The sequence below is a fragment of the Oncorhynchus gorbuscha genome, linkage group LG24 (assembly GCF_021184085.1).
Source record: "Oncorhynchus gorbuscha isolate QuinsamMale2020 ecotype Even-year linkage group LG24, OgorEven_v1.0, whole genome shotgun sequence".
Classification (NCBI taxonomy): domain Eukaryota; kingdom Metazoa; phylum Chordata; class Actinopteri; order Salmoniformes; family Salmonidae; genus Oncorhynchus; species Oncorhynchus gorbuscha.
The window spans coordinates 26470875-26597676 of record NC_060196.1 but is presented as its reverse complement, the minus strand read 5'-3'; the positions used below and the strand labels follow the sequence as shown (position 1 = coordinate 26597676).

At 43.2% G+C, this 126802-nt stretch overlaps 1 protein-coding gene and 1 long non-coding RNA gene across 3 annotated transcripts; both read left to right on the top strand.

The window, feature by feature from the left end:
- The first annotated feature begins 3094 nt into the window (after positions 1-3094).
- On the top strand, positions 3095-8208 carry LOC124013214. Its single transcript, XR_006834836.1, has 3 exons — positions 3095-3501; positions 5619-5805; positions 7128-8208. It is a non-coding gene; the product is annotated as an uncharacterized LOC124013214 (long non-coding RNA).
- Positions 8209-62308: 54100 nt separating this feature from the next.
- Positions 62309-123900, top strand: LOC124012920 (angiopoietin-1-like). 2 transcript variants are annotated; one of them, XM_046326978.1, is made up of 9 exons: positions 62309-63354; positions 89102-89257; positions 90308-90429; positions 91650-91882; positions 96575-96699; positions 97637-97738; positions 100011-100177; positions 117253-117383; positions 121569-123900. In XM_046326978.1, the coding sequence occupies exons 1-9, from the start codon at positions 62932-62934 to the stop codon at positions 121730-121732; spliced, it is 1623 nt and encodes a 540-aa protein (XP_046182934.1). In that variant the 5' UTR covers positions 62309-62931; the 3' UTR covers positions 121733-123900. The 2 variants fall into 2 exon arrangements, with proteins under 2 accessions (XP_046182934.1, XP_046182933.1); XM_046326977.1 differs by having other exon boundaries at positions 62315-63354; positions 96572-96699.
- Positions 123901-126802: the final 2902 nt, after the last annotated feature.

Sequence of the window (126802 nt, the reverse complement as noted above, 5' to 3'; positions counted from 1 at the left end):
GATGGAAGAACTACATTTCCTGCTATTGAAATGGCGATCACGTACGTTGTGTACTTTCAATATATTACATATTTGTTTTGTTAGAGGCTTCATCACTCAACACAGAGTGTAGAGGTTAGGGAAAAATAGGTACTCAACCAATTGACAACATACAGTCATTGGATGTCACTCTCGCATAATAAATAGTATTGTCGCTTCAGTAAACACAAATATTTAGCTACACATTACCTCAAAGTGTGTGGTGAACTTTTTCCTGAATTACTTCAAACTCTACTTTGTGCTTTAAAAGCCCAAATGATATCTACCAGGGGTTACTGGGAGCAGTTTAATTAGAGCCAAGCCATTTATCTTCACTGACTATTCATTAGATAGTGAAAGCAATCAGACTGGTTTATGTGTAATTAACAGTCATCTCTTAAAATTGCACGCCATTAAATACCATGTCAATAATCAGGCCCAGTATGCATATGCACTGTTTAATTTTAAAAAAAATGCTAATTAAATGCTAATCTCCTACATGGAAGTGGTCAAGGCATGTGGGAGAAGTTGAATAGCTTGAGGGGGTTTTTGGTTATGAAAATCGAGTTGCTATGGTGTCAGATTAGGTGGAATTCAGGAAAGGTCTATCAAACTTAGAGGGTTGCAATGGCCATTGGGCATGGCCAGAGATTTGGTCAACACTGTGTGTAGCCCATGAGTTTGCCCTGACAGGGTTGGCCGGCAATGGTGGGTGGGTTCTTATTTGGTTGGCAGCCATGGAGGAATGCAGAATGGGCCTCGCCTTACAAATGAAGGTTTTCACTGCCAACGAGAAGCTTTTAACAACTTATTTTATGCTTCGTAATCTTGCTTGGTACCTTACAGTGTTGTGTGGTCTAGCTATATATATATATATATATATTTTTTTAATCTGCAAGGTACCTACATGTAAACAAACAGTGTTGGAAAAGAATGATAATGATAGCATGTCTGACAAGGTAAGGTGTAATGTCAGATCTGAATTGGGAGTCTCATGCAGCGTGAAGCATAGTAATTTCCAATACACCCCTTAAAGGGCCAATCAGCAGTTAAAACAATAACAAAGCGGGTCCCTGCCACTGTTTTGATAAAAAGCTGAGGGATGGGGCTGGACAAATGTAAACTCTTAAATTCGTAGACAGAGCTATGGATGCAAGTTTAGTTTTACCATGTTTTGAGGCTATGCAGTGTATGTCACATTTACTCTGTTTACCAACATTAATTGAGTAAAAAACAGTAATATTTTGCGTTCTGATGGGGTACGACAGTGCAACTAAGCTCATGAGGCATTTATAAGTTATATTCTTCAAGAATCAATGGGTACATTTAATTCATTTATGAGTCCAGCTGATTGGCCCTTGTAAAAATGGAAATAATTATGGAAAAATGTGCTTTTAGGGACTATGTGTGAGAGTCGTCATCTCTGCAGAATGGAACCCATCATACTCACGTTCTCACCTTGTTCAGATTTGAAATGAAACTGGGACCTATAGATAAGACAACCACAGGAGCTCAGTGCTGCCAAATCCCACTTAGAGGGGAGAAACCAGAGCATGTCAGGCAGGCTTCTTAAAGGAGGGAGATAAAGATCATTCATCATTTCCTGTGCAGTGGTCTAAGGCCCTTCAAAGATCCCAATGGATGAGAGGAGAGGGAGGATGAGGTACAGGAGGGGGATATAGAGAGGGGTATGTCTGTGGAGGGTGGGTAGAGTGGAAGAAGTGGTAGAAAGGACAGGAACCTGTCACAAGAGTTTGTGTAACACTCTATGGTAAGATTGAACAATTACATTTTGATATCTGGATGTCCACAACATAAGAGAACTGCAGTTCTGTATACATGTAAGTAACATCAATTGCTAGCTTGCTTATGTTTCTGCCAACTAGGCTATCATTAGCTAGCTAGCCAGGTTATCAGAAAAATAGATGGTTTGCCAAGTAAAACATGGCAGTTGTAGCTGGAAATAAGCATGGATTAGTTGACACTAGCCACTGTATCATGCACCTCCTGAGTCTATTCACTACAGTGAGTCACTAGTCCTTGGTCAAAGAAAATTGTAATACATAAAAACGTATCCCAGTTTCAAAAAAGGACCAAAAAATGGACAACTGTGCCATATAGATTGCAAAATAGTTGGGAAGAGATTTTCTACATGCCGATTCCATGGCACATGGTTTATGAACTGATATGCCAAGCGATCCCGGATTCAAAACTTAGAATTATTATTATTTTACTATCATTGGACCAGTAACCAGAGGTTGCTGGTTCGAATCCCCTATCCAACTAGGTGAAAACATTTTGTCGATCCGCCCTTGAGCAAGGCACTTAAACCTAATTGCTGCAAGGTCGCTGTCAATAATGGTTGATCCTTGGTCGCGCACTCTACGAGGGTGTCTCGTGGGGAGTGGGTAGAGGTGTGAAACAGGACAAATATAAGCACCCCCCTATTTGACTTTTGATGCTATGGCCACCGTATATGCCCTGATTTCAATTTTGACTAGCATAGCACAGCTGTTTCAAAATTGTCATGTCAATGTGGAATTTCCAATATCCTCTGGTTTGGTGTGAAGATGATAAATGTCCTCGTCTCTCATTCAGAACCATTTGTTGGAAAGCTGGAAAGGTAGCCTCGCTAGCAAGCTACAGTAGCGTAGGAATGACACTATGTGCATTCTCTCTTAGGTTGACACTTTTTTAAATAATAAATGTGATCACCGGTAGGTAGATATCTTGAGCTTTTGAGGCAGGAATTAACTGTCATATACACATTGTTAGTGCCAGTGCCTTGGAAAACTTGGCCAAAGACCTACTCAACCTAACTCATCTTAGCCGAACAAGGGCATGTTTTCATTCCTGTCCCCTAACTTTGGATTTAACTTTGGGACATTGACATCCCTTTGTGCAGGAGGATGCAGTGAAATATTCGGTGGGATGAACTCTACCACAGACTGGCTTTTCGTCTGAGTCACTGCTCATGATTAATGAAACCACGACTTTCCAGGGGGAGGTGTGGGAAAGGAAGAGACAACGAGGAAATAAGCAGACTGTGTTTGATGGAGAGAAGGGTAGACAGTGAATGAGTGAGCGAGAAAGTGAGTGAAAGACCGGAAAAAGTGAGCCTGTGCATCAATATAGAAAGAAAGAGGACAAGAGACTGACTCCCTCATCAGAGGCTCCCTGGGAAGTCCAGATCCCTGTTGTCAGGACTTGTCTGCGTTGGATCCCCTCCAGCAGAACAAGCCTGTCGGTTGCAGCTCGAACTCTCTCTGTAGGCAGAGTTTCCTCTTTCTCATGAAACAACAGCGATTCATTCCCTCCGTGGGAATTTCCCTAGCTGGTTAACATCTCCCATTTATTCCACCTAGCTGAGCTGAAGGTTTTTGTTTCAGGAGAGAATTAAAGCCATTTTGATTGGAATATATGCTATTTTCAGTTTCATTCCTCTCCCCATGACTTCCTTATTGCCAGTGACGTGTGGACAGGGTAGGCAGTGTTTTTTTTTCCTGCTTGTTTTTTTTCTGCATAATTAACATCCATTTCTGAACTAGTACTTACTTCCCAAATTTGCAGTGATCTGGTACAAAATGTGCAAGGTGGCCAGGGGAAAGGCAGCTTCACTGTTTGCCTTTCTCCCGCTCTTCAAACTCAACGCAATTCATTTACATGACTTGCACATGCGTGTTTCTACCTTATACTGCCAGCGAACAGAAGTCAAAAAGACAGGCAGAGAGCTTCGCTGCCTTTAATGTGTCAATGTCCAAATTATTTTTGTGGGGCAGAAGCTTTTCGGGCCTGTGAATGTGTGTCTAAAGGTTGTGCTGCCTACATGCTGCTGTTTGATGGTTGGTTGTGGTTGTTTGATGGTTACCTTTGTGATTGTGTCATACCGATAAACACCATAGCAAAAAAATTGCTTCATGAACTTTATGTATTTATCTTAAAAAGTCATTATTTGTCACATCTCTTAAACCCATTTGGGCAAGCTGTCAATTCTGCTTGTCTTTTTTTGTTTTGATTTGAGGCTTTCCGTCTGCTGAACACTTTTCTTCACATTGCATGACATACAATGTTAGTGTTTTCTTTTTTCACATATTTGCACTTTGCCAATTACACTTATCTGTTAATGAAATCAGCCTGGTCTCATAGACTAGACGTAACATAGCAAACGTAAATCTGGGACACACACATTTGGTATTGTTACATAACTTAACCTTTTCACATGCGAGTTCCAAATATCTCTAATGGTTGACCCAGTGTGAGTTTTTTTTTAATGCACGTGATGCACGTCAGAATGCACTCAGAATGCACTCACTGCTCCAATATGCGATTGTTACGCAACAGGACTGTGAATCCGCGCTGCCCTCAAACTAAGGCACGCTGCCTGCTTTTATCTATAGGCTGTTTCAACTTGTCAATTTCCAACAAGTTTTAGTTTCAAACAACAGTTTGAATTTAGGTGTGTTCCGCCTCCTCATTAATTCACACAAAAGTAGGCCATTTTACTTTTGCAGACAATTGATGTTTTAGGCATTACTGAGCCCGACAAACTTCCCCAAGCACTTCCCCATTGTTTCCGCAGATCAAGAATGCAGACATTTGCACATCTCCAGTCAGAACAGGACCTGCACAAACTTTTCACATTTTCTGGCTGGTGCTTGCTTCGCCTTCATTGTTGTTTTCATGACTACATGATAATATCTTTGACATGTGTTAGTTTCTATTAAAGTAAGTGCCTTGTTACGTTATAATAGTTTCTGTACATCGTGTTATGTCATTTCTACTGTAGTTCACTGTATGTATGGAGCATAATATATTTGTGTGTATTCCTTATAACCGCAGACACGCGAGGTAACGTTACTAATTGCATAACCTTTATGGTGTTATACTCAATTGTGCTCATGTAGCTAGCTACATTCTTCTATTAGCTCTGTAAAACAATGCTAATTGCGTCAGAGAAGTATTAGCTTGTGTTGTCTTTTGAAGCTACCCTGGCCTTATGACCATGGTTTGTTTTCGTTTGGCCTGTTTAGCATAGCTCTGTTCTGCCCTGCCACCTTGTGGACATCAACAGTTATTGTTTCTTACTGTTTTTATTGCAGTGTTGTTCTGTTACTTCTTTGTAAAATAGTTTTATTGCTATATCCTGATATTGCATTTGCATTCTAATTACTAATAATACCTCTTTATTCTGTACTTTCAGAAACCACACACACCAACAGTATTGAACATTATTTGCCAATATCATAACTGGAGCTGAAAACGGAGGCCAGCTTTTGTATGCTAGTGTACACTCCCTAACAGTTGTACTGGGTGAAAACACAGCAAGAAAACACATAGGCCTATATGTAGTAGTCGTCTATTTTATTGAAGTACTGGTGGTGGTCAAACAAAACAACAACAAAAACAACAACAACCCCCCCACATAGTATCATGGTAGATTACCAGCCAAGTCAGTCAGTCAGTCAGTAATTGCTGCAGATGTGCTCAATAGTGCTTGAGCATATGGTACTCCCAAAAGCATGGTGGAACACATAGAGGTGTGTCACAAGCTGAACACGTATACTTTGTCAACCTCGTATGCTTCCTTTTCCTGGTGCCAGACAGGCGGACTTTGCCGTGCCTCCGTGTGCGACTACCTTGAGCAGCAGTTTAAGGGACTTTGCAGGGAAAATGCCGTGCAGTGAGGTGTAGGGGATTGTCTGCAGCAGGACGGCCCCCAGTGGATCGGAGCTGAGGGATGTGGTGCTCCTCCAGCAGCTCTCTCATGAGGTTTTCTCTGTACTTTTGGTAGGTAATTACTTTACCTGTGGGGGAGAGGGAGTGGGGAGGATGATGAGGCAGTGGGTAGGTGGGTGAGATATTGTCACTATAATTACATAGTGGAACTGTATGTGATTTGTATGTGAACTGTACATCCAGTTCCAAAAATACCTTGTTCAGTAATCATCTCACCTGTTAGTCGGCGGTGAACTATGTAGCCATTGAGGGCAACAGTGTCGATCAGGTGGGAAAATATCTTCTTAAACCACTTGGTAGCTTTCCGAGCGCATTCCACAAAGCTGTTTATCATGTCTGCATTATCCACTGCCCCCATTTTGAGGTTATAGTCAAGCACACAGTCTGGTTTGATCAGTCTCTCTCCCGTCACGTGGTCCACCTTCCCTGTGGCCGACATGGTTGCTGTCTGGACAGTGGAGAGGACATGGACGTCTCGTTTGTCATGCCACTTTACTGCCAGTTGTTGACTGTTCTCCTTGAACTCCACCTCCCCTCTCTGTATCTTCCTCCATCCGAATGCTGGCATCCCCTTCCTGTTAGACCTGACTGTGCCACAGGCTCCTGTGCTGTTGGAAGAGCAGAAGCTGGAAGAGTGTGGGACTGCTGTACCAACTGTCCCCATACAAAGTGTGTCCCTTGCTGAGATGAGGAGCCAGCATGGTCATCACTGTGGACCTGGACACCACAAGACCCTCATAATGTTGGACGTTACCGTGCTTCTACACCTGCATTGCTGTTTGGGGTTTTAGGCTGGGTTTCTGTACAGGACTTTGAGATATCAGCTGATGTACGAAGGGCTATATAAATACATTTTATTTTATTTTATTTTTTTGAGTCAGTAGTGGACCCGGGGTAAACTATAATGTCCTGGACAAATCCTGTCTTCACGTCGCACATGACAAAGAACCTGACCCCAAACCTGTGCCTTTTGGAGGCAATATATTGACGGAACGCCAGCCTACCCTTCCATAACATCAGGTACTCATTAATGCATAGGTCCTTGTATGGCACAAATAACTGACCAAATGTTGATGTCAGGCTGATAAGAACATTTCTTATTTTGTATAACGGGTCACTTAGGATGGCAGTAGCATTGTTGACGAAATGCAGGCATTTGCAGCAGAACTAGGAAGCGGTCTTGGGAAAAGAGGGTGCCAAAGAAGAGAGTTGTAAACATCTCTGTGCTCTGTGTTCCAGTATTCTCTTAGGGAATACTTATTTACTATCCCCATGAGAAGGACTGTCACCAGGAAGGTATACATTTCACTAATTGTAGTTGCCACCCATTTAGCAAATCTCCCCCTCACTCCTGGCTCTCTCTTCTCTTGTAGCTCCAAGGCATAGCGATTGGTCTCCTCTACTATGTCTCCCACCAGCTCCTCTGTCAGAAACAGCTTGAAGCACTCTGCCACAGAGGGAAATGGCAAGGGGCTTTTGCACTCCAGACTGGAACTCATCAAAGCAAACAGCAGGGTCAGGAGGACTGAAATGGCTGGCGGCCTTCCAGCTACCACAGACTTCCTGTACTTCATCCACTGCCGGTCTGCCTCCATCACCATCAGCATCTTCAAAGTGACCTGGTACTTCATCAGTGGACAAGGGGTCCTCAGATTCAGGGTTCTCAATGGCTACAAGGTTTGGGGGCAACTCCTCACTTTCACTATCACTGTCAGAATCGTATTACTGACTTTCATACTCTGACTCATTGTCAGAATTTATAAAACAAATAATTTCCGCATTTGTGAGTCTCTTTTTGAAAGACATTGCGAAAGCTACAGCTTAGCTCACGAGCTACACACATAAATAACAACACTGAATGGCTCAGAGTGGGAGTGAGAGGTTACGTGATTGACTGCATGCACGCGCCACTTGTATCAATAAATCACTGTCAGAAACGGTTTTGTTTGGTAATTATTTATTTATTTATTTACTGTTTTATTCACCTTTTCAAGTACTGGTGACAAATCATGCATTCTTTCATAGATTACAATGGACACATATTATGTGTGTAAAATACTTTTTTTAATGATTGTACTGATTATGATGAGTTAAGCTAATTCTAGCTATGTGTGGAGCCATGTTTGTTGACATACAGTGCATTCTGGGTTTCACGTCTGTCGGACCGAAGATTTTTCAAGTAAACTTCCAGAAGTGAATGATGGGATGTGAAGGATGGTAGACAACACACTCCCTTCAACATGAATACTATGAATAGACCAAACTCATCTTGTCTCCTCCCATAATCTTTGGTTGATGCAAAAAAACACGGCGGCACGCACAAACTACCCATCGTCAGGTTAACTTTCGATTTCTAGAAACCATTTTACTCAATTGTTTTGATCAATGGTGAGCTCACTCATGATGTGACTAATTATGCTGTAGCTACTTCTGTGAATGTCTGAACATTGCATCCCAAAAATAAACTGTCACATTCAGGACATAGCTTTGTAAGGACTGTGTTTGTGCAAAAGGTTTCTGTGAAAAAAAACAGTGTGGCCAGCTAAAATGCTGACTGTTGCGTCAATCGAAACTGGATGTTCTAAATAAGCATTCTAATCACACCGGTTTGAGCGTATACTGCTGGGACCACTATAGAAGGATCACACCCGTTTGTTGGTACATGTGAAAAGGTTAAGGCAAAAACAAAGGAGTGTGGTTGGTCGGGATGAATGGATGGGGAGGCGTATAAGGCATGTAGCCTACATCCCTGAGGGTTGTGCGTTTGGATCTCATCATGGACCATTTTAGGTAATTAGCAACTTTGCAACTACTTACTACTTTTTAGCTTCTCTGCAACTACATAGCATGTTAGCTAACCCTTCCCCTAACCTTAACCCTTTTAACCTAACTTTTAAAATGAACCCTCACCTTAACCCCTAACCTAGATAACTTTACCCACATAGCTAACTTTAGCATTAGCCACCTAGCCATCTAGCTAACATTAGCCACAACAAATAGACATTTGTAAAATGTCATGCGTATTGCACATTTTTAACATATTGTACCAATTGCAATTTGTAACATATCATACCAATTGTAATTCGTAACACATCATATGAAATGGATGATGGACATCCACAAATTAATACATGCCATACAAAACGTAACATACCATACAAAATGGGAGTGAGACATATTTACATTTACTATATTACGTCTAACCGTGTCCAGGTTGGTAAGAAACACACTCCGAAACAAAATTGAGTGAAGAAGAGCACTTTGAAGGCAGTTCACTGAAAATGAACAAAAACTGACCCAAAACAAACAGAAAGCAGAACACTTTGAGGAAAATGCACTTAAATTAATAAAACAATACAGCAATAAACCCAAATAAGCAATACACTGTGGAGTAGCAACTGCTGCACAAAAATTTAATGAATCAAAACAAGGAAAAATGATCCAGTGAAAAGGTTCTTCCTGCTATGCTCTGCGTCCTCCTGGCCCCCTACCCAAAATGCTCTCACCTCTGCTCGTCCACAGCACACTACCAGGCCATACTAGTAGAGTATCTGTATCAGTGTCTGCCTCCACAGAGAGAAAACCACAGTGTTCTCTCATGTGGATGTTTTGCCTCCACAGAGAGAAAACCACAGTGCTCTCTCATGTGGCTGTTTTCTCTTCGCTGGGGCTGTCTGTTTTGAAGCCTGTGTAGAATTATTCCCTTGGCATAAGATGGGGGGACAAGAGGCGCTCAGTGCTGCCTGAAATCCAAGCCTCTCACCGACGCCCTATCAGAACTCTGGGAAAGTCCTGCTCCGGGCGAAGTCAACTTGGCTGCGTCTGAGCCAAATATTTTGTGAAGCGCTGCATGCCTGCATGTTATTGTTGGGGCCATTTGAGCAATTTGTACACTTGTACACGTATGTACATACTAGCACTCTATACCACAATGCAGTTGTGAGTATAATAGGCATTCAATATTACACTACAACATCAGTCTAACTGAATATACAGTAGATGTTATGTTGGCTGCAGTGGTGGAAAAATGACCCAATTTTCATACTTAGCTAAAAGTAAAGACACCTTAGTAGAAACTGTTGTGAAAGTAACCCAGTAAAATTCTATTTGAGTAAAAAACTAAAAGTATTTGATTTTCAAAAGTAAATGTAATTACAAAAATATACTTAAGTATCAAAAGTAAAGTAAAAAATCATATCAAAGGCTCATATTAAGCAAACCAGACAGCACAATTTTCACATTTGAATTTTTTATTTTACGGATAGCCAGGGGCACACTCCAATACTCAGACATCATTTACAAACTAAGCATGCTTGTTTACGCTTCAAACACACCGACAGGGTCTTTGCGCAAAAACAATCACGCAGCATCTGGATATGTATGCAACAAAAGTTCAACATTCACCTTCTGCTACCATTTGTGTCAAGCCGTCTAGGCATAGTTTCACACATACCTTTGATAAATTCAACATATGCACCACACCGAACGCACTCCAACTGCCTCTGCAACGCAATGCTGCAAGGCAAACACATCGTTTCATTGGAAACGTGTGTAATTCTGGTGGACCAAAAGGCAATGATGCTGTCGGTGTGATCAAAGCGTTAGTGAGTCTGCCAGATCAGAGACAGTAGGGACGACCAGGGATGTTTTTGTTGATAAGTGTGTGAATTGGACCATTTTCCTGTCATGCTAAGCATTCAAAATACAGTACTTTTGGGTGTCAAGGAAAATGTACGGGGTAAAAAGTACATTATTTTCTTTAGTATAAAGTTTTCAAAAATATAAATATAAAAGTAAAATACAGACACACTAAAAACTACTTAAGTAGTACTTTAAAGTTGTTCTACTTAAGTACTTTACACCACTGGTTGGCTGAATGTTCCAGACAGGGTCCTGAATGTTCAGGTGTTGAACCTTGTCTTGTGTTGGGCAATGGCAGCGGATGCGGCAGAACTTCATGAGCTACCTTAACGTTAGCTAGCAAAGTTACAAATCACATCGCCAGATAGCTGCTGGCTAATTACATTGATTTGCTTTGTAATGGCTAACCTGTGTATTATGAAAGCAAGCAAGATTTAGACTTAGATAGACAAATGCAGTTTGTTAGCTAGCTAAGTTAATTACGTCACCCCAGCAACCTATGCTGCTTGTACTTTGTACATCCAAATACTGAGCACCACAGCATGACTAAAGTAACATTAGCTACCTGTTGACAATGATTCTCAACTGGATCCACCTTGACAGGGGCGGTACTACGTCCTGAAATCAATATGAATTCTGGATTTTGTGGTTGACTTTACAACCAGGAAGAGTAGATGGCCCGTTTCTGCCGGTGAGATGCAGAAGCGCTTGTACTTTCATGTAGTGAGAAAATTCTTGATTTTTCTAACACAGATTATACGTTAATAACATAATAACCCAATGAGTCCCACCGAGACGACGGCAAGTTTTGGACTTGTAACCCCTTTTAAACGTAGTGTGTTTGAGCTATATCCTTTTGATTAGTCTATTTCTTCTCCATCCGTTGGTGCCAACCATTAGTCTGTGTGATCAACCATTAGTCTGTGTGATCAACCATTAGTCTGTGTGATCAACCATTAGTCTGTGTGATCAACCATTAGTCTGTGTGATCAACCATTAGTCTGTATGATCAACCATTAGTCTGTGTGATCAACCATTAGTCTGTGTGATCAACCATTAGTCTTTGTGATCAACCATTAGTCTGTGTGATCAACCATTAGTCTGTGTGATCAACCATTAGTCTGTGTGATCAACCATTAGTCTGTGTGATCAACCATTAGTCTGTGTGATCAACGGGTGCTGAGCTAGAGCGACATTTTTGAGACAAGAGTGGATGGCGAAGGGCCCCGTGGCCAGGTCTTTTTTTAATTACAAAAACGTCTGTAGAGTCCGAATGGTTTAAGCTACAATCTATTAAAACCTATTTATGAAAAGCTGAGACTCTCCCGAACACACACGTTTTGCTCTATGATGCTCACAAGCTACATAAGAGTCGTTAGAAAGTAAGGGGTTATTCTAATCTGCGTAGCAGATCATAGCAAATCCAAGGACATAGTGCCTGTAATAAACTCACATAGTTGCCGTCACAAACATCAAACTCCACACAGTTCTAAGAGAACTAGTTGGATATTCATTTCCCACTGAGCAAACTATTTATGCGCTTACAGCATTCATATAAATCCATTTATATCTGTCAATAAAAATCATGAATGCGACTGTTTGTCAAATTATTTTGTGTTGTACATGGTCGTCCTGAAAATGAAATCGTAAACACTTAATTGTGTTTGGACATGCAGATGAAAGTGAAAGTCAGATAAATGAAAGTCAGATAAATGAAAAGCCGATTTTTGGTGGGTTTGGGGACTGACGGAGTAAATTTACATATGCAGTGAAAGAGCAACAGTGACATTTCCCTTTAAGGCCATAGCTTCTCTCCCACCAAGCTTCACCCGCCAAATCGTTTTTCACGTCACCCACACACACAACAGCTTTAGAAACATCAAACACAACAGCTTTAATATGCAGATGTTTTCAGGATTGGTTTCCCATTCTAACATGAAAGCCAACCCAGATGCTCCCTCTATGCAACCTACTGTATGTAAATGGGTACCCATTCTAAGACATCATGTAGCATAAGCGCTTTAGTATCATGTTTCTTTAGAATGTTGATAATGGCTAGATGGTTAGTGGCTTATGTATTACTGGACAAAAATATAAACGTAACAGGGAAAGTGTTGGTCCCATGTTTCATGAGCTGAAAAAAAAGATCCAGAAATGTTCCATACGCACAAAAAGCTTGTTTCTCTCAATTTATGTACACAAATTTGTTTGCATCCCTGTTAGTGAGCATTTTTGACTTTGCCAAGATAATCCATCCAGCTGACAGGTGTTGCATGTCAAGAAGCTGATTACAGGATGATCATTACACAGGTGCACCTGCACTCTAAAATGTGCCGTTTTGTCACACAACACAATGACACAGATGTCTCAAGTTTTGAGGGAGCTTGCAGTTGGTATGCTGACTGCAGGAATATCCACCAGAGCTGTTGCCAGAGAATTGAATGTCCATTTCTCTACCATAAGCCGCCTCCAACATGTGTTGATGTCAATGTTGTGAACAGAATGCCCCATGGTGGCAGTGGGGTTATGGTATCGGCAGGCATAAACTACAAACACAATTGCATTTTATCGATGGAAATTATAATGCACAGAGATATCGTGGCGAGATCCTGAGGCCCATTGTCGTGCCATTCATCCGCCGCCATCACCTCATGTTTCAGCATGATAATGCACGGCCCCATGTCACAAGGATCTGTCCACAATTCCTGGTAGATGAACATGTCCCAGTTCTGCCATTGACTGCATACTCATCAGGCATGTCACCCATTGAGCATGCTTGGGATGCTTTGGATCGATGTGTACGGCAGCGTGTTCCAGTTCCCACCAATATTCAGCAACTTCGCACAGCCATTGAAGAGAAGCGGGACAACATTCCACAGGCCACAATCAACAGCCTGATCAACTCTATGTGAAGGAACTACATTGGACTTTGAAGAAAACTGCAAACCACTTATCCTGAGGCTGCATTTATTGTAGCTGGGGAATTTAACAAAGTAAATCTGAGGAAAATGCTACCGAAGTTCTATCAACACATTCCCTGTAGTGCTCATACTTCAAAATGATTAAAGTGACCAGTGATGTCATGTCTATGCACATAAGGCAACAGCCTCTAAAGTGCAGGGTTGAGTAACAGGGTGGTAGCCGGCTAGTGACAGTGACTAAGTTCACGGCAGGGTGGAGGCTGATTAGAGATGGTTATTTAACAGTCTGATGGCCTTGAGATAGAATATGTTTTTCAGTCTCTCCAAGCAGTGGCTCGGGTGGCTGTTGTCCATGACGATCTTTTTGGCCTTCCTGTGACATCGGATGATGTAGTTGTCCTGGAGGGCAGGTAGTTTGCCTCCGGTGATGCATTGTGCAGACCGCACTACCCTCTAGAGAGCCTTACGGTTGTGGGCGGAGCAGTTGCCGTACCAGGAGGTGATGTAGCCCGACAGGATGTTCTCGATTGTGCATCATTAAAAAGATGTTTAAGAGAGATGTTTGTTTCTGTCGGCACGATGCGTGAAGAAACCGGGTGGCTGTACCAACTCTGATAACATATCCTGAGTGAGCCATGTTTCCGTGAAATAAAGAATGTTACAATCTCTGTCTCTCTGGAAGGCAACCCTTGCTCGTGTTGTCAAGAGACTGGACATCGGCGAGTAGTATACTCGGGAGCGGTGAGCGATGTGCACGTCTACAGAGCCTGACTAGGAGGCCGCTCAGTCTGCCACTTCTGCAGCGCCGTTGTTTTGGTTCGGCTACTGGGATTAAATCCATTGTCCTGGGTGGTGGTCCAAACAAAGAATCCACTGTTGGTAAGTTGACGTTGCTCTTATATCCAATAGTTCTTCCCAGCTGTATGTAATAAGACTTAAGATGTCCTGGGGTAACAATGTAAGAAATAATACATTAAAAAAAAACTAAATATTGCATAGTTTCCTAAGAACACGAAGTGAGGCGACCATCACTGTCGGCGCCATCTTGTAAAAAATATGATTCCATATGTGTTATTTCATAGTTTTGATGTTTTCACTATTATTTTACAAAGTAGAAAATAGTCAAAATAAAGAAAAATCCTTATATTAGTAGGTGTCCAAACTTTTGACAGGTACTCAATATATATACAGCTGAAGTCAGAACTTTACATACACTTAGGTTGGGGTCATTAAAACTTGTTTTTATACCACTCCACAAATGTCTTGTTTACAAACTATAGTCTTGGCAAGTCAGTTAGGACATCTACTTTGAGCATGACACAAGTAATTTTTCCAACAATTGTTTACAGACAAATTATTTCACATATAATTCACTGTATCAAAATTGCAGTGGGTCAGAAGTTTACATACACTAAGTTGACTGTGCCTTTAAACAGCTTGTAAAATTCCAGAAAATGATGTCATGGCTTTTGAAGCTTCTGATAGGCTAATTGACATAATTTGAGTCAATTGGAGGTGTACCTGTGGATGTATTTCAAGGCCTACCTTCAAACTCGGTGTCTCTTTGCTTGACTTCATGGGAAAATCAAACGCAAAGACCTTCACAAGTCTGGTTCATCCTTGGGAGCAATTTCCAAACGCCTGAAAGTACCACGTTCAACTGTACAAACAATAGTATGCAAGTATGTACACCCCACGCAGCCATCATACCGCTCAGGAAGGAGACGTGTTCTGTCCTAGAGATGAGATGTACTCTAGTGCGAAATGTGCAAATTAACCCCAGAACAACAGCAAAGGACCTTGTGAAGATGCTGGAGGAAACCGGTACAAAAGTATCTATATCCACAGTAAAAATGAGTCCTATATCGACACAACCTGGCCACTCAGCAAGGAAGAAGCCACTGCTCCAAAACCACCATAAAAAAGCAAGATTACGGTTTGCAACTGCACATGGGGACAAAGATCGTACTTTTTGGAGAAATGTTGTGGCAAAATGTCTTAAGGATAACAAAGTCAAGGTATTGGAGTGGCCATCACAAAGCCTTGACCTCAATCCCATAGACAATTTGTGGGCAGAACTGAAAAAGCGTGTGCGAGCAAGGAGGCTTACAAACCTGACTCAGTTACACCAACTCTGTCAGGAGGAATGGGCCAAAATTCACCCAACTTATTGTGGGAAGCTTGTGGAAGGCTAACCGAAACATTTGACCCAAGTTAAACAATTTAAAGGCAATGCTACCAAATACTCGTTTTCTGATCCATGTCTCTACCATTTTTAAGGTATCTGTGACCAACAAATTCATTTCTGTATTCCCAGTCATGTGAAATCCATAGATTAGGACTTAATTCATTTATTTCAATTGACAGATTTTCTTATATGAACTGTAACTCAGTAAAATGTTTGAAATTGTTAAATATTTTTGTGCAGTATAGTAGTAACTGACTCATCACTCTCCACCTTTGGCAGGTAGTCTAAAATGCAATGTACTTTGGGGCCATCTAGTGGTCAATATGAAAAAGGAATTTCCACAATGGGCTGACTGAAATGTTCATGAAACTGTTATGATTATGGATTACAGTGTCAGAACAGATCGCATGCTGTTTAAACGGAGTATACATGTATGTTCATGACTGACTGTTTATGGATTGCAGTTAGCAGCCAAACGACTGTAAAGCTGAATTATACTGTACATTATACTGACATGTAGCCTATATGTAGCGTGTTTATCTGAGGATTCAGCCAAGGTCAGTTTTGAAGGTGGTATTAATTGAAGTGCAATATATCTTTCCATTGAGTTTTGAGTTCCATGGGGACTTTCTTGTCTCCATTTAAATCTTCCTAGTGCAGGATATGACATGGCTTCCAGTGGGCATCCAATGTGACACAATGTGTGTGTGTGTGAGTGTCACATTGGACACACACACACACACACACACACACACACACACACACACACACACACACACACACACACACACACACACACACACACACACACACACACACACACACACACACACACACACACACACACACACACACACACACACACACGCAAACAAACCTGTGCTCTGACGTGTGAGTAACTTGTGTAACAATGTTACTGTATCTGGCTTGTCTCCAGTTTTCTACTAGGGTAAAGAGCAGGGCCCTGTGGACCACTGCTACTCAGTTGACAGAAAATCCAAGGCAGGCTCATTGACAACCTTCCGCCTCCCCACTACCCTACAGGACAAGGACCAGGCAGACACAACCCATTCCTCTCTGCACTACCTCCGCCCCAGTGGACCCTCTATGTTCTGTCCTAAGACCATAAGCAGGAACAGGGACAGCCTTTGCCTTCCTCTTCTACCCATGCCCCAGAGGAAACTCTCTATCCAGTCTACAGAAGACCATAGGCGGGCAGAAAGAGCCTGTTCCCCTCCCTCCTAACACCAATGGACAGAACCTTCCTCTCTACCCCAAAGGACAGAATACCATAGGCAGACAGATTCAGGCCTCTACTCTCCCTACTACCCCAGATGACAGAAGACCATAAGCAGACCAGGCAGACTCAGCCCTCTCCCCTCTCAACTCACCCCATGGACAGAGAACCATAGGGCAAATACACTATACACTGCGCTTTCCCCAGCGAACACAGACCTCTCTCCTCCCTATTACCACCCCATAGGACCATGAGCAGACTGATACAGCACTCTTCCCTCCCTACTCCCCCAGAGGACCAATAGCAGCATAAGACATCCCCAAGGCCTGTCCCCCCTCCCTCCCCTCTCAGAAAGACCGGCGTGATGAGTGACGGGTCCTCCTCCAGACAGCATGTCTGGACCCACACTCCCTCAGCCATGTCACAGTTCTTAGGGGCCCGGTGCGCCATAAACACAGTTTCCCACACACACACAGAGCCCAGTGACCATTTTACTGCTCTTAAACAGTTTTTGTAGCTTTGGCCCCTTTTAAAGAGACCAAGAGTTGACAGGGAACCAGGCCAAAGTGTGTCTATGAGTATATGAACGTGACTGTATTGTTTAAACCAAGTGACATATGTTCAGTGAAAGACGCTAGTAAATTAAAGTAGAGTGGTCAATGTGAAGTGATCTTTGTTGGTGTTTAGTTGAGGGTGTGGTGTCACTGTACCTCCAACAGGTGGCAGTCATGTGCCAGGCAGTGTAACCATAGAGGCCCTCAGTGGTGAAATTAAAAAGGTTCTAGGTTTTATTTTTATCTTGAATAACTTTCAATCAACACTAGAACTAGGTTTTAACATTTAACACATGGAATTAGCAATACAGATGATCCTATCTCTGATGAATCAATCTATTTACATGATGTCAACTGTTTTTGGATGCACTATTTGAGCCATTAGCGTTTTCTCACTTGCAAATTTCTCTGTAGTCTGTGCGCCTCCCTTCCACCACATACCTTCCCATGTTCTATTTGATGCATCGGTACACAAGTTATGTGTTTGTTACTGTATAGCTTCAAACCCCATGTTAACCAGTAACATTGAGGTACATGTTTTCTCTTCATCACCCTTAGGGTACTTTCTGTGTGGAGGTAAAATATCTCAAACAACTATCTGTTGGGTTGACTGATATTAATTATTCCCTTGTGTTGGACTATATTTCACAGCTTCGATAAATCAATATATCAGAGCCTTGTCCTTGTCTCGGAATGTTGCACTTTATCCCAGCTCTATTCCCACCACAACGATCCATTGCACACCATTCCCGGCCTTCCTACGGTTTTCCATGACATTACCCAGAAAGACCATGGAGAGGAGAGAGCACATGGCATAAGGATGATTTATAGGAATTCCATTTTTTGGGGTTTCTTATTCTGTAGGTGGACCAGGTTGAGGAATAAGAGTTGAAACCGAAGTCCTGTAAAAACACAATTGGAATCAGCAGGTCTTTGTGAGAGATTGGCGAGAGTTGAGTTCTCTCTACTGACATTATTGACTGAAGAAACTGTGACGTTTTTGTGGCTTCTGCTTTAATCTGGATTAATCGTCAAATAGAATTGGCTATTTATTCAGATGATTCAACAACATTGGTTTAACACTATCTACCCAGCATCCTGTTGCTGGGATCACTGCTGATTTTCAATAAGATACTGCAAGACATCATATAAAGACTTCAGAATGCAGAGTTCATTCTAGCAAACACTCCTCTATCAAGAATTATACAACGGGTGGGTCTGATCCTGAATGCTATGTTATTTTAGACTAACATTTAGTTTTCAACAGCAGAGATTTGCAACATTGTTTCAACATTCAAATTCATTCTCCTACTGTCCCATAGTAAAGAACGTGTCGGGAGTCGGGACAAGACAGAAGGGCAGGCAGCATTTTTCAGCTGGCAAAATTGTTATGGATATAAACTGTGCAAAAAAAGAAACGTCCTCTCACTGTCAGCTGCATTTATTTTCAATAACTTAACATGTGTAAATATTTGTATGAACATAACATGATTCATCAACTGAGACATTAACTGAACAAGTTCCACAGACATGTGACTAACAGGAATGGAATAATGTGTCTCTGAACAAAGGGGAGGTCAAAATCAAAAGTAACGGTCAGTATCTGGTGTGGCCACCAGCTGCATTAAGAATTGCAGTCCATCTCCTCCTCATGGACTGCACCAACTTTGCCAGTTCTTGCTGTGAGATGTTACCCCACTCTTCCACCAAGGCACCTGCAAGTTCCCGTCATTTCTGGGGGGAATGGCCCTAGCCTTCACCCTCCGATCCAACAGGTCCCAGACGTGCTCAATAGGATTGAGATCCGGGCTCATTGCTGGTCATGGCAGAACACTGACATTCCTGTCTTGCAGGAAATCACACACAGAACGAACAGTATGGTTGGTGGTATTGTCATGCTGGAGGGTCATGTCAGGATGAGCCTGCAGGAAGGGTACCACATGAGGGAGGAGGATGTCTTCCCTGTAACGCACAGCATTGCTGTTGTAACAGTTAAGCTTCAGTCCCTCTCCTCGCCCCTACATGGGCTCGAACCAGGGATCCTCTGCACACATCAACAACTGCCTCCCATGAAGTATCGTTACCCATTGCTCCACAAAAGCCACGGCCCTTGCAGAACAAGGGGAACAACTACTTCAAGGTCTCAGAGCGAGTGACGGTCTCAGAGCGAGAAACGCTATTGGCGCGCACCTTGCTAACTAGCTAGCCATTTCACATCGGTTACACTGTGACACACCGCCCCAGACCATGACACACCCTCCACCTCCAAGGTACAGGCCTCTGTATAATGCTCATTCCTTTGACGATAAACGCAAATCTGACCATCCTGGTGTAACTCGGGCAGTTGTTGTTGTCATCCTGTACCTGTCCCGCAGGTGTGATGTTTGGATGTACGGATCCTGTGCAGATGTTGTTACACGTGGTCTGCCACTGCGACGATGATCAGCTGTCCATCCTGTCTCCCTGTAGCGCCGTCTTAGGCGTCTGCCAGTACGGACATTGCATTTTTTTGCCCCGGCCACATATGCAGTCCTCATGCCTCCAGCATGCCTAAGGCACATTCACGCAGATGTGCAGGGACCCTGGGAATCTTTCTTTTGGTGTTTTTCAGAGTCAGTAGAAAGGCCTCTTTAGTGTCCTAAGTTTTCAAAACTGTGACCTTAATTGCCTACCTTCTGTAAGCTGTTATTGTCTTAACAACTATTCCACAGGTGCATGTTCATTAATTGATTATGGTTCATTGAACAAGCATGGGAAACCACTGTTTAAACCCTTTACAATGAAGATCTGTGAAGTTATTTGGATTTTTACAAGTTATCTTTTAAAGACAGGGTTCTGAGTTTATAAAAAAAAGATGTTGAAAGGTAAAACAAAACGCAGCTAATTTGCAGTCTTTCCAGCTTCAGTTTGAAGTGATTATGTCACTGTAGCTGTGTTGTCGGCTAGCTCCTCTGAACAACAGTGTCCTGACGAGTGAGCACATTTTCTAGGGGAAATCGTGCCTCATTAGCTTATTGTTATGGATGTATCCAAATAAATGTTACTAGAAAACAGTTTAAACAAATGCAAATGCAGCTACTTAGCTGTTATTCTGGCGGCACTTTTGACCTGACTGTAAGTTAGCCGTATTTGGCTAGCTAGCAAGCAAGGGATAAGAACGTTGCCAGCCAGTATGGCAATGGAACATTTAGAATGAACGACTGGGTCGCGTCTACACATACAGACTAAACTTCTGTAGCAACCTTAGATTCGTGTCAGGACGATATCTTGTGGAAGGATGAAGTAGTTTGAATAAATTAATCTAAATGATGTTTTTCATGAAAATATGACAATCACTAGTTGAATATGTTGGTAACCCGTTGTATAAAAGTGATAATGCCCTCGAAGCCAGTGTTTGGCTTCGAGGGCATTATCACTTAATTATAACGCAGATGACTAGTCAAATGATTTTGTCCTCACGTCATGAGAGTTCCGTCATCTTCTTGCTGATTTTTGACCATTGCCCTCTGCTAGCTTTGATCAACTTCACCAGCACCTCAGTGCACATAACACACTTTGATTGATAACCCCCTATCCCCGCCCTGTAGGGGCAGCAGCTATCAGCCCTCTTTGAGACCAATCTACCCCCTGGGATAGTGGACCATAGCTGGACTACACACGCTCCTTTGATCTGCCCCACAGAGCACTCCAGCTTATTTAACTTTAGATTAGATACCCACCATTTACATAATGGCGTCCTGAGCTATTCTGTTTGCAGACTTAGAGTGACTCAGACAAAATGGGACATTAGTGAGTAGTAATCATGTTAACGCTGCTATCTGAGACCCAGCCAGGGGAGTCCAGGTGCTCTTGGGGTTAAGTATCTCTCAAGTCGACCATGGTTCAGACTTAAAGGATTGTCTGTGTGCTCTGTGGGCCATTATCAGACACCCCCCCGCCCACTTCTGACCCCCATCCAGTCGCGTGCCTTTGCGCTGATGAATGAAGGGCCCTTAAAACGGCAGGTTTGAATTACCGGCCTGATGATGACTCCAGCAGTGTTGCGGTGCTTGTAACCATTTCTCAGTCCAGACACTGCAGCTGAGATAAAGAAAGGTCGTCTGGACCATTAACATCAGGAGCTGAAATGGAACACACACACACAGACACAGACACAGACACACACACCACCCCCTCCTGTCTAATCTGTAGTCTCATGAGAAACCAGTGTTTAATCATAAATAGTCACAGTCAGTCCTCAGACGCTCCACATCAGGATTTGACCCAATTTGCTCTGTTGAGGGACCGATGTCTCCAATTCCACAAGAAAGGTTTGCTGCAATCCGTTTACTGCTGGTTATAAGATTATTCTCTACGGGGAACATGAAGGTGCGAAGAAATTGGGGCTACTAACCATTGAGCGCATATAAATGCATTAAAGGGTTAAATGGTCTGTTGTGATTCCATTCAACTATGCATTGAGCTGGTGAATTATAAAAGGTTGATATGAGCATCATATTGTATTATATTTTTCTCCTTTTAAACCGAGTAATGGATTTGTCATTGTTCTGTGTATAAGAACTACTCATCTCCTGACTTTTATTTGGGCCAGTGTGGTTAAGATGAACTGGGAGGCCATTTTATAGCTGCTGGGTTGCCATCGGTGATGGCAGACATGGATATCCTGATATTATAAGATGGCGCTATGGAGGATAGCTGCCATCTTACGGGCTCCTCCCCAGTTCTGCTATTTTGTGTTTTTTTTTAAAGCAGATTTTTAAAACTTTTTTTGTAAATAATATATCCGCCCATAATTTCCTATGACCAAAAACAGATTCTGGACATCAATCAATCAAATGTATTTATAAAGCCCTTTTTACATCACCCGATGTCACAAAGTGCTATACAGAAACCCAGCCTAAAACCCCCAACAGCAAGAGCAACGCAGGTGTAGAAGCACGGTGGCTAGGAAAAACTCCCTAGAAAGGCAGGAACCTATGAAGAAACCTAGAGAGGAAACCAGGCTCTGAGGGGTGGCCAGTCCTCTTCTGGCTGTGCCGGGTTGAGATTATAACAGAACATGGCCAAGATGTTCAAACATTTATATATGACCAGCAGGGTCAAATAATAATAATCACAGCGGTTGTAGAGGGTGCAACAGGTCAGCACCTCCGGAGTAAATGTCAGTTGGCTTTTCATAGCCGAGCATTCAGAGTTAGAGACAGCAGGTGCGGTAGAGAACAGTAGAGAACAGTGATCAGAACAGTGATCAATAACCTTGATTATGGATGGAGACTTCTACTTCAACCGAGTAGGCAGCTCTGGACGTACTGCTCATTCCGGGCCAGGTCCTGATCCCTGGGACTCAAAAGAGAAAGAGACGGCACAAGAGAAGGCAAACGAGCGGGCTCCCTGGCGAGACTACGTCGGCGAGTAAATAAACCACCTCCACCATCCGTTCTATTGGCAAATGTACAATCACTAGAGAACAAACGGGGCAAACTCTTTTCAAGACTGTCCTATCAACGGGACCTGAAGAACTGTAATGTCCTATGTTTCTCAGAGTCGTGGCTGAACAAGGACGTGGATAATATACATCCAGCTGGTTTTTCTATGTATCATCAAGACTGAGCGGCAGCTTCGGGTAAGGTTAAGGGGAGGTGTGTGTCTCTTTGTTAACAACAAATGATCTCTAATGTTAAGGAAGTATCGAGGTTTTGCTCGCCTGAGGTAGAATATCACATGATAAACTGCAAAACATACTATTTACAAACCGATGCTGGCATTAAGACTGCACTCAATGAGCTGTATAGGGCCATAAACAAAGAAGAAAATGCACATCAGTCTGACATCATTTTTACCAGTATACCAGCAGCACTCCTAGTGGACAGTGATTTTAATACAGGGAAACTGAAATCTGTCTGACCTCATTTTTACCAGAATGTCACCTGTGCAACAAGAGCCGAAAAATCTCTAGATCACCTTTACTCCACAAACAGAAACACATACAAAGCTCTCCCTCGCCCTCCATTTGGCAAATCTGATAACTCTATCCTACTGAGTCCTGCTTATACTATACTGAAACAGAAAGTACCAAAGACACACTCAATACGGAAGTGGTCCAATGAAGCTAAGGTGAGATGCTAAGCTAGATGCTCGCCTCCCTACCACTGAGGAAGTACAGCTCCCGCTCAGCCCAGTCAAAACTGTTCGCTGCTCTGGCCCCCCAATGGTGGAACAAACTCCCTCACGACGCCAGGACAGCGGAGTCAATCACCACCTTCCGGAGACACCTGAAACCCCACCTCTTTAAGGAATACCTAGGATAGGATAAGTAATCCCTCTCACCCCCCCCCTTTAAGATTTAGATGCACTATTGTAAAGTGACTGTTCCACTGGATGTCATAAGGTGAATGCACCAATTTGTAAGTCGCTCTGGATAAGAGCGTCTGCTAAATGACTTAAATGTAAATGTATAAGATGCTAAGCTACAGGATAAGATGCTAAGCTACAGGACAAGATGCTAAGCTACAGGATAAGATGCTAAGCTACAGGATAAGATGCTAAGCTACAGGATAAGATGCTAAGCTACAGGACTGTTTCGCTAGCACAAACTTGAAAATGTTCCGGGATTCATCTGATAACATTACCACATCAGTCACCAGCTTCATTGATAAGTGCATCGACGACGTCATCCCCACATCCCCATACATACATATACCAACCAGAAGCCATGGATTACAGGCAACATCCGCACTGAGCTAAAAGTCTATGGCTGCCGCTTTCAAGGAGCGGGACACTAGTCTGCTTGCTTATAAGAAGTCCCGCTATGACCTCCGACGAGCCATCAAATAATCAAAACGTCAATACAGGACTAAGATCGAATCCTACTACACCGTCTCCGATGCACGCTGGATGTGGCGGGGCTTGCAAAAAATCATGGATTACAAAGGGAAACTCAGCCGCGAGCTGCCTGGTGATGCGAACCTACCAGACTAGCGAAATGCCTTCTATGTTCTCTTCGAGGCAAGCAACAACAACATTTACATTTACATTTAGGTCATTTAGCAGACGCTCTTATCCAGAGCGACTTACAAATTGGTGCATTCACCTTATGACATCCAGTGGGACAGTCACTTAACAATAGTGCATCTAAAACTTAGGGGGGGTGGGGTGAGAGGGATTACTTAACCTATCCTAGGTATTCCTTAAAGAGGTGGGGTTTCAGGTGTCTCCGGAAGGTGGTGATTGACTCCGCTGTCCTGGCGTCGTGAGGGAGTTTGTTCCACCATTGGGGGCCAGGGCAGCGAACAGTTTTGACTGGGCTGAGCGGGAGCTGTACTTCCTCAGTGGTAGGGAGGCGAGCAGGCCAGAGGTGGATGAACGCAGTGCCCTTGTTTTGGTGTAGGGCCTGATCAGAGCCTGGAGGTACTGAGGTGCCGTTCCCCTCACAGCTCCGTAGGCAAGCACCATGGTCTTGTAGCGGATGCGAGCTTCAACTGGAAGCCAGTGGAGAGAACGGAGGAGCGGGGTGACGTGCGAGAACTTGGGAAGGTTGAACACCAGACGGGCTGCGGCGTTCTGGATGAGTTGAAGGGGTTTAATGGCACAGGCAGGGAGCCCAGCCAACAGCGAGTTGCAGTAATCCAGACGGGAGATGACAAGTGCCTGGATTAGGACCTGCGCCGCTTCCTGTGTGAGGCAGGGTCGTACTCTGCGGATGTTGTAGAGCATGAACCTACAGGAACGGGCCACCGCCTTGATGTTAGTTGAGAACGACAGGGTGTTGTCCAGGATCACGCCAAGGTTCTTGGCACTCTGGGAGGAGGACACAATGGAGTTGTCAACCGTGATGGCGAGATCATGGAACGGGCAGTCCTTCCCCGGGAGGAAGAGCAGCTCCGTCTTGCCGAGGTTCAGCTTGAGGTGGTGATCCGTCATCCACACTGATATGTCTGCCAGACATGCAGAGATGCGATTCGCCACCTGGTCATCAGAAGGGGGAAAGGAGAAGATTAATTGTGTGTCGTCTGCATAGCAATGATAAGAGAGACCATGTGAGGTTATGACAGAGCCAAGTGACTTGGTGTATAGCGAGAATAGGAGAGGGCCAAGAACAGAGCCCTGGGGGACACCAGTGGTGAGAGCGCGTGGTGAGGAGACAGATTCTCGCCACGCCACCTGGTAGGAGCGACCTGTCAGGTAGGACGCAATCCAAGCGTGGGCCGCGCCGGAGATGCCCAACTCGGAGAGGGTGGAGAGGAGGATCTGATGGTTCACAGTATCGAAGGCAGCCGATAGATCTAGAAGGATGAGAGCAGAGGAGAGAGAGTTAGCTTTAGCAGTGCGGAGCGCCTCCGTGATACAGAGGAGAGCAGTCTCAGTTGAATGACTAGTCTTGAAACCTGACTGATTTGGATCAAGAAGGTCATTCAGAGAGAGATAGCGGGAGTGCTGGCCAAGGACGGCACGTTCAAGAGTTTTGGAGAGAAAAGAAAGAAGGGATACTGGTCTGTAATTGTTGACATCGGAGGGATCGAGTGTAGGTTTTTTCAGAAGGGGTGCAACTCTCGCTCTCTTGAAGACGGAAGGGACGTAGCCAACGGTCAGGGATGAGTTGATGAGCGAGGTGAGGTAAGGGAGAAGGTCTCCGGAAATGGTCTGGAGAAGAGAGGAGGGGATAGGGTCAAGCGGGCAGGTTGTTGGGCGGCCGGCCGTCACAAGACGCGAGATTTCATCTGGAGAGAGAGGGGAGAAAGAGGTCAGAGCACAGGGTAGGGCAGTGTGAGCAGAACCAGCGGTGTCGTTTGACTTAGCAAACGAGGATCGGATGTCGTCGACCTTCTTTTCAAAATGGTTGACGAAGTCATCTGCAGAGAGGGAGGAGGGGGGAGGGGGCGGAGGATTCAGGAGGGAGGAGAAGGTGGCAAAGAGCTTCCTAGGGTTAGAGGCAGATGCTTGGAATTTAGCGTGGTAGAAAGTGGCTTTAGCAGCAGAGACAGAGGAGGAAAATGTAGAGAGGAGGGAGTGAAAGGATGCCAGGTCCGCAGGGAGGCGAGTTTTCCTCCATTTCCGCTCGGCTGCCCGGAGCCCTGTTCTGTGAGCTCGCAATGAGTCATCGAGCCACGGAGCGGGAGGGGAGGACCGAGCCGGCCTGGAGGATAGGGGACATAGAGAGTCAAGGGATGCAGAGAGGGAGGAGAGGAGGGTTGAGGAGGCAGAATCAGGAGATAGGTGGGAGAAGGTTTGAGCGGAGGGAAGAGATGATAGGATGGAAGAGGAGAGAGTAGCGGGGGAGAGAGAGCGAAGGTTGGGACGGCGCGATACCATCCGAGTAGGGGCAGTGTGGGAGGTGTTGGATGAGAGCGAGAGGGAAAAGGATACAAGGCAGTGGTCGGAGACTTGGAGGGGAGTTGCAATGAGGTTAGTGGAAGAACAGCATCTAGTAAAGATGAGGTCGAGCGTATTGCCTGCCTTGTGAGTAGGGGGAAGGTGAGAGGGTGAGGTCAAAAGAGGAGAGGAGTGGAAAGAAGGAGGCAGAGAGGAAAGAGTCAAAGGTAGACGTGGGGAGGTTAAAGTCGCCCAGAACTGTGAGAGGTGAGCCGTCCTCAGGAAAGGAGCTTATCAAGGCATCAAGCTCATTGATGAACTCTCCGAGGGAACCTGGAGGGCGATAAATGATAAGGATGTTAAGCTAGAAAGGGCTAGTAACTGTGACAGCATGGAATTCAAAGGAGGCGATAGACAGATGGGTAAGGGGAGAAAGAGAGAATGACCACTTGGGAGAGATGAGGATCCCGGTGCCACCACCCCGCTGACCAGACGCTCTCGGGGTGTGCGAGAACACGTGGGCGGACGAAGAGAGAGCAGTAGGAGTAGCAGTGTTGTCTGTGGTGATCCATGTTTCCGTCAGTGCCAAGAAGTCGAGGGACTGGAGGGAGGCATAGGCTGAGATGAACTCTGCCTTGTTGACCGCAGATTGGCAGTTCCAGAGGCTACCGGAGACCTGGAACTCCACGTGGGTCGTGCGCGCTGGGACCACCAGAGTAGGGTGGCCGCGGCCACGCGGTGAGGAGCGTTTGTATGGTCTGTGCAGAGAGGAGAGAACAGGGATAAACAGACACATAGTTGACAGGCTACAGAAGAGGCTACGCTAATGCAAAGGAGATTGGAATGACAAGTGGACTACACGTCTCGAATGTTCAGAAAGTTAAGCTACGTAGCAAGAATCTTATTGACTAAAATGATTAAAATGATACAGTACTGCTGAAGTAGGCCAGCTGGCAGTGGGTGCGTTGTTGACACTACACTAATCAAGTCGTTCCGTTGAGTGTAATAGTTTCTGCAGTGTAATAGTTTCTGCAACAAGCCATGCAGGAGTGCACCAGATGTTCCGGACAACTGTAAGACCTTTAAAAAGCTTAACATTCATAAGGCAGCAGGGCCAGATGGATTACCAGGACATGTACTCAGATCATGTGGTGATCAGGAGGGAAAGGGCAGTGTGGTGCAATAGAGATTGCTACAGACTTGAGTGCTACGAGTCGGTAGTCATTTAGGCAGGTTACCTTGCTGTTCTTGGGCACAGGGACTATAGGGGTCTACTTGAAACATGTTGATGTTACAGATTCATTAAGGGACAGGTTGAAATTGTCAGTGAAGACACCTGCTAGTTGGTCAGCGCATGCTCGGAGTACACATCCTGGTAATCTGTTTGGTCCCGCGGCCTATTTAAAGGCTCTGCGACCTGTTTAAAGGTCACATAAGCTACGGAGAGTGTGATCACACAGTCATCCGGAATAGCTGATCATTATCAGTCATTTATTATCTATCCTGTTGCCTAGTCACTTCATTCCTACCTATATGTACATATATATCTCAATTACCTCATACCCCTGCACATCGACTCGTTACTTACCCCGTGTATATAGCCAAATTATTATGTATTTATTCTTTGTGTTACGATTTTTCTAGAATTTTTCTATTTTTCTCTTTGCATTTTTGGGAATGGCTCGTAAGTAAACATTTCACTATTAGTCTATTAGTCTACATTAATGTTTACGACGCATGTGACAAATGAGCATGAAGCCCAGAGATTCAACGTCCGGTCTATTCCACTTCCTCTCTGCGTCAGCTGGCCATGAGGATGAGTCGTTAGAACACACACTCATGCACATACACACACGTTTTTATGTCCATACATTGCTTCATATATTTATATATTCTCAATTCCACTCCTTTACTTAGATTTGTGTGTATTGTGTGTATTGTTGTGAAATAGATAGGTATTACTTGTTAGATATTACTGCACTGTTGGAGATAGAAACACAAGCATTTCGCTACACCCGCAATAACATCTTCTAAAACACATGTATGTGACCAATAACATTTGATTTGATTTGACATGTACAGTACAAGTCAAACGTTTGGACACACCTACTCATTCAAGGGTTTTCTTATTTTTTTAACTATTTTGTAGAATAATAGTGAAGACATCAAAACTATGAAATAACACATATGGTATCATGTAGTAACCAAAAAAGTGTTAAACAAATATATTTTAGATTTTAGATTCTTCAAAGTAGCCACCCTTTACCTTGATTCCAACATCTAGGGGAAAGCCTTCTTAGAATTGTGGATTTATAGCAGCAAAGGGGGGACCAGCTCTATTTTAATGGCCATGATTTTGGAATAAGGTGTTCGACAAGTATTTGTAAAAAAATGACATACTTTTGGCCATATAGTGTATGTGGGTTTTTTTGGTAATAGAATTTCAAAGCACAAGGCAATATTTCTTTAACTTACAGAAGGCAGAAACAAACTAAATTAGAGTTGATATTAGAAACTATATATTAGTGTTGATATTAGTTCCCTCACGACGCCAGGACAGCGGAGTCAATCACCACCTTCCGGAGACACCTGAAACCCCACCTCTTTAAGGAATACCTAGGATAGGATAAGTAATCCTTCTCACCCCCCCCCTTTAAGATTTAGATGCACTATTGTAAAGTGACTGTTCCACTGGATGTCATAAGGTGAATGCACCAATTTGTAAGTCGCTCTGGATAAGAGCGTCTGCTAAATGACTTAAATGTAAATGTAAATGTAGTTAGCAGGGGTCTTTACTTCAACATTATTGGGTTTTGATGCCTTTTTAATACCTTTCAAGACTTTTTCTGGTAGATGTTTTCAAAGACCCCTTTTCCAGCTGCTTGACCAGAAATAAAAGTCTTTGCTTATTCTTAACTTGTTTGGATGGAAAATTGTTGGAAAATGTATGAACTGTATGCCTTAATTTCAACAAAATATATAGACTTAGCTTTCATTTGACACCCAATTTGACATGCTCCTACTGTATGAACTTCGCATGTTGGTGCTTATGGGTCCTTTTACATGGAAATTACCTGAAATTAAAATAGCTATCCGCAAAATATGATTATTCAAAGTCCTTAAATCTGAATCTCCCAACGTAGATTGTAGAACTGCCCTCAAACCTAGTTTATTGTCAAGCTTGAGTATCAGGCTCTCTAACAACTCAAATATGATCATCCCATTTGTTGTTCTACAAATGAAATCCACAGCTGTCACCCATTTTCGGGGATACACCTAACATCACAACAGAGACATTGAATCAAGGAGGTGAAGAAAAAAAAGAAAAAAACGAAAATCACTCTTCACACATAGAGAGGAATGTATTCTGGGTGTATGTTGTCAGAGCAGACACCAGAGAGGCATTCCTTCACATAGGTTTTAACGACAAAACCAAATAGAGAGTCTTCTACAGTCAACCATCCTCTATCGGGATGTCGCTCTCCGCGACATTCTTTACATGTGTTGCCGCATAAAGTGAACCCTACGGGTTTCAAGTGGTTTGCCGAGCCCCTGCGAGATGACCCGGTGAACCCCTCTATCTGCCTGCACATTCCTTCCAATTGGCTGACTGGGAGCTAGGTCCTTATGGCCATAAAGGGCTGGTGTGGCTGATATAGGTCTCCCTCAACTAGCATGCCCTAGTGAAAGGCTTAATCAGAGAGGACGGTGATAGCTGCAGCTATGAGGCGATGGGAGAATGGGAGAAAGTCATGAAGCTGTACAGCTGAGCTAGTGGTGTTACTTTATGGATAAGGTGCTACTGATGGCTGTGTGTACATTCACACAAACAAACCTGCTTCTATGGATTAGTTATATACACAAATACTAACGTGTACACATAAACACACATACAGCCAGTACATATTTCTACACTCAAGGCACAGCTGTCCTCAGAGCATCTGCGTATTGTACATAAAGCCCACTGGATGCATCCACTCGCACATGCTTTTACACAAAATTACTGTAAATAGCTACTCTGCACACATACCAAACACAGGAATAAATTACCAAGGAGAAAATGGACCCTAATTTCTCCTAATAATTATGTCTGGATCTGAGCTCAAAGGGGAACCATCCATAACCCAATGATTGTGTTTGGTAATACGATCCAAGGCTCTTTCAATAGTGCTTGTGTGCTCACTGTTGAGAGGGCCAAATATGAGTGCAGGGGTGAAAATGGATGAGATTGTTGCTGCCTCAGTTCAACTGCCAATGTTGGGAGAATGGTTACTGAAGTTTATTCCTCGCTGAAAGCTGAATTCAGAGTGTAAATGAAGGCAATGATTGATTAGGCTTCATTCCGGCATATTCATTCACTCACCGTAGACATGGAATCTCGCAGGCTGTTTATAAATCACTTAAAAGGCAAAGGAAACCTTTAGTTTCCTCACCAAATTATCATCCATTTCCAAGTCTAACCAAACCACTGTGGCCTCATTTGGACCTCTTTTCAGCACTGGCAGGCTGACCTATTTTTCCAGAAAAAAAGATGCCCAGACTACCAAACATGCATAAAACACCCCCCCACCCCTTAAAATCACACATGTTCACAAATCACCTTTTGTTGGAAGGGGGAAGGGGGACAAGTCTGGAACCCATTTCTGCCAGTTTTCAGATAACAACATCAGTAGCACTTCAGTGACACTCCACAGATCACAGGTTAGCGGTGCACACACAATGACTCCATTCATTAACTGGGCCTGAAATACCATTTCACAGCAGATGCCATCTTTCTACCCGCACGCTAGACATTGAGGAGAGACACGGCAATAATACGCTTGAAACATTTTTGGCAGCTTTCATCCATAAATGGCTCAGGTATGTGTGTTTAAGAGGGGACAAAAATTACAATAATGAAATGAAGCAGCAGTTGGTCTGAACTACGATACTGAGGTCCCACGTATTAAGTCGCTCGAGGGACCGGGTGTCGGTTTTCAGACGAATCGGGTTCTTCATACCTGATGATAGTATATACACACACACTCCATCCTGGCAATGCTACGGCAAACCATCGCAATTAGAAAGAAAACCTTTCGTAGAATTCCTTTTCATCGATCACGCCGAGTCAATAGCGCTAATGGCTAGTTTTCGGGACTTCTCACGTTAGAGATGTCAAAAAGACAGTTGTGTGCAGAGTGACTCCAACCCAAACACGCCATTACCCAGGTGGACCCATGGCACTGTCCGCTGGCCTCGGCTCAGAGTGTATCCAATGAATCGACTACACTGCAGCTGCGAAAGCGATTGCATAATTACAAATAAATGAAGACATCAGATATCCTGGATTTCCACAATGATACCCGAGAAAGAGGTCTGTTAGCATAAAGTCCCAGATTAATTGGTATAAATTGGTCATTGACTTTGTGGAGGACGCCCGTCTTACTCAGTACAGTTACTCGGTACATTATCGGCGGTGAGTTCTGCAATAACCAATGAGCGAGGTGAACAATCCCATGGGTGTCATCCATATAAGGCATTAAACCCAGACTCTATCAATGTTTGAAAATCATTTTGCATGTGAGTCGGGGCTTCATTGGATGGGCCTTGCATCCGGTTGTTCCAACTTCCTGTTTGGAAAAGGTTCCACGTGCCGGTCTACTGCTATATGCAGCTGTCAAGGGGTTGAAAATAGAGGGCGTAAGAGAAACGGCCGGTGCCAAAATGAAAAAGGACCTAGCCCCAGACCTCATGCAACACCTATACAGCAGATGTGCCACACTCACAATTAATCGAGCGGTTCGTCCACAAAGGAATTCACTTTTGAGAGGCAAGGAGGTGTGTCTAATCGCACCAGACCTCTGTGACACCGGGGGACTTTTCAACAGTATGGGTGAACCATCTCTGGTCTATCCCTTCTTCATTCGATTTCTCTTATCCGACACACACGCTCGCGAACAAACATCTAAACACACACACTCTCACACACGTGCCCCGTGCAAGAAGGCACACACACACACACACATGCTCACATACACTTAGCCTATCTACAGTGAGGCATGTACACACGCACACACAATCTAGTGGCTGCTGAATGAGCTATCTTTTAGCTTACACAGAACAGTGCATTGCACTGCAGATACTGTACTTTGACATAAAAGATTTCTCTATAAACCTCACTTTGTGATAAAACTGGATGATACTGTAGCACAGCCACTGAAGTTGTATATACTTACTACACCAAAGATCTCCAAATAGTTGGCTGGGGCATCGCTGGATCACAGTTCAGTGTTTCCGGGCAGACGCTGGATTTCATTGGGGTGTTTATCTAGTTGTTGATGGTGACAGGAAATCTGTGGTGATATCACAAGAGGGTGTTAGCCACAATGCGAATGCAGTCTTAGAAAGCCTTCCATGTGATCCTCTGGCAAAAATGTTGCCATCAACACCTCAACACAGACACAGTATGATTGGTACCTATAACAATACAATTATTACAGTATTTCAACATGTAATTTAGGGTATATTACATGTACAGGTAAGTGCCAAAATAAAGGAAACACCAACATAAAGTTTCTTAATAGGGCGTTGGGCCACCACGAGCCGCCAGAACAGCTTCAATGTGCCATTCTACAAGTGTCTGGAACTCTAATGGAGGGATGAGACACCATTCTTCCATGAGAAATTGCATAATGTGGTGTTTTGTTGATGGGGGTGGAAAATATTGTCTCATGTCCCGCTCCAGAATCTCCCATAAGTTTTTAATTTGGTTCAGGTCATGTGACTGAAGCATAGGATGTTTGAATTGCTTAGTTAAACCAGGAACCACACCTGTATGGAAGCACCTGCTTTCAATAAATAGTGTTTCCTTTATTTTGGCAGTTACCTGTATGTCAGCATAAATCGGTAATGTCTTCAGCGTCATCAATTCCTCTATTTAAAGAGTGAGCAGAGAGAGTTTGTGAAGTAGCATGCAGCTCGGGCTACAGTACTCATCCTCAACATGTACACACACACATATACACGCACAAACACAGTGCACACACACACACCCAAGCTCTTCTACTGAGAATAAACTCCAATGAGCTTAGTCTCTATGTTTCCTTAATCTGCTGGGGTTTACAGAAACAAACACACTACCTGTTTATCGGAAAATCCTGTTTGCATTCTCTCAACCAGACACATAAACAGACATACTCTGCCAATGTAGAAAACTGTCACGACTTCCACCGGAGTCCGTCCCTCTCCTTGTTCGGGACGACGTTACCGGCTTTCTAGCCATCGCCAATGCACTTTTCCATTTGTTTTGTCTTTGTCTTACACACCTGGTTTCAATCCCCCAATTACCTGTTCATTATTTAACCCTCTGTTCCCCCATGTTTGTTTGTGAGTGATTGTTTCTATGTAGGAAGGTCTGTTATTGGGGACTCTGTTTTTGTATTTATTATATGTTGAGTATATGTTTATTATATGTTGAGTAAAATACGTAAAATATGTTTATTTACTCATATCTGCTGTCCTGCGCCTGACTCCTATACACCAGCTACACACAGACTTCCCTACACTAACTCCTGAGTAGCGATGCTGTTCGTTTGTTAGTGACGGGGGGTTTGACATCAGAAGAAAAGGACCCGCAGTACCCACAACCATTTATAGTAGAGAAATTACACATACAGTGGCAAGAAAAGGTCTATGAACCCCTTGGAATTTCCTGGATTTCTGCATAAATTGGTCATCAAATTTGATCTGATCTTCATCTAAGTCCCAACAATAGACAAACATAGTGTGCTTAAATTAATAACACAAAAAGTATTGTATTTTTCTTGTCTATATTGAATACATAATTTAAACATTCACATTGTAGGTTGGAAAAAGTATGTGAACCCCTAGGCTAATGACTTCTCCAAAAGCGCATTGGAATCAGGAGTCAGCTAACCTGGAGTCCAATCAATGAGATGAGATTGAAGATGTTGGTTAGAGCAGCCTTGACTATAAAAAACAGTCACAAAATTTGGGATTGCTATTCACAAGAAGCATTGCCTGATGTGAACCATGCCTCAAACAAAAGAGATCGCAGAAGACCTAAGATTAAGAATTGTTGACTTGCATAAAGCTGGAAAGGGTTACAAAAGTACCTCTAAAAACATTGAAGTTCATCAGTCCACGGTAAGACAAATTGTCTATAAATGGAGAAAGTTCAGCACTGTTGCTACTCTCCCTAGGAGTGGCCATCCTGCAAAGATGACTGCAAGAGCACAGTGCAGGATGTTCACTGCGGTTAAAAAGAATCCTAGAGTGTCAGCTAAAGACTTACATAAATCTCTGGAACATGCTGAGATCTCTATTGACGAGTCTACAATACGTAAAACACTAAACAAAAATGGTGTTCATGGGAGGATACCACGGAAGAAACCACTGCTGTCCAAAAATAACATTGCTGCACGTCTGAAGTTTGCAAAAGTGCACCTAGATGTTCCACAGCGCTACTGGCAAAATATTCCTTAGACAGATTAAACTATACTTTAGTTGTTTGGAAGGAACACACAACACTTTGTGTGGAGAAAAAAGGCTCAGCACACCAACATCAAAACCTCATCCCAACTGTAAAGTATGGTGGAGGGCACATCATGGTTTGGGGCTGTGTAACGGTTTTCTTCCGTCGAAGGAGAGTCGGACCAAAATGCAGCGTGGTTAGTTCGATACATCTTTAATAAATGAAAACACGAACAAACAAAAACAACAAACGGAATGTGAAAACCTATACAGCCTATCTGGTGACAACTAACACAGAGACAGGAACAATCACCCACGACATACTCAAAGATTATGGCTGCCTAAATATGGTTCCCAATCAGAGACAACGATAATCACCTGACTCTGATTGAGAACCTCCTCAGGCAGCCATAGACTATGCTAGACACCCCACAAAAACCCCATGACAAAAACGCACCACAATAACCCATGTCACACCCTGGCCTGACCAAATAAATGAAGAAAAACATACATTACTTCGACCAGGGCGTGACAGGCTGCTTTGCTGCCTCGGGAACTGGACAGCTTGCTATTATCGACGGAAAAATTAATTCCCAAGTGTATTAATACATTTTGCAGGAGAATATATGGCTATATGTCCACCAATTAAAACTCAACAGCAGTTGGGTGATGCAACAGGACAACGACCCAAAACACAGAATTAAATCAACAACAGAATGGCTTCAACAGCAGAAATTACGCCTTCTGGAGTGGCCCAGTCAGAGTCCTGACCTCAACCCGATTGAGATGCTGAGGCATGACCTCAAGAGAGCAGTTCACACCAGACATCCCAAGAATATTGATGAACTGAAACAGTTTTGTAAAGACGAATAGTCCAAAAATCTGATCTTTGGTTTGTGTGTTATTTGTTGAAGCAGACTTTGTTTGTCTATTGTTGTGACCTCGGTGAAGAGGATAACATTTTTAATCCAGGTATTTACAAAGGGTTCACATACTTTTTCTTGCCACTCTTTCTTATTTTAGTAATGAACAATTAATGAACAATTGAACGTAATGAAATCAAAATGATGCATGGAATAATATTCTTTTCATATGATATATATATATATATTTTTTTCTCCTGATCACTGCTGTCCTTTTGTTTCTCTTCCTACTTCTTGGAGAACCACCTGGTGAACACAATTCCTTTCTTTCCCTTGCTTTCCATCTCAACACTGGACAGCATGATGGAGACCTCGGGGGCAGAGTTACTGTCTTTACTGGTGTTTTTCTCTTTCTCCTGCACTTTATCACCCACTGCCCACCTCTCCCCTCAGCCTCTTTTCCTCCATCTCTCCATTCCCCCTATTCTCCCCTCAGCCTCTTTTCCTCCATCTCTCCATTCCCCCTATTCTCCCCTCAGCCTCTTTTCCTCCATCTCTCCATTCCCCCTATTCTCCCCTCAGCCTCTTTTCCTCCATCTCTCCATTCCCCCTATTCTCCCCTCAGCCTCTTTTCCTCCATCTCTCCATTCCCCCTATTCTCCCCTCAGCCTCTTTTCCTCCATCTCTCCATTCCCCCTATTCTCCCCTCAGCCTCTTTTCCTCCATCTCTCCATTCCCCCTATTCTCCCCTCAGCCTCTTTTCCTCCATCTCTCCATTCCCCCTATTCTCCCCTCAGCCTCTTTTCCTCCATCTCTCCATTCCCCTTATTCTCCCCTCAGCCTCTTTTCCTCCATCTCTCCATTCCCCTTATTCTCCCCTCAGCCTCTTTTCCTCCATCTCTCCATTCCCCCACCTCTTCCCTCAGCCTCTTTTCCTCCATCTCTCCATTCCCCCTATTCTCCCCTCAGCCTCTTTTCCTCCATCTCTCCATTCCCCCACCTCTCCCCTCAGCCTCTTTTCCTCCATCTCTCCATTCCCCCTATTCTCCCCTCAGCCTCTTTTCCTCCATCTCTCCATTCCCCCTATTCTCCCCTCAGCCTCTTTTCCTCCATCTCTCCATTCCCCCTATTCTCCCCTCAGCCTCTTTTCCTCCATCTCTCCATTCCCCCTATTCTCCCCTCAGCCTCTTTTCCTCCATCTCTCCATTCCCCCACCTCTCCCCTCAGCCTCTTTTCCTCCATCTCTCCATTCCCCCTATTCTCCCCTCAGCCTCTTTTCCTCCATCTCTCCATTCCCCCTATTCTCCCCTCAGCCTCTTTTCCTCCATCTCTCCATTCCCCCTATTCTCCCCTCAGCCTCTTTTCCTCCATCTCTCCATTCCCCCTATTCTCCCCTCAGCCTCTTTTCCTCCATCTCTCCATTCCCCCTATTCTCCCCTCAGCCTCTTTTCCTCCATCTCTCCATTCCCCCTATTCTCCCCTCAGCCTCTTTTCCTCCATCTCTCCATTCCCCCTATTCTCCTCTCTCACTCTTTCCTCCATCTTCCTCCTCTCCATCCCTCTCCCGCTCTTTCCGGCATGCTATTTTCTTCATCCTCACTCCATTCCTGCCCCCCAGGTGAAAATAAGGTAATGTTTGTCTCAGTTGTGTCCAGGTTCATATCTCTTCTCAGTTCTGCCCTCACTCGAATCCCCCTCACTGTCTCCTTCCTCATCTCCTCCCTCTCTCTCCGTTCTCTCTCTCTCTCCATCGTCTTATCGAGGTTCTCCAGTTTTTCTCCTCCTCTCTTCCTCAATGAATTTCTCTCTATCCTCCAAAAAAACACTTCCTGTGTGTGTCCAGCTATTTTACGAGTTCTGCCACCTCCCTCTTTTATGCTTCCAATTTTCGTTCTTTCTTGCTCACTTTGCTTTCTCTCTCCTCCACCCCTGCCTGAATTCCCGCAGACTCCATTCTCAACTCCTCTCTCGTCTGTCGCTTCCACACCTCCTCCTCTGGCATTCGCTCCGCCGCAGACAGCCACGTCTTCTCCTTGTCTTTCGTCTCCTCTGTCCGTCGTCCCTGATCGAAACCTACTCCGTCTCTTCCCCTGCTGTGTCCAATCCAGTTTGGAAGTCTTTGATTTTGATCTCAGTCTCTTTTCTGTTTAACACGTTCCTCTCTTCCATCTGAAATGTCCTCATCCTTTCATCCGCATACAGTGCATCCTCCACTCCTCCATCTTATCCAAATCCCACCTCTTGGCTACACGATCGAGAGAGATAATTTACCATAATAAATTATTTTCACAGGATTAAATGATACATTATTACAGAATTAGAGACCTATAATTATTTGCTACTATAATTGAGTAATTACAGTACCAAAATACGTATAGGTCTCTAATCCTCTAATAATTGCCACTATACTTACTATCAGTCACTCTTCTCTCCTTTGATGTATTTGCATCTGGGGAATCAGCCAAGTGTGGCAAGGAAAGGCATTCTAACTGTGAAATATATTGAATGGGTTTGAATCACAATCATAGAATTAGAATTCCGAATGAATTAGATGTAGCATTCTATTTCTATTATCATATAAATAGAGTCTCTCCATTGCTCAGCCTGACCTACTCTTGGCGTACCTGTGGTTATATTTCACACTTGATTAAATTAGCACACACACCTGGCCCGGCTGTTCCCTTTCTCTCTCACACCCTCACAGCTGGTAATCTTGTTTTCAGGGTTATTATTAGGGCTGTGGCCTTTGGCTAGCCTTTTTAGATATTGGTGCTGCTTTCATCAGCCCCATCCTCCTTATTGCACTTTATCTGTTTGCCCTTTAACCTTTTCTCCCATGGGTCCGTTGGCCAATTTGACTCACTACTGGAGTATAAAGAAAGTGAATTAAAGCTTTCATCTAAGGTCTCATAGTGCAGTGTCATGCCACGATTAGCACACTGGTGCCCTCGATCTATAACTGCTCTTTTACAGATCTATTAGATGTACCTTAGATCTATTAGATGCCCCTATAGTCGATTGCCGCACCAATGTAGTAAAATTATTTTTTTAAATCTTCATAAAAATCCGTAAAATTTATGCTAGAGATATCTGTTTTTCCACTGCTCTGCCGGTGAAAGGTGGCGGTGGCGGTGGCGGTGAAAGGTGGCGGTGAAAGGTGGCGGTGGCGGTGGCGGGGAAAGGTGGCGATGAAAGGTGGCGGTGGCGGTGAAAGGTGGCGGTGAAAGGTGGCGATGAAAGGTGGCAGTGGCGGTGAAAGGTGGCAGTGAAAGGTGGCGGTGGCGGTGGCGGTGGCAGGGAAAGGTGAAAGGTGAAAGGTGCCGGTGGCGGTGCCGGTGGCAGTGAAAGGTGAAAGGTGGCAGAGCTTGAACGGTATTTGTCAGACCATGAGACATCCCGAAAATCAGTAATCTTACGAAAACGTCTGTAGCGTCCGAATGGTTTGATCTACTATTATGGCCCCTTTATGGAAAGGGGAGACAAGTGTCACGGGACTCATCTGAAGGTAACCTGCGCTGGTCTAAAACAAATTTAAAGGTAGTTGTGTGCCTACCCAAAAAAAGGGGTTAAATATCTGTAAAAATATATATATACAGTATATTTTTCCTGAGCTTTCTTGTATCTCCTAGATATAGGACAAACACTTCAAAACCTTAATTCTTATTATGTATTATGTATTTTTTGCCATTAATGAATGTGTTATTCAATATGTTTCTTGGGCTATAGTAGTAAAGGTCAAATTCTATATTTGATCAAATAATTGCTGTATATATTTTGATACCTAAAGGAGTCCTACAAATCTAAATCAAATAACTAAGTGGCCCGTAATATGACCATCTAAAAACAATTCCAACTTCCATTAGTTCCATTGAACTTCCCGCCCCCGACATAAACTTTTTTTGAAATGTACCTGAAAGGTTTATTTTAGCTCTTTCGATATTCATGTTTGAGTGCAGGCATCAATGACTCAACATTGTTCTTCTGCATGTGGCAATCACTCGTTATGTGTGGCATGAAGAGTGATTCTCTATGAAGTCTCTAAGGAAATGCCAGTGAGCACAGCATGGAAGACGTGATAACACATCCATAAGGTTAAACTGAAGTTAATGGTTGGACCCGATGCTCAAACATAACCAACTGTCAGAAATCCAAATAACCACCGTTTTAAATACTGCACACGTTCAATGAAAGCTGACAAATAACATGCAGATGTGATTCGAAACGGCTTTGCACAATTCTTAGCTTTTCACCTCTTTCTGTCAACTGTATGCTTAACCTTCCACTTGTATTCTTAAGTCATTTGTACAGATAGATGTTCAACTTGCACAATACTAACCAAGCATGCCAATTCCCCACTAATGAATGTGGATTCATAATGCAAGACCTGGAATCTGCGATGAGGAAGGCTTTCCTTTTTGTTTGCCACACATATTAATGTTGGCGCTATCCAACCAATCCCTTATCATGACCATGTTCTCAATACAAAGGTCAAAAGCCATGTTGGTGATCAGCCCACAAAGTAGAATCCAATGTAAGTGTCAGAGTCGGTTCCCACCTGACCAACTGAGCTAATTGATCAGTTCAGTGATTGCCTAAATTCAACACACCTGGTATTCCAGGTCAGTTCAATCAAAAACGTGAAGTGCCTGCGGTACTCCATGACCAGTGTTGCCTACCCCTGACGTAGAGATTAAGTCGGCCATTAAGACCCTTTTAGATACCGCTGACAGTTTGTTCTGACCTGGATTTATGGCTGTTTAGTGTTGCAATCCCCTCAAGAGTACTTTATTACTGTAATCAAAAACATATCGCTTTGGCGGGAAGGACGGGGGTCAAAGGACGGCAGATTTATCATCTCCTGTGATGTCCCCTACGTTGCATTGCCAAGGAGAGGGTCAGCTTACTCTCGGAGTCTGTTGATCCACCTGCCTGTCTCGCCGCCTGCTGAGCGCGGTACGTGTCATACGGAGACCTCTATGGAGCCTCTCTGTCATACTCCCAGGTGTGGCTCTGTGCCTTCACCCATCATCCTCTTCTTCAGTGCTAACAGGGGGAAGGTGCGTCACCCGACAAAGTGGCAGTGACAGACGAACCCGGACCCTGGTCCAGAGGAGCTCATCGCTCCAGGCTATTCTCCTTGTGTTGAGAGCTTTCTTGGCAACGGGCACACAGCATATGAAGGTGCTTAGCACGAGACCTCTCCCACTCTCCCTCACAGTGGCAGGACAGGAAGAAAGAGTGAGCTAGCATGTTAAGAGTCAGCAGGAGTTGGATGTTATGTTGAAAGGCTGGCGAGTGTCCAACAGAATATGACATGCTCAATATAGTGTGGTGTGATAGACAAGCTATAGATGATATACAAGTTTTCATTTTGCGCACATCCGCTGTTCATTATCAGTTTGGAGTGTCCGGATGCATACATATTCAATATGGGCAATAATATCTCTGGCACTAAATAATATCTCTGGCACAAAATAGTATCTCTGGAACCCCATTGCATCATTAGAAAGAAGCATGATAAGTGTTGCGTTGTGTGGTTGGATAAATTCAAAAAAAGATATGGACCTTGGTCAGTAAATCACACATTTCCTCAAATATCATCGTTTCAACAGCTTGTGATGGGTTCACAAAATAGTCTTGGTTCATATAGTTGGTAACAATGTGTGCAAGTATGTTATTTTAACAGACAAGACCAACAAACTTGGTCATTATCAAGCTTCGACATTATCTTCAACCTTCTCAATACTGTCCCCTTGCTGCACGAACCATGGACATTCAGTAGCATTTTCTACATTCCATGAGAAGTGGAATGTTAATTCCACACCAAAGACATCTTAGTGGTTTTAAGGTTGGAAGTGATACACAGACAAACTCAGTAGTGATGACCTTTCAACCCTTTGATGGTCATTGTATATTGGGAGACATTACCTGTGGCCCGACAGGCTATAACTCAGTTTCAGCATAACAACTTCTCTTATTTTTTCAAAACAAACAAGGAGAGCCTCCCGAGTGGCGCAGCGGTCTAAGGCACTGCATCACAGTGCTAGAGGTGTTCGATCCTGGGCTGTATCACAACCAGCCGTGATCAGGAATCCCATAGAGTGGTGCACAATTGGCCCAGCATCATCCATGTTAGGGGAGGGTTTGGCCAGGGGGGATTTATTTGGCTCATCGCGCTCTAGCGACTCCATGTGGCGGGCCGGACGCCTGCAGGCTGACCTTGGTCGTCAGTTGAACAGTGTTTCCTATGACACAGTGCGACGGGTGGGTGTTAAGAAGCATGGTTTGGCGGGTCATGTTTCGGTGGATGTATGACTCGACCTGAGCCCGTTGGGGAGTTGCAGAAATGAGACAAGATCAAAATTGGCGAGGAAAGGGGGGTAAAAAAAAGAAAGGAAGTTGGAGGTTTGAGATGACCTCTTGTTGCAGTTAACGTATCAACTGTTCCTTTTTTTCATAACGTTGACATCCTTAGTCCTCCATTTCAGCATCCGCCTGATCTAACTATCTCTGACATGGCTCAATCCTCTTCCCCAAAAACATGACCCCAGTCTGTTGTTAGTGAAAACAAAATGGCTGCCATGTTCCATCATGGTGAGTCATATTCCATGACAACAATGTCTTCAAGTAAAAGTTGTTTCAGTTCACCAGTTACATTTCCTTTAAGGGCACAACAACACCACCTTTACACATAGGAGAAGACTGTGTAACTGACCTACATGGAGACATATGTTTGTAATGGTAACAGACACAGCCAGATTCTGTTTTTGGCCGACTTTATGAAATCCTCTATTAGTTTTTATTTATCATAATACTGCTAATGCTATATTTTTCTGCCTTCCCACAACCTGAGGTTTGGCATGCCAAAGCCTTCAGCAGAAAAAAAAGACAAAACATTGTCCACAAAACCACACTCAGTCTCTGGCTGCATTTCTAATACAGTATTTCCTTCTCAATCATCTTATTTCCCCCTGAAACCCGATTTACACGTTTTACATCAAGTTTTCTGGCTTCTAACCATATCCTTGAAAAGGAAGTCCGACCAAAGTCAAGAGAAAGTATATGGTGAATGGAAAGGATCTGTTTGGAAATGTTTAAATAATGTTACTTATTACTACAACTCACCTGCATTTGCTTGTACTGCATCATCAATATTCACAAATCCACACGACCATATGTTGCCTACTGCTATATTCCTTAAACTAAAAAGGATCGTGAAATTGACTTCACGTGGGAATAGAATGGCAGTTGTAACGTGTCACTGAATATATGATTAACGGATAGCTGTCTTCGTTTTCAACAAAGCAGGGATAAGATCATTATAACAGACTTATTACAATAACCCAGGGTGATTACTCCTAAAGAACATATTCGAGTTGGAATCCACATTTCAAGCTTTGTCAGCTGTTTTCCTTGCTAAGCTACACATGGGCTTCACTCAGTACAGAGCAGTCGGGTGGATGTCACTGAGGCACGGTTGAACAACTGGAGAATGTGCGCTCGCCGTGCCCGCCGTCTGCCCATGTGTGAAAACGGGGAAACGACACTGCATAACCAGTCGCCAGTTCTGTAAACTGTTAGAAAATTAGGATCAACAAACAGAACCACCGCAGTCGGCAAGCTGGTCAAATCCTGGGTCAGAAAGGTCGCACACCATGTGCTGGTGCTTTCACTCCCCTGCATGGAAATGAGTTCTCATTTATTTGTACGAGCTAATAGTGACTTCAGTGCGTGACAAGTACATAGACATACACTCAGAGAACGGCTGAAGGCCTTACTCGCCTATCCTGAGGCACAGAGAGAGAGGGAGCTCCATTGATTGTGTTTATTGTTGGCCTCCTGAGCCCTACAACAAAGTGACGTGATGTAAACCATTGGAGCACTTCTGGCCAAATTTGATGTGACAGTCTCACGGTAAACATATACATAGCGTGGCCAAGCTTATTCTTTTCCTTCACCTTCCACCCTAATGACTTGACATGAAATTGATTAGGGCAAATTAGCAGCCATGTAAACAGAAATTACGTAGATTAAAGGCAACCATAAATTGACTTTGATGGTGAAATTGGTGTATAAACCTTTAGTCAGTATGTGAAGAATCTAACCCCACAAAATGGCCTTTTCCTATTTACTACAGTTACTTCACATCGTAAAGGAAAGCGTGGAGGAGTATAGCGAGGTCTGGTTTGTACCACTGTGAGTGTTCCTGAAAGGTGATGGCTGTTGCTTATCCCCACAAATCACACAGAGGATAACTTGCTGTTGGCTGAAGACACGTCAAGCTGGCTGTTTTATTAGTTGCCTTTTTAATATGCAGCTAATGGCCCTACTTCTGCAAGGTGTTTAAGGTCCTCTTTAAACTCTGTCACTCACATCCCTTACCTCACCGGGTTGCAGATCAGTGAAGCAAGTGCCGCCAACCATGACGCAATGAGCCTTTACAGACCCTTTCCACAGCCAGGGAATAAGAGAAAGCAGCTCTGACTTCCCTATGTGGAAATACTGTACTTATGGTACGCCTGGGCTCAATGTCCGCCATCTTGTTCTCATTATTTTAGTTTGGTTCCATAAATGCCTCCCGTAATCCAAAAGTCTTGTCAACCTGCTGCTGTCGTCAGTGTGTTACGGTATTCATTTGCATCGCTTTGACTCTACACACCACACACACAATGTTAAAGAAGTCTAAAGGTGTCCTCGCAACGAGAGACAAAAATAATGACTTTGGCTTCTTGTCAAAGAGCTTTACGAGTACACGTAGGGATGTGGTCACCCTGTGTCTAGGCTTTTTTCCACGGAGGTCTTATCATAAGAATAAGCTCATGCTGTAGTTCTCCTAAATGCATTTGAAAACCTTACAGGTTGGCATAGTCCCAAGCGTGGCAGAGCTTCTCATCAGTGTTGTACTATCAGAGCTTCAATGGGTGGTCACCACTTCACATGCGTACAAGAAGATAATTCGGTGCAAGAGAGCTTCATTTGGATTTTGCTGTATGCAACTTATCTGAGCAATTTAATATTCCTGTCTTGGGTTGCTTTTAGATGCTTTGTGTGTTTTTCTAAGAAGTAAATATCCTTTTTTGAGGCCGATCAGCTTTTGCCCGTACATATCCAGTTCAAGTGTGCTTTGAGCAGCTTGAGGGTCAGAGGGAGGGTTGTATCCATTGTAATACCGCAGCTTCAGATTTCAGAACAATCTTTCTGCAGTTCCTCTTCAATATGGCTGTGTTCTAGGTTCAATACAAAACCTGTGGCCCTCAAGACATTGTAGTTCGGAGCTATCCCTTACCTACTCAACATGGTCAAAAGGTTAGGCATAGAAATACATTGGCTGTACCTGAGCTTCCCAAACATCTATCCAAGGGCCCAACACAGAGAGAGACCAATAAATTGCTTATTTGGCAAAAACACTAGAGCTAAAATGATTTCCTTTCGCGAAACATGGGCAGGTCTGTTACAGAAAGGGTCATCGATCTGGTGAAGGGAGAGAGAAAACACAAGCAAAACAATTGAATCACTCCGAGTTACTGCAAGAATGCACAATAGCATTGAAGAGATGTGGAGGAGATGTCAAAACAGAGTGAGGGAGTGTCAATGATAGCTCACATTGACCGGTTCATGTTTGTCGGGTTACACTTGGAGATTGATTCAATGTTACATCGACCACAAACACAGCCAATGCAGATCAAAATTCTACACCCATAAATAAAACCATTGTAATTCACTACCTGTAAGTGGTAAACTCAGCCAGGCCCTTAATGAACCTGGGATGATAACAGTAGTTCTTGCACACACACACACATGCACGCATACACACACACACACACACACACACACACACACACACACACACACACACACACACACACACACACACACACACACACACACACACACACACACACACACACACACACACACACACACACACACACACACACACACACACACACACACACACACACACACACACACACACACACACACACACACACACACACACACACACAGGTGTAGGTTGAGTGTGACACTAATCATTGCCTGCTACAGGCACCAAGAAAGGCATGTCATTGAAACTATCTGACGTGTCAGCCAGTCAGCACTTTTAGTGCCTACTCCACCTGTCCCCCTGTACATGGCTATCTAACTGGGTATTATTTTTATACCAGTAGCTATCTCTACTATCACATAGGAATTCGCAGGTCTGGTGACAGTGAATGGCTAAGGTCAGGCCAGGGAGAACAGGAGAGTGCATGGCCACAACATCTGCGTTTGCTTCTATGGATTTACATGGAGATACGGGAAGAGACACAAAAAAATAGACTATTGTGGTGGTTACGTCTTGGTAGTTACATGGACATGTTATGATGTCATTTCTTGCACATGTTCTCAACTCGTCCATTTTTCATGAAAACGTATGAATAAGTCATTGGTGCATTTCATAACCAAAAGTATAGTAATAGAGCCGGGGGCTTCTTTATTGTGGCGGTGTGAGTGTGAGCGGATGTGAGCCCAAGCCCAATATGTTTCCTTCCTTTAGTGAGGCCAATTTTAAATAGCTCATGTGTAAGTTATAGCAACTACTTTTGATAGTATAACAATGGGTTCCACCTTAGAATAAGTGCAGTGGCGGAAAAAGTACCCAATGGTCATACTTGTGTAAAAGTATAGATACCTTAGTAGAAAGTTACTCAAGTAAAAGTAAAAGTCACCCAGTAAAATACTACTTAAGTAACAGCCTAAAAGTATTTGGTTCTAAATATACTTAAGTATCAAAAGTAAAAGTATGAATCATTTCAAATTCCTATTGAGCAAAGCAGGCGGCACCATTTTCTTGTTTTTGAAATGTATGGATAGCCAGGGGCACGCTCCAACACTAAGACATCATTTACAAAAGATGCATTTTGTGTTTAGTGAGTCCGCCAGATCAGAAGCAGAAGGGATGACCATGTGTTGTCTTGATAAGTGTGTGAATTGGACCATTTTGTCCTGCTAAGTATTCAAAATGTAATGTACTTGTGTGTCAGGTAAAACATATGGCGTAAAAAGTACATTGTTTTCTTTAGGAATGTGGCGAAGTAAAAGTTGTCAAAAATAAAAATAGTCATGTAAAATACAGATAACCAAAAAACTACTTAAGAAGTACTTTGAATTACAGAGGCAAGTACAAGGTAATTACAGAGGCAGGTACAAGGTAATTACAGAGGCAGGTACAAGGTAATTACAGAGGCAGGTACAAGGTAATTACAGAGGCAGGTACAAGGTAATTACAGAGGCAGGTACAAGGTAATTACAGAGGCAGGTACAAGGTAATTACAGAGGCAGGCACAAGGTAATTACAGAGGCATGTACAAGGTAATTACAGAGGCAGGTACAAGGTAATTACAGAGGCAGGTACAAGGTAATTACAGAGGCAGGTACAAGGTAATTACAGAGGCAGGTACAATGTAATTACAGTCTAATTTCTCTTTTTACATGATACCTGGATTATCTCTTTCAATCGTGGCTAAGGGGAGATGGTTCCCGTCTTTCCATGGATAAACCAACTAGGCTAGTAATTCGACAATTTTATTCATATTTATGGATGGAATACAAGTTTGTTATTAAGGCACATGAAAGTTCACATGTTCCAGAAGGCATTTCTGCCACAAAACGCATTTTGATAAAAAAAAATGTACGTTCAAATGGCCCTCCTGTGAAGTGGTAGCATGCGACATACGCCTAGTTTCCTGAAACAAGTCACATATGTGACTGTATGTCCCTCTAATTTCCCTCAAAACCCTCAACAATGTATCCACTTTTTAAAATGTTCTACAGTGAGCCATTCTAATGCAGTTGGTGTGTCTCAATACTACTGAGGCCTTATACAGTCCAGTAAGCCAACTGTACATGGATACAGGATTCACAAATGTTTCATCATCCCACTGTTTGTGTCTGAAAACATGAAAGACAGGCCGGCTTGGTTGCCATACAGTGCCTTCAGAAAGTATTCAGACACCTTGGCTTTTTCCACATTTTGCTTCATTACAGCCTTATTCTAAAATGGATTCCATTTGTTTTGTCAGAGCGAAAACCAAGCCATGAGGTCGAAGGAATTGTCTGTAGAGCTCCAAGACAGGATTGTGTCGAGGCAAAGATCTGTGGAAGGGTACCAAAACATTTCTGCAGCATTTAAGGTCCCTAAGAACACAATGGCCTCCATAATTCCTAAATGGAAGAAGTTTGGAACCACCAAGACTCTTGCTAGAGCTGGCTGCCCGGCCAAACTGAGCAATCGGGGGAGAAGGGCCTTGGTCAGGGAGGGGACCAAGAACCGGAAACCTGGCACCAAACCTATGGTGAAGCATAGCGGTGGCAGCATCATGCTGTGGGGATGTGTTTCAGCGGCAGGGACTGGGAGACTAGTCAGGATCGAGGGAAAGATGAACGGCACAAACTACAGAGAGATCCTTGATGAAAACCTGCTCCAGAGTGCTCAGGACCTCAGACTGGGGCAAAGGTTCATCTTCCAACAGGACAACAACCCTAAGCACACAGCCAAGACAACGTAGGAGTGGCTTCAGGACAAGTCTCTGAATGTCCTTGAGTGGCCCAGCCAAAGCCTGGACTTGAACCAGATCAAACATCTCTGGAGAGACCAGGAAAATTGCTGTGAAACAACGCTCCCCATCCAATCTGTCACGCTCTGTAGGTCTAGGTAGGTCTAGGTATTTGTATGTCTATGGTGGCCTGATATGCTTCCCATTCAGAGGCAGCTGTTTATCGTTGTCTCTGATTGGGGATTATATTTAGGTAGCCATTTCCCCTTTTGTGTCCACCATCTGAAGCTCAACAGAAGTTGGGTGATGCAACAGGACAACTACCCTATACACAGAAGTAAATCAACAACAGAATGGCTTTCAACAGAAGAAAATACGCCTGACCTCAACCCGATTGAGATGCTGTGGCAGGATCTCAAGAGAGCAGTTCACACCAGACATCTACAACTACAGAAAACATTTGGTTGAGGGTATTGCTGCCAAAGGACAACCAGTTATTAAATCCACGGGTTTTACATACTTTTTCCATCCTGCACTGTGAATGTTTACACGGTGTGTTCAACCAAGACATGCAAATGTAGAATTGTTTGTGTGTTATTAGATTAAGTAAATTATGTTTGTCTATTGTTGGGACTTAGTTGAAGATCAGATAACATTTTATGACAAATTTATGCAGAAATTCAGGTAATTCCAAAAGGTTCACATACTTTTTCTAGCCACTGTATGTATTCATAAATGAGGGGCTTTGTAAATGAAGGATGTTTTAGGAAGCCTTAACTCATGACTTTTCAAATAAACGTTTATTGATGAACAACATAACCCCAGAAGATGGATAGGATGATTATCATAGCCCTTTAATCACATGAGAAGAACAAGGCTGCAACATCTTCCATATTAACTTGATAACTTTTGGCCTTGCTACAAGAAGGACATTATCTAAGTGGCAGATATGTTTTCATCAGATCTAAACAGATCTACAGCAACATCACCTGTATAGTTGTTACATCAACCACAGTAAGTAAGATGCGTCTGTTGTACATGAGTCCTCATATTGTACGTTTCCCGACAAGCTAATTACATTGTGAACATTTTTGGACTCCCAATCCCTCCATTAAAGGATTACCATGGTGACAGAATTGAGGAAAAAAAAACATGCTCTGTCTGGTGTTGGCTGCAACATACCTCATGATATCTGCAAACAACCCATAATAGGTGATGGCTGGAGCAGACTGAGAAACAGACTGAGAAACAGACTGAGAAACAGACTGAGAAACAGACTGAGAAACAGACTGAGAAACAGACTGAGAAACAGACTGAGAAACAGACTGAGAAACAGACAAGGCGTTATCAGATTTTCTACCGCCATCATTCCTCTGTTGGAAGCCAGAGAAGAGAAGTGCACTGTGAGTAAAACCTGAGATTTACCCATCCCTATTCCTATTGATCTCAGGGGGTTGACAGACCACCATGTATCATCCTGCTTCTCTGAGTGTGTTAGGAAAACACAGGCGTGCTCTGCCAAGAAAACGGAGGCTTGGGAGAACTAGAAGAGGATGAACACGCACACGAACTCTATCTGTGGCTAACTGGATGTCATAAGGTGAATGCACCAATTTGTAAGTCGCTCTGGATAAGAGCGTCTGCTAAATGACTTAAATGTAAATGTAAATGTAACTGTGTGCCACTTCCGTGTTTCAGCACCACTTCAGTGCTTTTGTATCCCAGTAAAGTGAACCTGAGAGGGAACTACATTTGAGTCAGGAACAGTTGGATACTGATTGAATAGACGAAAGGCAAAGTGCTATTGGCGGACACATTTATTGCGCTCGCGTAGGTGATCTCATCCACCCTCACACACACTCTTTGACTTGACGTGTGTTGCTGTTGTTCCATAGGTAGTGTGAGTCCAGAAAATAACCATTTGATGCTCTCACCATCTCATGCTCTTTTCCCATGTTAGAACGACCAGTCCCATGACTGCGGATGAAAATACAACATGACAAATGGCAGCGTGTTGGCTGCATTCAAAATGAAGCGTGCAAACACAGCTTGCCAATGGGGAAATTAGGAGAGCAAAGGAGAAAGATACCTGGGCTTGTTACGTCCGTCTGATGAACACGTTGGCCATGGCATCAGAGGCTGACAATGACAAAAAGCTTTTGGGGCACACACATCCTGACAGTGACTTTGGGCCACACACATCATGACAGTGACTTTGGGGCACACACATCAGGACTTGTGTCAAACAGTGGTCCAAGAAGCCAGCTAAATGAGGCTAATTACGGCTGCATTGCTATCTATTCCCCATAGTGGATCAGGTTGCAGGGTTGATAATGTTGTGGAAGGCTGACAAACACTAGGGGCAAAGAGTAGTAGGCTATATAGACAATCGCACAGAATAATCTCAGTGTATTGATTAAGTGGATGAGGTATTTATTCAGGGAAAATCATTGATGTTGAAGGGGCACTGAATGAAATACTCAAATTAAGGGGCTACAATTAAGATTTCTTTGTTAGATTTTTTATTTTTTTTACAGGTAAAGGAAGTCTGATATCAACAGATATCAGCCTTCATCAGGTGCCAGTTGCACTTCATGCATGCAGTCCATTGCTATAATCTTGGAGATGTTTTTCAGACCTAGACTATTGAAGTGTAATCTCTAGAGATCGTCTTTGTGTCGGTAGGTAGGTCGGCATTGGTTTCAGACGTCAGTTCAACATCTAGTTTTGATTTACATTTGGTTGAGTTGTCAGTTAACGTGAATTCAACACGAAATCCCCCCCAAAAAAAAAAATCCCCCTGTCGGAAAGTTGGGTGAAAAACAGACGACATTCCCTTAAGTTGACGACTTTTTGCAAATCCAATCAGTGATCACATTACATTTCTTTGTTAAAATGACGTGGAAACAACGTCGATTCTACCAGTTTTTGCCCAGTGGGTGGAACTGGAAGTAAAATCTAGGGGGACATTAGTTGCCTTGTTAGGGAGAATGGAGGGGTATGATCTTCTGTAAACACTTCTGAAGGGTCCCTCCACCCTTTGCCGAGATAACAGCATTGCAGCACTGTCCACTTGTTAAAATATACAAGCCAGATCAAGCAGATTACAGAAGCTAACGGCTATTGGGGGGGGGGATCTAAACAAGTTTGCTCTGGAAACCCAATCACCCTGGAAATGCAGTGATTGTCCACACTTCAGTGAACCACCTGGAACATTCTCCGGCCAGGCTAACCTGCAGACAAACATTGTTAAGTGTTGACTCTGCTTTTCAAATTATGGAGGAAAGAGTAGCTGCATGACATGGCAGATATCTCGAAGTAGCGCCAAATTCCGCTTGCCTCGCAAACAAGCAGCGGAGATCATATTCTTTGTTTACGCATTTGTTTGCGCACAGGGTCAGTCAACCTGTTGATTGCAAATGAAAAGCTAGGCTCATGTTACATCATGTAAACTGCTATGTGACAATCCTGATCAAACTGATTCATAAAGAGTCTCATGCATGCTGCAGAAGTCTAAGTATTCACAGTCGGGCTTTAGTGCGCTACAGTGTGTACCTGCTTTGTATTGTGAGACTACAGAGCACATGTTTGTGTTATGTGTACAAGGTGCTGTAACAGGGCATTTGCAGAATTATAGCTGAATTGACATGTCAGCGTTAGCATGCAAAATACTGTAGACTTTTGTAACTTCTTAATCCTGAAGATGAATGACTACTTGAACTTTCAGTTTGCTTTAGCTACAGTGCTCAACTGGTGAGCTGTAGGGGGAAGTACTCGTGAGGTCTAAATCACATAAGCTTTTTTGAGGCCGCACAATTATACACAGTACCAGTCAAACGTTTGGACACACCTACTCATTCCATGGTTTTTCTTTATTTTTACTATGTTCTACATTTTAGAATAATAGTGAAGACATCATAACCATTAAATAACACATGTGGAATCATGTAGTAACCAAAAAAGGATGTATTTTATATTTCAGATTCCTCAAAGTAGCCACCATTTGCCTTGAATGGTGGCTACTTTGCTTTTCACACTCTAGGCATTCTCTAAACCAGCTTCATGAGGTAGTCACCTGGATTGCATTTCAATTAGCAGGTGTGCCTTGTTAAAGGTTCATTTCTAATCAAAATCTAATCAAACTTTATTTGTCACATGTGCCAAATAGAGCAGGTGTAGTAGACCTTACCATGAAATCCTTACTTAAAAGCCCTTAACCAACAACACAGTTCAAGAAAGAGTTAAGAAAAATTTACAAAAAATGTGTTTGAGCCAATCAGTTATGTTGTGACAAGGTAGGGGTGTTATACAGAAGATAGCCCTATTTGGTAAAAGACCAAATCCATATTATGGCAAGAACAGAACAAATAAGCAAAGAGAAACGAGATGAAGGTCAGTCAATTCTGAAAATGTCAAAAACGTTTAAAGTTTCTTCAAGTGCAGTCGCAAAAACCATCAAGCACTACGATGAAACTGGCTTTCATGAGGAACGCCACAGGAAAGGAAGACCCAGAGTTACCACTGCTGCAGAGGGTAAGTTCATTGGAGTTAACTATAGCCCAAATGAATGCTTCACAGAGTTCAAGTAACAGACACATCTCAACATCAACTGTTCAGAGTGAATCAGGCCTTCATGGTCAAATTGCTGCAAAGAAACCACTACTAAAGGATACCAATAATAAGAAGAGACTTGCTTGGGCCAAGAAACACGAGTAATGGGCATTAGACCGGTGGAAATCCGTCCTTTGAGTTCAAGTTTGGTTCCAACTGCTGTGTCTATGTGAGACGCAGAGTAGGTGAACGGATGTGTAGTTCCCACCGTGAAGCATGGAGGAGGTGTGATGGTGTGGGGGTGCTTTGCTGGTGACACTGTCAGTGATTTATATAGAATTCAAGGCACACTTAACAAGCATGCCTACCACAGCATTCTGCAGTGATATGCCATCCCATCTGGTTTGCGCTTAGTGGGACTATCATTTGTTTTTCAACAGGCCCAAGTACCCAACACACCTCCAGGCTGTGTAAGGGCTATTTGACCAAGGAGAGTGATGGAGTGCTGCATCAGATGACCTGGCCTCCACAATCACCAAAACTCAACCCAATTGAGATGATTTGGGATGAGTCGGACCACAGAGTGAAGGAAAAGCAGCCAATAACTGCTCAGCATATGTGGGAATTCCTTCAAGACTGTTGGAAACACATTCCAGGTGAAGCTGGTTGAGAGAATACTAAGTATGTGCAAAGCAAAAGGCAAAAGGGTGCCTACTTTGAAGAATCTAAAATCTAAAATATATTTGGATTTGTTTAACACTTTTTTGGTTAGTACATGATTCCATATGCGTTATTTCATAGTTTTGATGTCATTACTATTATTCTACAATGTAGAAATGGTAAAAATTAACAAAAACCCTTGAATGAGTAGGTGTGTCTAAACTATTCACTGGTACTGTATGTGTCAAACACATTTGTCTTTTTTGCTGTCTGATCACTCTCTTGCTCTTTCATTTTGTCAGTTTCCTGGTTTATGAATGTTTTGTTTTCTATTTTGAAATGCTACCATGGGGCTAAGCTGCAGCTAATGGAGCTATGGGTGGGTTTCCCCGTTGACTGTTATTCTCTCATACCTTACATTCCTCCTGTGACACTGCCACATCTGGGCACCACCAATGACAACGAGAGGAACTCAGGTCTCAATCAAGAATTACAATAAAAGAGCACTTTGTGAAAATTGACAGGCAGGGACTTTTTTTTACCTTTCCGTAAACTTGACCTGAACTTTGCCATCCGAGGAGGATAGGGGAGATCCGGCTGCTTTGACAGGGGACAGAGCCCAGTGCCGGTGTTGAGTTCGGGCTCAAGAGTGGAGGGGATAACTAGGAATGGCAGCACGTTCGAGTTAATGGCTTGGGGGAGTCACTCGTCGGGTCGTCTCACCCTGATGACATCATCCCTCCAGGCAAGTGCCACATTGGGCTGTTTAAAGAATCAATCAAGTCATTAGTCCAAGGTTCTATGAGGCAGACTAAACATGTCTGTCTGTCTGTTTGTCACTCTCATCCGGAGACATGTTATCCATGGTCCAGGCCCAACCTGTGACAAGATGCCCGCTTTGTCTCTCGGCTGTTCTTTTCTTTCTCGTGTGTTGAGTAAACGACTTCTATCCTTAAGTCGTTCATATGCATTCCCTTGCAAGTAAATCCATGAGAGATTGAGGCGCTTCATTTGTTGCCTCGAGGATTTTGAGCTTACATTGTGAGCTCATTGTACTGTAGGCTTTGTTGAAGTACCCTTATGGATTTAGTTGTAGTTGAACAGCTCTCCTCTCTCAGCACACCACCCTGCATACCACTGCTTGCTTGCCTCTAAAGCTAAGAAGGGTTGGTCCCTGAATGGGAGACCAGACGCTGCTGGAAGTGGTGTTGGAGGTCCAATAGGGGTCCCTCTTCCCTCTGGTCTTAAAATTGAATCCCAATGCCCCAGGGCAGTGAAGTGGAAATTGCCCTGCGCAGGGTGCCGTCTTCAAGATGGGATGTTAAACGGGTGTCCTGACTCTCTGTCATTAAAAATCTCATGGCACTTATCGCAAGAGTATAGGGCTATTAACCCCATTGTCCTGGCTAAAATTCTCAACCTGTACAAATTTCTGTCATGGACACCTAAATATTATTATTATTGTTATTATTTACTCAAACACATATCTACTCACATTCACACCAACACAAACACACACACACATCCTCATTCCCTAATTCTCACCTCACAACCGTCAAGTGTGAAAAGTGAAGTCCGCACGCTGAGTCCTGTCAACACAGCAAGCCATTGTGTGATTTGCTTTTACGGCCTCCTGAGACCATGGAGGGACTCGACTGTGGGCATTTCAGTAGGAGAATATGTAGAGCTCACAGGTCTGCCCTGGCCTCAGAACTCCAAACAGGAGAATAATACACTGTTATGGCCCGCATTAGCACTTGCAGTGAATGGTATGGGCGCTGGCGCAGTTTCAGCGTTGCCATGACAAACCTGAGGATTAGGGGCTAAAGCCTCTTCTCTGTCCTCATAGTGTCAGCACCACCGTGGAACTCTGACTGGATTGCACAACTATGTAATTCATTCAAATGTGCCTCGTTAAAGGAGCAGGTAAGTACGAAGGGTCGTAAGCTATTGAAGTGGGTACGAATTAGTTGCTTAAGCCTCTATTGGGAGATAACCCTGAGTTAAGTTCAACTCACTTTGTGCATTTTGTAACAGTTTTCTTTCTTCCATAATGTAAAAAAAAAACAATTTGCTATTGATGTAGGAGGCAAATGTGAAGACAATGTAATACCTTCATGGCAATTGAAACTTGTCTTTCAGGTATAACAATACTTTTTTAATGACATTTTTATCTTTTTAAATCTTAATATGTATAGACAATTCAGTAGTCTCGATTTGAATTGTCTTGCATTTACAGTTGAAGTCGGAAGTTTACATACACCTTATCCAACTACATTTAAACTCAGTCTTTTCACAATTCCCGACATTTAATCCTAGTAGAAATTCTCTGTTTTAGGTCTGTTAGGATCACCTCTTTATTTTAAGAATGTGAAATGTCAGAATAATAGAGAGAATGATTTATTTCAGCTTTTATTTCTTTCATCACATTCCCGGTGGATCAGAAGTTTACATACACCCAATTAGTATTTGGTAGCATTGCCTTTAAATTGTTTAACTTGGGTCAAACGTTTCGGGTAACCTTCCACAAGCTTCCCACAACAAGTTGGGCGAATTTTGGCCCATTCCTCCTGACAGTGCTGGTGTAATTGAGTCAGGTTTGTAGGCCTCCTTGCTCCCACACGCTTTTTCAGTTCTGCCCACAAATATTCTATGGGATTGAGGTCAGAGCTTTGTGATGGCCACTCCAATACCTTGATTTTGTTGTCCTTAAGCCATTTTGCCATTTTGGAAGTATGCTTGGGGTCATTGTCCATTTGGAAGACCTATTTGCGACCAAGCTTTCACCTCCTGACTGATATCTTGAGATGCTGCTTCATTATATCCACATAATTTTGCTTCCTCATGATGCCATCTATTTTGTGAAGTGATCCAGTCCCTCCTGCAGCAAAGCACCCCCACAACATGATGCTGCCACCCCCGTGCTTCACGGTTGGGATGGTGTTCTTCGGCTTGCAAGCCTCCCTCTTTTTCCTCCGAACATAATCTATGGTCATTATGGCCAAACAGTTCTATTTTTGTTTCATCAGACCAGAGGATATTTCTCCAAAAAGTACGATCTTTGTTCCCATATGCAGTTGCAAACCGTAGTCTGGCTTTTTTTATGGCTGTTTTGGATCAGTGGCTTCTTCCTTGCTGAGCAGCCTTTCAGGTTATGTCGATATAGGACTCGTTTTACTGTGGATATAGATACTTTTGTACCTGTTTCCTCCAGCATCTTCACAGGGTCCTCTGCTGTTGTTCTGAGATTGATTTGCACTTTTCGCACCAAAGTACGTTCATCTCTAGGAGACAGAACACGTCTCCTTCCCGAGCGGTATTACGGCTGCGTGGTCCCATGGTGTTTATACTTGCGTACTATTGTTTGTACAGATGAACGTGGTACCTTCAAGCGTTTGGAAATTGCTCCCAAGGATGAACCAGACTTGTGGAGGTCTACAATTTTCTTTCTGAGGTCTTGATTTTTTTTATTTTCTCATGATGTCAAGCAAAGAGGCACTGAGTTTGTAGGTAGGCCTTGAAATACATCCACAGGTACATCTCCAATTGACTCAAATGATGTCAATTAGCCTATCAGAAGCTTCTAAAGCCATGACATCATTTTCTGGAATGTTCCAAGCTGTTTAAAGGCACAGTCAACTAAGTGTATGTAAACTTCTGAAATTTGTGGAGTGGTTGAAAAACAAGTTTTAATGACGCCAACCTTAGTGTATGTTCAACTGTATATTTGTATTGTATGTGTACACATACATTGATAAAATCAACAGACAACCAAATAAATGTTGCTCATTTCTTTTCCAAAAGCACAACATGAGCCAGATACTGATTTAGAACAGCTGTATTCGGGCCTTGAGAAACTGACACAATCCATTCTGTGCTTCATTGCCATAAGTTAGCCATTTTGTCAAAGAAAGTGTTATGGCGAAAGACCAACTTGGGACCTCAACAGTTAGAAAAATGACAGTAGTAGCTTTGAAACCGCGTTTGTTTTCTCAGTAATGTTTCATGTTTACATTCCTATGAGAATTAAGATCTGAGATTACACAACTCAATTAAGATGATGTAAATACAAACAGCTTGTGTGTTATGGAAAGGCAGACGATGCCAATACAAGCGGGGAGAAAAGGAAGTTGTTTGTGATATGACCATTTCCACTTCGTAATTTTATAGAGTAGACATGTATTGGCTGCATGGCTGCGCACAACTCCAACACCATCATTAAAGTTGCTCCACAGGATTTATTTGTATTTTTGCGCATTGTAATTTCAGAAAATGCCTATAAATAAATCTGCTGTTATAGTGGAATGATATTGTTTCACAGTATTACTGTATTGCTACTTATTCAACCACTGATTTCTCCTGCCGGGGTGGAATCTGTTGTCAAAATGTGGCTGTGTTATCTAGTGGAAATTGCTGTGTAAGTTCCTGGTTGAAAAAATTCGACACGGATTCAGTTTATGTGAGAAAAGAAGCACTGAATATTGTAGGGAATCATTGTACCATCTAAATCGTTGTAAATATATTTTCAATAACAAAACGTTCTATTTTTACAGCTGTTTGAAGCTGCTGGACCAAAACCATTGGCTTAAGGTTGGTGGACCAAAACAAAGTCAGAACAGTTTCCCATTTTGACAACAGATGACTATCCGGTGGGAGAAACCATTAGGCGAATATCACACCCAATCCCAACACTGCTGGGTAAGTAACACTATGAAACATTATCATTCCACAATTAGCGGCTGATATATTATGTACACTTTCTGACAACGCAAAATGTCCCAAAAAAATCTATGTGTAGCACCTTTAAGTTTGCTGATGACACGACGGTGGTTGGCCAGATCACCAACGACGATGAGACAGCCTATAGGGAAGAGGTCAGTGACCTGGCAGTGTGGCGCCAATGTCAGCAAGACAAAGGAGCTGACCGTGGACTACAGGATACGGAGAGCTGAGCACGCCCCCATCCACATTGACAGGGCTGTAGTGGAGAGGTTTGAGATCTTCAAGTTCCTCGGTGTCCACATCACTAAGGAATTATCATGGTCCCCACACACCATCACAGTCGCGAAGAAGGCACGGCAATGCCTCTTCCCCCTCAGGAGGCTAAAAATATTCAGCATGGGCCCTCAGATCCTCAAAAAGTTATACCGCTGCAACATTGAGAGCATCTTAACGTGCTGCATCACTGCTTGGTATGGCAATTGCTTAGCATCTGACCCCAAGGCGCTATAGAGAGTATTGCTTACTGCCCAGTACATCACTGGGGCCGAGCTCCCTGCCATGCAGAACCTATATGACAGGCGGTGTCAGAGGAAGGCCCTAACAATTGTCACCCAAGTCATAGACTGTTCTCTCTGCTACTGCATAGCAAGTGGTACTCATTCACCAGTCTGGAACCAACAGGACCTACTCCCAAGACACAAGACTGCTAAATAGTTAGTTGAATAGTTCAACCAAATAGCTACCGGGACTGTCTTTTGAGTCATCACGTTCGCTGCTGCTACTGTTTATTATCTGTCCTGTTGCCTGGTCACTTTATCCCTACCTATTGTATATGTACATATCTACCTCAATCACCTCGTACCCCTGCACATTGACTCGGTGCTGGTACCCTGTGTATATAGCTAAGTTATCGTTACTCATTGTGTATTTATAACTCATGTTATTATTTTTCTATGATTTCTCTTTTTTTTCTTTCTGCGTTGATGGGAAGGGCCATTAAGAAAGCATTTCACTGTTAGTCTACACTTGTTGTTTATGAACTGTTAGAAGAAAGCATTTCACTGTTAGTCTACATTTGTTGTTTATGAACTGTTAGAAGAAAGCATTTCACTGTTAGTCTACATTTGTTGTTTATGAACTGTTAGAAGAAAGCCTTTCACTGTTAGTCTACACTTGTTGTTTATGAACTGTTAGAAAAAAGCCTTTCACTGTTAGTCTACACCTGTTGTTTATGAACTGTTAGAAGAACACTGTTAGTCTACACTTGTTGTTTATGAACTGTTAGAAGAAAGCATTTCACTGTTAGTCTACACTTGTTGTTTATGAACTGTTAGAAGAAAGCATTTCACTGTTAGTCTACACTTGTTGTTTATGAACTGTTAGAAGAAAGCCTTTCACTGTTAGTCTACACTTGTTGTTTATGAACTGTTAGAAGAAAGCCTTTCACTGTTAGTCTACACCTGTTGTTTATGAACTGTTAGAAGAAAGCCTTTCACTGTTAGTCTACACTTGTTGTTTATGAACTGTTAGAAGAAAGCCTTTCACTGTTAGTCTACACTTGTTGTTTATGAACTGTTAGAAGAAAGCATTTCACTGTTAGTCTACACTTGTTGTTTATGAACTGTTAGAAGAAAGCATTTCACTGTTAGTCTACACTTGTTGTTTATGAACTGTTAGAAGAAAGCATTTCACTATTAGTCTACACCTGTTGTTTATGAACTTTGACAAGTAAGCATTTCACTATTAGTCTACACTTGTTGTTTATGAACTGTTAGAAGAAAGCATTTCACTGTTAGTCTACACTTGTTGTTTATGAACTGTTAGAAGAAAGCATTTCACTGTTAGTCTACACTTGTTGTTTATGAACTGTTAGAAGAAAGCATTTCACTGTTAGTCTACACTTGTTGTTTATGAACTGTTAGAAGAAAGCCTTTCACTGTTAGTCTACACCTGTTGTTTATGAACTGTTAGAAGAAAGCCTTTCACTGTTAGTCTACACCTGTTGTTTATGAACTGTTAGAAGAAAGCCTTTCACTGTTAGTCTACACCTGTTGTTTATGAACTTTGACAAGTAAGCATTTCACTATTAGTCTACACCTGTTGTTTATGAACTTTGACAAGTAAGCATTTCACTATTAGTCTACACCTGTTGTTTATGAACTTTGACAAGTAAGCATTTCACTATTAGTCTACACTTGTTGTTTATGAACTGTTAGAAGAAAGCATTTCACTGTTAGTCTACACTTGTTGTTTATGAACTGTTAGAAGAAAGCATTTCACTGTTAGTCTACACTTGTTGTTTATGAACTGTTAGAAGAAAGCCTTTCACTGTTAGTCTACACCTGTTGTTTATGAACTGTTAGAAGAAAGCCTTTCACTGTTAGTCTACACCTGTTGTTTATGAACTGTTAGAAGAAAGCCTTTCACTGTTAGTCTACACTTGTTGTTTATGAACTGTTAGAAGAAAGCCTTTCACTGTTAGTCTACACCTGCTGTTTATGAGATGTGACAAATACATTTGATTTGAGAGTGAAAATTGTGAAAATTCCTACATTTTGTAACTTTCGAGATGTATAGTTTCTCCTTTTCAGTTTATTGAGAAGTCATTGAAAATAGATGAACCTTTTTTCAATAATTGAATTGGAAGTCTACTTCCTTTAATTGACTTCCTTCCATTCAAATTGAGCCCAACCCTGGGCTGTGGACTGTTTGATAGTATATCTTATTTGACAGCATGGCATTTAAGCTTATGTTTATGGCAATGCTAGTAGTTTTGATTTAATACACTCAAGAACTCCCTGGTTCATTTGGACTTTGTAACTGGACACCCATGTTTTAGGACACCAACGAAGTTCATCAACTGTACCCAGTTTTCCCAGAAATGTTTGCACATGCTTCGTGTCTTGAGTAGCCCAGGTTTGTTATCTTGGGTCTCCTCCATGCATTAACTCACACACCCCTCCTTCTCCCACACTGTGAGCCCAACATTAGGTTGTATCCACTATCACAGAATACACACACTTTATCACACACACATCAGGGTGGTTTGGACCACAGTGAAGTGATGAGGGCCTGGTCATCTCTATCTGTTGATAGCCTTCCCTGAATCATAAGGATGTCAGGACACTGTCCATAATAGGGACTTGACCTTTGACCCTGGGCCTTTCACCACACTATTCCCTCGGCTTCCCTTGCTGGCTGCCGATGAAGACATTCCTCTGTCTACTTTTGGATTTCGGTTTTGTTTTCCTTAAAACACGGAGAGCTCTCCCGGATTGGTATTTTGACAGCTTTCGCAGAGTTTCGCACCATGTTGTGGCTATTTTTGGTGAGAGGAGAAGAATTACATTAGATATGATATATCACTTCACTCAATATGATAAAGTATGTAAACATTGAATTCTCTTACCACCTACATGGGATAAAACTCGATTTACTAAAAACCATGGAAATACAACACAGCATTGTGAACCCCTGTGTTATATCGTTGAGTGTTATATAGTTGAGTGGTGGACAGTGAGAATCCTGTGGCATCTGCTGTGTACTGTAGTGCAGGGGAGACGGGAACAGACTGAGTGTGTACAGGGGCAGGGCTACCACACAAGCCTCAGGTCAGAGAGCGTGTAAACCAATCCTCGCAGTCTGAGCACATCCTCTGTGCTTGGGGTCCCTCTCTGCCTTACACACACACACACACACACACACACACACACACACACACACACACACACACACACACACACACACACACACACACACACACACACACACACACACACACACACACACACACACACACACACACACACACACACACACACACACACACACACACACACACACACACACACACACACACACACACACACACACGAGGGAGAGAGAGAGAGAGCGACTCGTCCATAAACACACATTCCTCTGCAGTCTCTGTGAGGGGCAGGCTCAGAGTGTGCTGGAAGCCTGGTGCTGTTCTTTAGTGAGCCTCGCTCCAGTCGTTTAGTCACACAGGGAAACCAGAGTAGAGACGGAGGAGGAAGAGCAAAGCAGTCACACAAGAGGAGGTCTGACGACACTATCCGTATGCACTGACCCTTGTATTTAACACATGTAGACATTGACACAGTGCATTGATACACTGCATTGATACAGTGTAAAAAGGACCATCTATATAAACACACAAGCTGTCACGGCGCAACACGTGTATGCGGCGAGCCCTGGACGACTGGACTTCTGGCTGACTTCTGACCGGACACATAGCGCTCCAGCAGCCCATTACAAGAGTGTGTGTGTAAGTGTGTGTGTACGTGTGTGTGAGCACACCGGAGATGCCCTCCAGACCTTCTCACAGTAGGAGGTCCAGCACGGGGATGGATGACACGTGTTCTACATCGACTGGGATCCGTACAGCCTTCTGATCCACTAAAAGAACTACTGGCCCAAGACCGACCGCTGAACAGACGAAAAGTCATCCAGCACCCAAGGATAAAAGGACTTTACTTTTTTAACCTTTCCTCCAGGCTGGAATGATGTTGTGGAACAAGTTTGCCTGCCACTTGCTTTCGTTGGCAGCCCTACTGGTGGCAGTGGGCTGCAATGGGGGGGAGCATAGAAAAGGGACAGATGGCAGTGCCAGCGGCGCAGGACAGGGCAGCACAGGTGGCAGCACGGGTAGCAGCAGCAGCAGCAGCGGTAGTAGTAGTGAAAGTAGTAGCAGCAGTAACCGGAGGTACCACAGAGTCCAGCATGGGCAGTGCACCTACACCTTTATCCTACCTGAGGGCGACAGCAGCGGAGGGAATTCGTGCCGACAAGGGAAAGCAGCGACACAGTTTAACAGCGCCAATGCGCTGCAGAGAGACGCTCCACCCCTGGAACAGGACTTCGCTTCCCAGAAGATCCAACACCTGGAGCACGTCATGGAGAACTACACTCAGTGGCTGCAGAAGGTAAGGGAGAAGTGGTCACACTGTCATAAGCAAGGCAACGCGAGTCATAGTCGAAAGCTTGTGCAGGTGTCCTTTTATGTTTACTTTCAGAGTATGCATTGAAGCTGGTCTGTGTTTACGCAAGGGCTGTGTTGTTGTGTCTGGCTCTGATGGGTTTTTTTTTGTGACCCTTTTAAATGTATGTGTGTTTGAGAGTGATGTTCTCCGGCTTTCAATTGGAGTTTCCTCGTGGTTGTCTTAATGAAAGTTCTTACAGTATTGTCAGGGATACATCTGTGCGCTCTATGGCTGGAGCTGCTTGCCACGACTCTGGTATTCATGGTTTAAGATCTTGGAGAGGGTCTTGAATTGATTAATGATTATTATGACAAATGTAAAACTGTGAACAAGTCTCATGAGGAATCTAGTTAAAAGCCTTTGTCCCATACCGACAAAACAACCAACATCCCATAAACAATTTACATCCACAAAGCTGTTTTGTTACGTAACTGTATATATTAACCACTGATCTATTTGCGTAAGATCCGTGTTTGGTACTTCTCCGAAAAACTCTGTGCTCCCTGAGCACAATTCCACAGATGTCAAGTTACGTTCCGCGCTGCATCCGTCACGATGCGTGGTCGTAACATGTCAGTCCTCCAGAGTTCTCCAGTGTGCTGTCTCTTTAATGACAGGAAGCCTGTAAGGACCACTGCTCGAGTACGACGGAAGAATGCTCCCTCTATGTACCGCCACCCAGGACTTTCTATTAGTCCACACTCTAGCTTTAGAATATAAAGAAAGCGAGTTCATGGAATCATCAGATATTTTCTATAAGTGAAGGATTTACTCACATGAAAGATATCAAATAAAAATACGTGTGAAAACGTACTGATTATTGGGAATAGATTAGTTAAAGGGAATAGATCTTCCATTTTCTGATCTGTATCTTTTGCCTTGCAAAATTGTGTAAACATCCTTATTTCAAAGCTCTGTACATTTTTCATGGGTAACCTTCAAATTGGATTTTCAACAGGCAAGGGCAGATTTACAATTGGGTAAGCTACACTATTGCGGGAAACAGAAATAATGATTTTGCAATGCAGTGCTCATTGAATTCAACTGGGAATGCAATCAACCAACAAATATACTTGTCGATAGGCTTGCCAAGAATTGTAGGCAAGGGAACTAAGCAAATGTACTCTCTATCAGGGGTTTAAGAGACAGATGCCTGTGGCGCATACGAGTCCTCACATCCTTTTCCTCCAACTTGTAAAGCCAGTCAGGTGTTTATGACCAGGAATATGGTTTCACTGTGACGTTAATGAATTGTGAAGTCATCACTGATACCACTTGGCAACTGAATTGTTAATCTTAGACTCCTTATCGTTGAAAAGATAAACTATCTCTCTGAAATGAATACATGAGTCAAATAAACAAACTCTACATTCGGAAAAGCAGCTCTGCTGTACTTTTCACAATAATGTGACTTTGCAAGGAGATTAGGAGGGCCAATCTATGATGAATTGCTTAAACACACAATCGTTTATTTTTGTCTGTAAAATGTTGGCACAAAGTGAACAAATAATTACACGTAATGCACAATAGATTTGATAGTTTTCTCTGGAATTGTGGGGTTAATTTAACTGAGCATCATCAATACCCGTTAGCGTGCTGTGGTCTCTGCTCACTAGTAATTGGAGAACCATCTTAAAAGCTATTGGGGGCAAGTTTCTCAACGGTATTACAGCTTTTCATCTACCCCCGAAATGTATTCTTTCCAGTCCTCCGGTTGTGAGAAATGGTCGTTCTTTATAAATGACCCAACATTTCATTCCAATGAACTGTTGGTTGAGTTTGTAGTTAGGAAAGTAGGAAAGGTGTTATTGCTTATTACTGTATGTTGTATATCACACTAGTAAAGCACAAACATAGAGGTATGCACATATCAATTCCCAAATAAATTGGTTGGCTTTTGCTCAGAAACTACACACATCACTCGGTTTATCTCGTATCTGGGAAGAGGAATTTCAGTGGTAAAAACTGCTCGAAAACTTGAGATAAGCTGTGGGCTGTAAATGGTTGTGGGAATGATGACCTATATAAATTAAGAAAAACTATTGGCATGCAAAAGATTGTTCCGTGGAGAAAAATTATATCACATAAAATGAGGACCATGACTATACACTGTAAAAAAACAAAAAAAAACAATGTTGATTCAATGTACAATTGTAACGCAAGCAGTTGCAATAGGATTGTGAGTTTGCTCAACAAAATAACATTGAAGTTAATTCAATGTGCAACTATAAGTCAACCAGCTGCATTAGGATTGTGAGTTTGCTCAACATTTGGGCACATTTGGCCTTATAGCTGAACCAGCTTTGAGCAGAGCAAATTCTTGTCCTTTTGAAGTCCAATCAACTCGCGGAATAAGGCTGATTAAGCAAGTTGGCTTTTTTTTAACAGTGTAGGACTAATGTAAGGTCACCCTGAGTAAAAGGAGTCTGAGATGAAATCACATGGACATGGACATTGAATCATATTGATAAAGGTACTTTGACAGTCCATGATGGTACTATATAAACAGTACAAGTAGCAATTGTAGACTGAATTCTAGACTTAATGAGACCGTTGGAATAACTTTTTTTACTCATCTGCCATCACCACTAATACCATCGTGTTTCTTCCCCGACACATTTGCATTCTCTGCAGACCTCTGACATTTTTGTCATCTTAAGGGGTAAAAAAACAAAGGGGGAAACCAAAAAATCCTGCATCCAGCACGTCTTCAATACTCTGAAAGAACAATATGCAATAACCTTGTCAACAGTTGATTGACAATAGAAAGTGACAGTAACCAGTGGACACCAACATAATAAGAATTAGGGGAGACGTTTTAAGAGGCAGCACACAGTGATAATTCAGCCCAATTATGGAGGTGCGGAAACATCAGGATGCAGTTAACATTTCTCATCAAACAGAGGATGAAGTGTCCCAGCCAGTCGATCTATCTTAATCACGTAAGCCTTGGCTGCTTGTCAAGAGGAGAGCTGTCCCTAATGCTACTCCAGCCACCACTGATGAAAGAATCCGCAAAGGATACCACACACTCCTCGATGCATGGGCGCCTTAACTTGTTGGGGGGTAGATGCAGCAAGCAGCTGTTCGGGAATTATTCGGCCGTCCCAATCTTTCCCCTCCGTGGAAGTCTGGTCGGCCCAGGGAAGAGCAGGCACTGATAACATTCCTGCGCAGTCAAAGGTGGCTTCTGTTTGTCCAAGGATTACTTCCCCGGCAGGCCTGTAAAGAAGGGGGAATTGGACCAGATTGCCTGTGATCTTTGGGTATTTGTTGCTGGAAAGTAGCCAATTAATGCATCCCCACTCCATTCCATCACTGCCTGGTTTGTGAAAGTGTGCATGTTCCGTGGTAGAAGAGAGGTCATCGAGTTTGCCTTTTAACGACAAACAAAAAACATGAAATCAAAAGTTAAAATAACATCGGGTGAGATGTTTCGTATCACTCAGCCGATCACTTCCAGATGCATTCAACGTTTGAATGATATAAATCAGCTACGGGAGAGATACACTCAAGATCCCCTTTCCACTTCCTCAATAATTCAAGGACAACTCAAGTCATTGAAACTTGGACCAAGGTCCATTTCAAGGAGCCAAAAAGAAATCCTGCTCCCCAGGAGTGAAAGTGATAGATCTTCACACGTTCACTTTAGTGCCGAGCGTAGAAAGGGTTTCAAACCAATGTTTCTTCCGAGGGAGGCATTGCCAGAATAAGCTGTTGAAGTTAAAAGAGGAGAGATGATATCCGTGTTCACAGTGCTATCCCTGTGAATTTCCCATTGCACTGCCTGTTAGTGTAATCAGGATGCACAACATGGGTAGTTCCTAGTTTCCCTTCACCCCTTGGGGTTAATACAGCAAAAAGGGGGAATATTTCTTAACGCTATCAGAAGGCCACACAGCCTGCATAAAGAGCCAAGGAAAGACTAAGCTATTTTAGGGGTGACTTCCTCTGTATCAAAGCTTCTTTTTGCAAATAACGCGGGCCAAAACGAACAAATCGGACGATGCAGCGAGCTACTGGACGCACAACAGACTGAGAAGCGATTCCTTCCTGTCCTTTGCAGAAGTTGCAAGACCAGGAAAATAGCAGAAGGGGCTGTTGTACTCTGCTACTGCTTCCATAGATGAATCCTTGCCTCACTTGCACTAGCAGAGAAGGTGGAAAAGAGAACAGAGCTTCTTTACAGCATGTCAAGAGGATAGATAAGGAAGTCCATTACAATGTCACAGTATTCCCACATGGATGTGAACATTGAGGCCGACATGGTTATTGTTATTTTCAGGAAATGGGCATTTAGTATGTTTGTCACGGTCAATATGGCAGCTCACTTAGTATCAAACTCTTTTCCCAGAAATCGTATTTCATTGTGGTCGTTAGCTTCGAACCTGTTAGAACATTTTGGGCAGAAAAGTATTTCTAACTTTACACCATGGTTACGCAACCAAAGTGAATAGGGGAGGTTTTTAATGCCCGCGGCCTTGAGAGTCTCTCCAGTTTCTCTTGAGCCTCTCCGAGGCATCATGTGTACATGTGGTTAAACTCCCATCATTCATTTCAATGAATTAACCTCCAGTGGGGCTCTTGGTACAGGATTTACCGAGCTTTAATTGCAATGTTATTTTTGTATTTGCTTCCGAGTGCCAGTCATTTGCTATACACCGCTCAAAGACATTTTACTTACTGCTCTGCACTCCCCAGTATATGTGTGAAATCATTTGAGATCGTCCTGTATTATGTTTGGGTTTCCGAGTATATTCCCTTCTTCAATGGAACACATTTTCCTTCTTGGGATTACCACAGGTATTATAAATAAGAGAGAGTGTGCTGCAGCATGTCACTCAGGTGATATAGAGAGCTTTACCATCGGCCTGTACTGTACGTCAGGGGAACTGATATTTGGATACTTCCGTTCTCGTACTTCCGACATTTGACCCTTGTTTTGAGTAATGGTTCAGTATGGTATGGTGTGCCTGTATAAGGAATTAACATACCTTGGGTGGCAGGTAGCCTTGCGGTTAAGAGCGTAGGACCAGTGATTGAAAGGCCGCTGGTTCAAATCCCTGAGCCGACTAGGTAAAACATTTGCCGATGTACCCTTGAGCAAGGCAATTTAACCGCCATTGCTCCTGTAAGTGCCTCTCGATAAGAGTGTCTGCTAAAGTCTCGGTCGTCGCGCTTGTCTTTAGAAGTTATAGCTCGCAAGCATTGGCAAACGTACAGCATACAGTGCGAAGCCTGTATGGGTGAGTGATTCTGACCCAAATATAAGATAGTAGCCATTGTGGAATATTATACAACACTATAAAAACAGATTGTTCGGTCAGTGGTCCAGTAAATGCTGCTATCACAGTGTACTACAACATATCGTTGAAATCCAGCTGTGATTTGAAAGAACCCGATGGTATATCACTGCTCTCTATTATTTACACTAGACATAGACTATAACTCATGTCCAAATTTCTCTGGCTTGTTAAGTTTCTGTCATATTTCTCTGAACTGTCCATCGGGGAGCCCGTTTGGGTTCATTTCAGCCCTGTAAAATTCCACGAGGCCCTACAAGACTCTGCCTTTATATAAATGTGTACCTTCAAATCCTACAGCTGTGTTTTCTTCCAGGGACAGCGAGCACAGGAAAGATATGCGGGCCTACGCTTTCTATTTCTGTTTACTGGCAGGCGGCGGGAATGGAAGGAACGTACAGTAATGTATTGCCGTTATTTCTTTCTTTTTCGGGTCCAGCCAATCTTCAAGTTCGGTGTGTAGCATTTATCCCCTACAAATTCCCCATCGGGATCCTGTTCCATCTGACAATTATTCATCTGAGAGATAAGGCTGACTGCGTGGAGTTCGGGGGAATTCCTTGAAGCATCCCAAAACACTGCCATTAAGCCCTTTACTCCCCTTCGAGGTTGTGTCCTACAGATGTTGCATTGTGAGCGGTTGCTTTTGTCTGTCAGCACTGGGGCCACTTGCCAAAGTTCCAAAGGACACCATTTCACCTCGTTTGAGAGTTCAGCTTCTTCAACTTTTCCATGATTACATGTCAAAACGTCACAACATTGGTGATGAAAGCGAGCAATGGAATAGTTTCTGTCAAAGTGAGAGGCTTCGAATAAACAAACAGAACAGCGGATGAATAACAGGTCATGAAAGCACCCGCCGTGTGGGGAAACAAAATGAAGAGAAGCAAGTGAAGGTGGGGAGAGAGGGAAAGAGTGTGGGAGATATTGGGTAACAGATAAGCAGTTTCACTCCCTCACAGCCGGAGTTGGATCAGTAAATGAAGATTAGGCGAGCTTTCCTTCTCTTACTCTGTTCTTGTTGTGATCTGGGCCAATCGCACATCAGGCTTCATGTCACACTTTGCAATAACCTCAGTCATTTCTTTGTTCTGTCTTTGGTGTTGGTGAGGCGTAGGGAAAAGTTGCTTGGTGAATAATTCTTTGCAGTCCACATCTCATGATATATTAACATACGGTCTGGAACTGCACAACATGGTCGGCCACTCACGACTCCTCCCAGTGCGGTGGGTGGTTTTGTCTTGTGTGTGGGACGTGTTTGAGTCCCAGGTTAACGGTTTAGAGCTGTGATCGGCGTGACACCTCATCCACACCCCTCACACACACAGACACACACACATACACAGACCCAACATAGGAACAGCTCTGGAGAATATCTTAACCCTGTCCAGCACTGTGTTTGCCTTGTCTGGGACCCAAGCCAGGTTTCTCACATTCCACACAATACCAGGGCTGTGGCTGGCAGAGCCAACTGGAGATGACTGGTGAAGATGTCGATAGTGTGCTTGCCCCCCCCCCTTCCCCTTTTCTTCCCTGTCACATCATTTTCGACCTCTGCTTAAAATAGGAGTCAAAGGTCAATCCACCTAACACCCTGACCTTTTAGAGAATAACTGTACTAAATGTAGCCTCAATTACCCTTATGATAGAGCCCTAGCAAGCTTTGTTGGGTCAGGATAAGACATAACCTCTTGTACTATGAAACTGTAAGTGTTTCTAGTAAATTGCAGTTACACCTTTCAACAAGAGGTGTAACTGTTGTCGAGGGTAGAAATTCAGTCACTACCAGACTGATGCGGACCACGACCAGAGAATCACTCAACAAGACAGCCCCAGAACACATGCCTGTAGCTGGAAAACGAATGGAGCTTTACGCCTGTTTACTCATAAATGGGTGCAGATGTTTGTTTGAGTGGACTTTACTGCCGGGGGGAGCTGCAGGCTGGGGTTGCGGGGGTTAATCCTCAGCAGGTCTGGAGGGGTTGTGTTTGGATGGACTGGAGGAGCAGGGGATGAGATTCAGTCTGACTAATGGTGGTCCGTAGATGGTCAGGTGGGATCTGCCTCTGTAGGCCCCCAGAACTCATTCCTTGAGTTTGAAACATTATGCATTAAGTTCTCAAACTTCTTAACGTGTAGTATTGTATGTCATAGTGTCAATCTGCATACTAATATAGCGTTTTCTTTGACTTTACTTTACCTTGTTACATTTTTTGACCTATTCGGGACATTTCAATAATGCTATATTGTAGGTGACTATTGGTAGTCACATTTTCCAATGTAAGAGGAATCAATAACAACAATTGGGCTCTCAAATATTACATAATGATTTTGGAGTATTCTATAGCATACTATAATATGGTAACCATAGTTTAGGGGAAAGGATCCCTAAGCGTCCCTTATACTTCAGCTCAGCCGGGGGATGATGGTCTTTGGGGTGCGCTGGTTTCGATAATTTGATCTCTCCCCTGCTTGTCACTGTGTGTATACACACTTCTTTTTGCACTTCAGTCTGAGAAAGCAAAAATAAACAGAGGTCCAGCCAGATGAAAGCCTCGGGATAAGGCGACATTGTGCTGCGTATGCTCTGGTCCTCTGCTGCTCCGCTCAGGGACCCCTCTGAGGAGTCAGAGCTGGAAGTGACTGGAGAGGACCACGCTGGGTTATGATGATGTTACAGGGTTTAAACCGAGCTCTAACTGTGCCGGTCTGGTCTGCCTGGGGATATATTCCATATGATATGACTATGAGCTGAGCTTCCACAGCTCCAAGGGTTGGGGTTTTGCTTGAAAGTAACTGCTTTCTCTCCATGTTGACATGTGGATTGCAGATTAGAGAAAAAAAAGTATCATTATTATTTATAGTTATTATTTTACACAACGTGATCTCTGGGTTGTTGGTTAGGATTTGAAACTAGCTGTACAATTGCAGGAACAATGGCATATCTTATGACTTGTGACATTTTTTGGATTGTGTAAATACTGAATATTATAGACATCGTTACACCGGAATGACCTGAGGTCAGACCAAAGCAGCTCCATCTGGTGAAGGCTACTGTACCTCTCCCTGCTGCTTTGTTTTCATTCCACTGCTGTTCAGTAGGCACCGCAACTGAGGAAAAAAGGGCCTGTTTCCAGTGACTGCCTCTGCGGCCTCCACGCCATTGAAACCCCCCCCTCTGGGGCACGATGACTACCGCTGTCAGCACAGACGCATAACATCGAAGCCCCCTGTCCAGAGTCCAGACCCGCACAGCTGCAGATGATACATTGTCCAGTCTAGCTGTGAGATGGGGATGAGGAGGCAAAGGAGAAGTGTCTCATCATTTAGACCTGATGTAACAGTGTGGCTGGTTGTGTGATGAACCCATAGCAAAGGAGGGAAGGGGGGCCATGGTTTGACTTGGGAGTTTATATAGGAGGTTTCTCTGTTTGTGGGGGTAACCCCGGATGACTTGAGAGTCTCTAAATGATCGCTTCTTCACTTAGCGGGATGCTAGGGGGAAAGATAAACATGGACATGCCGCTGAATGTAACAATACCTTGCAATAAATGGCAGTTCAATTTGAATAGAAGAGGCATCAGCTCTGATAGGTGTTTAGCTGACACTGGCAGTGAGGGAACATAGTGGTTATTATTTTGTGATGAGAAAGGCTTACCATATTCACAAACTTTGAGATTGCACACATACCAACTTTATCATGAGGCAAACTAATTCCATCTATGTCTGAAATGTGCTGGCAGAGATAAAGATACCCCAAATGTTTGGATCGAATCACCCACGTCCCGTGGGTTGATATTCCTGTGTGTTCTACGGCTAGGAAGATTGAGACAGCAGTGCCGAAGGGTTTACTCAGCCATTAGCGGCCACGTTCCTACTTGGATGAAGCCCAGTGGAAACGTTCCCATGTTTGAGAGAATGACAAGCTCGATTCCTCGGAAAACTAGAGAACTAGGGGTCCAGTACGAGGGCAGTTGAATTTGTTGAGTTTGTTTTGTTGTTTTGGTTTCATTCCCATGTCTTGGATGAATGCGTATGTTTCCTCTCCCATACGTCCAGATACACATCATTAATTGGGGTAATTAATTTCAAGGATTTGCGAAAATAGACATCCACACACAATCAAGGCTGCACAATATTTATTTTCTCTCTTGATGAATTCACATGACTGATGCTAAGTGACCTGAGCTCAACAGAAGGAAGGAAAACAGCAATATATGGTTATTACTATAATATCATATCATTGAATTATATGATGAGTGATTAATAGAATACTACTGTTCCTTATCGAGTTTTTCAGACCGGGTGAAAATACTAATGTATTACTATACATGGGGCAAGTATAGAAAAGCCAGTAGTAAAGGATTTTGGAGATTCATCAGGGTGTTGCTACTGGAATATGGTCATATAAGATAGCCAAATAATCCTGGTCTAGACCAACTCTAAGAAATCATTTGCAGAATCTTGATTGTAATAACAAGCAAGCCTTCCACATCACAGCACCCGAATCTGAAAGAGAAATGTAAACATTTCTGTTGGACGAGATCCCTGCGGCCGTTCGGAGAGGAGAGTTGAAATTCAAAGCAAACACTTTCTCCGTCCCTCTTGTCATATTTCGAGTAAGTTCATGTTTACAAGACAGGATATCAAAAATTAATTGCTTCTTGGTTATGTTAACTTATTTTGGGCTTTCTTGTGAAATTGGCTCCTATCTTAAACTTTTTACCTGTCTGTCATTGTCTGTACATTTTTAGTAGCGTGTTACCTTGGTTGCCGAGGATTGTGTTTCGTTTAATACATGATATTGTTGAAGCCCTTGAATTGATGTGTGAGATCTCTCTGTCATTGGTTAATAATACATGTATAGTAGATGGATAGGCAAAGTATTCCAACCAGATAAATGATTCCAATCACATAAGAATTAATGTATCTGATGGATGAAGTAAGATCGAATTTCCCATAAAGAACAGAAAACTGTTGGCAGTCATGTTTAGATATAGTTTTACTTTTCTCAGGCTTTTCCCCATTTATAAACATTTGACCTTTGTCTTCACAAACTTTTGAATCTTTAATCTGTTTCAAGTTATGCAAAATGTTACTGTCCAAGCATCGGACCTCCATTTCAGCCGACCATTTCAAATATGTAAATCAAATCAAATCAAATGTATTTGTATAGCCCTTCATACATTAGCTGATATCTCAAAGTGCTGTACAGAAATCCAGCCTAAAACCCCAAACAGCAAACAATGCAGGTGTAGAAGCACGGTGGCTAGGAAAAACTCCCTAGTAAGGCCAAAACCAAGGAAGAAACCTAGAGAGGAACGAGGCTATGTGGGGTGGCCAGTCCTCTTCTGGCTGTGCCGGGTGGAGATTATAACAGAACATAGCCAAGATGTTCAAATGTTCATAAATGACCAGCATAGTCAAATAATACTAATCACAGGCAGAACAGTTGAAACTGGAGCAGCAGCACGTCCAGGTGGACTGGGGACAGCAAGGAGTCATCATGTCAGGTAGTCCTGAGGCATGGTCCTAGGGCTCAGGTCCTCAGAGAGAGAGAAAGAAAGAGAGAAAGAGAGAATTAGAGAGAGCATATTTAAATTTACACAGGACACCGAATAGGACAGGAGAAGTACTCCAGATATAGCAAACTGACCCTAGCCCCCCGACACATAAACTACTGCAGCATAAATACTGGAGGCTGAGACAGGAGGGGTCAGGAGACACTGTGGCCCCATCCGAGGACACCCCCGGACAGGGCCAAATAGGAAGGATATAACCCCACCCACTTTGCCAAAGCACAGCCCCTACACCACTAGAGGGATATCTTCAACCACCAACTTACCATCCTGAGACAAGGCTGAGTATAGCCCACAAAGATCTCCGCCACGGCACAACCAAAGGGGGGTGCCAACCCAGACAGGAAGATCACATCAGTGACTCCCACTCAAGTGACGCACCCCTCCTCGGGACGGTATGAGCAAGCCAGTGACTCAGCCCCTGTAATAGGGTTAGAGGCAGAGAATCCCAGTGGAAAGAGGGGAACCGGCCAGGCAGAGACAGCAAGGGCGGTTCGTTGCTACAGAGCCTTTCCGTTCACCTTCACACTCCTGGGCCAGACTACACTCAATCATATGACCCACTGAAGAGATGAGTCTTCAGTAAAGACTTAAAGGTTGAGACCGAGTTTGCGTCCCTCACATAGGCAGACCATTCCATAAAAATGGAGCTCTATAGGAGAAAGCCCTGCCTCCAGCTGTTTGCTTAGAAATTCTAGGGACAATTAGGAGGCCTGCGTCTTGTGACCGTAAGCGTACGTGTAGGTATGTACTGCAGGACCAAATCAGAGAGATAGGTAGGAGCAAGCCCATGTAATGCTTTGTAGGTTAACAGTAAAACCTTGAAATCAGCCCTTGCCTTGACAGGAAGCCAGTGTGGGGAGGCTAGCACTGGAGTAATATGATCAAATTTTGGGGTTCTAGTCAGGATTCTAGCAGCCATATTTAGCACCAACTGAAGTTTATTTAGTGCTTTATCCGGGTAGCCGGAACGTAGAGCATTGCAGTAGTCTAACCTAGAAGTGACAAAAGCATGGATTAATTTTTCTGCATCATTTTTGGACAGAAAGTTTCTGATTTTTGCAATGTTACGTAGATGGAAAAAATCTGTCCTTGAAACAGTCTTGATATGTTCTTCAAAAGAGAGATCAGGGTCCAGAGTAATGCCAAGGTCCTTCACAGTTTTATTTGAGACGACTGCACAACCATTAAGATTAATTGTCAGATTCAACAGAAGATCTCTTTGTTTCTTGGGACCTATAAAAAAGCATCTCTGTTTTGTCCGAGTTTAAAAGTAGAAAGTTTGCAGCCATCCACTTCCTTATGTCTGAAACACATGCTTCTAGCGAGGGCAATTTTGGGGCTTCACCATGTTTCATTGAAATGTACAGCTGTGTGTCATCAGTAAAGTTAACATTATGTTTTTGAATGACATCCCCAAGAGGTAAAATATATAGTGAAAACAATAGTGGTCCTAAAACGGAACCTTGAGGAACACCGAAATTTACAGTTGATTTGTCAGAGAACAAACCATTCACAGAGACAAACTGATATCTTTCCGACAGATAAGATCTAAACCAGGCCAGAACTTGTCCGTGTAGACCAATTTGGGTTTCCAATCTCTCCAAAAGAATGTCGTGATCGATCGTATCAAAAGCAGCACTAAGGTCTTGGAGCACGAGGACAGATGCAGAGCCTTGGTCTGATGCCATTAAAAGGTATTGTACCACCTTCACAAGTGCAGTCTCAGTTCTATGATGGGGTCTAAAACCAGACTGAAGCATTTCGTATACATTGTTTGTCTTCAGGAAGGCAGTGAGTTGCTGCGCAACAGCCTTTTCTAAAATTGAGAGGAATGGAAGATTCGATATAGGCCAGTTGTTTTTTATATTTTCTGGGTCAAGGTTTGGCTTTTTCAAGAGAGGCTTTATTACTACCCCTTTTAGTGAGTTTGGTACACATCCGGTGGATAGAGAGCCATTCATTATGTTCAACATAGGAGGGCCAAGCACAGGAAGCAGCTCTTTCAGTAGTTAGTTGGAATAGGGTCCAGTATGCAGCTTGAAGGTTTAGAGGCCATGATTATTTTCATCATTGTGTCAAGAGATATAGTACTAAAACACTTGAGCGTCTCTCTTGATCCTAGGTCCTGGCAGAGTTGTGCAGACTCAGGACAACTGAGCTTTAAAGGAATTCGCAGATTTAAAAAGGAGTCCGTAATTTGCTTTCTAATAATCATGATCTTTTCCTCGAAGAAGTTCATGAATATATCACTGCTGAAGTGAAAGCCTCTCTTGGGGAATGCTGCTTTTTAGTTAGCTTTGCGACAGTATCAAAAAGGAATTTCGGATTTTTCTTATTTTCCTCAATTAAGTTGGAAAAATAGGATGATCGAGCAGCAGTAAGGGCTCTTCGATACTGCACGGTACTGTCTGTCCAAGCTAGTCGGAAGACTTCTAGTTTGGTGTGGTGCCATTTCCGTTCCAATTTTCTGAAAGCTTGCTTCAGAGCTCGGGTATTTTTTGTGTACCAGGGAGCTAGTTTCTTAAGAGAAATGTTTTTTGTTTTTAGGGCTGCATCTAGGGTATTGCGGGGTATTGTTAAATTGAGTTCCTCAGTTAGGTGGTTAACTGATTTTTGTCCTCTGGCGTCCTTGGGTAAGACAGAGGGAATCTGGAAGGACATCAAGGAATCTTTGTGTTGTCTGTGAATTTATAGCATGCCTTTTGATGTTCCTTGGTTGGGGTCTGAGCAGATTATTTGTTACAATTGCAAACGTAATAAAATGGTGGTCCGATAGTCCAGGATTATGAGGAAAAACATTAAGATCCACAACATTTTTTCCATGGGACAAAACTAGGTCCAGAGTATGACTGTGACAGTGAGTGGGTCCAGAGACATGGACAAAACCCACTGAGTCGATGATGGCTCCGAAAGCCTTTTGGAGTGGGTCTGTGGACTTTTCCATGTGAATATTAAAGTCACCAAAGATTAGAATATTATCTGCTATGACTACAAGGTCCTATAAAAAGTGATTAGGGAGTAGGAATTTCATGACTAGAAGCTCAAATCAAATCAAATCAAATCAAATTTTATTTGTCACATAACTCAATGAGTGGCGAAATGCTTGTGCTTCTAGTTCCGACAATGCAGTGATAACCAACAAGTAATCTAACTAACAATTCCAAAACTACTGTCTTATACACAGTGTAAGGGGATAAGGAACATGTACATAAGGATATATGAATGAGTGATGGTACAGAGCAGCATACAGTAGATGGTATAGTACAGTATATACATATGAGATGAGTGTGTAGACAAAGTAAACAAAGTGGCATAGTTAAAGTGGCTAGTGATACATGTGTTACATAAGGATGCAGTCGATGTTGTAGAGTACAGTATATACATATGCATATGAGATGAATAATGTAGGGTAAGTAACATTATATAAGGTAGCATTGTTTAAAGTGGCTAGTGATATATTTACATCATTTCCCATCAATTCCCATTATTAAAATGGCTGGAGTTGGGTCAGTGTCAATGACAGTGTGTTGGCAGCAGCCACTCAATGTTAGTGGTGGCTATTTAACAGTCTGATGGCCTTGAGATAGAAGCTGTTTTTCAGTCTCTCGGTCCCAGCTTTGATGCACCTGTAAAACTGACCTCGCTTCTGGATGATAGCAGGGGTGAACAGGCAGTGGTTGGGGTGGTTGATGTCCTTGATGAGCCTTCCTGTAACAACGGGTGGTGTAGGTGTCCTGGAGGGCAGGTAGTTTGCCCCCGGTGATGCGTTGTGCAGTCCTCACACCCTCTTTTTTGAGGGCGGAGCAAGGCGGTGATACAGCCCGCCAGGATGTCTCGATTGTGCATCTGTAGAAGTTTGTGAAATTTCTTCAGCCTCCTGAGGCATCTTCACGACGCTGTCAGTGTGAGTGGACCAATTCAGTTTGTCTGTGATGTGTATGCCGAGAACTTAAAACTAGCTACCCTCTCCACTACTGTTCCATCGATGTGGATAGGGGGTGTTCCCTCTGCTGTTTCCTGAAGTCCACAATCATCTCCTTAGTTTTGTTGACGTTGAGTGTGAGGATAGGCCGTCTCGTCGTTGTTGGTAATCAAGCCTACCACTGTTGTGTCGTCCGCAAACTTGATGATTGAGTTGGAGGCGTGCGTAGTCGTGGGTGAACAGGGAGTACAGGAGAGGCTCAGAACGCACCCTTGTGGGGCCCCCGTGTTGAGGATCAGCATTTAACCACCTGGGGCGGCCCGTCAGGAAGTCCAGTACCCAGTTGCACATCGAGACCCAGGGTCTCGAGCTTTAAGCTTGGAGGGTACTATGGTGTTTGCCGAGCAGTCGATGAACAGCATTCTCCAGGTATTCCTCTTGTCCAGGGCAGTGTGCAGTGTGGTTGAGATTGCATCGTCTGTGGATTTCGGTAAGCAAATTGGAGTGGGTCTAGGGTGTCAGGTAGGGTGGAGGTGATATGGTCCTTGACTAGTCTTCAAAGCACTTCATGATGACGGAAGTGAGTGCTTAGTCGTTTAGCTCAGTTACCTTAGCTTTCTTGGGAACAGGAACAATGGTGGCCCTCTTGAAGCATGTGGGAACAGCAGACTGGTATAGGGATTGATTGAATATGTCCGTAAACACACCGGCCAGCTGGTCTGCGCATGCTCGGAGGGCGCGGCTGGGGATGCCGTCTGGGCCTGCAGCCTTGCGAGGGTTAACACGTTTAAATGTCTTACTCACCTCGGCTGCTATGACGAAAACATTTTTTTTAAATTGTAAATTGAAATTTGCTATCGTAAATTTTAGCAACACCTCCGCCTTTACTGGATGCACGGGGGATATGGTCACTAGTGTAGCCAGGAGGTGAGGCCTCATTTAACACAGTAAATTCATCAGGCTTAAGCCATGTTTCAGTCAGGCCAATCACATCAAGATATGATCAGTGATTAGTTCATTGACTATCATTTACCTCTTTCCTTACAAGGCTTCAGTGATGAGTCAAAGCACTGGACCTCTATCCCAGCTGACCCATTGATCGATCCTCCTTCTGTCACGTTAAGGCAGAGGACGAGAGAGAGGATGAGAGGGGATGAGAGAGAGAGAGAGAGAGAGAGAGAGAGAGAGAGAGAGAGAGAGAGAGAGAGAAGTCAATTAAATTGGAAGATCTGCATTTGCACCAAAAGCATAACAATAGGAGCCAATTGGAATTTGGAAGTCCTTATTTTCATTACTGCACAATACTCTAAATCAGATAGATTTTAGGGAGTTTTGGAAACAAAGAAAACGCCAAGTCTTTAGAGTTTTCACCAGTGGGCACGCTTCTCACTTTTGTCAATTTGTTGAGCCTAGGAGCTTTTGATGGACAGAAAGTGGTGTATTGGCTCTACTTGCCAAATGATTTTGGGCACTGGTTTTATATGCAATGATTTGGGTTGGAGATGGTTGGTTTGGTTTCAGGTTGTGTACACAAGACTAACTATGTCCTTGGAAAAGGATAACAGAATGAAATCAACACAACAGCATTCTGACAGAAAGAGAGAGAAACAGAGAGGACAGCTTTGGGTCCTGGCAGTGGACTGGTTGGATTAGAGTGTGATTCCCTTTGGACTCTGGTCAAAAGTAGTGCACTACAGTATATAGGGAATAGGGAGCAATTTCGTTTTGGTACATGGCAGTCACACTCTGTCCATGGATCAGTTAAGCCCTGGAATCAGCACCCAGCAGGGCTTCAATAATGAGTCATAGCACTGGACCTCCATTCCAGCCGACCAGGGGCCTATTGATCGATCCCCATTCTGCCACGTTGAGAGAGAGAGAGAGAGAGAGAGAGAGAGAGAGAGAGAGAGAGAGAGAGAGAGAGAGAGAGAGAGAGAGAGAGAGAGAGAGAGAGAGAGAGAGAGAGAGAGAGAGAATCACGATTTGGTAAATGCCTTGTATCTAGCTGTGAGGGTAAAGGTTGTAGAAGGTAACTTTGATTTCAGCCTGAGTTGCTCTCCTAATTCGTATCCTCTCATGGTCTCACTCACTGTCTCGAAGTGACTTATATACAAACAACCCACTACATTTTGGCTGAAGCTGGGGCAATGAGACAATGAGTTATATTCTATATGTATGCTGTTTGTAAAGAATTATATGCAACCTCAATTTAAGCAACCCATTAAAGTCCTGGGCATTGAGTTTCAGAGAACGTATTAAATCCCCCCTTCACTGTCCTTTGGCGATAAGAAGGCGTTAGCACATTTGCTGGCATCATTCTCAAGGTGCCCTGTGCTGTAGTGTGAGGTGCTAATCGACAGTAATAGCTCCTTTACCGTATCCACTTGAGGCTTCTCAGATGGTTGGGGCCCGTCAGTGGGAAATGCAACCCAGACACCCATTAGCCAGAGATAAGCTAGGCTACAACAGAGCACAAACGGTATGTTATAAACTGGGTGGTTTGAGGCCTAAATGCTGATTGGCTGACAGCCGTTGTGTAACAGACCGTATACCACGGGTATGACAAAACATTTGTTTTTACTGCTCTAATTACGTTGGTAAGCAGTTTATAGTCGCAATAAGGCACCTCGGGGGTTTGTTGTATACCTCAGGGGTCTGTGGTAAGGGCTGTATCCAGGCACTCCGCGTTGCGTCATGCTTAAGAACAGCACCTTTAAACGTGGTTTATTGGTCTTATACCACAACCCCTCGAACCTTATTGCGTAAATATACCACGGCTGTCAGCCAATCAGCATTCAGGGCTCAAGCCACCCAGTTTATAAAGGGAAATCATGCACACTCTAGAATGCCCTTCAAGCCAATCAGAAAGGAGTATTCAACAATGCCATGGTATAAGTAAGCAACAAGCAATGCGTAAATCAATCACACAACCTTTACCACCTTTCCACTCATGGCTCTGATAATGATCCGCAGTCCAGGTAAGAGGTTAAACCTGACACCACAGTTATGGCTAACCTTGATGGATTTGGAGTAACCCTCAGCCAATGGGCTGCGTGTGGAGTTTAACCAAGTCCTCCAGCTGCTGCTAAGCCAAGCTGAACTGGTTCCTCTGACTCAGATAATAGCCCATATTCCTATCTAACAAACGTGAATTTCGATCAAAGAAACAGAGTGATTCATTGGCCTAAAGCTATTTGTATTTATCTGCTGTATTTAGATGGAACATATATTCTATTTTTTTTTTCCATTCAAATGACATTGCATTGTTTCAGATTGAATTTGAGTGCATTTTTTTCGGATGACTTGTGTTTTTGTGTCTGGTCAGATGTCATGAAAATCTGACTTTGGCATTTAACCAAGAGTGGAGCACACCAGTGGAGCACACCAGTGGAGCACACCAGCACTGCATGCATAGCATGCACTTTAATGCATTTCATCATCGCTTTCCCAATTCCCCTCAAGGGTATATGCCTCTCTACTCACTTTCTACCACTGAAGGACACTATTTTCTTTCTCCTGATTTCTAATCCTCTGCTTCTCACTGTCTGGAAAAGCACAGGGGAATAACTTAACACCCACATTGGGCTACTTTGCTTCTTCCCATGTGGTATTTTTACATGATGGGCCGTGTTTGTGTAATCTTGTTTCTCCTTGGTACTTTCCGTTTTATGACCCTCGCCAGATTGAGTCCTGGGTCAGGCACATTCCCTGGGAGACTGGCCATATGTTGATGAGCGCTGAGCTTAAGTTTCTGGAGGGCCACCGGCGTCACTTCCACCGGGGTCTCTCAAGGTGACTTACGCAGGGTGCAAGCAAGGCATATCAGACAACTATTTACACCGATTCGTTTTAACGGATTGGCAAACTGTTATAAAGAGTACAAGCTGCTTGTGAAGCGTTTGAAGAGTACTACAGTGTATCACCATTAAAGGCACAGGTCTCCAAAGAGAAATACTTGCCATCCAAGTCGTGCCACGAGCCTGAGGTTATCGATTCAGACTGTTTCAATACGTTATAATATCGGTGTTTCCGAACCATGTAGGTTCCAGACTCGTCATGTTCTTTCCAAACTCCTGTACCCTAGTGTGACACTTAAATCAGTCTGTTGTACTTCACAGCCAAAGGGAGCTCCGTTGTATCTGAAAGTGGGCCTGAAACAACGCTACACTTAGCTTTTATATGAATGCCGAGACAGGGATATTGCACTGAACGACTATTTCCACGTGGTAGACATTTCCCTGATGGCTGATGGGTAGAAAGATGTCACAGTTTTAGGATTGAACTGTCTCTGCTCTGTCTGTGTTATTGTACTGTATGTTCACGAAACATTGAAATCCATCCTTTATATAGGCAAGCAATATGACAGTTGAGTATTTCCCTATTTGTAAGTGCCAATCTTTTGAATATGTTATACACATTAAAGTGATTTCTCTCTCTCAGCTTCAGCCCTTTATACCCCAAGATAATTCTAGAATGCTACTGTAGATTACTGGGAATTTTCTCACACATTTCAAATAAACATAAACATAAAGTCGCTCAAAAACAAAGTACAAATGACAATTACAAGTTAACTTAGTTTTAAAGAGCACAACCTCTTCCTTAATATGACACCACATTAGTGTCAATAGCAATAACAGTAATTTTGTCTTCCATTGTGTAAAAACTGTTACGTCTCTCGTCGGAAGGCATGGACCAAAGCGCAGCGTGGTAAGTGTTCATGATATTTATTGATCAAAACACTCGAACAAAAAAACAAAGTGAAAAACGAACAGTTCTCTAAGGCAAATAAACTATACAGAAAACAACGACCCACAAAACACAGGTGGGGAAAAGGCTACCTAAGTATGATACCCAATCAGAGACAACGATAGACAGCTGCCTCTGATTGGGAACCACACTCGGCCAAAAACAAAGAAATAGAAAACATAGCAATAAAGAAACTAGAATGTCCACCCTAGTCACACCCTGGCCTAACCAAATTAGAGAATAAAAGCCTCTATGGCCAGGGAGTGACAAAGACACTCACTATCAAAAAAACATTAACACTGAACACAACAACAAAAAGTATTTAAAATTGTAGTAAATTTGACTAAATTACTCACTTAAAATGTACCAAGTATAATATATAATACTTATAAATATTATTTACATATCTAAAATACGACCAGAGGACGATATTCAGAAAGTATTTCAAAACCCACACAAAGTAGGCTAGTGGAATGACAACATTTCTTACTTCTGCAACAATGTAAAAATTCAAACAACTATTCAGAGACCATTTAAAAAATATATGTAACCTCTCTCAATAAGATTTAGTACAGACCAGGCCTGACACAAAATGTAGAAATAGTAGCCTACTTTGACAACAATTCAGTGAATGCCGTATTAGATAGAGACAGATAAAGAGAGACACTACAAAACACAACAACTGTTCCGAGATTTGTAGGACAAATTCATATTTCACACTGTCACTTTAGTGGTTGCATTTAGCCTACAACATGTCATGGAACTTCTGGAAGTACTGCCCCATCCTGCAAAGGGGCACAGAACACGTAGAGCACCCAAAGGAGGTTTCTACACATCTCCCACTCTTTGCCCTGCGTCCACTCCGGATGCACACCAAACACTCCCTCAGGCGCCCTTCAAACTTCACCTGCTTTCAAAAGAGTTACAACTCAGTCCACACGCCCTGGTGCCACAGTCTTGGCTCCCCTCTTCCTGCCACTGTAGCCATATCACAAAGTGAATGGACAAACTGCATTTTGAATGCCTTCAGGGACCAGTGCCTGCGGTTTCTGGGAAGGGGCCTTTGCAGGTTCCCCCACACAATATATGCATTTACGGTGGCAATGTTGAGCATCCCCCGAAACACATACTTCCACTATTTTCTGCCTGGCGCGTCCAACATTGTAATAGCTCCTAAATTGGTCAACATGGTCAACCCCACCTATTTTATTGCTGTAATCCATTACAAGCTCTGTTCCTCGCACCTCCAAAACCCTTACCACTTTTACTTTAGGCCCAGGCTGTGTGGTACTATGGTGAATGGTGGGGCAGACACATGCCATGGAAGGCTTCCCTCTCGGATGTGTTCTCCCTCTTCCCCTCCCTCTTCTTCCTCCTCTCGCTCGGCTTTGTCCTCTCCCTCCTATTTTTCCTCCTCCTCTCCCTCCCACTCCACTCATTTCTCCCTCCTCTTCACTCTCCTATTCCACTCTCCCTCCAATCTTCTCTCCTTCACTCTCCCTTCCTCTCTCCCTCCTCTCGCTCTCTCCCTCCACTCTTCTCTCACTCCCCTCCTTGCTCCACATCTCTCTCCCTCCACTCTTCTCTCACTCCCCTCCTTGCTCCACATCTCTCTCCCTCCACTCTTCTCTCACTCCCCTCCTTGCTCCGCATCTCTCTCCCTCCACTTTTCTCTCACTCCCCTCCTTGCTCCACATCTCTCTCCCTCCACTCTCCTCTCCTTCACTCTCCCTTCCTCTCTCCCTCCTCTCGCTCTCTCCCTCCACTCTTCTCTCACTCCCCTCCTTGCTCCACATCTCTCTCCCTCCACTCTCCTCTCCTCCCTCCTTCACTCTCCCTTCCTCTCTCCCTCCTCTCGCTCTCTCCCTCCACTCTTCTCTCATTCCCCTCCTTGCTCCACATCTCTCCCTCCCTCCACTCCCCTCCTTCTCCTCTCCTTCACTCTTCTCTCCCTTCTCCTCTCCCTCCTCCACTCGCTCTCTCCCTCCACTCTTCTCTCACTCCCCTCCTTGCTCCACATCTCTCTCCCTCCACTCTTCTCTCACTCCCCTCCTTGCTCCACATCTCTCTCCCTCCACTCTTCTCTCACTCCCATCCTTGCTCCACATCTCTCTCCCTCCTCTCGCTCTCTCTCTCCATTCTTCTCTCATTCCCCTCCTTGCTCCACATCTCTCTCCCTCCACTCTTCTCTCATTCCCCTCCTTGCTCCACATCTCTCTCCCTCCACTCTTCTCTCACTCCCCTCCTTGCTCCACATCTCTCTCCCTCCACTCTTCTCTCACTCCCCTCCTTGCTCCACATCTCTCTCCCTCCACTCTTCTCTCTCCCTCCTTGCTCCACTCTCTCTCTCACTCCCATCCTTGCTCCACATCTCTCTCCCTCCTCTCGCTCTCTCTCTCCATTCTTCTCTCATTCCCCTCCTTGCTCCACATCTCTCTCCCTCCACTCTTCTCTCACTCTCCCCTCCTTGCTCCACATCTCTCTCCCTCCACTCTTCTCTCACTCCCCTCCTTGCTCCACATCTCTCTCCCTCCACTCTTCTCTAACTCCTATTTGTCCCTGCCTTTTGCTCCAGAGCCCTGACTCTCCACATCACTTCCTTCACTTTCACTGACCTTGAGGAACAGAGGAACAGAGGGAGAGGAGAGGAGCAACAAATAGGATACAATTGTGGTCAGGAACATAAACTCTCTCTTTCCCCTCACACTGCCTCTCTCTTCCTCCCTCTCTTTCTGTTTTTCAACTATACACATACTCTCTTCCTAATAAGGAGTTTCCATAATAAATTCTCTCTCTCTCTCTCTCTCTCTCTCTCTCTCTCTCTCTCTCTCTCTCTCTCTCTCTCTCTCTCTCTCTCTCTCTCCAATCAACTCTTGCTTTCTTGCCCGACAGACTAACTACAGAGTTCGCCAATGTTAGCTGATTAGTTACGAAGCTGGGACAGCTTCCAAATGAATTGCATTGGTAGAAACAGGATAGAACAAGCAACTTGTTAGCTGGTTATGTAAACAATTAGAAACTGGGTGGTTCGAGCCCTGAATGCTGATCGGCTGACAGCCGTGATATATCAGACCGTATACGGGTATGACAAAACATGTATTTTTACTGCTCTAATTACGTTGGTAACCAGTTTATAATAGCAAGAAGGCACCAAGGGGGTTTGTGGCATATGGCCAATATATCACGACAAAGGGCTGTGTCCAGGCACTGAGAACAGCCCTTAGCCGTCGTACATTGGCCATATAACACCCCCCCCCACTCGTGCCTTATTGCTTAAATATCCAACTCGTCATATGAGCTCCGCTGAAGAGGCATTTACTACCCTAACACGACAGCTAAGCTGTCAAATAATAGGAAAACAAGGCAATGTATAGCCTATAAATATCTGCACCTAGACAACATGACAACCCATGACAACCCATGTACTTGCTAGCAACAGATTGCTAGCAAGCACATTTTGCACTATTGACACAGATATTACTGTTGGTAAAACAAGGCCATTGGCGCCGCTATAGTAATTTAACTGTGGGAATTCTGTGGAAATTCTGTGGGAATTTAACTGTGGGAATTCAAATATGTTCGTTTTGTGCACATTACAAACCATAATTGAGACACAAAATACTATTTTATACCTTACAGTCTGTACAGTTGAAACTTCTACAGTTTATAGCCCTTCACAAACATACTGTACCTGTATATGGGTTGAAAATGGCAGATTTGGGCACTGATAAGAGCCTGTACAGTAATACTCTATAAATTATGTCAGCGCTCAGGCTCTGAGCTTTACAGGGCTTTATGGTCTTTGACTGAAAGCCATTCTGAATTTGAGCACCGCATGAGACAAGAATTGCCCCCCTCTAATTGCACAGCCTTTGCACATGTTGCGTTGTCTCAGTGAGGGAAATGCTGTAAATGAAGAGAACTCGATGTATTTTGAAAGATGAGACGTTGACGATTATAATAAATACCACTTTGATGTCATACAAGGAAGACAAAAACCCTGTCAGTCCAAATGTGCACTTCACATTTCCATATCGTAAAACCCATGTCATATACAGTCCCCATGTTTGTGATCACTATTTTTGATGTACAGTTACAAGACGACACGGGTTGTTCTGAACAGAACGAGCCCATGTTTGTCTATTGTAAAAATGTGCCGCGGGAACACTCACCTGGATGCACGCATGACTCCTTTCTATGCGTACCAAACATGACGCTGCGTTTCCCTGAATTGCCCTGTGAATGCCTAATACTGTAAGATGATATTTTATAACTTGGCTAGTCATTTTGGCAACGGAACAAATCACTCAGATGATGCCCACCTGACCCAGATTGCGATTTATAATAGGCCGTTTTTAGATTGCGTGAAAACAACAGTTGTTGTGTGATGCAGGAGATACGGGGTTGTGTTCCGAGAGAGAAAAAAACTACTACAAGTGTGCTTGCTCTAGTTTCTCAATGCCACAGCTAGGAGAGCTATAAAAAAAACCGTATGGTTTAAGATTCTTCTTTGAGTCATAAAAGCGCATTGAAATGACTTTGTGCCCACTTTGGAGAGGTGTGTCATGTGGCCGCTTGGAGACACCAGATAGTCCTTTCACGTGTTGTGTTGCACCTCACATGTTCCAGGAATATTCGCCTCGTGTTACGGACGGTATCGAGAGTGTTTTCAGGTTGCGCTATCAACAAACGCAAGCGAAGCGTACAGTAAATGTCGAATGAACATAAAATCACCAGTGTAACGTTTGGATTCAGTCTCGTGCCGAGGTGAACGGTTAACACAATCTCCAAATGGTTCCCTTTCAAATTGCTACCATGCGTGTACATATATGCATTTCATGTTTCTTCTTCATGAAACATTGAAATGTATCCGTAGATGTTCATTCCCACACGGGTAAAGGGTTAATGACGAAACTTCTACGGTCTTCAAAGTTTAAACTCTCACTCATGCACTAGCTGTAATGGGCATGAAAGCCAACATAAGGTCTGAGCATGAAAGTCTAGACTATCCCAGTGCCCGTGTTTTCTAGAATAGGACTAAGGGCCGCTTAACGTGAGTCATTCAGGCCCCTGGAGGCCACACATTTAAGGTTCCTTTAACCATGTCGTTTTGAGGGTATCATCGGACATCGCGGCTAATCTGACATTAGAAACAATCTGTATTTTCCGAGGGATGGGAAAATGAAGCGAGAGACTTTGATGTCCCAAATGCTTTCTTTAAGAGTCTCACGGCAGCAACATAAATCCTTCACACTGGAGTGAGTAGTGGAGTTTGGCCGGTGACATCTCCGTGTGTGCTGTTCTTCTCGTTCAACGAAGTGTATGTGTACCCCGAACAGTTGCCGAGTAAGGACATCAGTGCATGCCACACTGCGATGTTTGTAACTGGCTGGTGCGTTTCTGAAAATACCCTACTAGATAGTGAGCTCAGAAAGGCCACTGTCAGATTGACCAAATCAAACAGGCCATCTAGATTATTCATGAATGTTTTCAAAAGTGTCAGTGCAGATGGTGAAACGTAACAAAGCCGATCATCACCGCAGGTGCATGAACTGACTGTCCTGTCCCAGCCTCGTCATCCGTTCCCTTATGGGGGATGAAAGCGTGCTCTCAAGATAAGCACCAGTGGGTATCTGGCCATCTCTGTCTCTTCCTTCCCTAGCTAATGACCTACATCTGGATCCACCTATATCCTGAAGCTCATTCTTCACTTTCTGATTCCCCAAAGAAGAGGTTTTGTGTTAGAATAATGTGGTGGAACGACAGAATCAACTCAGTTGATCTATGACATGGAGATACTGATGAGAAGGCCTTAGAAATGCCCATGTGAGTGAGGGGAATGTTACAATGATTAGAGAATGTATGAGATTTGAAGCTTGATCAACGTGGATGGGAGCCATTTGTCAGGCATGTTCTCTCTTTCAACTGTAAAGTGATTGAATGCCGTCCCGCAACTGTCACTGTTTTCAAACGTATCTCGTATTTTGTTGTGTCTGCATGATTTACAGCGTCTGTTTATCCTCTGCCACTTTCCTTTTTCAACATACCCCAGTTTTGTTGAGTCTGCATTATGGGCCGTCTGTTGTAGTCTGTTTCATGCTCTGTGTCTCATCCATCCTCTCATCATCTATCTTCAGATTGAAAACGACATAAAGGAGAGCATGAAGACAGAGATGGCCCAGTTGCAGCAGAGTGCCGTTCACAACCACACGGCCGCCATGTTGGAGATGGGCACCAACCTCTTGTCCCAGACGGCCGAGCAGACCCGCAAGCTAACGGATGTGGAGACGCAGGTACTATATGCCCCTAAGCTCCTCACACTCCTGCCGGGAACAATCTCACGCACCATAGACTCAGCTATTCCACATTAAACCACCCCAAAAAAAGCAAAAGGGGGAACTGGCCAAAGAAAATATGGATGACATGTAAATACCTATGCTCTCTTCATAAAAATAAAAATGGTAAAACATTTAAAAAGTTATCAATTTTAGATAAAACTATACTAAATATAATCACGTCACCAAATAATTGATTAAAACACACTATTTTGCAGTAGCCTCAACAGCCCTTTGTAGGGTAGCGCCATGGTGTACTGTAGCCGGAGGACAGCTAGCTTCTGTCCTCCTCTGGGTACATTGACTTCCACCCAAAGTTATCAAATTATTATTACAGTACTGAATAAGCATAAGCTACAGCTAGCTAGCACTGCAGTGCATAAAATGTGGTGAGTAGTTGACTCAAAGAGAGAGAAAGACAATAGTTGAACAGTTTTGAACAAATGCATTTCTTCCAAAATGAGGGAGAAGCAAGAGAGCAATACGACGTGGCTGTGTGTTTACGCATGTTCTGTTGAAAATAGAATAGAAACTCTTGTTTGTGTCACTGTCTGTCACCTCAAATTTGTCTCTCAACCCGTGTCCGTTGTAGCAACCTCATGATGGGTAGAAGGAAAATTTGAGTATCATGTAGTAGCCTAAACCCGTCGCTGTTACATTGAACTGGGAGAATGGAATATGAAGCCATGCTCACGAAGAAAAGAATCACCCTCCCTCATCTTAAACGGCACTGACCGCCACTGGTGCCTATGTTTAGGTTTCAACTTCTCTTGATACTTGGGGAGCTTAAGAAGGAAGGGGACAAAAGTGGTACTTGTGGGGGTAGGTTTTGATAAGCAAAATTACTGAGTATTACCATGTGTCAGAACAACCTCTCTTCATGCAAAACCTATACTTTATTACCTCTTCCTAAAGAGGAGCTGATGATTTACATCTTACCTACATTTTGTTTTGCTGGAACATCTCTAGAAGGCAGGATACCGCTAACCTATTTCTGCCTTGGGGCAGGTTCTGAACCAAACCTCCAGACTAGAGATTCAACTGCTTGAGAACTCCCTGTCCACCAACAAGCTGGAGAAGCAGCTCATGGTGCAGACCAACGAGATCAGAAAGCTCCACGACAAGAACGGGTAAACTCACAGGCCACTAACACAATGTGAAACATCATTTAAAGACATCATGCCCTTCATGACTCCAGACACAAACTCATGTATAGACAGATCAACTCAATGTGCAACAAGACACCCAATCCCGTGAAGTATAACAGTATGAAGTCCATGAGTCCATATTTTCCTAGATGGTCTTTGAAAGCTGCACTTTAATGATGTTGCAATGGGAGTAATCGAATGTGGCTTTTGGATGGCTTTTCAGAGTCCAGTTTGTTTAGTTTGTCTCTCATCGTCTGCTTAAAAGCTCCCTCCCATCCCCAGTGTTTACTGTAAATACAGTAACACAGCTGTACTGAATTCTTCCATTCATAAAAATATATATATACTGATTCCTATATTTGAGAGCTGCGCTCAAGGTTTATAGACATGGGTTCCACATGAGGTTGGTGGCACCTTAATTGGGGAGGATGGGCTCGTGGTAATGGCTGGTAATTGCCTCCGTTCCAGCCATTATTATGAGCCGCCCTCCAAGAGTAGCCTCCACCGAGGATTCCTTTACTGGGAGCAATTTTCAAAGATTGCGCAATTCTGAAATCACCTCCCATTTAAACATTTGATTTTATACATCAATTGAATGCAAGCGGAGTAGTTCTGAATTTGTTCATCAATACGACGTCAGCCTGTATCATCTTTCAGACTATATCATTTCCCAGACATTATTTATCTCATGAAAGACCATTGGATACGGTTAGAGCTCAAATTAGTCTGCAAAGTTTCTGATGAAATGTATGTATATGTGTTCATTGTCTGTGTGCAACTCATGGTGACTGAATGCACTGACATAAAGAATTGTATTGCTATTATGTCTGGGCGTAATGTATATAGTTGGGTCTCCATAACACATGTTGCCACGGCTACAGTTCAGAACATGTTTTAGGCTCGGGAGAAGGGGATACGCCGGAAGCGGATTTGGTCTGATAATTCACTTGCTTGATCCATCAAAAGAAGGCAGGTAGAAAATAACTTAGAACGTGATGGAATTCGGCTGTTTTTGACAAGCACAAAGAAATACCAGTAATTATTTGGTAACTGTTATGTAACTACCATACAACTATGTAAGCAGCAAATCACGAATAGAGGACTAATCCGAAAGTTGGTTATATCTTCAGTTTACAGTCATCTATAAACTAAAGCTATAGGTCTAACAAACCTTCCCTATGTCGGGTCTTCCGTCTCCCAAGGTTCATGGAGCAGAAGATGCAGGAGATGGAGTCTCGTCACCGGGAGGAGCTGGGGACGCTGCGGGAGGAGAAGGGAAGCCTGCAGGCTCTGGTGGGGAAACAGAGTGGGGTGATCCGTGAGCTGGAGACCCAGCTGACCAGGGCCACAGGCAACAGCACCGCCATGCAGAGGCAGCAGCAGGAAATGATGGACACAGTGCACAACCTCATCAGCCTCTGCAACAAGGACGGAGGTATAGTAGCTAAGGGTCTCGTGTTGACAGACTTCACACTGTATTGTCCTCCAAGAAGATGCCTAGTTGGGAGCTGCACCCTGAAGAGAAAAGTCAAAACATGTGCATGTGTGTTATTACAGGTGCAAGATGTTTAAAAAATTGATATGTTATTTAAAAGAAGGTGCTTGGAAACTGTTTGGGCTCTCAAAGATGAGAGAGAGGAAGGAGCTGCCATGATGCCAATACGATAAACATGGTTCCATACAGAGAGGCACAGTGATGCCCTTAACCTCTGCTCGAGGGGGAAGCCAAAGTGGTCACTCATCACTCTAGTTGCTCGGTGTGGTGCTCTCGTTACGGTAATGGTTTATCACGCTTCACCGTGACAGCCTAGGCTGTGGTTACCGCTTGAGTGAAATGTCAAACAGCCACCATTTTGAGTAATCAACTCTTTTTCTTCGTTCGTGTCTCCCCGTGGCGATAATAAGGGACCCTTCGGTCCACCTCTTGACCCTGACAGCAACATGAGCCTCATGTTTAGTCAATGCAGTGAACTCATTGCACCCCCTCCAACTCAACACAACAGCACAATCCCAAACCCACTTGATCCCAAGCTTCCCTCGATCACATTCAGTCACAGGAGATTTCAAGTAAATGTGTGTGCTGGGATTGGTGGAGTGTCTAGCGAGAAACCTTGCACTATGTTCATGTTCCCTACTTCCTGCTGTGACGGCCCAAGACCCCACACTGCTTCCTGTGGCTGTTCGCCCGTATGAACAGGAAATGAGCAGGCATGAATAGATATCTCAGACACGGAGAGTGGATATGTGCATGACATGATTATCTCGTGCTACTTCATAGCTTTATTGTTCTATGCAAAAAGACTCCCTAGCGGCTTAATTTCATAGCTCTGACAGTAGGAACACTTTATGGCAGATGGTCCTTTGAGTGTCGTTTAAGCTGTCTACTGAATGGGTCATATTAACTAATCCCTGTGTATTAACTAATCCCTGTGCCGTGCCATATTGTGACCCAAATATGTTATTAGGGTTTCTTAAGTCTCTAAAACTGTTTGCCAAATGAAAAACAAGTAATTAACTGACATGGAAAGACGTCCACGTTTGCCATGTTCCATTAGTTGCCAGTAATCCATTTAGTAAACACCTCTGCAACTTTGTCACCTAGTCAGCCATGTAATCTCCCTGTCAGCTCGGGGTGTTTCTTTGGGTCACTGGGGCATCCAGCCTCCCAATTTGATTGGTGGTTGCTTTAACAAGAGGAGAGTGAAATTAAACAATGGACACCCTGGCTCTGTGGTTTGTCCCATCCTCCTCCACGGTGGCACTGAGGGCTAACCGGGCGCTGGGGTCACCTCTTCACCCCTGCCGAATAATTCAACCTATAATGGCTCCTAGGGGAGGTTGCAACACTTCCGTTCCCCACAGTGTCTAAATCTAGATGTGATGATGCTCCGTTACAGGGGAGGATTTTCAGGGGGAGGATTTGTTTGTTTACCAAACAGATTTGTGTTTTTGTTCGGGGAGGGTCAGCTTTTTGTGCCATTGGATGGCGTCTATTCGAGTTAGGCTCTGTTTTGAAAACTGACCCCTAGCATTTCCTTTAATGCTCAGATTCAAATCATCACTGACAGTTACTATGGGGAACATTTTAAAAGGGGAGTTTAGATGCTAAACATATGCCCATAAACATTGTTACAGAAGTTGGTCAAGAAACATACTTCTCAATATTTAGGCTTATTTATACTGAACAATAATATAAATGCAACACGCAACAATTTCAAAGATTTGACTGAGTTTCAGTTCAGTCAATTGAAATAAATTCATTAGGCTCTAATCTATGGATCTCACATGACTGGGCAGGGGTGCAGCCTTGGGTGGACCTAGGAAGGCCATAGACCCACCCACTGGGGAGCCAGTCCCAGTCAATCAGAATGAGAATGTTTTATTACAGACAGAAATACTCTTCAGTACCTTTTCCACTGTATTATGCTCTGAACTCTAATCCAACCATCTCTGGTGCAGCCAGATGCCACTGAGCTCACGTTTGGGTCGTCATTATTACCTAAATCTTTCGAGAGTGCATTGAGCCAAATACCGTTAGTAGTGGTAATTGACCTCAGTGTTGGAACGCTCTTCAGAATCTCTGGGCGCTAAATATGATTTTCTTTTTACAGTATTCTATCATCCAAACCTAATGAATGCCATCAATCATTTTTTACAGCCGGGAAAGCCATGTCTGGAGGGAATATGATCTTATTTTAATTATCCGCATTTAGCTCAGAGTTCTATGAAATGCTTCAAAATGGCATTTATCTCGTTGATTGTATATAGCGTACAGTAAATCATTAGATGTTTTCTACTAAGGCCTTTTGTGATGTAACTATGCTCATGTTTAAGCATACTCATTTGTCTTGAAGTGACACCTGACGCTGCAAAGATACTCTGGAGCAAGTAGAGAGATTATCCATGAGGTGTGTATCGGCACCGTCTATCATGGACATATTCCAGACTTCTATTGACCCTATTTTTGTTTGCTTGTCTTTCCCCCAGATATTTGTTTGTGGTTTTGAGTCCATTTTATTTGGTTTTTAGCATCCTTTCACATTTAATTGAGTCTGCTAGATCTGTCGCAGTCCATTTTGGTTCCTTTGTTTCCACGTGTGTCCATTTGACTCCATGGGGTGCCTTCTGGGTCCACAGTGAGATGTATAAAGGGACCTTTTCAATCCCCAGGGGGTCTTTGAGGGGCCTCTCGGGGCTGCTTGGGTCCATGTAGGTTCATGAGAGTCTTTTTAGATCTGCGTCACAGCCTCTCTGGGTCCATTTGGGCTCATTTGGCAAGGGTACTGATTTATGCAAACACCCAGCCCTGCTATCCTTTTCACATGAACCCCCTGCTGAATACAAGTCCCCACTGAATCACAAAATATTTGTCTGTAAATAAATATTGGGAAATACCTCATATTTTCAGAGCCAGGCTGCAAGCTCTTCAAGGGTGCCTCTCCTATAGCAGGGAGTCACCAGTCTCTGGTTGACTTTGACTGCACCGTTTATTGTGAAATTTGTCCTCACTGTGACAGACTGTGAGTCAGAAGGTTCCCCTTTGACACCGACCTCTCCCACCTCTCTAATGCGTCCTGCCATCTCCCCGTATGAAGTAAATTGCGTCACGACAGGGCCGGCCTTTAGTTGTGTTAGACTCCGCAGAGCAAGGTCCTACTCTATCAACCTGTCACGGTGGGATATTCTTGTCGCTGACACTCAATACTTCATCAAAATGGCCTAAATAATATGCCTAACCTACAGCCTGTGTCTCGACTGACTGTTCAGCTGAGGAAGGGGGATCAAAGTGGAGTCTAAGGATCACTGACACGTTTCGCTTTCCAGTGACATCCCCTTTGCGTAAACAATTCCAATAGTAAAAACAATGGTGTGAAAACTGAGATTCGCCCCCTCGTTTTGGAATTGTAATTTCCATCGATATAACAAGGACTTGGAGGGTAAATATAAACCACTTGTTATAACAGGAACTTGAAATGTATAGCTTGTAGTATTTTGTCCTAGGCCCCTTGCTTGGGTTCAAAAATATTGCCGCCATAATTATATACAGATGGAAATAGACCCAGCTGCCTGTTCGAACAGGCCTGTCAAAGTCAGATGCCCTCGTTCTGGGCGGGAGATCATCCACTTGACAAACTGCTTTTATCTTGCTAATAAGCCATCCAGTCACCCTCTGATTTTCTCATGAGCTATATGGATATCCACACAGAGAACGTGGAGTTCGGCTTCTGTGTCACTTTACTTACATATTCATTTTCTGGAATGTAAAGATGGTAATCATGATAAATGTACACTGCCGGTTTTGATATTACAAAAACCCCACTGCTTGATGGCTCATATGGGACATGAAACCTATAAGGTAGTCAATTATTTATTTAATTAGCAGGATCAAAATTGACATATTTGTATATAAACTGAACATAAAATATGTCAACTGTAAAGTGCTGTGCCATGTTTCATGAGCCGAAGTAAAGGACATCTGTCGTGTTTTGTTGTGTGACAAAACTGCATATTTTAGAGTGGCCTTCTTGTTTGTCCCCAGCACAAGGTACACCTGTGTAATGGTCATGCTGTTTAATCTGCTTCTTGATATGCCACACCTGTCAGGTGGATGCATTGTCTTGGTAAAGGAGAAATGCTCACTAACCGGGATGTACTGTAAATGCAGCCAACTTGACACAACGATAAGAAGCATTGGAGTGGGCCAGCATCCCTGTGGAACGGTTTCGACACCTGACGAATTGAGGCTGTTCTGAGGCCGGGGGAGGGGGGGGGGGGTGAAACTCAATATTAGAAAGGTGTTCCTAATGTTTGGAATACTAAGTGTATTTTGGTAATGGATAGCGCCCAAGTGCTGAGCACAGGGCTTTTAATAACCTCATTGACACCTGTCAGTCAAATATATAATTTGAAAATAAAGACATATGGAAGTTGCTTGTTGACACTTGTTGATAGATTGTTTGACAGTCTGAAGGCAATACAACTGCTGCAGTTTAACATTCAAACACCACCTCTGTGCGACTGTTTTTTTTTTAGCTTAAAAGTACTATTTTCTGAAGTCTTTCTAGAACCTGAATTTCCACAGCATGAAGTTGTGATGCCAAATATGTACCTCGTGTTTCCTCAGTAGTCCCAAACAGCACGAAGCGGGTGGACGAAGAGAAGAAGTTTCGGGACTGTGCCGATCTGTACCAGGCTGGTTTCTACAAGAATGGGGTCTACACCATACATATTAATGCCCAGGAGACCAAAAAGGTGGGCAGCCAGTCAGAACTTCACACAGAGAAAATATCTACCATTTCATCACTTTAAGCAGCTCTTTGATAAGTGTTTAGGGTGTTTTTTGTTACTAGAGTGAGCTTCAACTCTGTCCAAGAAAGCCAAAGACATTGACCCACTTGAGAGCAGCAAGTGAAGTGGGGCTATGGTAGTTATTGGCTGCATCAGTGCTTCAGGAATAATCGAAGGCTCAAAATACACCCTTGGCAGCCTGACGAGGGCCAGGGTTTACAAGAGGGTGGCGGGGGAGGGGGTGAAACAGGTGTTCACCACCTCCACAGGGTGCTGCCAGGCCTCAGACGGATGGCAGGGAGGTACGAGGGGGAGGTTGGCGGAGGAGTGAGGGATGAGGGGGAGAGAAAGGAGAAAGGAGAAAGCCTCGTGTCTGGTTTCGGAGAATAATTCTGTCAGGGGCTATACCTACTTAATTATACCCAGACCGGGCACTGTGTGTTCAGCTGGGGTCTTGTCCGAGGTGATAGACCTCCTCCAGACCTTCTCCACTACTCAAACAAATAGCACCACAGCAGATAGATACCCCTGTTATCAGCTTACACAGCGGCCAAGGGTTAAGGGTCATGTTCCATCCAGGTGTCCAGTGGTATGTGTCCTGCTCCACTGGCCCCGTCCGCTTAAGTCTGCACCAGGCCTGTGATTGGGGTCACCTCCTGGGAGTTGTTGGAGGATCAGGATACATTGATTACATTTGAGTAGGACTCACAATACTTCGCCCTGATGATACATGAGAAGGACTGTGTCCTGGAACCGATGATTCATAGAAAGGAATCACTAGTTAGGCCAATTTAACCTATCATGTCTATACTTGTGCTCTAAATTGTAAGATAAGAGCATGTGGATTGTGTCTGTAGGCAGCCTGAGAACTTAATGACCAACGGGGAATGTGTGTTTACAGGTGCATTGTAACATGGAGACCGCTGGTGGCGGATGGACGACCATCCAGCGAAGAGAGGACGGCGGCCTGGACTTCCAGAAAACGTGGAAGGAGTACAAGACGGTGAGACGAGAAGAATAACAAACAGCCAAACTCGAAAGCACCACACGCACAAGATAAAGCCATGCATGAATGAGGGGTCTGTTTCCAACACACATCCTCTGCTACAGTAAATTATAACAAATGGGCGTACTCTCGCCTCTCTCTCTTGGATTTAACATGTTGATAAAGAGTGAGGTAGGATTCCCTTGTATTCTCAAGAGTGGCCAGGCCCGTGTGGAACACTCCTACAAAATCTGTCCTACCCAGCAACACCAGCTGTATCTCTGGTACATCTGTACACAGGGAGGGATTCCTCAGCCCTCGTATTAGAGACTCTAGCTTGGGTGTCGGAGGCTGGCACGAAATCCAACCCAACCCTGGGCCTGACACGCTGTTGTTATTCATTTCAAAACAGGACAGCAGTTGTCGGAAAACGATACATTTGTTTAATCTCACGTAACAGCGCAAGGTGTTGTGATCATCATCGTCCATTCGATACGGGAATAGATATCGACTGGTGCGCTAAGAGGCTAAGCTCTGTTTTGCTTTTAGGAGCGATGAGCTACCCCATTGCCATTCCAATTAGCTGTAGCGTATACTAACATAACGTAGGCATCACAGCAGCTGGAGACCAGATTCAATATGGAGGGTGTTTTAATTACCAATCTGAGCACATGGTAACAGGTGATCTGCAGAGGGTAAATATAGATTTGACAAGGGTGAAAAGGGAAAGGTCAAAGAGGTACAGACAGAAAGTCCAGCTGGTTAGAAGCAGTGAGGGAGCCATGGCACCCCTAGCCAAGCATGGAGAGCGTGGAATACAAGTGGCAATGGAATCAGCACGGACCCTAGCACCGCCACCGAATACTGGCACACCTTTGGCTCCCTCAGAGGCCCTTCCTTGAAGAGTCTGTTAAGTGATTGATATTGTTTTATTGTGTGATTCAATTCACTGCTGTTGGTCTCTGTGGGCTTTTGCACGTAAATTCAAAACACTTGAAGGATTCATAAATCTTTTGGGCAAACTTTATTGGGCTATTCCTATTTTGTGGGAGGATGGAGAGCACTCTGGCAGTGACCCCTACAATTAGTCGTCAAGTATGTGATCTTATCACCGTAATGTTTATAAATACATTAGCAGTACTAGATAGAGTATATGTAGCAGGATAACAAATGTGTTCTTTAACCGGTATGAGACACAAATCAATTTGACAATTTGCAATACCTTATTAAGTAAATATTAATGTCTAAGTTAGTATTTGTCAGAATGTATGGCAAACTTTATGAAAGAACACTTTCTATCAATCTTTATCGTTTTAAGAAAAGGTTTACTTCTCTACCCAGCAATACTTCAAAACCTCCTCTCTGAAATTCCTGGTAGACGCATTCATCCAAGTTTGCGTGTGAATGAACCCTCTGGTGTGGAACATTAAGGGGGAACCACTACTGTTTGAGTCCAACCATCCCAACCACAAGTCAGGTTTGCAGAGGTGAAACGGAATCACAAGGGGAGGCCTTGGACAGCGCTAAAAGGCAGATCAGTCGGAAGTCAGATTGAGTCAGGGACGTGGCCCAGCCACTTTCTCCTTCCACCCACACAGCAGGACATGTCTCAGGCTGGAGGAATGCCCCGTGTTTACTTTCCTCCTTCCATTCTCCCAATCATCGAAAGGCTCTCGGCACATCTCCCCCTTCAACCCACCCCTTCCGCAAATCATTAATGGAACAGTCCAGAGCTCCAGACCAGTCTCTATGAGCCATCATGTCATCCTAGTTTCTAATTCTCCCCATTGCAGGTTCGTTACTACTGCTGCCGTCAAAAGCACTTTATCTACAATGGGAGTCATTGTGCTCCTACCTAAACGTTGTAATTGTTGAGAAGGCGTACGTGGCGTTGTGTGCATCTGTTGTCATTCTCATGGACTGTGTAATAAAGAGGGTTTATTACGTGTTTGGTTTGGGTGGGAAGAGGAAGGGTGGAAAAGGTGCTTTGTGTGCCTTTTTTCAGCTGGTCCCAATTTATGCTCTCATAAACAGGGAGGGCTATTCCTGTGCGGTTTCATGCTTTGTGTTGCATTTGTTTAGGCGTCAATCCTGAAGCAGTCATTGATGATGACATCACAAAAATGTTATTTAAAAAAATTCCATGGTGGAGAGATTTGCATCTTTTCCAGGAAGACCTTGGAAGGGATCGGGAATGACTTCTATCCTGTATCCCGGAATTGACGGTAAGATTCCCTATGGGCCTCAGTGATGACTCTGGCCTCCTCTTGCTCTCCTTCTTCTGTTGCAGGGCTTTGGGACGGTTTCTGCAGAGCACTGGCTGGGGAATGAGTTTGTATACCTGCTGACCAGCCAGAGGCAGTATGCCCTCCGTGTGGAGCTCACCGACTGGGACGGACACCAGGCCTTCTCCCTGTACGACCGCTTTCACATCGATAGTGAGAAACGCAACTACAGGTACTATTAAAGAGCTGTATGTATGTGTCTTGATAAGCCTCGAATTCACGTTGGCACTACTGACTGATATCTAAAATGGAGACATTGCTGACATTATGCAGTCCAAATTCCTTCTCTTTTGATGGTATCATGTCGTAACAGATATTTTACATACAGTAAAATGTTCCCACAACTGATACTTGGTCCTTGAATAAGGAGTTTAACTTTTTGCTTCTTCCCGAGCGCTAAATGTTTTTCAAACTGTGGCAGATGCTTGGATTCGTTAGATTTGGAAATTCATTCTCATTTAACTGTATCATGTCATAACAGATATTTACATACAGTAAAGTGTTCCCGCAACTGATACTTGGTCCTTGAATAAGGGGTTAAACGTTTTGCTTCTTCAAGAGCACTAAATATGCAGACGTTTGGATTCGTTAGATTTGGAAAACTACTGGAACATTCCAGAAAGTTTCGTGCAATCAAAGGTCTCTGAGAGGAGATGGTCTGACAATTCCAATTGAGGTGATTCGTCAGATTTGTAGCCCCTTCTGATAAGAAGCTACTTCAGTTTCTAAATGTTATTTTTTTCAACTTCAGATGGATTTCTGTTTGTTTTCCGAAGACGTTGCAGCCATTTATGCTGCCGGGAAGGGTGTTTCGCAGCGTTCAGATGTTTGGACAAACTGGTGTGGTCGGGTTGAGAGTGAGGCGATTGTCATATCTAATTTGTGGAAACATCTTGGATTATGTGACGACAGGATTTACTTTAAGAAGTCTGCCTCTTAAAGTGTCAGGTGCACACTCTCCAGGTTTTCTCTGTAGGCTACAGAAATTGATTTTACGGTAAAGCTATAGGGAGAGGTCAACCGATTTCTTTTGTTATGCGCTGAGACTAAATCCGGGTTTATATGTCCCATTGTGAAGATTGGATAACTCCATCCCTTTTTACCTCTCAGAGTTTAATACTGACCGCACAGGCACTGACTTCCTTCTCCCTATAGACAGTATTTGACAAGGAAAGATTTGTTAAGTGCAGAGAAGGACCATGTAGGATACGGTTCAAGGGGGGATAATGCAGGTATGTTTATCTACACTGTATGTAAAAGGACACTTGAACAGGGATAGTGATTTATTTGCACTCAAAGGATTCTCCCTCCCTCTCTCTCCTTCACTGTTCCCCTCTCTTCCTCTCTCTCTCTCTCTCTCTCCCTCACGCACACATACTGTAACCTCTTGCTATTTCGATGGGTGAAACAGTGGTTGTTTGTTTCTTCAGGGCAGGAAGAGGCATCTTTGAGCCTACAGTGGGCTTTAGTTAAGGGAAGGAAGGCTCGTTGGCGCTCGGAGTGGAGAAATCTAATCGGCCTGCTGTTCACTATAAATATATTTGTTCTCTCAAATAGTTGTGTGATTGCTTCTCAAGAACATTGGCCAAAACCAACCAGGCCACAAACAAAGCTGCCATCTATGTTCTGTTCTCCTCTGCTCTGGCACCTCCACTTCAGAATCCCAAACAATCTGCGACATGTTCTTCAACTTGTATTTATTGTACTGAGAAGCAACAGATTGTAGCAAAAGATAGCATGACGTTTTGGTTTGGTTTTGGATTATTTTGGGCATCGGTGGTGGGGGCCTTACTGGAATAGTACAATCTCCACTGACGCAGACAGACACGTTTGTTATGACACGTAAACGAAAGTAGCACGGTCATGCAACTCACTTACACACACATGCCCACACGCACCCATTGGATACCGCAGATGGTAATTTAAAGCTGTAGTCCACCGATGCACAAGTGTGCCCATTTATTATAAACAATGTCGAGCTTTGCTAGGAAATGTTTGCTTTACTGCCAGCTCCTTGGTTGCGTCTAAATATAAAGCCAGACGGAAATTATTGCCCAGAGAAATATAGGATTCTAATCCTTGATCTAAATCATATGCAGCATGGACTAATTGTCACATTTATTACTGTCCCCCCCTATTTTAATGATTTCCAAAGCACAGAGGCTGAGTAATACTCACCAACACTATTTTATTTAGTATCCAGACAGCATAATAAATACAATATAATAAAGCTATTAAATCAATCCATCGCAATGTAGATCTTGGTTATTCAAAACATATTTGTGAGTAAGTAGTTGGAGAAGTAAGTAAATTGGCCTGGTTCTCCTCTCATGGTGTGACTAATGCCGCATTCAAGTGCTAGTCAGAACTAGGAAACTCTGAAATTTCTGAACTGCTAACTGGTTATAGTTATACACATGCAGCTTTCAACGAATCAGCAAGTCAGAAAGTTGAGAGTTTCCTAGTTCTGACTAGCATCTGAATGCGGCAATAGTCATTTCCAGATGACACAGTATTATGGGATTGACGCAGAAGTCTTGGAGAGTCTGTGCTACTCTTCCCTTTTTGTGTTGAAGCCGTGCTTAAGGATGTTTGTACTGGCAATAGCCTGCATCCATATAAACATGAAAAAAGCATCTTAGTATCAATTTTACAGCAAGGGAATACAGTGTTTGTGAAAATATCTTCACTTGTTCTGTCTTTTAAATATGAGTCTGTGTGTGCAGCTAACTTTCTTGTTCCCTAAGCTTTTTCTCCCCCTGTATTTTCCCATTATGTAATACCTTATTTTACCCCAAAAGGACAATGCCCACCATGCCCATATTACAGTATACTTTAAACTGGCATCAACAATGCTACTCAACTTATACTTTACAAATACCGTTGAAATTGCTGAAAGAGTATTTACGGGCTGACCTTGTAACTCATAACTACACAGCTCCCACTGAACCATGCTTGAACAAGCTTGTAAAAAAACATTGTTGGGGGGGGGGGGGTTTCGCTCCGTTGTGAATCACGTTTCTGCAATTGCTATAACCTATGTCTCTCTGTAAACAAATACAAAGGAACAGTCTATAAAATGGACTGAAATAGTTAGCTTGGTGAAATAGTGGGTTTGCAACTGAAATAATGGGCTGTACAGTGATTTAGTCATGACCTGCGAATGGCATTGATAATGATGTCCATCAACACATTCGATCGATAACACTAATTTATCAACACTTACAGTATGGGCCTCAAAATGAGGCCTTCGACCCTGTTAGGAGTCTTATTAGAGAAAGATGGCGGGAGGAAAGAGCAGGGGAAAAACATACAGACTGAAAGAAAGAGCAAAAGAGGGAGAGTGAATCAGAAAGATGGGAATAAATACATTCCTACTGCAGAGAGGGGGGAGGGAGGGGAATGGAACAACCATTTACACTGCCGATCTGTGGACAGATCTTATACATAATAGATTTGTGTCTAATCTTATTTAATGAGATCATTTTGAAGGATCGAAGAGGGTGAGGAAAACGATAGTTATGGTTGTAAGTTGCTTAGATGGTTTGCTGTGAAGCAAAACATCAGTGTTGTTGCAAAGTTTAACTTACAAACGGATGGGGACTTTTGTTTCCAGAGCTGTGTGTGTGTGTGTGTGTGTGTGTGTGTGTGTGTGTGTGTGTGTGTGTGTGTGTGTGTGTGTGTGTGTGTGTGTGTGTGTGTGTGTGTGTGTGTGTGTGTGTGTGTGTGTGTGTGTGTGTGTGTGTGTGTGTGTGTGTGTGTGTGTGCGTGCGCGTGCGAGCGCGTGGTGGCCTGGGTGGTCAGGGAGAGTGTTTCCGGGGGTCGGCCAGGCATGAGATAGTGCCAGATACATGTTATTTCTCAGGGGTCAGAGCCATCAGTCAGGGGTCAGAGTTGATTATATGACACAGACTACAGAAGGGCTTTGACCAATGGCTTACATCCTTTTCAACACGGATCTGAGTAGTGGCCCTGTACCACAGTGGTCCAGGGGGATCATTTGACATATTAACAATTCATATTGAAGTGTTGAATTATGTAACAAGTCTACTTGCTAATCTTTTATAAGCTATTTAGAGTTTCCTTAACTTTCAAATGCCCTTAGGTGTACTAACTACAGTATAAGTTATGATTATTTACTTTACTACATTATGAATAGAATCTTTGCAATGATTCAAATTTCATGTTAGTTTCTGCTTGCATGCACCAAGCTGTTTTTGGGTCTGTAAATGTGTGTATTATATTGCAGTTGTGCTTTAACGTTGCATGTGAGGATTTAAGAATTGAATAAAACAATCATCTCCGGAACATTTTGAAATGGAACTATGTTAAAAAGCAGTGTGGGAGTTACTGAACATATGCACGGACACGAGTGAGGTTTACAGCTCAACGCTCTCCTCCGCATGTATGCCGAAATAGGGCCTTTCTCCAACGGAGAGGATTATGTTTACTCTTCAACTGACTGTTAAATCTTTATTAAATATCCTTCCTCGTCAAGCCAAGTTCCCTAAATCATGGGATTTCTCCATATGGTAATGGAAATCTCCCTGGTGGAATCAGACAGTATCCTCAGATGTATTTGACGTGGGGATTTGGAGAAGGACTTGGCAAAGGAGGGATTCTCTAGCTCGGCTGTAACCCCTCTGTCCTAGCTTTACACTGAGATGGGATCCCTGATACCCCTAACTCCTGAAGCTCGGTTTACTCAGCCAACACTCATCCGCACTGCATTCTGACTGATAACCACAGTACAGGGGGGAGGCAGCAACGCTGAATACTGTCTGTCTGTAAATCAAATGCTAAGGTATCTGAATACAACGTTATGTTGTGAATCTAAACTCTAAAGATGATTTAGGTGAGAGGCGGTAGTATTATTCTGATATTTTATTAACCCTTTGTTGGGTTAAGGTTTTAGTTTAAAGAAATTAACAGGGATGCATACAGTATGATCTACCTCAGTGATGATAATCATTGGCAACTTGTAAAGTAAAAAATGGCGAGTGTGTGTGCACATACGTGTGTGTGTGTGTGTGTGTCCATATGTTCGTCTGTCTCTGTGATGACACCCAGCGGCAGGCGAGCGAATGGGCTACAGCCAGACACCTCTGGGTAGGACGTGGTCCATTGGGCATGGTGATTAACCTCTGCTTTGAGCCAATTAGGCCGCAGTTCAGCAGGCTAATGACTGCCAGGTGTGCGACAGCATGTGCTGCCTGGACCTCAGCAGGTTTGGTCGTCTCAGACTGGGATAAAAGGAATAAAGCCAGCATGCTAGGTTGAACTGTGTCAGTCAAGAGAGGAAAGAAGTCCATTTGAAAGACTGACACAATTCTTTCTATGCCACACACATGCAAAATAAACGTTTGTACAGGCAGACATACTGTATAAAACAAACGTACACCTGTAGGTTACATATTACAATGTGCTTAAAACAACTCTGGGGGAATCCCTTCAGAATGTCAGTACATACAATGAACTAAAACAGCAATATCCCCCATTTGGGATAACACGGGGCCTTTTGAAATGGGACATGGCAAGCAGATAACAGACGGGCTGTGGAAGGGTCAGTGGGGGCCATTCCACAGTGTGTTTAGCCACAGTCTGATACATCTCACTGGTGCGGAGGAGAAAGACATATTTACGATTTTCTTTATTTTGCAGTGTTTAGGGATGAATGACACCTTCACTGAGAACCCCTGATGTATGGACCCCTATGGCACACAGGACTTATAGTACTTTGGGGAGTGGAGGTCTCTGTTAACTTTAACTGTCGCTGGCTGAGCCTGGGTGGTTTGATACAGCCTTACAGATACAGGAACTCAATTACTATGTTGTTTGATGTTGCATACATGCAGGTATTAGGTAGGACTAACTCAAGTGGTTGAAACAAGAGAGAAGTGAGATTGATGGAATTCTATCTTCATACTACATCATGATGTAATTCAGCCTGGAATGAGCAACCTCTACATAGTTTGTATGACCAATATAGCCCCGCAGCCTAGCTGTAAAGTGTTATTGACTTTGGAGGCTCCTCATCCTACTCGATAAATTTGATTTTATATTTTAAAAGTTGTCCTTTTTAGATAAAACTATAGTAAATATATTCACGTCACCATATAGCTGATTAAAACACATTGTTTTGCAATGGTCTACATTTCCATCCTCCTCCGGGTACATTGACTTAACTACAAAAGGCGTATGGTTCTCACCCCCTTCCATAGACATACATTGTAATTATTACTACTTCCGGAGGACGTCCTCCAACCTATCAGAGCTTTTGCAGCATGAACTGACATGTTGTCCACCCAATCAAAGGATCAGAGAATTAATCTAGTACTGAAAGCATAAGCTAAAGATAACTAGCACTGCAGTGCATAAAATGTGGTGAGTAATTGACTCCAAGAGAGAGAAAGATATTAGTTCTGATCAAATTCATGTATTAAAACATGTAGGAGAAGTAGCAGAAAGAAAGAGAAAGAGAAATCACTTTTACTTACTTAGATAGCTAATGCGGCTAGCTAATGTAGCCTAATCAAACACCCGGCTCAAACAGAGGCTATCCAGCACTGGAACTCTTCCAAGTCAATGTAAGATTTTTTTTAAATTAATTTATTGTCACCGGGGCCTGCCGTTGTAACTGCTAAATTACTTACTGTACACTGTACTACGTGATTGTAGCGGGTTTACTAATGTGTTACTTCTATTAGCTATGTTGACTATGAAGGCAAAAGGCTCATATTTTGAGCCCAACATTTTTGGAGGGCTTGCCTGTTTTGCATGTTATTTTGGCATGGCCAAAAGCCAGAGAAAATGCAGAGCGCCAAATTCAAATAAATTACTATAAAAATTAAACTTTCATGAAATCACACATGTAAGATACCAAATTAAAGCTACACGTGTTGTGAATACAGCCAACATGTCAGATTTCAAAAACGCTTTTCGGCGAAAGCAAACAATGCTATTATCTGAGGATAGCACCTCCGTAAACAAAACAGAGAAAACATATTTCAACCCTGCAGGCGCGACACAAAACGCAGAAATAAAAATATAAATCATGCCTTACCTTTGACGAGCTTCCTCTGTTGGCACTCCAATATGTCCCATAAACATCACAAATGGTCCTTTTGTTCGATTAATTCCGTCGATACATATCCAAAATGTCAATTTATTTGGCTCGTTTGATCCAGAAAACACTGGTTCCAACTTGCTCAACGTGACTACAAAATATCTCAAAAGTTACCTGTAAACTTTGCCAAAACATTTCAAACTACTTTTGTAATACAACTTTATGTATTTTTTTAAGTAAATAATCGATGAAATTGAAAACGGGATGATCTGTGTTCAATACAGGAAGAAAACATAAACTGACGCTACCTTTCTGGTCACGCGCCTCTAACAGTACACTTGAAGTGACCCTCTTTTTTAACAGGGCTACTTCTTCATTACACAAATGAATAACCTCAACCAATTTCTAAAGACTGGTGACATCCAGTGGAAGCGGTAGGAACTGCAAGAAGGTCCCTTTTCCCAATGAAAACCCATTGAAATGCGAGTGACCTAAAAAAAAGATCTGAATGGTTTTTCCTCTGGGTTTCGCCTGCTACATAAGTTCTGTTATACTCACAGACATGATTCAAACAGTTTTAGAAACTTTAGAGTGTTTTCTATCCACATCTACTAATTATATGCATATCTTATCTTTTGGGGATGAGTGGCAGGCAGTTAATTTGGGCATGCATTTCATCCGGCGTGAAAATACTGCCCCGTCACCAAGAAGTTAATACGTGTCACATATCAGTTTGCAAACAATGTAAAACAAAAGATATATCATTGAGTTAATAAAGCCACATACAAACATGGTCTCGTTGAGTAAGGCAGCTCCAAAATGCAGGTGTTTCAGCCTAGCTCAGTGCTTTCTGTGGTGGGGCAAGCCAGCAGAGAATACAGAGTGTTACGCCGTGACTGGCTCAGTGTTCTGTCACTCATAGGGACACTACGACACCACCAAGTCTAAGGGTAGAGCTAGAAAATTCTAGCCCCTTGGGTGCTGCCATAGAGTTACATTAGAAGTGCCCGTCCAAGAAGGCTCAAGGTCATTGGCCACAGATAAAATGACGTCAAATCACGTTACATGTATAGTAACTTTGATTGGACTGATTGTACTCATGTCAATATCATACTTTCAAAATCTTAGCTAGCAGTCATCATCATGACATTTAATGGTTAAAGACCTGGAGAATAAACCCTCCTCCTCACAGCTGCTAATTTCCCTTAATGTTGATAATGTGGTTGTTACTGACAAGAAGCACATGGCTGAGCTCTTTAATCACCACTTCATTTAAGTCAGGATTCCTACTTGACTCAGTCATGCCTCCTTGTCAGTCCAACATTTCCTCATCTCCCACCCCTTCTAATGCGACTATCCCCGATGCCTCTCCCTCTTTTCCCCTGCCCCGCTGCAAAGTTTCTCCCTGCAGACAGTCACTGAGTCCGAGGGGCTAAAGGAGCTCCTTATTAAACTTGACAAAAAAAACCCATCTTGGTCAGATGGTTTAGACCCTATCTTCATTAAGGTTGCTGCCCCTATAATTGCCAAGCCAATATCCAACCGTTTTAACCTGCCTCTCCCTTATGGGGAGGTTCCCGTTGCTTGGAAAGTAGCCACGGTTCATCCTTTATTTAAAGGGGGAGAACAAGCTGATCCTAACTGTTAAAGGCCTATTTTAATTTTACCCTGTTTATCAAAAGTGTTGGAACAACGTGTCAATAATCAACTGACTGGCTTTATTGATGTCTATAGTATTCTCTCGGGTATGCAATCTGGTTTCCGCTCAGGTTATGGATGTGTCACCGAAACCTTAAAGGTCCTCATTATGTCACCATTGCCCTTGATTCTAAGCAATATTGTGCTGATTATTTTTATTGACATGGTCAAAGCTTTTGATATGGTAGACCATTCCTTCTTGTGGACCGGCTAAGGAGTATTGGTGTCTCTAAGGGGACTTTGGGCTGGTTTGCTAACTACCTCTCTCAAAGAGTGCAGTGCATAAAGTCAGAAACTCTGCTGTCTCAGCCACTGCCTCTCACCAAGGGAGTACCCCAAGGCTCGAACCTAGGCCCCACGCTCCTCTCAATTTACATCAACAACATAGCTCAGGCAGTAGGAAGCTCTCTCATCCATTTATATGCAGGTGATACAGGCTTATACTCAGCTGGCCCCTCCCTGGATTTTGTGTTGAATGCTCTACAACAAAGCATTCTTAGTGTCCAACAAGCTTTCCCTACCCTTAACCTTGTTCTGAACAGCTCCAAAACAAAGGTCATGTGGTTTGGTACGAAGAATGACCCTCCTCCCACATGTGTTATTTCTACCTCTGAGGGTTTTGAGCTTGAGGTAGTCACCTCATACAAGTACTTGGGAGTATGGCTAGATGGTGCACTGTTCTTCCCTTAGCACATATCAAAGCTGCAGGCTAAAGTTCAATCTACACTTGGTTTCTTCTATCGTAATCGGTCCTCTTCCACTCCAGCTGCCAAACTAACACTGATTTAGATGACCATCCTACCCATGTTAGATTATGGATACATCATTTCTAAAGCAGCAGGTAAGGGTGCTCTTGAGCGGCTAGATGTTTTTACCATTCGGCCATCAGATTTGCCACCAATGCTCCTTATAGGAGACACCAGTGCACTCTATACACCTCTGTAAACTGGTCATCTCTGTATACCCATCGCAAGACCCACTGGTTGATGCTTATTTATAAAACCCTCTTGGGCCTCACTCCCCCCTATCTGAGATATCTACTGCAGCCCTCAACCTCCACATACAACACCCATTCTTCCAGTCACATTCTGTTAAAGGTCCCGAAAGCGCACACATCCTTGGGTCGCTCCTTTTTTTCAATTCGCTGCTGCTAGCGACTGGAATGAGCTCCAACAAACACTCAAACTGGACAGTTTTATCTCAATCTCTTCATTCAAAGACTCAATCATGGACACTCTTGCTGACAATTGTGGCTGCTTTGTGTGATGTATTGTTGTATCTAACCTTCTTGCACTTTGCGCTGTTGTCTGTGTCCAATAATGTTTGTATCATGTTTTGTGCTGCTACCATGTTGTGTTGCTACCATGAGGTTGTTACAGTGCCTTGCAAAGGTATTCATCCCCCTTCGCATTTTTCCTATTTTGTTGCATTACAACCTGTAATTTAAATAGATTTTGATTTGGATGTCATGTAATGGACATACACAAAATAGTTCAAATTTGTGAAGTGAAATGAAAAAAAATGACTTGTTTAAAAAATAAATAATAATAAATAAATGGAAAAGTGGTGCGTGCATATGTATTCGCCCCCTTTGCTATGAAGCCCCTAAATAAGATATGGTGCAACCAATTACCTTCAGAAGTCACATAATTACTTGAATAAAGTCCACCTCTGTGCAATCTAAATCTCACATGATCTCAATATATATATACCTGTTCTGAAAGGCCCCAAGAGTCTGCAACACCCTTAAGCAAGTGGCACCATGAAGAGCAAGGAGCTCTCCAAACAGGTCAGGGACAAAGTTGTGGAGAAGTACAGATCAGGTTTGGGTTATAAAAAAATATCAGAAACTTTGAACATCCCACGGAGCACCATTAAATCCATTATTTAAAAAATGGAAAGAATATGGCACCACAACAAACCTGCCATGAGAGGGCCACCCACCAAAACTCATGAACCAGGCAAGGAGGGCATTAATCAGCGAGGCAACAAAGAGGCCAAAGATAACCCTTAAGGAGCTGCAAAGCTCCACAGCGGAGATTGGAATATCTGTCCATAGGACCAGTTTAGGGCTGTACACTCCACAGAGCTGGCTTTGCGGAAGAGTGGCCAGAAAAAAAGTAATTGCTTAAAGAAATGAATAAGCAAACCTGTTTGGTGTTCACCAAAAGGCATGTGGGAGACTCCCCAAACATATGGAAGAAGGTACTCTGGTCAGATGAGAGCAAAATTGAGCTTTTTGGCCATCAAGGCCAACACCTCTCATCACCCCAAGAATACCATCCCCACAGTGAAGCATGGTGGTGGCAACATCATGCTGTGGGGATGTTTTTCATCGGCAGAGACTCTGAAACTGGTCAGAAATGAATAAATTATGGATGGCGCTAAATACAGGGAAATCCTTGAGGGAAACCTGTTTCAGTCTTCCAGAGATTTGAGACTGGGACGGAGGTTCACCTTCCAACAGGACAATGACCCTAAGCATACTGCTAAAGCAACAGTTGAGTGGTTTAAGGCTAAACATTTAAATGTCTTGGAATGGCCTAGTCAAAGCCCAGACCTCAATCCAATTGAGAATATGTGATATAACTTAAAGATTGCTGTATACCTGCAGAACCTATCCAACCCGAAGGAGCTGGAGCAGTTTTGTCTTGAAGAATGGGCAACAATCCCAGTGGCTACATGTGCCAAGCTTATTGAGGCATACCCCAATAAACATGCAGCTGTAATTGCTGAGAAAGGTAGCTCTACAAAGTATTGTTTTTTGGGAGGGTGAATAGTTATGCACGCTCAAGTTTTCAGATGTTTTGTCTTATTTCTTGTTTGTTTCACAATAAAAAATATTTTGCATCTTCAAAGTGGTAGGCATGTTGTGTAAATCAAATGATACAAACCCCCACATTAGTTCCAGGTTGTAAAGCAGCAAACCACTGTATGTTGTGTAGCTACCATGGTGTGTTGTCATGTGTTGCTGCCTTGCCATGTTGTTGTCTTAGGTCTCTCTTTATGTAGTGTTGTGTTGTCTCTCTTGTCGTGATGTGTGTGTTGTCCTATATTTTTGTTTTTCATTTTTCATTTTTAATCCCAGGCCCCCGTCCCCTGCAGGAGGCCTTTTGCCTTTTGGTAGGCCATCATTGCAAATAAGAATTAGTTCTTAACCGACTTGCCTAGTTAAATAACGGTTGAATAAATAAAGTCGACAATCTACTGGCAAATCCTTTTTAATCCTTGTCATATGAAGAGAAATAATGAAGAGAAATTGTAGAGAAAACGAATTGGTGCTCATTGGCCATTGGACATAAACATTACACAACAAGTTGGAAATCACAAATTCAACAATAAGTGGTTTGGAATCAGTGACTAACTGCAAGCATTGCAAAGCAATCACTAGCCTGCTAGTCAGTGGAGTGGCTGTGTGGTCCCAAATATGGGATTAAGCTCTTTTCCAAGTTTAAAATGATAAACATTCAACATTGGCCATGCTGTCAATGAATCATGATTTGGGCCATGCTCAAAACAACTGTTAACTCAGAAATGAGAGAACTTGACTTCAGTGAGTTCAAGACAACTGGGAAGTTGGGAATAAACAAGCTCCGACTGGGAAAACACGTTTTGAACCGTCATCCAACTCGGAATTGTAAATCTGGCCTCTTTCTAGAGCTCCGACCTGAAGATCAATGACGTCGTCAGGATTTGACCTTATTTTTTTTTTGAGTTCCCAGTTGTTTTGAAAGCACCATAAATCCAGAGAATGCCAGACTTTGATGACAAAATTTGCCCACAAAGGCCCGCCGCGCCACCTTCCTGTTCAAGTGAGCACTGAGTCCAAAAATGTCTTGTATGCTGCTGCATAAATTATGTAATATGCCAAGGAGGTATTATACTGTAGCTAAGAAAGTAATACTAAGTGTATGTTGTGTAATAAGCTGTTAGTATCCCATGTGCCTCACCCTAATAGTTTGGTCTATTTTCCCCTCTTAATTTTGCCTACTGTTCCCAGTCCACCTCCAGTTTCAAATGTTCTGCCTGCGGCTATTGAAACCTGATGTTCACTGGACGTGCTAACTTGTACCGTACCTGCTGTTTTTGACTCAATCCCCCCCCACACACACACACACACACACACACACACACATCTGCTGTCTCGACCTCTGAATGCTTGGCTATGTGCCAAGTGACATTTAGTCCTGAGGTACTGACCTGTTGCACCCTCTACAACCACTGTGACCATTATTTGACCCTGCTGATCATCTATGAACGTTTGAACCTCTTGAGGAACAATCTGACCTTAATGGCCATGTACCCATATAATCCCCACCTGGCACAGCCAGAAGAGGACTGCCCACTCATCAGAGCCTGGTTCCTCTCTAGGTATCTTCCTAGGTTCCTTTCTTTCTACAGAGTTGTCATAGCCTCTGTGCTTCTACATCTGCATGGTTGGCTGTTTGGGGTTTTTGTCTGGGTTTCTGAATAAGCACTTTGTGACATCGGCCGATGTAAAAAAGGGCTTTACAAATACATTTGATTGATTAATATAAATAAGGCCAAGCGCCAAAAAAAAAAAAAGATGTCTTCCCTAATCTTAAACAGCGCCGACCGTCACTGTGTTGTAAGTGGTGTTGTAAGTTTGCAGGCTTTGCGCTAATGATAGTGATGCCCTCATGCATATTGGAGTGGGCTGTTGAAGACTGCAGTGGACTAGTCGACGCATACCGTGTAGTTTAGCCCAATAGAATCCTCTATTTGAAAATAGATGTCATTTAATTCGTTTGCCAAGGATATATTTTGGGAAAGCTTGACAATTGTTCAAGTTTCAAATGATCATGTATTATCATAAAACAATGATACTCGACTGATCCCAATTTTGGTCATTTCCCTCTTGTACTCTGCAATACTCCAGAGTCCTGTCCTTATTGCGATTGAAATCAAATCTACAACAAAGCAGTAATAATGATGCGTAGTATTAATACGATTAGCATTTGTATAAATGTTTTATATATCCATCATCCGGCAAAGAAAGAGTACTAACAAACCAGCATCCCCTTTGGATATTAGCAGAATGACATGGCAGGACACCAACACTTCTTCCTTCAGGCTGTCATTGAGAAAGCTCAAAACAATCCCCCACAATCCAACATTGTGTTTATTAATGAGCCTTGGCCAATCTAATTTGCTCGAGTTATTCCAACAAGAGCCAATCAGATCGGCACAGTTGGCCTTCAAAGTCTGTAAGGGCCCGCATCGGTTGCGCAGATGTTTGACCCTGGAGATGAAATACAGCCCGTTACATGACACGCTAAACGTTTCTGCCGAGAAACAGAGACAGCAGAATAACTGTACTCACGCAGGGGGAAAAAAAAGTCTCGGATCACCCTACTTATCAGTTAAGCACATAATGGACTTGACATGACAGGATGCAGATGTCAATTGAGGTGGATTATCTGAGGTAAATTGTCTGGTAAATACACAACACACCCAGTAAATACAGACAAAAACTATTTTAAGGTCGGACGAGTGTCATGCGGAGAATCCCTCTTTATGACGTGTCTTGGCGATGTTTCTCTGTGCGGTCGAAAGGCTGTGTAAATGTCTTCTAAATACACAGCTTGTGTCTGTTCTTTATCGGAGCAGTAGCAGGCTACATCCTGGACTGTGTGGGTCAGGAATTAACAGAAGTTAAACTGCCAGGAACTCAAGCTGTGTTTTGTGATATGAGAGGTGTGGGCCTTACAATAGAGTATCTGCAAGAACTTCTGTAGTCTTAAAGGGTCAGAGTCGTTCTTCAGCACGTGTCACAGATGAAGACTCACTACCCCCACCCTTCCACTACCCACACACCCACCCACACACACACACACACACAGCTGTGTTTTCGTGAAATTTCAGGACTTTTTGGAGTGTACATTTTTTTTTAAATCATATTTTCCCTAACCCTAAAAACCCTAAACCTAACCCTAAACCTTAACCCCAAAACCCTAACCCTTAAGCACACACACACACACACACACACACACACACACACACACACACACACACACACACACACACACACACACACACACACACACACACACACACACACACACACACACACACACACACACACACACACACACACACACACACACACACACACACACACACACACGCAACTCCCTACAGTATTTCATCACCCCACTACCATGTCTAATTTCAGCATATTCTATTCATCCAACCCACCTTTGATTCAGATAAAACCATTATGATTAGAGCTATGACTCTCCACTACATAATACAGTATTGGTTTAGTGGCTTAGTTGAATTCCCAACAGTGATATAGTCACTTCTTTCCTCTTTCGCTCCATACAAATCATCCATTTACACAGCTGTCTAAATACAGGAGTCATGTTCATGTTAAAAGACTTGCTCCAAGAATACACACCACTGACCAGTGTCTCCACTTCATGAATCTAACCTGAAACCACACAGCTACAAGCAGATGTGTCAGTCAATTACAGTTTGAGGGACATCAGAATGTAATATCTTTGCATTAATTAATTGTACACATGTTTTGTTGGCTACACTTCACCCCCCTCACTTTCAATGGGCAATGGGAAATTCATTCCAGGTGGCTACCTCATGAAGCTGGTTGAGAGAATGCCAAGGGTTTGCAACGCTGTCCTCAATGCAAATATAAAATCAAATATAAAATATATTTTGATTTGTTTAACACTTTTTTGGTTACTACATGATTCCATATGTGTTATTTCATAGTTTTGATGTCTTCACTATTATTCTACCATGTAGAAAATAGTACAAATAAAGAAAAAAACATTAAATGAGTAGGTGTTTTGACTGGTACTTTATATAAATATCTATTTTTAAAAGCCTTTCCAACCTTTCTTCATAGGAAAAAACACAACTTGACTAAGACTCGTTACCCGCCTACTCCCCTGTCCATTCTGATTGACGGCAATGTGTTTCAGGAAATGATTTTGCTTAACAGAACATGTTTCAGAGCGCAGAGCAGACACATTGGCATGGTCCTCTGACAGAGTTTCTTGGCTCTGAGAGTCCATCTTTGGTGAGAGAAAACTCTTAGGCGTGTGATAATGTGGGTTAGAGAAAGGCAGGCCACAGAATGAGCTCCTAATGATGCAGGTCACAGCAGGAAAGAGAGGATTGACACTACAGCATTTCTGCTCTCTTACCAAGAGTGATTTCACAATTCACAATGACACACTCAAGTGTGTTTAGGCACACCTACTCGTTTTTAAAAAACTATTTTCTACATTGTAGAATAATAGTGAAGACATCAAAACTATGAAATAACACATACGGAATCATGTAGTAAACAAAAACGTGTTAAACAAATCAAAAATGTATTTTATATTTGAGGTTCTTCAAAGTACCCACCCTTTGACTCTCTTAGACCCTAATCCCAGTTGGGGAGAATTGTTAGGGGTTGAGGGGTGAGAAAGATAGTGATGATTGGATCTGAGAAAGGTAGTCATGTAGTGGGCGGATCGATGAGGAAGACACCAAGGCGTATGGTTTGGAGTCATTGACTCTTTTTGATCATGGAATAAATATTCAACCAGCTTCCAACATTAGTTAATGTCAAGCCTCCTAATGACATTGAGAAGTGAGATTACACTTGCCCAAATCACCTCGTCAATAGACAATGTCTTGTGACCTTGCAATACCAGTCACTCAACCTAAAAATAGAAATCCACAAAACACACTATTCTAGCGACACGGCGTGAGAAATCAACATTACGTTACCCGTCCACCCAACCAACCTTCCAGAGACATCCATCTCAACCCACCCCAGCCACAGTGCCCCTAGACAGGGGTTCCATGATACTGGTCCACCCTGCCCTTCCTGTATGTGCCCGCTGGTTCACTATGTCTTTCACCAGTACAGCTGGGGCCTTGGTTGATTTACAGGTACCACATGTGTAGGTTAGACTGAGCAGCCCTGCAGGCAGCGAGCCTGCAATACTGTAACGTACAACGTCTTTGGGTTAATATGCTTTATCTCCACCAAAAGGCCTGCCATAGTGAGCGCAGCAGGCCTCTGATTATTCCGACAGAGAAGAGTGTATCACACCGTACTGTATGACCACAGGAGGGAAGACAGTGGGCATAGTGCATTGCATACACACAAGGAGGGACACTGTGTATCTGAGGACTAGGACCAGTTGGAGGGGTTATGTAGGCTACATGACGGTGCCTCATTGGGCTGTACCTGGGTCAGCCCTTAACGACCTGGTGGTGGGCTTCCCAGACAACTTTGTCTACACTTCTCTCTCTTTAGTTCATTCATGTTGACCCAGGCGGAGAGACTGTTTGCAGAACAGATTTGCACAGGCAATCACTGCTGAAAATGTAACTTTCCCGGGAGGTCTCTTACAGTGTGTTACGTCTTCTTCTCTCCCTCTATAATCGCCCTCATCTATTTTGTCCCCTTTTTCTTGTCGTCCTCTACCTCCTCCTCTCAGACTGTTCCTGAAGAGTCACAGTGGGACAGCAGGCAGGCAGAGCAGTCTGGTGATCCACGGGGCAGACTTCAGCACCAAAGACATGGACAACGACAACTGCATCTGCAAGTGTGCCCTCATGCTCACAGGGGGTAAGTACCAGTGTGTCCCCATAATGCACCACACTGCATAGTTGAAATATATAGTTTACCAAGCTACCAATGACTTCACAATGGAAGGAGTTAAGCAAAGGTTAAGCTAACCGTAAAGTTACATTGAAAATGTAACTACAAAATACTTTGTGATATATTATCATATCTATATCTGAATATCAGACCTCAAATTGCAAGACCGTATCACTCGGGGGTCATATGTTAACAGAATGTGTAATTTAGCCTATTAAACACAACAACTATGTTTGAAGTGAGAATTAGGCAGGTCTGATGCTGAAATAAAAAAATATTCTTGCATATTTTATTTTATTTTTGGCAAAATGATAAGTGTGTATAGTTCCAGTAGTTAGCTACACTGCTACATGGCAAAACATTTTTAATTACTGAAAACACTACCAAGATTTGAATTGAGTTCAACTACCACCAAGCTACTGCATGTAGTTAAATGTAGTTAAATTACTAGTTGAACTATACTGAACAAAGATCTACATGCAACTTGCAACTATTTTAAATATTTTACTGAAATAGAGTTCATATAAGGAAATTAATGAATTAGGCCCTAATCTATGTATTTCACATGACAGGGCAGGTGTGCAGCCATGGGTGGGCCTGGGGGGACATAGGCCCATCTACTTGGGAGCCAGGCCCACCCACTGGGCTTTAAAACAGACAGAAATACTCCTCAGTTTCATCAGCTGTCCAGGTGGCTGGTCTCAGTTAATCCCACAGGTGAAGAAGCCAGATGTGGAGGTCCTGGGCTGACGTGGTTACACATGGTCTGCGGTTGTGAGGCCAGTTGGATATACTGCCAAATTCTCTTAAACGACGTTGGAGGCAGCTTATGGTAGAGAAATGGTGGACATTCCTGCAGTCAGCATGCCAGTTGTGCACTCCCTCAAAACTTGAGACATCTGTGGCATTGTGTTGTGTGACAAAACTGTACATTTGAAGAGTGTATTACACCATGTGTTATGATCATGGTGTTTAATCAACTTCTTGATATGCCACACCTGTCAGGTGTTTGGATTATCTTGGCAAAGGAGAATTGCTCACTAAAAGGGAAGTAAACACATTTGTGCACAACACTTGAGGGAAACAAGCTCTAGGATCTTTTATTTCAGCTCATGAAACATGTGGTGTGGTAGGGGAGAAGAGTCCCCACAAAGAGAAGAGTCCCCACAAACCACTACATCATGGCAGAAAGGAAGATGTATCTTTGTAATTTTCTTTATTTAACCAGGTAGGCTAGTTGAGAACAAGTTCTCATTTGCAACTGCGACCTGGCCAAGATAAAGCATAGCAGTGTGAGCAGACAACACAGAGTTACACATGGAGTAAACAATTAACAAGTGAATAACACAATAGGAAGAAAAAAAAAGTGGAGTCTATATACATTGTGTGCAAAAGGCTGCATCCTGGTCAATTGTCTAGAGAACTTGGTTCCACTACAAGACTAGCCTGACTCCTCCTAGCTCAAACCTTGAGACTGGGTTGTGTCATTTTAACATGGACCTGTGCATGTGGCATTGTACCACAGTACAGAGTAATGACGCATGTGTGGAGCTTACTGCATCTCCTAACTTCTGCACTCCCACTACAGCACATTTGGGGTTTCAAATTAGCACCATAAAATGTCCATGGGCCGGGTACCAAGTGTCAGGGAGATTCAACATGACTCTAATTCTCTGGCTGTGTAAGTGGAGCAAGGTGACCCTACTCACTGTATGACAGTTCCCCAGTGGAGGACTGGGCTTGTAAACCGTTTATGGTCAATGGCAAGAGAAGACAATATCGGGGATCGGGGGAATTCTGTCCAACCAAATCTAAGGACTGCGTATTTCCCCTAATTCAACAAGCCAGTCTCACAATCCAGCAGTGTGTTTAGCCAGAGAGGGAGAGCAGGAGTGACACTTCCTGCAACGGAGTTAAGAAGGGTACCTGTATCATAGTAGTGACTTAGTGTAATTAATAACTGCACCACGCTCAAAGGGATATTTAATGTATTTTAATATATATATATATATATATTTATATATTATAGGTGCCCTTTGCGAACCATTGGAAAACTTCCCTGGTCTGTGGTTTAATCTGTGCATGAAATTCACTGCAATTACAAATGACCTTAGAGATAATTGTGTGTGGGGTACAGAGATGGGGTAGTCATTTAGAAATCACGTTTAACACCATTATTGTGCACAGAGTTAGTCCATGCCACTTATTACGTGACAACGTTAAGCACATTCTTACTCCTGACAAAAAGGGTTGAATAGTTATCGACTCAAGACATTTCAGCTCAGATTTTTTTTAACGAATTTGCAAATAATTCCACTTTGACACAAGGGGTATTGTGTATAAATCAGTGGCACCAAATTGAATTGACATTTGATCCAAAAGTAATCTTTTTCAATTCATTTAAAACAACAACATGTGGGAAAAGTCGGAAGGTGTGAATACTTTCTGAAGGCCGCTGTAACACACAAGCTCAGTCATACTGAACAGACCTAACCCAGTCCTCCTGTATGTTCACTAGTGTACTGAGGTGACAATGACAAAAGACTATCCGGTCTGGAAACAGATCACCAAGTGTTTCTAGCAGGGTCAACTGTTTTTACAAGAGAGTAAAAGCCCAGCACTGGAAAACACAGAGGATACTGATCAAATCGGAAATAAATCATCATGGATTTAGTCACAAAGAACCAATGGGAAAATCTTTGCCACCCTGACCCCATGCCAGGACAAGAACGAACAGTACGAACTGTGGGACTCAGTATTAGGTCTTCTGTGAAATGTCACAGTTCACACTGGCACTGGTATTTAGACCTGAGGGGAAAGGCTGTGCCCCACCAGATATCACCCATCGATTGACACATGCCACACCAGCCACAGTGTGCCAACCTGAAAATATAAATATTTGTCTTGCTCATTTTCATGTGTTCTTTGGTGCTAGGGGTAAAGCAATACATTACCTTTGAGGGAGAAATTAACAAGAGGATAAAAAAGTGCATACAACAACATTATATTGCAGGGAATTTATGTCTTCTGAATGCCAATCCCAACAGAGCTTATTTGAGCCCATGTGTAACAGATGTGAAACGGCTAGCTTAGTCAGCGGTGTGCGCTAACTCAATCGGTTACGTCACTTGCTCTGAGACCTTGAAGTAGTAGTTCCCCTTGCTCTGCAAGGGCCGCGGCTCTTGTGGAGCGATGGGTAACGATGCTTCGAGGGTGAATGTTGTCGTTGTGTGCAGAAGGTCCCTGGTTCGCGCCTGGGTATGGGCGAGGGGACGGTTTAAAATTATACTGTTACATTGATGCTGTTGACCCGGATTACTGGTTGCTGTGGAAAAAGGAGGAAGGTCAAAAGGGGGGTGAGTGTAACAGATGTGAAACGGCTAGCTTAGTCAGCGGTGTGCGCTAAATAGCGTTTCAATCGGTTACGTCACTTGCTCTGAGACCTTGAAGTAGTAGTTCCCCTTGCTCTGCAAGGGCCGCGGCTCTTGTGGAGCGATGGGTAACGATGCTTCGAGGGTGAATGTTGTCGTTGTGTGCAGAAGGTCCCTGGTTCGCGCGAGGGGACGGTTTAAATTACACTGTTACACATGCACATCTACTCTTTCTCTAAATACCACTGAGAGTTAACAGGTCCTTAAAACTAACCTCTCAAAGCAATTCATGATGACAGAAGTGAGTGCTACAGGGCGATAGTCATTTAGTTCAGTTACCTTTCCTTTCTGGGGTACAGGAACAACGGTGGACATCTTGAAGCAAGTGGGGACGGCAGACTGAGATAGGGAGAGATTGAATATGTTTCCAAACACTCCAGCCAGCCGGTCTGCGCATGCTCTGAGGACGCGGCTAGGATGCCGTCAGCCTTGCGAGAGTTAACATGCTTAAATACCTTTGCAATTATGTCTAAACAACTGCTCCATTGCTGCTGTGGGGAGTTCACTGTGGCATTCTGTCAAGGTTCAACATTGCAGAACCAGAATAGAGAAACTCAAAGTTTACAGTGTAGGACCTTCTGGTGTAAAGCTTCTGCTTTCTTTTAGCTTTAAGCAATGGCGTTTCATACACACTAAGGTCTGTCTTTGGTTGTCTTCAACTTTTTGTCATGGGGCTTATAAAATGATCTAATTCTCTCCGTCTGTTCTTTGCTCTGCCCAGGTTGGTGGTTCGACGCCTGCGGCCCGTCCAACCTCAACGGAATGTACTTCACCAAAGGGCAACACGTCGGGAAGCTAAATGGCATCAAGTGGCACTACTTTAAGGGTCCCAGCTACTCGCTACGAGCAACAACCATGATGATTCGTCCGCTGGACTTCTCATAGACACCGAGTGCGTCCAGAATGGCACCCTATTCCCCATATTGTGCAATACTTTAAATGAGTGCACTACATAGGGAATAGGATGCCATTTCAGACGCGACGTTAGAGTTTTTCCCCTACACTCTCTGTAAGGCCAATGGGACAACTGTATTAGGAGGAACGCTTCCTGCTTCACCCTGTTACTATCGTCTCACCATAACGACTTTGGAGTTTGTCCGGATGGGAACTCTACACCACCTGGCTCTTGCTTGGTTAATGTTACTTCAGAGTCAGCCTGGAAGTGTGGTTGGAGGGAAGAGGGCTTGTGGAACGAGAGAGGGGTCTCGTCTTATCATAGAGCTACACTGTGAGTGATGAACTCCTTGCGAAGTCGGAGGACAAACTGCTTCGCTCTTTTTTAAATATTTGACGCATGAACTCAAGTAGAGTTCAACTCTCACCCCAGGCCTGTGGACTCTCACCCCAGGCCTGTGGACTCTCACCCCAGGCCTGTGGACTCTCACCCCAGGCCTGTGGACTATTGGGGTAGACTTCTCTCCTTTTTGGGAACTGACTGCAACATTGCAACTTCGTCTGCATATGAAGACTATATGACAGACCACACGACTACCCATAGACTGCATGACAGGCTGCCTTCAGACTACATGACTCCCTATGCGCATCTGGAATGTTCTCACAACCATATGGGAGAAAAAGGCATTTTTATAGAGGTGTTGCACCAAGACATTGGGACATTGAACAATGTTTTATATTTCATGCTTTTTATTCCTATATAGCCTAATAAATTTGGCATGACGTGATGTTGTTTTTACATAAGTCACTCTGGATCGTTTCTGGAGAGGAAAAGTCACAAGGTTCACCATCAGTATAAAATGTTTTGGTCTTATATGTACTGCAGACTCCAAAGGCAGTTCTGAGAACAAGCCTGGCTCAGTCAATGGTTTTGCTGCCACTTATACAGTTGTTGTCCTGCCAGAGTGCGCTGATTATTTTCAAAGTTCAAAATGCCACGTTATTATTGGATTTGGCAACTGACAGAGATTTATCTGCAGTTGGTATTGGCTGACAACCAATGGCTGCCAAGGTTAAAAATGTGGTGATCTTCTTTCCTCATTTAAATATTAAAAATAATATACTGTAACGAATACATATATATATATATGTATATGAACTACTACATCTACCCCCCGAAAGCGTTAAAGAAATGGATGGTGTTATTATACATTTTCTGAGAGTTTTGGAACCCTTTGAACATCAGATGGTGATTTTTCATTTGAAAACACTGTACAGTATATAGTATTTGGGTACAGCAAAGTGTAGATGATTTGAACAATTCCGAACCACATTTAAAAAAAAAAAACTACCTAGCCATTGTGTGCGCTTGGATCATAGCTTCATAAATGTTCCTTTCAAATGGTACTCCTCAGTTTGCTTTGCTTTTGCAATGGTGTTTTACAAAAAAAAGAGGTTATGTTATGAGGTTATGTTATGAATAATCACCTTTTTTATGACCGGAGGTGGCTACAGGGTCTTGACAGAAATGTGGTCTGTCCATATTTTGAAACTCTAACCACTGACCAAAAGATAAGTCCCATTTTATTGGAAACACCCCCACAACGTCCCTCGAATGTGTCTTTGCTTAGACATACAACCGCACTGAACCCCAGATCCAGACAGGTTTTTCTCTTTCATCATTGCAGCTTAGAAACTGTTGTTTTGGCTGAGGCATAAAATGGAGGATTCCTTTAAGTGTACTGTGTGTACTTGTATTGCATTACTACCAGCATGAAACAACAAGAACGAATGCACGGTTTAATATACAATGTTACTGAAGGTGGGCTACATGTTGAGGAAAGACACATGGAACTTGTAAAACTATGAAATTACATGTTTATTAACATACTAAAAGTGTATAATTTAAGTGTATATGTAAAATAACTTTCCTGAGGAAAGCCACTCCATTTTGTTTTTATTCCTCCAGAACCACAGTGGTGTTCTGAAGTTGAGCTTAAACCATAGAAGTAATATTAACAAGAGTTGAGAAACGTGCCTTAAATGACTCTGCTTTTACCTCGTTAAACTATAGATTTGACTTTCTTTTTTGTAACAAGTGGTCGAAATGTCAAGTTGTTAAACTAAATAAAAAGCATGTGATGCACTAATGTTTTCAATCTGGGTATACATTGGGCGTTTATTTTTTAATGTAAGATGTGCTGATTTTGAAACAGACCGATTTTGGTGTCACATTACAATGTATTCGCTCACAAGTCTCTCTCACCACAACATCCTTTGACACATACACACTCAGGTCCCAATGGGCACACCCTGGTTGAATCAACGTTGTTTCAACATAATTTGTCAGCGTATTGTGACATGGAATTTTATCTCAATATACCTCTTTATTTAGGTTGATAGCATTACGTGGAAACAATGACATTGATTCAAACATACCATTTTATTATCAACATTGAAACATGGTCAATGTCTAATTGAACATGAAATTCAACACAATTTAAAATATAGATTTTTTTTTACGTGGAATTCAAACAAATTCAATGTATACATAGTTCTTATGATTATGTGAAAATTAGATTGATGTAACAACCTGTTAGTCAGGTTAAGTCAATGTATTTCAATTAAAGTTTTGCCCTAATTTCAATGTTTACAACGCTGGTTGAAATGAGATGAAAACATGACAACTTTTTTTTTTTTTATCCAATGTATTTTCCATGTTAATTCCACGTCACAATACACTGACAAGTTACTTTGAAACAACGTTGATTCAACCAGTGTGTGCCCAGTGGGATTCTACATTTCTACCAAACAGAGGCAATTCGCCACTCTCTCTTATGACAATACCTTGTCTTTCACACCAAGTCAAATAGAGGAGAAACACAGAGGGATGACACACGAGTGAGTCCTCCTATCAGGCAAACGGTGCTGAGATTATGAGGACCCGTGTGCGCCCGGGTCAGCTGCCTTTGTCTCCACCTCAACTCGGCCCCTTAATACACTGCTGCTCTCTGCCGTGACAGATTGCAGAGGTGTCAAATGATGCTGCCGAGACCGTTGGTGTCTCTTCGTAGTTGATATTTCTGGGGCCTAATCAGAGGTTGAACAAATTACGTCTGCCTGCAAACAGCTGCTTATCCCTTAGCTCCTGGGCTGACCTCACACCCTTAGTGGAATCCATACAGGGGCTAGGGTGGGGGTGAGGAAGGGTCCAGACACACAATGAACAGGAGCGATGAGGTCGGCTCCCTCCACTATAGAAGTGCAGGATACAGGATGGACGATGAAGGATGTGGAATCATTCCACTGTGCAGGAGGCATGGGCGTTTTCTTCAAAAAGAGGATTTTGATGTCTTCAGAAGTAGACAGAAGTAGAAAGAATTCCAACTAGGGGCTCACATATTCAGGATGTTAGGTGAAGTGTAGACTGACCCTTGACCCCCCTCTTAACGCTCCCCACCTCCTGCTTCCACAGGCTGTTAGCTGTGCTGAAGACGGATCATTTCCTGTTTTCTAAGGGCGGCCGAGGGAGTTTGGCGCCGATGGGGAGGTTGCTGTGCCTGGGCTGCAGACAGTGCTGGGCCCAGACCAGATTAGATAAGAGGGAAGACAGTACCTGCAGTGTGAACACAGAGAGGCATCTCAACCCCCTGAGATCACCTACTCACATGAAGAATATGAAAAATTAAGGGAAAACGGAAATTGAGACGTATGTATGAAAACCAGGGGTGAAAGTAAGGTGGTTTGGTACGGCGTCCCGACAAAATAAATAGTGTGGGTATGAGCCTATCCCAATAATTAAAACAAAATGTCAAGAAAACTGTAGGCTATAACCGCATGTCAGACGAATGAAAAAATGTGCAAATGGACTTGAAAACGGATTGTATAGCCTACGCTCCACAATGTGATGTGGTTAGATGAGAACACTGACATTTTGCCAAGGCAGAGATGAGTGGCCGACACCGAGACACACGTGGACAGCAGTGGACGCATAAATTCTGGCCTAATGACGATCGCCAAATGTCATTAGCCTTTTCTGCCTAAAAAAATGTCTCTTTCCCATTGACCAGTGTTTGGAGGCTGGAAATAATTTGCGAGTGGATGAACGTGCCCGAAGGAGCCCTTTGAAGTGACTGTTTGACAATCACATAAAAACATCATGACTGTTTGTGTTTACGCCACAAAAAGATCATACATTTTTAAAGTTAAAGGACAAATCCCATTGAATTAATAGAGGTTCTGTATGGAATTCTAATGATTAGGCCCATAAGAAAATACAGGAGGTCCAATACTGGGAATAAATTAAATCTACTTTCACCCCTGATGAAAACAAAATGTGTCCGTTGGCCCCCTCATTAACTTTTTATAAGTCTAAATTCCTGCTAACTTCCGACTTAGATTTCAAACATTATTAGAATGGATATGTCATTGAAGGAAAAAAACTGAAAAGTTCTGATGTTCAGAATACTAAGAACCACTGGTATTAAAACTCAGAATGACTGGGTTTTGGGAAAAAAAGGGAATTTATTTTTGATAGCTACAGAAGTTTAGAGGACTTTGCTGTTACATGCTTATGAATAGCCTATATGATGTGTTCGCCAGTTTCTTTATACGGTTTTACCTGGAGAAGAACCTTTTTGGTTCAAGGTGAAAACCCTTTTTGGTTTCAGGCACTTTAAGGGTTCCAAATAGGGACTAGCCAGTTGGATACAACAGTTGTGTGCCTTCGTGTTTGAAAGGTGTGAATAAAAATTGATGTAATTACTTTCTTGGGGGAAATCTATATTGAACAAAAAACTAAACGCAACACTTAACAATTACAAAAATGTTGCTGAGTTACAATTCATATAAGGAAATCAGTCAATTGAAATAAATGTATTAGGTCCTAATCTATGGATTTCGAATGGCTTGGCCGGGGCTCAGACATGGGCAGGCCTTGAAGGGCATAGGCCCACCTTCTGGGGAGCCAGGCTCAGCAATCAGAGTGAGACGGATGTGGGGGTCCTGGGCTGGCGTTGGAGGTGGCTTTTGGTAGAGAAATGAACATTGACTTCTCAAAGC

What these genes read in the sequence shown, in the direction of transcription:
- LOC124012920 (XM_046326977.1), top strand. Translation starts at nt 62,932, where the DNA reads ATGATGTTGTGGAACAAGTTTGCCTGCCACTTGCTTTCGTTGGCAGCC. An exon ending in CCTCTGCAACAAGGACGGAG is followed by an intron (nt 91,883 to 96,571) that starts GTATAGTAGCTA and finishes GTGTTTCCTCAG; the next exon opens with TAGTCCCAAACAGCACGAAG. An exon ending in ATGCCCAGGAGACCAAAAAG is followed by an intron (nt 96,700 to 97,636) that starts GTGGGCAGCCAG and finishes GTGTGTTTACAG; the next exon opens with GTGCATTGTAACATGGAGAC.